Raw genomic sequence first — 122,716 nt, forward strand, 5'->3', positions numbered from 1 at the left:
TTATTTCTTTTTTTTTTTTTTTTTTTGGTTTTTGGGCCACACCCGGCGATGCTCAGGGGTTACTCCTGGCTATCTGCTCAGAAATAGCTCCTGGCAGGCACGGGGGACCATATGGGACACCGGGATTCGAACCAACCACCTTTGGTCCTGGATCGGCTGCTTGCAAGGCAAACGCCGCTGTGCTATCTCTCCGGGCACACTTTTTATTTCTTATTTTCTAACAGCTATATATAAATGTAATATATATATATATATACACATACATATTAGGCCTAGTTTTTAGCCTAAACATCTCTGCATGAAAAGTAGGTTTTATTGTAATGTCTCTTAAATTACAGCTTGTTTTCGTATTGTTGAAATTTGAAATCTCTATGCTAAAGATAGTAATCCCCCCTTTCCATTTTTATTGAGGCCCTATGATTTGTAAAACTAATAATGAGAGTTACATAATGACCCATCCAATACCACCACTTACCCTGCAAACTCCTCCACCTCCTCCACATCTAAGTTCAGTTCTATAGACAAAATCTCCAATTTTGATAACTTTGATTTTGTTTTTGGTCCACACTGGTGATGCTCAGGGGTTACTCCTGGCTCTGTGCTCAGAAATCGCTCCTGGCTTGGAGGACCATATGGGACGCCGGGGGGGGGGGGGCAGGGGGGATCTGTCCTGCGTCAGCCGCATGCAAGGCAAATGCCCTACTGCTGCACTATTGCTCCGGCCTGTTTTGATAACTTTGGCCTTTTCTTGTTCCCTTTCTTTATATCCCACAGATAAGAGAGACTTTCTTGAGGGGTTTGTTTTTGGGTCACACCCAGCTGTGCTCAGAGCTTGTGCTGGTACTATGCTAAGGGTTATTCCTGACATGGCTCAGGGGCCTATATGGAGAGCCATGGATCAAAACTGGATCAGCTGCATGCAGGGCAGATGCCTTATCCCACTATACTTTTGCTCCAACCCCATTAAAAGAAATTGTTGTGGGGCTGGAGAGATGGCATGGAGGTAGGGCATTTGCCTTGCACGCAGAAGGACGGTAGTTTGAATCCAAGCATCTCAGATGGTCCCCCGAGCCTGCCAGAAGCAGTTTCTGAGCATAGAGCAGGAGGAACCCCTGAGCGCTGCCTGGTGTGACCCCAAAACAAACAAACAAACAAACAAAGAAATTGTGGGGGTTGGAGTGGTAGCACAGTGATAGGACATTTGCCTTGGACACAGCTGACCCAGGACAGACTAGTATACTATTCCTGGCATCCCAAATGGTCCCTGAGCCAGAAGCGATTTCTGACCACAGAGCCAATAGTAACCCCTGAGCACTGCCGGGTGTGGCCCCCCCAAAAAAAGAACATTCATTCACAAGGATATATGCGTACCATTATTTATTGCAACATTTGGTGCAGTTGCTAAGATATGGAATCAACGTAGGTGTCCCATGAGAGATGAGTGAATTCTGAAGAAGTGGCATAGACACACAATAGAATACTATGCAGCTGCAGGGAACAATGAAATCATGCAACTTGCTCAGACTTAAATGGAACTGGAGGATTTATGTTAAATGAAATAAGGCAGAAGAGGACAGGCAACACAAGATGATATCACTATCTGTGGTATATAGAAAAACTGAATGAGGGGGGCCGGAGAGGTGGCATAGAGGTGGGGCATTTGCCTTGCATGCAAAAGGACGGTGGTTCAAATCCCGACATCCCATATGGTCCCCCGAGCCTGTCAGGAGCAATTCCTGAGTGTAGAGCCAGGAGAGCGCTGCCAGGTGTGACCCCCCCAAAAACAAAAGAAAAACTGGATGAGGGAATACAGTATAGTAAAGGGGGGGTGTGCTTAGATCACCCTTGACCCCAGAATGTAGGGAGGAAAAGGAAAGAAGTCAGAGGATATAAGAAGAGGAAGATGAGGGTTGGAGAGATAGCATGAAGGTAAGGTGTTTGCCTTGCATGCAGAAGGATGGTGGTTTGAATTCCGGCATCACATATGGTCCCCTGAGCCTGCCAGGAGCAATTTCTGAGCATAGAGCCAGGAATAACTCCTGAGCACTGCCGGGTGTGACCCACAAACCAAAAAAAAAATAAAAAAGGAAGATGGTAAGGAATGGGTTAAGGGGGCTGAAATGATAGTCTAGCACAGGGGTCTCAAACTCAGTTTACCTGGGGGCCGCAGGAGGCAAAGTTGGGGTGAGGCAGGGCTGCATAAGGGATTTTGCTTACCGAATATTTGTGATAAAAAATCGCGTTAGTAAGAAAAAAAATCGCATTAAACATTTGCATACCCCGAACGGAACTGCTCGGGGTATGCGAATGTTTAATGCGATTTTTTTCTTACTAATGCTATTTTTATTGCGATTATTCGGTAAGCGAATAATTGCAAATACTGCGATATTTGAAGGTCGGCCACGGGCCACAAAATGTTGTACAGAGGGCCACAAACGGCCTGTGGGCCTGAGTTTGAGACCCCTGGTCTAGCAGATAAGAAAGTTGCCTTACAACTGTCCCATCTGATCCCTGGCATCCCATATGGTCTTCCAAGCACACCAGCAGTGATTTCTGAGTGATACCTAAGCACTGATGGGTGTGGCCCCCCCCACAACAAAAAAGAAAAGGAATGGGTGTAGAGGGGAAGAGCTCAAGGGCCTCAGGTGTATCCCTTGAATGGAGGAGTGGTATTAACTACACATCCAGAGTCCAAAGCGAATAGAATAGGAATGAAAGCCTGAGCTCCAAGCCAAGGGGACCAAACAAGAATGTTCCCTGGAGGTCAGGCTGGAGATAGGTGGGATGGAGCCTGGGGACACTGGTGAAGGAAGGGAAGCTGATACTTATGGTGAGGTTGGTGCTAGGCATTGTATGTCTCTAACTTATGAATGACTTTGTAAATCACTGTCTTTATTAAATAAAAAAATATTGTGGTCATAGTGACACCTGAACACACAGAGTTGAATAAAACTAAACTGAAATTCCACAACATTATAAATCAGTGCCAAATTGATCATTGGGAGGCAGGTTCAAGGCCGAGCCCACAGAGGGTGGTGGCCCTTTGCTAAATCCTTCCCGACGCCACCTCCAGCCAGGCAGGTGCCCCCAAGGGCCTCCCCCCAACTGCACCCGCTCCTCCAGGCATGATGCGTGCAAGATGGCAAAGAAGGCTGCGGGTCTGGTCGCTGGGGGTTGGGGGAGGCCCGAGCTCCCCACTCCCCCGGGCTGAACTTCTGAGCCCAGATTCGCCTGAGGATGCCAGAGGCCAGGGACAAGTCACACAGCAGGATCAACACGGAGGCACCTGGCTTGCAGCGACCTGGTCCGGGAGGGACAGGCATGGGGTCGATGAGGTGATTGCGGAGTCCTACACTAATAAATTTTTAGATTTACATGAAATAGAGAAATCCTACAAATATGCCATTTATCAAGTAAGGAGAGAGGGATATAAACAACTTAAAGGAAAATCTGATAGGCCTGTAAATAAAAGTGGTTTATCCTCATAAAGCAATCTTGGTTTTATGTTAGAAAATTTAATGTAATGCTTAAGTATGCATTAATAAGAGTAAGAAAAAAGCTGTATGAGGGGCCGGGCGGTGGCGCTAAAGGTAAGGTGCCTGCCTTGCCTCCGCTAGCCTTGGACGGACCTCGGTTCGATCCCCCGGTGTCCCATATGGTCCCCCAAGCCAGGAGCAGCTTCTGAGCGCATAGCCAGGAGTAACCCCTGAGCATTACCGGGTGTGGCCCAAAAATCAAAAAAAAAAGAAAAAAGCTGTATGAATATTAAAAACAACCACTTGAATAGACTTAGGGCATCTAAAATAAAAATTTGTTCATTATTTTAAAAGTATGAAATATATATATATATATATTGAAAGGATAGCCTTATTGCTGAGATACTCAGCACAGTAAGCCCCCAAAAATAGTTAGTGCAAAAATTAAATCGAAAGTCTCAAAACTTTTCAAGTATGAAGCTGATTTCTAACTGTAAGACTATTTACTGTGGCACTGAGGCCTGGTCTGATGTAACCTAAGAACTGACGTTAATATTTTATCAGGGTTGTAACATTCTTCCAGATAATGAAAGAACAGAGACGGAGTTTGCCCTTGAGCTGCTTTTTCTGGGTGACCGGGTTTGACAAAGCCTCTTTCGGAATTATTTCCCACCATCCAGACTCTCTGAACCTGCTAACGTTGGCACCTAGAGGCTTCTGAGAGTCCATTCTCCTCCCTGTTCTTAGCACCCAGGGGGCTTCTAGGGCACAGATTAAGTTCTCTTGCCTCTGTGCATCATAGTAGTGCAAACCAGCCTGCTCAGTACGCCTCCAGCGAGAGTGTCCTTCCTGCTGAGAGGCTGAAGCACTTGCCCCTTTGGCCTCTGAGCTGGTTATTCACCTCAGGATGAAACAGGGCCTCTGGGAAACTATGCTCAGCAGTTACTCCTTAAAGTGCTCTGGAACCTTATGCAGAGTGAGGATGGAACCTGAGGCCTCCTGCATGCAAAGCTATTAGCTATCTCACCAGCGCCTTGACTCTTATTTTACTTATTTGTTTATTTATGGGTTTTGGGGTTTTTTTCTGAGAAGGCTGTTCTTAGCTCTACTCTGGGATCACTCCTGGAGAGGCTCAGGGAACCATATCGAACCTGTGTCAACTGAGTGCAAGGCAAGAACACTTTGTTCTTTGTTTTTGTAAGATTTCAGAGAAAGCCCAGTGGTGCTCTTGGGTTACTCTAGGTTCTGTGTTCAGGGATCTGTCCTGGCCATACTCTGGGGAACCATATGAACTGCCAGGAATTGAGCCTGGGTCAGCTGCTTACAAGGCAAGTGCCCTACCCGTTGTACAATCTCTCCAGCTCCAACTTATATCAAGCTTAGTAGTATTAGAATTATTGAAATTCTGCTTGTTTCAAAATAAGTAAATAGCATAGTAAAAGACAAGTAGCCCTTTACCTGCAGTACTTACTGCCCTGATGGCCACCAAGCTTGTCAGCTTGTTTCTGTGTGCAGTTGTTTCACGCATCTTTGGGACTGTAGAGCTTCTTTTTTTTTTTTTTTTTTTTCTTTTTTTTTTTGGTTTTTGGGCCACACCCGGTAACGCTCAGGGGTTACTCCTGGCTATGTGCTCAGAAGTTGCTCCTGGCTTGGGGGACCATATGGGACACCGGGGGATCGAACCGAGGTCCTTCCAAGGCTAGCGCAGGCAAGGCAGGCACCTTACCTTCAGCGCCACCGCCCGGCCCCACTGTAGAGCTTCTTAACCTCTCCTAAGTTCAGATACTTTTTTTCACCCACTCCAAGTTCAGATATTTTTTATTTGGTACACAACACTTTGCTTGGAGTCTTGCACTATGTTGTTAAAGCTGACCAAAACTGGTCTGGATCCGGGTTGGGGTCCGAGGTTGGAGATGCCCGAGCCCCCTGAGTACTGCCGTGTATGTGACCCAAAAAAAAACAAACAAAAAGTCCAGTGAGGTAACACCTCACATTATGAAATCACCCCACGCGCCATATTCTCAGTTCCTGGTGAACAGGTGTGAAGCAGGGTAGCCACGAGCATTTAATAAACTAAGCCAGTCAGGAGAGAATTCTGAGTTGGTTGGCTTCTTGCCTTGTGGTCCCACTCCATGCTTCAAGCCAAATCAAAACTTCTTTATTTTCCAACCAGGAGGGGGAGGGTCCAGTGAGTGGCAAAGTACCTCTAGCAAGCTACTCCACTCTAGGTGAACTTTTACAAATAAAGGGATAGGTGAAAAGGAAAGAGGAAGTTGGGGGAACACATTGTTTTGGATAAAAAAGTAGGGTATGATCTGTCACACCTTGAGTTTGATTGTGTACTTATTGCAGTTCCTTTTTTTTTTTTTAAATTTTTTAAATTATTCTGAGCACTTCCTGCTCTGGGCCTCAGCTGTGATATCTGAGCAATGGGTGCAGGAGAGAGACAGAGAGGGAGGGAGGGAGGGTGGGAGAGAGGGAGAGAGACAGAGAGAGAGAGGAGAGGAGAGAGGCAGAGAGGCAGAGAGGGAGAGGGAGAGAGAGGGAGAGGAGAGAGGAGAGGCAGAGAGGGAGAGAGGGGAGAGGGAGAGGAGAGGCAGAGGGAGAGGAGAGAGGAGAGGAGAGGGGAGAGAGAGGAGAGGGAGAGAGACTTATTGCAGTTCCTTTTTTCAAAATTTTCTGTCTGAATAGCTAAACCATGTGAAGTTGCCATTTTGAGTTTCAAAATGATCAAATATTGGCAAGTTTGTATTCATCCTGACAGGTTTAGGAAGTTGGTGTTTTTCATATTTTCATCAAATTTCTGATTACACAGAAAATCTTGTTCACATTTATGAATAAATTTTCTTCTCAAAAGTGCTTTTATTTTATTTTTTTGCCACATCTGGAAGTGCTCAGAGGATCATAATGAACTTAGAATCACTCCAGGAGATGCTTGGGGTATGGTTGGTGGTGTTAGGGAACCATAAAGATGGCGAGGGATTGCACCACCTGGACCATGGACCATGTACAAGTCAGTTGCCTTAAGTGTTCTCCTATTTTTCTGATCTACACTTTGACCTTTGTACTACTTCTCCAGCTCATCATAAAATTTATCAAACCAAATATTAGATTCTTTTCTTTTTCTAAATAAATCTTGGGGATCTAATTCAGAGCATCTCTCATCCTCTGCTATATCTCTAGCCCCAAACTGTTACTTTAAGCAGTTTTTATCCTGCCATCTTTCATCAGCTACTTTTCTTACACTTACTTTTTTTACATATACCATTTAGTACTGTTTAATTCTTCTAGAAATAAGATTTTCAAGATTGTTTAATACTGTGGTTGGGGCTGTAGTGATAGTACTGTGGGTAGGACATTTGTATTGTATGTGGCTGACCTGAGTTCAATCCTCAGCATCACATAATGCTTAGTGATATGACAAACTATTTTTCTTTCTTTTGCATGATTTTATTTAGCCTCAGTTTCCCCCCCCACATTCTTTTTTATTGCATTTTTTTAAATTTTGTAATGGGGAATCATTTTTAAGTGCTATTTCTTAAAAGTTTGTATTGAGATACTATGATTTAAATGATGTTTTCATGCATACATCGTTCCCACACCACACCCACAACCAGTGTGTCTAAAAGCCCCATCATTTCAACATCCCTGACTCCCACCCTGCATTCAGCCTGTGGAGAAACTCTAGTTCCGTTGCCCTTGACCATTTGTCACTCCCTTACTGTGTATCTTTATATCCCATATATGGGAGAGATCATTTTGTATCTGCCCTCTTCTGATTGACTTTATTCAGCCTGATACATATTCTTCAAATTCATCCACATAGGGGCAAAAGGCTTGATTCCTTCTTTTACAGATGCAGAGTATTCCTGTGGAGGGGTACAGATGGATTGTCCCACTGTCCCCAAGGAAGGAAGGGAAATCCCAGACCTCCTATACTAGGAGGTCAGGAGATGTTGTACAACAGGAGATTGTAGTACTCCACAATAAATAATTCACACAGATATGAAGGTTCTAGCAGACAAGAAAAACTCAAAGTAAGCTGTTCACCCACCAGCCCATCACTTCACCACGTGGAACCACAAGCTGAGATATAGCCCCCTTCCTCAGCATTCCTGCCTCCCATTTATTGACAACCAAACAAAACCCCTCTCCCCCAGGGGGAGGGGAAAAGGCAGGCAGAGAACAGATAAAAATGGGAACTATTCCCCACACACACACACCCGTTTGATGCTCAGGGGTTATTCCTGGCTAATCACTCAGAAATCGCCCCTGGCTTGGGAGGACCATATGGGACACGGGGATCCAACCGGTCTGTCCTACACTAGCCCTTGCAAGGCAGACAACTTACCTCTAGCGCCACCTCGCCAGCACCACAAATGGGAACTATTTCAAAGGCCTCCATTTACCTCACATTCCTATGTACATGCACACCACAATGTCATGATCCATTCTTTCATAGTTGGGTATTTGGGTTGTTTCCATATCTTGGCTATTGTACTAGACACAGTACAATGGACTTGAGTGTGCATGAATCTTTTCAAATGAATGTTCTTGGCAGATTTTTTATTTTTGTTGGTTGTTGTTTTTGGTTATCAGCTCCTTCTCATACTGGTGTCATTATGCCGGTGTAAAGTGACTGAATATTCCACTTTAGGTAATTTTCTGTTTCTTCTGATAGTACAGTATACGCCATCATTGTACTATCAGAGTACATAGATCATACTATCAAATACTCTTGAGTATATATTTTGTAGCATGTCTCCATAAGTATGAAAAATTTTTGTAGGGCTATTTTTTATGTCGCTGAAGTAACTTAGATGACAAAATAAAAAATAGTTGAGCATTTTTTTAAAATTGTGTTTTAATCAGAAATGTTCTTTCACTTACATGTATTTCTTTTATTTAAACAACTTTATTACATACATGACTGTGTTTGGGTTTCAGTCATGTAAAGAACACCACCCATCACCAGTGCAGCATTCCCATCACCAATGTCCCAAATCTCCCTCCTCCCCACCCAACCCCCGCCTGTACTCTAGACAGGCTTTCTATTTCCCTCGTACATTCTCTTTATTAGGATAGTTCAAACTGTAGTTATTTCTCTAACTAAACTCATCCCTGTTTGTGGTGAGCTTCATGAGGTGAGCTGTAACTTCCAGCTCTTTTCTCTTTTGTGTCTGAAAGTTATTATTGCAAGAATGTCTATCATTTTTCTTAAAACCCATAGATGAGTGAGACCATTCTGCGTCTCTCTCTCTCTCTCTCTCTCTCTCTCTCTCTCTCTCTCTCTCTCTCTCTCTCTCCTCTCTCTCTCTCTCTGACTTATTTCACTCAGCATAATAGATTCCGTGTACATCCATGTATAGGAAAATTTCATGACTTCATCTCTCCTGATGGCTGCATAATATTCCATTGTGTATATGTACCACAGTTTCTTTAGCCATTCATCTGTTGAAGGGTATCTTGGCTGTTTCCAGAGTCTTGCTATGGTAAATAGTGCTGCAATGAATATAGGTGTAAGGAAGGGATTTTTGTATTGTATTTTTGTGTTCCTAGGGTATATTCCTAGGAGTGGTATAGCTGGGTCGTATGGGAGCTCGATTTCCAGTTTTTGGAGGAATCTCCATATTGCTTTCCATAAAGGTTGAACTAGACAGCAATCCCACCAGCAGTGGATAAGAGTTCCTTTCTCTCCACATCCCCGCCAACACTGCTTGTTCTCATTCTTTGTGATGTGTGCCAATCTCTGGGATGTGAGGTGGTACCTCATAGTTGTTTTGATTTGCATCTCCCTGATGATTAGTGATGTGAAGCATTTTTTCATGTGTCTTTTGGCCATTTGTATTTCTTCTTTGTCAAAGTGTCTGTCCATTTCTTCTCCCCATTTTTTGATGGGATTAGATTTTTTTTCTTGTAAATTTCTGTCAGTTCCTTGTATATTTTGGAGATTAGCCCCTTGTCTGATGGGTATTGGGTGAAAAGTTTCTCCCACTCAGTGGGGGGCTCTTGTATCCTGGGCGCTATTTCTTTTGAGGTACAGAAACTTCTCAGTTTAATATATTCCCATCTGTTAATCTCTGCTTTCACTTGCTTGGAGAGTGCAGTTTCCTCTTTGAAGATGCCTTTAGTCTCAATGCCCTGGAGTGTTTTACCTACGTGTTGTTCTGTATATCTTATGGTTTCAGGTCTGATATCGAGGTCTTTCATCCATTTGGATTTAACCTTCGTACATGATGTTAGTTGGGGGTCTAAGTTCAATTTTTTGCAAGTGGCTAGCCAGTTGTGCCAACACTACTTGTTGAAAAGGCTTTCTTTGCTCCATTTAGGATTTCTTGCTACTTTATCAAAAATTAGGTGATTGTATGTCTGGGGAACATTCTCTGAGTATTCAAGCCTATTCCACTGATCTGAGGGCCTGTCTTTATTCCAATACCATGCGTTTTGATAACTATTGCTTTGTAGTACAGTTTAAAGTTGGGGAAAGTAACTCCTCCCATATTCTTTTTCCCAATGATTGCTTTAGCTATTCTAGGGTATTTATTGTTCCAAATGAATTTCAAAAGTGCCTGATCCACTTCTTTGAAGAATGTCATGGGTATCTTAAAAATATGGAATGCTTCACGAATTTGCATGTCATCCTTGCGCAGGGGCCATGCTAATATTCTCTGTATTGTTCCAATTTTAGTATATGTGCTGCCGAAGCGAGCACAGTTGAGCATTTTGGACCAGAGTGATAGCACAGCAGGTCGGGCATTTGCCTTGCACTTGGCTGAGCCGGGTTCTAACCCTGGCATCCATATGGTTCCCCAAGCCTGCCAGGAGTGATTTCTAACCACAGAGCCTGGAGTAACCCAGAGTGCCACTGGGTGTGGCCCATAAACAAAACAAAAAACAACAACAACAAATTTTGATCATAATATTTTTAGTTTGTAATATGTCGACAAAATGACTTCTAGAAACTTACTAATTGTCACTTCCTCCATAAAGGTGAAATTTACTACTTACGTTAGTCTCGCCCCTGAATATTTTTATTCTTCATCTTATAGTCAAAAATTCTATCACTGTTTCAGTTATTATATATATTTTGTTTTTTGGCTCACACCCGGCGGTGCTCAGGGGTTACTCCTGGCTCTTTGCTCAGAAATCACTCCTGGCAGGCACAGAGGACCATATGGGATGCCGGGATTCGAACCACTGTCCTTCTGCATGAAAGGCACAAATACCCTACCTCCATGCAATCTCTCTGGTCCCATTATATATATATTTTTTTCTGTGATCTCCTATCATAGCATTCCTTCTCTTTCTCTGTTCTTCTCATATATATAATCTGCATGTACATACTTGCTTGATTTCTTTTTGTTTGTTTGTTTGTTTTGTCTTGGCTTTTTAGTCATACCCAGTGGTGCTCAGACCTTCTCCTAACTCTGTGCTCAAGAATTCCTCCATGGGCCGGAGAGATAGCATGGAGGTAAGGCGTTTGCCTTTCATGCAGAAGGTCATCGGTTCGAATCCCGGCGTCCCATGTGGTCCCCCGTGCCTGCCAGGAGCAATTTCTGAACATGGAGCCAGGAGTAACCCCTGAGCACTGCCGGGTGTGACCCAAAAACCACAAAAAAAAAAAAAAAAGAATTCCTCCTGGGGCTGGCGAGGTGGCGCTAGAGGTAAGGTGTCTGCCTTGCGAGCACTAGCCCAGGAAGAACCGTGGTTTGATCCCCCGGCTTCCCATATGGTCCCCCCAAGCCAGGGGCCATTTCTGAGCGCTTAGCCAGGAGTAGCCCCTGAGCATCAAATGGGTGTGGCCCGAAAAATAAAAAAAAAAAGAATTCCTCCTGATGAGATTCAGCAGACCATATGTGGTGCTGGGTATTAAAATATGTTAGCTTTGTGCAGTGGCAGTATTGTAGCCAATGAGTTTTATCTGATGCGCAATTATTGCTAATTGAAAACTTTTCCCAATACCCTGCCATGACGACTTGAAATACAGTTGGCATTGGCAATTTTTGACAGTCTCTACAGAGACTGAAAAAAAAAAAAAAACTACGTTAGCTCTGGGCTGGCGAGGTGACGCTAGAGGTAAGGTGTCTGCCTTGCAAGCGCTAGCCAAGGAAAGATCGCAACCGCGGTTCGATCCCCTGGTGTCCCATATGGCCCCCCCCCCCCAAGACAGGGGCAATTTCTGAGCACTTAGCCAGGAGTAACCCCTGAGCATCAAACGAGTGTGGCTTAAAAAATAAAAAATACTGCGTTAGCTGTATGAAGGCACCCACCTTACCTGCTGTATTATTGTGCCAGCCCTCATCTTCTGTATTTTTATTGGAGTTTCTCTTTTTTCTTATTAGCAACATTTTTTAGTTAAACTTAGTAAAATTATTACTGCTTTTTGCATTGCTAGTAAGTATATATGTTTGTAAGGGGAAAAAGCTTACTTATCATTAAGATTATAGAAAAAAAAATCAGGGGCCGGGCGGTGGCGCTAAAGGTAAGGTGCCTGCCTTGGCTGCGCTAGCCTCGGACGGACCGCGGTTTGATCCCCTGGCGTCCCATATGGTCCCCCAAGCCAGGAGCGACTTCTAAGCGCATAGCCAGGAGTAACCCCTGAGTGTCACAGGGTGTGGCCCAAAAACAAAAAAAAAAGAAAAAGAAAAAAAAGAAAAAAAAATCAAACATATCTTGGCCAAAATGCTAATATTAATTTTTTGAGGTAGAGGTATGGTGAAACTTTTGTCTGCTTCTTGCTTTTGCTTTTTTAATTTTTTTCTCCCATCTGCTCCCTTGTTTTTTCTTGTTGATTCTGCAATATATTTGATGGGGGTACATTATGTCCAGTGGTGCTTGGAGCTTTCTCCTGGCTTTGCACTCAAGGCTCACTCTTGTAGGTTCATGGGACCATATAGGATGCTTATCTCAAACCCTGATCTGCTGTACTATTGTCTCCCCCCCCCCATCTTTGTTTTGTTTCTGGGCCACACTTACCAGTGTTCAGGGGTTATTCCTGGCTCTGCATTCAAGAATGACTTAACTCCCTGGCAGGTTCAGGGAAATTGAAATGGGATGCTGGAGACTGGGACGCTTGTATAAGGTGGTTTCCCTGCCCACTGAACTATCTCTGTGCCTACCCCGCTCTCCTGCCCCGTATTGTTTCTTAGTAGAATTGAGAAATCAGGTACTTGTGAGTAGTGACTGCGCTCCCTCCCCCCCAGTAGATGTTCCAGGTCTCTAAGGTGGTGCCTTCAGCTGCAGTTCAGTAAGAGAAGCAGAAGGCACTTAATGCCCAGCACCTGCCTGGACATAGTGCTACTCAGGCTCACGGGAGTAGTGAAAGGGTGTTTGAGGTGTGGTGTGAACACTCTGTTTTCTCCACTATGTGTGCAGCCTGCTATGGGATGGACCAAGAAGAGAACCACTATGTGTCACGGCTCCGGGAGGTCTACACTAGCTGTGACACCACCGGGACCGGCTTCCTGGACCGAGATGAGCTGACCCAACTCTGCCTGAAGCTGCATCTGGAAAAGCAGCTGCCGCTCCTTCTGCGGATGCTTCTTGGAAACAACCACTTTGCCCGGGTGTGTATTGAGCATCATTTCCAGAAAGCAAAGTACGGAGCACACTCATTTCATATGAGAATGGTCAGGTGACTGAAAATGGGCTTCAGAGGCAAGTCTCAGGAGATCCTGGCTGCCTGCTACCTTTTACCTCTCCCATCCACACAAAGAGATGCTTTGTGTGGGTTTTCTGTGCTAGCCCCTGTAGTGCCCAGAATCCACACACAGGCTCTTGTGTGCAGATACTCCGGCTTCTGAGCTGTCTCCCAAGCCCTGAACTCTCTTTTCTCTAATGTGATAACATTAGATTAATGTGATTCATTTTGGCCAGGTAGAAAATAAGAGCTCCAGGCTAGGGAGAGGAACAGGGGTTAAGGCCAGTTTGATCCCTGGCACCATAAAGCTCCCTGAGTTCCATGGGGTGTGGCCCTGAGACCCCTAAGTACCATCTGGCATACCCAGGTAATCCTGGTACCTCACGGCCTAAGCAGCATCTTGGGCTTTTAATGCAACTACCAGCTCTAACTGACCTAATGGGACCCTTTGAATCACTTGGGGATTCCTCCCTCAAAATAAACGAAATGGGAATTCTGAGTTCTTTTTCCTTAAGAATTCAGAGTCATCTAGATGGGGATTGAGAAACCATATCACAACAACTTTCCTGATACAAATGTCCAAAAGGCCCTTTGCCCTTATTTTGATTGAGCTGTGCCTTGATGTCAGCCTCAAGGTTAGATGCACTTTAGTACCAGTTACCTTGCTGGCTGTCCAAATTCTAAAGGAATTAATTCTTCTCCCTCAGTGAACTCAATAAAACTACTTTTGAATGAGAAAGAAGAAAAATCCAGCCATTGATTTTCTTACTTAAGCTGGTGATCAAAGACCTACTGAAGAACAACAAGCAAAGCATGCATAAGGAGATGTCTAGGAGAATACAGCCTCTTGGTACTTCTCCCAGATGTCTACTGGCCCTCTTTAAAGGCTAAGGCAAAGCTACCTTTCTTCACATTTGACAGGATCTTGGAACCTGCGGCTCTTAAATGGACGGATGTGAAAGAGAGGCAAGTCCTTAAAAGCTGTGGGACCAGGATTTCTTTTTTTCTCTATCAATATTAAAATGAGAGGCTAAAGAAATAGTACAGTAGGAAAGGTTTTGTTTTGTATCCAACTAAGCTGCATTCAATTCTCAGTTCCCTACTATATGGTTCCCTGAACCTCATTACCTGAATTTAGTAACTGGAGTAAAGCCCTGAGCACCACTAGGTGTGGTCCCCAAAGAAAACAAAATAAAAATATTACAATGACACAGTGTTGAAAAAAACAGTATTATTCAGTAAACTACTATGCTTTGAATCCCCAGGAAGAAAATTATCTCAGTTCAACTGATTACACCCTTTCTCCACCTTTTACTACATTAAAAAAAAAAAAAGATGAAGAATTAGGTGCATTTGGGACTGGAGAGATAGTACATTGGGTAGCATACTTGCCTTGCACATAGCGTTTGATCCCCAGCACCCCATATTGTCCCCCTGACCACAGCTAGGAATAATCCCTGAACATAGGGCTAGTAGTAAGCCTTGAGCACAGCTGTAGTAGCCCCAAAACAAACAAAGATCCAGCTGTGTTTTGTAGAGACAATGCGCTGGTGTCTCTTGATATTGTACTTGGCCTCTCAGAAGCAAGAGGAAGGCATGCTTGGAAAAGTCAATACTGTTCATTTAAGAAGCTGACATGAATGATCTGGATTTCCGAATTGTGCCTGGCAATTTGGAATATTTGAACTCAGAAGAATGATTCGTAACCCCGATCGAGGTTGCAGGGTTGGCTAATAGCGTAGACACTGTCGTTCTCTACCTGGACTTTCCTCACTTTCTGCTTTTGTGGGCAGAAGTGGTGAGAGAACTTATATGCTTGTTCTAGTATTTATTGCACTGTCCTTCCCTTTTGTTCTTGTTGCTGCCCCTGTGATGACTGGGGGGTTGCACCTGCTTTGTGCCAGTACTCTGAGATCACATCCTTTGCTGTGGGTGTTGGGGAGCTTAATGGGCAGCTTAATGGCCTGAGCAATGGACTCAGTATGTGGTGGTGGTGGTGGTGGGGCAGCCTCACGCCTGCTAGGCAGATGCCTTGCTTCTGGGCCTTTCTTGGCTCCCACGAAAGGTTTTCAAACATCAGATTATCAAAGATTAGTGCTCACATGCCTGATAGAGAAAAAGCAGCTGTGTACAGGGCAAGTGCCCTACCCACTGTATTGCTTCTCAGGCCCTTGCATTTCATCTTTAATTTCATCTTTATTTATTTTTATTTATTTGTTATTTTGGGGGGATCACACCTGGCAGTGCTCAGGTGTTAGTTGGTCCTGGCTCTGCACTCAGAAATCATTCCTGGCAGGCTTGGGGGACCATATGGTATACCAGGGATCGAACTCAGGTCTGCTCTGGGTTGTCTGCGTGCAAGGCAAATGCCCTACTGCTGTGCTATTGCTCAGGTTCCTAATTTCATCTTTAATTTCTCCTTGAGTGTTATAAATTTTGGTATAAAATTTTCCTTAAAAACTAATATAGATTTGGGGACATAGCTCAGAGAGGTGGAGTACATGGAGTTTGCACGAGATCTCAAGTTTGATCCCTGACACTACATGACATCTAACACCTTCCAGGTTCCAGCATTGGAACCATACGGTTTAAACACAGGCCATGTAATTTTTGTGGGGATTTTTGTTGTTGTTTTTGGTCTTTTGGCCACACTTGTGATGCTTAGGGCTTTCTCTCAGTTCTGTGCTTAGGGATTATTCCTGGGGGTCTCAGGATACCATATGTGGTGTCAGAGATCGAACAGGTCAGTTGGATGCAAACTATGAAGAAAGAGGTCAGGATGGAACAAATAGACCAAAATGGTGGTATCAGACTTGACCATTTGCTCCCACAGCTATTATTTTATTGTTGTTTATTTGTTATGGGGGACCACACCCAGCAGTGCTCATGGCTTATTTCTGATTCTTTGTTCAGAAATCAATCCTGGTGAGGCTTGGGGGACCATATGGGATACCAGGGATAGAGCCCCTTTGAGCCATATGCAAGGCAAATGCCCTACCAACGTACTATTGCTCCTACTGCTGTCTGAGGGGGAGAAGAGTCACTTGCTTAATATCAGCAGCATCACAGAAGGCATTGGATTTGAGATCAGAGTGGCCGTTGTATTTCGCATCCATTTGTTCGAGTGTGTTTTGAAGTTTCTGTATACTAGGCAGTATCTAGAAGCTGTGGATGTGAAGCTGGAATCCAGTGTCTTCTGTTTGAAAGGAAATAAATGCATTAATGCATGCGTGCATGCATGAACAAATACGAATGATTGTACATTCACATGAGCATGGTTCAGACCACAAGTATCAGAAGGAGTCTTTTCAACATGAGATTGCTTAAATCCTAGTATGTAATGACATTTTGTATGACCCAAAGAAAAGGTATGGAGATTTCTTTTATTGGGGGGTAGAGTCTTTGGATCGTACCTGGGAGTACTCAGGGGCTGCTCCTCTCCCTGTGCTCTGGGGATTGCAGCAGGGTTGAGGGAAGCAGCCATTTCCAAGACAAGTGCCTTACCCTGGGAACACATCTTTGAGAAAGAGCAGTAGCACAGAGGGGGGCTTTGCCTTATTGACCCAGGTTCAATCTCTGGCATCCCATTTGGACCCCAAGCCTGCCAGAAGTGATTTCTGAGCACATCACCTGAGCACCGCTGGGTGTGGCCCAGCAACAAAATAAAAACCAGAAAATGTCTTGAATTGAATCAATGTAAGATACATAGTCATAAAGCTGTTCATGGCTGAGTTTCGGTCATACAGTGTCTAACTCCCATCACTTCACCAGTGCACATGTCCCACCACCAATGTCCCCAGTTTTCCTCCCCTGCCTTCTTCCCTGTCTGCTTTTGTGGAAGACATTTCTTTCTCTCCCTCCCTCTCTCTCTTTCTTTCTCTCCCCTCATCTTCCTCTCCCTCCCTCTCTTTCCTTCCTTCTCCCTCTCCATTCCCTCCCCCTTTTCAGCCATTTTCGTTACTGAGGAGTATCATGCATATCACTTTTATTTTCTTTCAGCACCCAGTTCTTGTCCAGTGTGATCATTTCCAACTATCACTAGCATTGTGGTCCCTTCTCTTGGTTTTTTGTTTTTTGGTTTTTTGTTTTTTTTTTTGGGTTTTTGAGCCACACCCGGCGGTGCTCAGGGGTTCCTCCTGGCTGTCTGCTCAGAAATAGCTCCTGGCAGGCACGGGGAACCATATGGGACACCGGGATTCGAACCAACCACCTTAGGTCCTGGATCGGCTGCTTGCAAGGCAAACACCGCTGTGCTATCTCTCTGGGCCCTCTCTTGGTATCTTTTTAAATAAATCTTTATTTAAGCACCATGATTATAAGCATATTCATATTTGGGTTTCAGTCATAAACAGAATACCCCCCTTCACCAGTGCAACATTCCCACCACCAATGCACCCCCTCATCCCCCGCCCCTGCCTGTATCGAGACAGGCATTCTACTTCTCTCATTCTTTAACATTGTCATGCTAGTTGTTAGTGTAGTTATTTCCCTAACAGCATTCACCACTCTTTTGGTGAGCTTTTTTTTTTTTTTTTTTTTTGGTTTTTGGGCCACACCCTGTGCCGCTCAGGGGTTACTCCTGGCTATGCGCTCAGAAGTTGCTCCTGGCTTCTTGGGGGACCATATGGGACACCGGGGGATCGAACCGCGGTCCGTCCTAGGCTAGCGCAGGCAAGGCAGGCACCTTACCTCCAGCGCCACCGCCTGGCCCCTCTTTTGGTGAGCTTTAAATTGTAAGCCAGTCCTTCCGGCCTTTCCAGCCCTTAACTCTGTTGTCTCTGGGCCTTATTACAGTAATGCGGGCCCGGAAAGATAGCACAGCGGTGTTTGCCTTGCAAGCAGCCGATCCAGGACCTAAGGTGGTTGGTTCGAATCCCGGTGTCCCATGTGGTCCCCCGTGCCTGCCAGGAGCTATTTCTGAGCAGATAGCCAAGAGTAACCCCTGAGCACCGCTGGGTGTGGCCCTAAAAAACAAAAACAAAAACAGTAATGCCTTTAATTTTTCATAGAAGAGTGAGACTATTCTGTTTCTATCTCTCTCCCTCTGACTTATTTCACTCAACATAATAGATTCCATGTACAACCATGTATAGGAAAATTTCATGGCTTCATCTCTCCTGACAACTGTATAATATTTCATTGTGTACATGTACCTCAGTTTCTTTAGCTATTTACCTGTTGAAGGAATCTTGGTTGTTTCCAGAGTCTGACTTTTGTAGATAATGCTGCAATGAATATACGTGTGAGGAAGGGGTTTTTGTGTTCGTAGGGTATCCCCCTAGGAGTGGAATAGCTGGATCGTATGGGAGCTCAATTTCCAGTTTTTTGAAGAATCTCCATCTTGTTTTCCATAACAGCTGGACTAGACTAGACCAGCAGTGAATAAGAGTTCCTTCCTCTCCACATCTCTGCCAGCACTGATTGTTCTTGCTCTTTGTGATGTGTGCCAGTCTCTGTGGTGTGAGATGGTACCTCATTGTAGTTTTGATTTGCATCTCCCTGATGATTAGTGATGTGGAGCATTTTTTCATGTGTCTTTGGCCATGTGTATTTCTTCTTTGAGGAAAATGTCTGTTGATTTCTTCTCCCCATTTTTTGATGGGGTTATATGTTTTTTTCTTATTAAGTTCTGTCAGAACTTTGTATATTTTTTATATTAGCCCCTTGTCTGATGGGTAGTAGGTGAATAGTTTCTCCTAGTCTGTGGGTGACTTTTGTATCTTAGGCACTATTTCCTTTGAGGTGCAGAAGCTTCTCAGCTAAATATATTCCCATCTGTTTATCTCTGCTTCCACTTGTTTGGAGAGTGCTGTTTCCTCCTTGAAGATGCCTTTAGTCTCAATGTCATGGAGTGTTTTACCTATGTGTTGTCCTATATACCTTATGGTTTCAGGCCTGATATCAAGGTCTTTAATCCATTTGGATTTGATCTTTGTGCATGGTGTTAGATGGGGGGCTAAGTTGGCTTTTTTGCAAATGGCTGGTCAGTTGACTCACCACCATTTGTTGTCCTTGGCTGACGCTTGCAAGGCAGAACCTTACCTCCAGCGCCACCTCACCGGCCCCAATGCCACTGGTCTTTCCTCAAAATAAACAGAGAATGAAAAATCCTAAGAGTTTAGAAAATTGGTCTCAGTGCAGGAGGCAACGGAAAATGCTTCTAGCTGAGTGGCTAATGCAAAGGGCACTGTGGTGTATGTGCCATCTGTTTCCAGGAGGCTGACTTCTCTTTTCTTAAATCGCCCAGGTCAACTTCGAGGAGTTCAAGGAAGGTTTTGTCGCATTGTTGTCATCAGATACTGCTGTGGAGCCTGAAGAGGAAAACACTAGTTCTTTGGGGTCAGGTAGGAGGATTTGCTCCTCTCACTCCTGGTATCATATTCTGATTGATGGCCCGAAAACCTGAACACTCTCCCTATTTTTTGGTTTTTGGGTCACACTCAGCAGCGCTTAAGCATTTCTCCTGGTTACTCCTGGCTCTACGCTCAGAAATTGCTCCTGGCAGGCTCGGGGGGACCCCATGGGATGCCAAGATTCGAACCACCGTCCTTCTGCATGCAAGGCAAATGCCCTTCCTCCATGCTATCTCTCCGACCCCGCACTGTCACTTTCAAGCTGGGATCCAGAACACAGCCCTTTTTCTCTTCTTGTTTTCTTCTTGTTGCTTCCTTGTAAAATAGTACTGGCAGGAGAAGACCCCACTTTGTCTCTCAGCATGATACAGCGTGCTCTGAGTCCTGCTGGCACTTTCAGTCAGTGCGTGTGCTTCCATTGGCCATTTCTGTTGCCCTTTTCTTGAACATAAGCACAAATGAAGGAGACGGACATGGGTACCTAGCGTTGGGGGGGGGGGGCGTCCAGTTGTCCCCTCCTAAGCCTCTGGGGTGGGCTGTAGCCAGTGTTCTCCTGAGGGAGGGAGGGTTGATAATGCCTGCTTCTCCCTCCTCCAAGGGGAGCATGCGCCTCATGGAGAGCAGCTGCTTCTTTCTTTCCTGTCCTTGTTCCTCTGTCATCCCAATGTCTTCCAACCCTCTATGTCGATGCTCTTCGTAGAGTGGTGTTTTTCCCAGCTGGATGGAGATAATTGAAGTCCAGACTGTTGTTTGATAGCATTGGGGAATGTTGGGAAAAGTCCTGTTTCCCTGGAAGCAAAACTTTCTTGGATGTTAGTATTATGCTAACAAAAATGCCAGCCTAGGGTGTTCCCTGGTTTGATCCCCGGCGCTGCATAGGGGCTCCTGAGCAGGGGAGCGCTGGTTGCAGCCCCAGCGCTCCTCCTCGTCCCAAGAGAAAATGGCCAGTGGCTAACTTGAGGAGAACTTGGTTGAGGAAATTCCACTGCAGCGTCAGGGATGACTTGGAGGTGACAGATGGGCACAGGGTGAGCCAAGGAGGGGAGGGGGTGGAAGCAAATCCATCCTGGGGAGCAGCACCATGTGCTGGCTGTGTGGCCCACGGGGTGCTGATGGGTGGGTAGAGCTGGACCCAGTCCTGTGGGAACTCAGCACCTTCCTCTTCAAAATGCATCCCACACCCTGTTTTAGTCCAAAGTGATCCTGTCACCACCTCTGAAGGCCCAAGATCTGTGGCTGTGCACAAGTCCTGGGGAACCTGGAGGGAAGGAGTCCAGGAAAGCAAGGCCAGGAATCTGGCACGTCTGTGGTGCTGCTTGCCTGCCTTCCTGACCCGCCTGTCCCATTCACACCAAGGTTCTCTTCTGGTTTCTTTCCTCCAATACCTGGCCCTGTGCTGTGTGGTCTTGGCCCTAGACTGGAGCCATCGCCAACATAGTGGGGTGAGGGTGTTCAAGGCTCCAGTCTGGGGCCAAGACCATGCAGCCTGGCGGGATTTGTGAGAACAGGGTCCTGTGAGGGAAGTGCTGGGAGGCAGGAGGAACTTGAAAGGTAGCAAGCAGTATTCAGGGGCTATTCCTGATGCTGTGCTGCTCCCAAAAGTGCTTGGAGAATCATGCAGAGTAGGGGATCAAACCCAGGCTTCCCTTAATCAAAGCCTGCACTTCCTGTCAAAACTGCTCTGAGGCCTTCTCTGGGCTCTGAACATCTCCAGCACCTCCTCCTCTCCACAGGGCTCCGCAGGGCGTCCCCATAGTGATGGTGATGGTGATGGTGAAGCTGCCTCTTTCTTCACAGCTGCTTCTGGTGTTGTGCCACCAAAGTATGTGAGTGGCACCAAGAGGTACGGGCGTCGGAGCCACCCTGAGCCCTGCAGCTCTACGGCCAAGTATCTCCCTGAACCGTCCACCAGGGCCCTGCTGAGAAGCCAGCTGCACCGTGCCGCATCCCTGGAAAGCGTAGAGGTGGGTTCAGTTTCTCCTCCCCCACTCTGCTGACCTTTAACTTACATTATGATTTGGGGTCACCAGGGTCACACTCAGAGGTGCTTGTTGTGTGTCTGGATTAAATGATCAAGTCACAGTTCGGAGCCACGGCCAGACACCAAAGCCTTCTCCTTAGGGAGATGACCAATGGGCACAGGTCTAGGGAGAACAGGGGCAACACTGGGCATTTCAGCTCACCAGTATCATTGGCAGGACGTTTCATTCTGAAAAATCTTTAAGTCTGATTGTCTGTAGGGAAGTTGCACCCAAGGCATTGGCTTAGTCAGTGGGGCTCATGAGGGGCCTTGTTCACTCCCTGCCTGCTCTCTAATCCCCCTGCCCAGGAGGGCAGAAAGGCTGCTCTGTGCCATGTGACAGCAGTCAACAAAGTCTAGAAGAGGGAAGTACTTGCTAGAGAAGCCACAGGGAGGAGTTGGAAGTACCAAGGCCTCAGCTCTGCCCATTCAAACCCTTAAGCCAGATAAACATGTACTTGCAAGATCAGGGAGGGGCCAGGAGCCTTGTGGGGCTAATTAAAGCTCCCAAGTCTCCTGAACAGGCACTGGATCCCTTCCCTAGAGATAGGTTCTTGGGATATTGCAGCCTTCATGGCAACAAGGAACAGATCCGCAGCCTGTGAGCAAACCAAGACCTCACAGACTGAAGGATTTCTAGAAGTTTTGTTCTCTGTGGTACCCACTGGAACAGCTCAAGATGGATGAACACTTCCTATAAATAAGGCCGCCTTGGACTCCCCCAGATTAATTTGTTTACATTCCAGCACTTGTACAGGAAAGCAGGGGGAGTAAACAAATATATATTGAAATCTTCTGTCTCTCTTTTTCTCTTTTTTTTGTTTTTGTTTTGGGGCAGCTGCAAAACAGGATCCCCTCTGTTCAGGGGTTACTCTTGGTTTTGCACTTAGGAATCACTTCTGGCAGGGCTCAGGGAACCATATGGGATGCCAAAGATCACATCTTTTGTGTGCAAGGCAAGATCCCTCTTACTGTACTATAGGACCTTGGTCCTTCAGTGCTTTTCTCAGAACCGTGCTATACTTGGCCACCCCAACAAATCCTGGATGTTTTTTGTTGTTGTTGTTGTTATTGTTCTTTGTTTAAATGAAATCAGAAGGGAAGGGACAGATCTAGAAAGGTCTCTTCTACATGTGGGATGTAGAGACACTTTGTAAGGAAGTAACAAATGACCAATGGCGAGAATTGAAGAGGTGGGCCACAGAACTGAGCTTACCCAGGAGAGGAATGGGGACACTGGCTGCAGGATCTGACCTTGCCAAGCTCTCTCTCTCTCTCTCTCTCTCTCTCTCTCTCTCTCTCTCTCTCTCTCTCTCTCTCTCTCTCTCTCTCTCTCTCTCTCTCTCTCTCTCTCTCTCTCTCTCTCTCAGCTGCTCCTAGGCAGCTTCAGATGCGCGCTTCTATTTGCACTGTGTCCTTGAGGATTCATACTGTCTTTGTTTCCAGAGTCTCAAGTCGGATGAAGAAGCTGAAAGCCCTAAAGAACCTCAGAATGAGTTGTTTGAAGCACAAGGTACAGCCCTGAGCCTGCTCTTGCCTGGTGCTTCGGAAACTGTAGGAGCTGAGTTCCAAAGCTGGAGGCTGGACATAAATGTAGCTTCCTGGGAGAATGGGCAGTCCAGGAGGTGCTTCATCTTATGCTGTAGTCGGGTCCTCAGCCACATGCCCGCAGGTGGGCCTCATGGCTGTGGGGGTCCCCCAGGCGAGGCTTGTATATATTCCTGATGTCCATTCTGCCGGCTGTGACCCAAGTGGAGTGAGAGGTGGTCCCAAACCTGGGGAGTCCCATGGTGGCTTCCTACAACAGCTTCCTAAGTGTCCCAATGAATCAGAGGCTACCTGCCAGCAGCTCTAGTCCCAGAACCATAGCCCAGGGAGAGGGAGGCTAACTGGCCACGCAGTGTTTGCTGATGTGAACTCTGGACTGTGGGCCATGGATCCCAGGCTCATGTGCTTTCACCTCACCAGATGATGGAGTCTGACCTCGGAGGTATTGGAGGAAGCACGCAGACCCCGGGGTTAGAAAGAGCAGCTAAGCCAGCTCAGTCTCAGGTGATGAAAAGGCAGGGACTTAAAGAAAGCCGTTCACTGACTACCTTGTGCGCTTACCTTGGGAAATGGTTTCTTCCTGGCCCTGACAGAAATCTTTCTGTCAGGCTAAAAGTGGTCTAGCTCTGTGCACCAGCCTCCAGCCACAGAGGAGTTTATTTGAAGGGTTGGAGAGATAGTACACTGAATAGGGATTGCTTGCATACAGCCAAGTTTGGGCTCCAGCACCCACACTCCATGTGTTCCCCCACACCTGCCAGGATCGATTCTCGAGTGCAGATCCAGAAGGAAGCCCTGAGCAGGTGTGTGACCAAATACCAACAACTGCAAAACATACACAAAAATGAACTGTATCAAAAAAGTTTGTTGTTTGGGGGCTACGCTCACTGAGGCTTAGCTGTTACTCCTGGCTCTGTGCTCAGGTATCAGGACTGGCAGTGTTCATGGGAACCAAATAGGATGTGGGGGATCAAATCCAGGATACACACTTGCAAGGCAAGTGTCCTATCATTGTGCTGTCAAGCCAGCCCCTCAAGCCATTTTCAAAAACAGTTATTTGAGCCCCTTGACCACCCCATGACATAAATAATCCCCAGTGTTGGGCTTTCTCCAACAATTTTGCTTGCTCGAAAAATTGAGAGGATTTGCCAACACATTTGATGAATTGAAAGCGAGGACCAATGGGGCTGGAGAGATAGCACAGCGGCGCTTGCCTTGTAAGCAGCCAACCCAGGACCTAAGATGGTTGGTTCGAATCCCGGCATCCCATATGGTCCCCCGAGCCTGCCAAGAGCTATTTCTGAGCAGATAGCCAGGAATAACCCCTGAGCACTGCCAGGTGTGGCCCAAAAAACAAAACAAAACAAAAAAAAAAAAAAAGAAAAAAGCAAGTGAGGACCAAGTGATAGGACAGGTGGGAGGCACTTGCCTTGCATGGATTTGATCCCTGCTACTTCAGAAGTCCCCTAAGACCTGCCAGGAACAGTCCTTGAGTGCAGCTAGGTGTGGCCCAACCTTCCTACAAAAAATGAAAGTGAACATCATATGCCTCCCACATCGACTCCGCCTGTGACTGTCCGCAGTTGGACCATCTGAGGTAACTGGCCCCTGCTTTGCCTATTTAATGTCCCCCTCCGACTCTCCGCTGCAGGCCAGTTGCCAGCTTGGGGCTCTGAGGCACTCTCAAGCCCCCAGAAGTTCTGCGGTCCTGCCTTGGACTCTCCGAAGAGCCGCCTCTGGGGCATCTGGAAGGAGCTGGGGGTCGGCGGCAGTGGCCACCTCACTGAGCAGGAGCTGGCGGTGGTGTGCCAGAGCGTTGGTCTCCAGACCCTGGAGAAAGAGGTGAGAGGAGGCGCCATCCTGTGGCAGTGAGCATTGGGTCTGGAAAAGCTCTTCTGGAGCCAGAGCTTAATTGCTGCCACTTCTGCTCTGAGACCCAGCGATGCCCCCCAGTGCCACTGCCATTGCTACATGGGGCCCTCTCTGACCAGTGAGCCTCTCAAGCTGTGGGTACTTCTGAGCACCGACATTAACGGAACTGCCACTACTTTCAGGTGCACATCTCATCTTATCACACACACACACACACACACACACACACACACACACACACACACACGTATGCATGCACGCACACACACCGCCTTGCTGGTGAGAGCTGCACATCTCATCTTATCACACACACACACACACACACACGTATGCATGCACGCACACACACCGCCTTGCTGGTGAGAGCTGTACCCCGAGTGCACATCTCCTAGCTTCCACCACTAGTACCTGAGACAGTACTGTGGTACGGTTGGATATCTCCCAGTTTTGTGACTTTTTCAAGCTGGAAGGGAAAGGCCTTGGTGACACGAGGTCAAGTGTGGGATCAGACTGTTCTGGGTTCAGCCAGGAACACACAGGGTGGCTGGGAGTGGAGGAGGCAAAAGGCACTTTGGCGGTTGGGCTGACCCACAGAAGGCAGGAATAGTATCTGAATGAGTGTGCTGACTTCTGTTTAGGAGCTGGAGGACCTATTCAACAAGCTGGATCAAGATGGGGATGGCAGAGTGAGTCTCGAAGAGTTCCAGGTGGGCCTCTTCAACCATGGCCCTGCCCCACTCCTGGACTTTTCCACTTCCATCAGCCCCAGCAGGCCCTGGTCCCATTACCAGGTAAAACGGTCCAGTAGAGTTTTGAGCCATGGTGGTAGCTGCCACCATTCTCTAGTCTTCAGCCCGTGTATCACTGTCTCCAGCCCCTACGCATTGTCCCTGTAATCCCCTGCCATAGTGCTAGTGGGGGATGCAGACACACATGAATTGGGGCCATGCATCTTGAGACTGTAGGACCTCACAGACCAGGCATGCTTCTTCTATCTGGGCATCACTGGGTGAGTTGCTTCCTTTGAGACTCTGGCTTCTTATCTCTTTGTTTTTGGGGTCACAACCAGCAGCACTCAGGGGTTACTCCTGGCTCTACGCTCAGAAATTGCTCCTGGCAGGCTCAGGGGGCCATATGGGATGCCGGAATTCGAACCACCGACCTTCTGCATGCAAAGCAAATGCCTTACCTCCATGCTATCTCTCCGGCCCCTGGCTTCCTTTTATTTCATTTTTTTTGCCCCTGGCTTGTTATCTTTGAAATGGCCTCCACCTTATCTGGGTCACAGGATGTGTGAGTGTGGTGTTTTCTCAGTGTGGCCCACTTCGTTACAGCAGGTATGACACTGGCCTTGCATGATGCTGACCCTGGTTTGGTTCCCAGCACCTGTATTGCCACCCCAAGCACCCTGAGCACAGAGCCAGGAGTCATGGCTGAACATAGCCAGGCGTGGCCCGAAAGAACTGGAGAGAGGGAGAGAGAGAAAGAGAGAAGAGAGAGGGAAGAGAGAGGGCGAGGCCGGATGACATCCTGGTGCTTTCTGGTCTGCCTGCTCTAGGTGGCTGGTCTCTCAGCTGGCGGGAGTTTGTGGCACTGAGGCTTGCCTGTGCTCACTGTGGCTGTGGATCTCGGGTGCCTTGGCCCCCGGTTTGTGCCACTTGTCTTCCTGCTAAGGCTTAGAGTGTGTCCTGCACTGTGTTAGACTTGCTGTGCTCAGAGAGGAGGTAAGAGGAGAGGGTCCAGGGCCTTGATTCCTTTGAGAGCCTGAGCATCCGAGAGTATGGAGCGCTTCCCCACCCACTCCCTCCTGTGTCTGAGCTGCAGGTCTCCCTCGAGGACTGGACTGGGGGCTACCTTGGCTTTGTGAGCATACCCGCCTTCTATGCTACTGGAAAGGGTGGGGATCTAGAAGAGTCTGGCTGCAGGGTCAATAGACACTGCCCTGTAGCACTTACATCCACATTTGGCCAAGCTGGTGGACATGTCTGAGCAGAGCCCTGAACCAGAGACCAGCCACAGAAGTTTGGGGGAGCATGTTTTAGCTGGGATTAAGTTGTCTGGGAAGAACCAGGGAATCCAGATCTGACCAGCCGGGTCAAGGGAAGGCCCAGGGGAAGTTATGTATCTCTGGGAGATGGGAGGTCATGGGGTTCACTCCTCCTCCCTGAGTCCCCTCAGTAAAGGTTTATGGAGGGCCCTGCTTGAGAGAAAATATGGAAAACTGGTCTTATCTTGTGAAGGATCATAACTCTTGGATAAAATAGGTTTTCCTGATCTAGAAAGTATTTCTGAGTTGGCAAGAGACAAGCAGTTTTGCTTTTTCAATTCATTTTTAGTTCCTTCTTCCCCAATTAAAAATTTCATTTGAGGGGCCGGAGCAATAGTGCAGCAGTAGGGCATTTGCCTTGCAGGCAGCTGGCGTCCCATATGGTCCCCCAAGCCAGGAGTGATTTCTGAGTGCATAGCCAGGAGTAAGAGTCACTGGGTGTGGCCCAAAAAACAAAAATAAAATATTTTATTTAGTAAACTTTACTTAAATGCTGTGGTTTACAGTCGTTCAAATGCAGATGTGTTGGGCATTTAAGGATTCATCACAAGGTGGCCTTCCCTCCACCATTGTCCCCAGTTTTCCCCCTCCCCATTCTGCTCTCATACCAGGAACAAATAATTTATATTGTGGCAAATGGATTATTAAACTTTATTTTATTTTATTTTTTATTTTTTGGTTTTTGGGCCACACCCGGCGGTGCTCAGGGGTTCCTCCTGGCTGTCTGCTCAGAAATAGCTGCTGGCAGGCACGGGGGACCATATGGGACGCTGGGATTCGAACCAACCACCTTAGATCCTGGATCGGCTGCTTGCAAGGCAAACGCCGCTGTGCTATCTCTCCGGGCCCTTATTTATTTTTTTTACTGCTTCATGAGCTTCAGTGTTTTATTTTTTTATTTATAATATACTTTTTCTCTCTACATATGTTCAGAGTTGCACAATGCTTTACACTTTTTCCTTTATATTTCCTTCAGAGCACACTATTTATTCATCATATTACTAATACAAGTACATATAAAACTTTATTATATTGTGGCAAACGGACTACATACTTCAGTAAAAGAAAATTTGTGGAAATTCGTTACATGTCACATTGGGTTCATTGCAGTCTGAGGGTTTGCTGAGCTGCTTGTAGCCAGTTGAGCCTTCGGTGTTATTTCTGCTTCTTGAACTTTAGTTACTTTCCTATCTAATCTGGAGTTTGTTCTACTTCCGGCTGTCAGTTTTGTGGCCCGGAGGCGCTCTAGGAGTTCTGTGGACTGGGCTGATGAGCTTCAGAGGCTTGCGTCCCTTCCGAGGAGAGATGTGGCAGGCCACTGTTTCCCCAGTGGCAGCGCTGGGTGTGGTTGTGGCTACTGGGGCTACGTCGGTCAGTCCGGAGTGATGGGGAGGCCCATCCCGACTCCAAGAATGCCCCAGAGTTTTCAGCCTGAAATGAGTGTGCCCGGAACTTGAAGCCATGGAATCGGGCCGTTTGTGTGGTGGCTCTGGGGAGAGGCTGCAGCTGCCGGGGCTTCAGCAGGGCAGACAGTCTGCCTGCCTTCTTCACGAGGGGGCCCCAGAATTTTCAACCCAAAGACCAGTGTTGCCTGTGAGTACCATTGGCTTCGCTTGCAACTTTTTTGAGATTAGTCATGAGTCTGTGAGGTGGCTACCTTATTTGCGTGGTGGCTGCTGTAGCAATGGGCTCCCTCCCTCCCTTCCCTCCTTCCATCCCTCCTTCCTTCCCTCCCTCCCTCCCTCCCAGTACTCAGGCGTTCTATGCTCAGGAGTGACCCCTGTTGGTGCTAGGAAATCTTCTACTGTGCTGGGGATCAAACTGGGGTGAGCTGTTTGCAAGACAAGTGCTTTAACCCTTGAGTTCTCTCTACATAACCCCATTTTGTATTTCTTTCCATCGTGGTCACCTCCCTGAGGGTCTTTTTTTTTGTGAGGCTTTGAGCTTGTGTAGTTCCTGATCAGAGGAAGACTGTCCAAACTTTGTCCTCCTATCTCCCAGTAAGTCAGAGTGGGGGACTGAAGATGGCCCGGCACAGCGTAAAGTGTGCGAGTCTCACGCCTTCCCTCGCCCCATGCAGGTGCTGGAAGAGGGCAGCTGCCACACTGCCACCACGTCGTCCCTCGTTTCCCTGTGCTCAGGCCCGCGTCTTCTCTGCAGCCTTGATGATGGCACTGGCTTTGTCTTGCCTGAGCAGCTCATTGCCTTTTGGGCTCAAGAGGGGATTCAGAATGGAGCAGAGATCCTACAGGTTTGGAAACAATGGGGCAGGCGGGCCCTGGGGAGGGAGGACAGAGCCCTAAAGTACATGAGGCCACAAAGCCTGTACAAGGAAGGCTTATTGGAACAGCTTTCTTACTTTTGGATAAGATATTTATGGAAAAGCCAGGAGAGTTGATTGATTTTAGTGGGAGGTGGCGAGCAATTAGAAACACACTTACCAGTGCTCAGGGCTTTCTTCTGACTCTGCACTCGTGGCAGTGCCTTCCACTGGAAGGATCTCGGTCTCAGGAGCTCAGTGCTTCAGAGAGATGTGAGGTTACCACTTCCTACTTATGATTTGTTTCGTTTTGGGGGATATTCCTGAAGGTGTCTAGGGATTTATCTTTTTTTAAAAAGAAATTATTGATTGATTAGTTTTTGGGCCACACCCAGCGGTGCTCAGGGGTCACTTCTGGCTCTACATTCAGAAATTGCCCCTAGCAGGCTGGGGAACCATACGGGATGCCGGGAATCGAACTGGGTCCCTCCCAGTCAGCAGCTGTCTCTTGGTAGAGTTCAGGGGACCAAATGTGGTGACGGGAATCAAATCAAGTTCAGCCATGGGCAAGGGAAGTGCTCTACCCCTTGTTCTCTCTGGTCCTAAAACCTTTACTTTTTTCCTGCTTGAGCCTTGGTGGGGTATCTGAGCTCAGAAGTCAGGTGGTTCTCCTGACACTCCGTCCCCTCCACATGTGCTGTTCAGCTGTCCTCATGACTGTAGTGGCGCCTGGTCCTGCTCTGCCCTGTGGTCCATGGACTCTGTTTGAGGCAGGCCCTTTTCACATCCAGGGAGAAGACTTGTCCATCTCGGTGGCAGGGCCTGGGAATTGGGGCCACCTGCATCATGTTAGGGCTGCCCTCAGAGGCTGAGACGATGCAGGCAGCAAGGAGCAGCTGTGGCCTGTAGGACACAGGCCTCGGTTTCGAGTGGCTGGAGAAGACCCGAAAGTGTCTGCTGTCACATATCCTGAGATCTCTCTCTTTGCAGAGTCTTGACTTTAGTGTGGATGAGAAGGTCAATCTCCTGGAGTTGACTTGGGCCCTGGAGAATGAGCTCGTGGCGGTCAGCGGTGCCACTCAGCAGGCGGCTTTGGCGTGCTACCGCCAGGAGCTGAGCTTCTGCCAGTAAGAGCCCTCATGTGGGGGAGGGGCTTCCCTGCCACCCCACATCGCCACCCTCCTCCCTTTCTGGCCTGCCTTGCATCAACCATGGCTTGTGGTGGGGAGAGCGGGGTGAGCCCATGTGTGTGACCCTAATAGAGAAGCGGGGACTGGGGGCTGTTCAGTGGCTGCTGTTCAGCGTTTTCTGAAACAGAGAGCCTAGAGTGCTCGGCCTTTTCTCATACACCTGGTGAGAAGCCTCGCAGTCTGTCCTCTCTCAGCTCCTTTGGCAAAGAGAAGTTTCCAGAGAGAAGGATTTGAAAGAAGAGCCCAACCTGCTGCCTGTAAGGCTTGTGTGCAAAACCCCCATTGACCCAGAGGTGCTTCCCAGAGCAGCCAGAGACCGGGGCCTGGACCAGCAGCAGGCAGGACAAAGGACTTACTCTCCTTTAAAAACCACCCAGTGCCAGGTGACACTGGGGCCCCCAATCGCATTCTAATTGACTTCACCTAATTTGACTTCACCGATTCATCTCATCATCCACCTGCTCAGCAGGCTGGCAGACACTGGTCTGTGTGTAGCAGGAAAGGTTGGCAGAAGACTCTTATTTTTTTCTATCAATATATATTGTACATGTGGGGGCACTAGCCCCTACGTGGTTTTTGAAATGGAGACCACGGAGAAAAAATTTCCAGTGACTGTCCCAACGTAAACCAGTGCTGCAACGGCCTGCCCTCCTCTCAAAGCACATTCCCATTTGTGATGGGAGAGGTAGGGGGAAAGCCTGATGATCCCTATAGGGTCCACCTGGATCAGTGCCCAGGGAAGGCCTGGAGTCTAGGGGAGTAAGAGGGGGATGGCTGGGGGCCTGCAGAAGACTCTTAATTACAAAGACTTTGCCTCTCATGAAGGACTGATGGTTGTGGGCAATTGTGTACATGGGACCAGAGAGACACTACTGGGGACAAGAACCTTGTGTTTCCCTAAGATGGAGAGAGGTCCCCAAAACAGTGGCAGTTTGCACCAAGCTGGGACCTCACCCACGACACACCCTTTACTCTGGAAGACCAGCCTTGTCTTGCTGGGATGCCATGGCCAGCCAGCCTTCTCCCCTCTGTGCTTCTATTCCCAGTTAGCGATGGGGGCTGTAGGACCCCAGGCCCTGCTAGAGATGAGGGGGTTCATAGGTAGATGATTTCTTTCTACCTAGGCTTAGACTTCCTGTGTTCCAAAGCCTGGAAACTGGCCCAGGCTGGCTGCTGGACCTTATTCTTACCACATACATCTGTAGAATGGGGTCCAGGGAGTCTAGAAACTGCCTCAGGAGGCAGCAGTGAGGTTCTGCACAGACCCAGACACAAACTCCCTCCCCTGCAAGGGTTCATGCAGGACCTCGCGTGGATGGGCTCCATTCCCCTAACCCACCTCCTTTCTGTGGCAGGGGCCAGGCGGAGCAGATGGCGAAGGAGCGAGACAAAGCCCGGCAGGACCTGGAAAAAGCCGAGAAGAGGAACCTGGAGTTTGCGAAAGAGATGGACGACTGTCACTCAGCCCTCGAGCAGCTCACGGAGAAGAAGATCAAGTAGGCAGTGCAGTTCCCTGCCAGTGGGCAGGCTCCATGCCCGGCCAGGGAAGGAGGGTGGGTGAGGGCCACGCTGGCTGGAGCCACAGGCTCACGGGATTGTCCTGGGGCCAAAGCGCTGGCATTATCTGAGCCCACGCTGCCAATTGTGTCTTTGTGGGACTTCTTTAAGACACACAAGGAAATCCTTGTTTCCTCCATTGGCCTGGTGGCGAGGCTAGAGGACCGGCTCTGCTCCTCTGGGGAAATCTGATGGGCTGAGCTGCAGTTGAGCCTTTCAAGGCTTTGGCACCCCTTGGTGTCCCCTGTGGAGAGCAAATTGTACACATGGTGGAGAACTTGGTCTCTTCTGCAGGGTACTACACCCCACGCCTACAGGGGGAGACGTGCCCAAGGGGGCACTAGTAGGGAGACATGCCCAGGGAGGGGGGCACTAGTGGGCCCTGCAGCTTTCTTTTCCTTTCTTTCTCATCTTAGCTGCAATCATTTCCAGTTTTGTGAGACTTGTCAACGGTAGGGTTTCATGCGTATAACATTCCAAGACTATGCTCCCCCCAACAGCGTGTCCACTCACTCTCCCCACCTCGAGCCTTCCCCACCCACCACACACATCTCCTGGGAAGCTCCGTTCCATAGACAGTTCTTAGATTCTGTTGCTTTGGATGGTTTTTCATTCCCTTACTGTGCAGCTTTTATATCCCACCTATGTGAGGTCATTCTTCGTCTTTTCTTTTTTGTTTTTGTTTCGGGATCATACCCAGCAATGCTTCGGGATGACTCCTGGCAGGCTCAGGGGACCAGATGGGTAGCCAGGGTTTGAACCTGGATCTACTATGTACAAGGCAAGAACTCTACCTGCTTTATTATGGCTTTGGCCCCATCTGAGGTCCTTCTGTCCCTCTTCTGACTGACTTTACTCAGCCCAGCTTTCCAGTTCCATCCACACAGCACAGCAGATTGTATGATTTCATTTTTCCCTATAGCTGAGCTGTATTCCATTTTGTATATATAGCACTGTTTCTCTATCCACTCATCTATTGTTGGACACATGGATGATTTTCAAATTTGGGCTGCACTGAGCTTAGGAGTACAACTGTCTTTCCTCGGTAGAGTTTTTGAGCTCTTGGAGTAGATGCCCAGAAGTGGGATTGCTGGATCATAGAGAAACTCAAGTCTTAGTTTGTTAAGGTATATTTATGCTGTTTTCCAAAAGGGTTGATCCAGTCGACATTCTTGCCAGATTTATGTGAAGGTTCATTCTCTCCACATCCATGCCAACACTGGTTGTGTCTTTTGTAATGTGTGTTATGTGTAAGAGATCTTATTGTTCTCTTGATTTCCATTTCCCTGTTGATAGTTATGTAGAGCATTTTTAATATACCTCTAGGCCATCTGTATGCCTTCTTGAGGAAGTTTCTGTTCATCTCTTCTCCCCATTTTTTGATTTTTTTTTTTGTTTTGGTTTTTGGGTCACACCCGGCAGCGCTCAGGGGTTACTCCTGGCTTCATGCTCAGAAATCGCTCCTGGCAGGTTCGGTGGACCATATGGGACGCCGGGACTCGAACCGATGACCTTCTGCATGAAAGGCAGATGCCTTACCTCCATGCTATCTCTCCGGCCCCATTTTTTGATTATTTTGTTATTATTGTTGTTATTGTTAGGATTTGCCAGTGCAAAACTTATATATCTTGATAACATTGAAGCTAAAGGTATCCTCAGTGATTCAGTGTCATTGAAATGGAAATAAAGATAAACAAATGGAACTATGTAAATTTAATTATAACAAATGATTACCAGAATAAAGACACCTCACAAACTGGGAGAAAATATTTGCCCAGCGTTTTTCTGACAAAGGGTTAATTTAGAAGATGCAACAAACAAACAGCAGTGAAGCCCTTTTGGGAGATCTGCCCCTGCCCGGTGCCCTTGTGACTCAGTATAAAGGAGACCAGGAGGGGAGGAAAACGGCGGAGGTGCTGGAATTGTGGCCAGTTTGCTTGGGCTCTTCCCGTTTCACAGCCTGTGTATTTGGGATTTAGGGGAGTGGCATAGCTGTCTTGGGCTTGGTGGGTACCTTCCTCTGTGCCCCAGTCATTGGAAACGCATATCTGGCAGCGGAGGGTCTCACATGGGAGTCCGCACACTTTGACTTCAGAGGTCTTTGGACCCTAGGAGTAATCTGAAAAGGGCCAGTGCAGCAGGCAGAGGGCGTAGTTGATCCCCAGTTGGGAATGTCATAGACCTCTCTGTGGTATGAAGGAGAATAGCACCAAAGGTGGAGTTCACTGCACTTCTGAGGGGGAGGGGAGGGGAAGAGGGAGAAAGGGAGTGAGAGTGAAGGAGGATTGACTGTGAGAGACAGAGACTGAGTGAGCAGTGGATCATCTCAGTACAGCTGACACGCATCCATCCGTGAGCCTTTGGGCTCCCCATTTTCTCTAAGCATGCACCAGGGCCCTGGAAACATCACACAGTTCTGGAGGGTCAACTTTGCACATCTCAGGTACACTCCTGAGTGCCCTGACTTCAGAGCAGGGTTGTGAAGTCAGATCTCCAGAGTGAAAACCTGTGAGGGGCCGTAGCAATAGCACAGCGGTGAGGCATTTGACTTGCACGTGGCCGACCCTGGTCAGACCCAGTTCGATCCCCAGCATCCCATATAGTTGGTCCTCCAGCCTGACAGGAGCGATTTCTGAGTGCAAAGCCATGAGTAACCTGTGAGTGCTGCCGGGTATGATGGAAGGAAGGAAATTTTAGAAATTAGGACCTGAGGGTCCAGACTGAAGCTTAACAAGCTGAGCCTACACTTAGCAGGAAGGAAGCTCGGGTTTCATCCTTGACAGGAAACAAACCTGAACACAAACCAGTTTTCTGCATAGGGGCAAGTGTGGCTCCCAAAGTAAAAGAAAACAAAGAATGTGTTGCTGAAAGAATCTTCCATGCCACTTGAAGCTAGTTGCAGGATCACCATTTTCCCTCTTGGTGTCCCCACTGCCCTCTGTGCCTCTTTCAACGCTCTGTTCCATTTTGAACTGAGAGGCTGGGATCCCTTCTCAGCAGCAAAGGCTGCTTCCAGCCACACCGCTTGCCGTCTCTAAGAACCGAGGCTGCGACCTCGTGGGCACCTTGGGGAGGTAAGAGGGTCTGCAGGACTTTGTTTTGAGGCTGAGCAGCCTCTGAATTTGCCATCTACCTAACATTGCCTCCCCAACAGCTTTTGATCAGTGTTCCTGAAGGAAGAAAACTCCTTTTTGGACCAGAGAGATTGTACAGTGGGCAGGGTGCTTGCCTTGCATGTGACTGACCCGGTTTTGAATCCCGTACCACTTATGGCCCCCTAAGCACCAGAAGTGATTTCTTAGTTCAGAGGAGGAGTAACACCTGAGCAGTTCCTTGTGTGGCCCCAAACTTAAAAATCAAATGAATGAAAAACAAAAACAAAGAAAAAAAATTAAAAAAACAGAAAACATTGAAGAAGCAGTTGTGTTCTGTGCTAAATGGAGGTTGGCTTTAGATCACTTGTTCAAACATGGATCACGGTTTTGACCTCTTCCCAACCACCTGGAAAGAATTTTGAGGCATGTCAGAGTATTGTGAATTCGGAAAATGTCCCAGCCCGAGAATATGGCTGCAGACCTTGGGATGGTTGTGCAGGTTTCTGGCATTTTTCTTGGAGTTATAGGCAACTCTAAGTTTCTAGCAATCTCTTTCGGGGTTGCCTCTGGTTTTCCTCACTTGAGGTAATACATGCTAGTGTTCTTTGAGAAATTTAGAAGATACAAGTAAAAGGGGAAAAGGCGGGCCTGGAGAGATAGCACAGCGGCGTTTGCCTTGCAAGCAGCCGATCCAGGACCTAAGGTGGTTGGTTCGAATCCCGGTGTCCCATATGGTCCCCCGTGCCTGCCAGGAGTAACCCCTGAGCACCGCCGGATGTGACCCAAAAACCAAAAAAAAAAGGGGGGGGGGAAAGACTAGTCTTCTCCTTGAGATAGCCATTTCATTTCTTTTTTTTTTTTTTAACTTAATTGATTGATTGATTGGTTTTTGGGCCACATGGCGGCTCTTAGTGGTTACTCCTGGCTCTGTACTCAGAAATTTCCCTTGGCAGGCTGGGGGACCTACCATATGGGATACTGGGAATTGAACTAGGTCTCTCCTGGGTAGGCCACATGCAAAGTAAATGCCCTACCTCTGTGCTGAGATAGCCATTTCTTTTTTCTTTTTCTCTCTCTCTCTCTCTCTTTTTTTTTTTTTGGTTTCTGGGCCACACCCGGCGTTGCTCAGGGGTTCCTCCTGGTTGTCTGCTCAGAAATAGCTCCTGGCAGGCACGGGGGACCATATGGGACGCTGGGATTCGAACCAACCACCTTTGGTCCTGGATCGGCTGCTTGCAAGGCAAACGCCGCTGTGCTATCTCTCCGGGCCCCATTTCTTTATTTTTTAAAACACTTAAAAAAAATAACTTGTTATTTTATATGGCCTGAGGACTGGCACAGCGGTAGGGCATTGGCCTTACACGCAGCTGACCTATAGTCCTCTGAGCTAGGAGTCATTTCTGAATGCAAAGCAAGGAGTAACCCCTAAGCATCACTGAGTGGTCCAAACCAAAAAAAAAAAAAAAAAAGAAGCTTGTTATTTTTTAAATTTTCTTTTCTTCTTTTTTTATTTGTGGGGGGGGCACACCTGGCTGCTCTCAGAAATTACTCCTGTCAGGCCTGGGAGACCAATTGGGATGCCAGGGATTGAACTTGGATCAGCATGTTTAAGGCAAACACCCTACCTGCTATGGTACCGCTCCGGCCCCTAGGTAGCCATTTCTGATCCCCTTCTATGCATTTGCTTCCTTCTCGTGCATGTAATGGTTTACAAAATGAGTTCAACGTATTCACTTGACAGCCACAGGCCTTTAAAGGTTGCCTCTATTTTTATTTGCCTGTCACCTTTTTTTTTTTTTTTTTTTTTTTGTGGTTTTTGGGTCACACCCGGCAGTGCTCAGGGGTTATTCCTGGCTCCAGGCTCAGAAATTGCTCCTGGCAGGCACGGGAGGACCATATATGGGACGCCGGGATTCGAACCGATGACCTCCTGCATGAGAGGCAAACGCCTTACCTCCATGCTATCTCTCCGGTTCTGCCTGTCACCTTTTGATGGTGTTTCACACATTTTAAAGAGCCAAGTGAAATGATCAAATAGCACCTCCGGGCTCTCTCCTAGAGTTGTCGAATATTGAGTTAGCTGAATGTGTTTCCCTGTTCTCCCCCCACCTTCCACTTGGCCCCTTGGGGTCTTCTTTCTGTGGATATATTTGTTGGTTCACGCTGCAGGCAGGCTGCCCCGTGCCCCCAGGGGGCGCTGCACTTGGCTGTGGAAGCACCGTTTTGCTCTGAGAAAGCTTCGGCTAAGCAGTTCTTTCTGAGATAAAACTAAGAGCGGCTAAGACTTTGCTGCTGGCAGAAGTGGTTTTCTGCAGAAGGTCAGTGGGTGTTTGGGGGGCAAATGCCGCCTTGTTCTCCAACAGCCTTGCTGCTCGTGTTCTCCGGGAGAGGCTTGCGTCTGCGCTCCCTTTGCCTACCGAGGGTGTTTGGTCGCTGCTGGAGGTGGAAGGGGGTGACAGGCAGAGCTGTCAGACTACTCCAGTGGAGTGTAGAAGGTTCTGGGGAGCCACTAGCTCCCTTGCTTCTTTGCGGGATCACCTCTCTTGCCAGTAGGCCCAGGGTAGAGGGCTTTACGAGGACCCCTGCCCTCACACAGGCAGTTCAACCAAGGGACAAGCAGAGGACAGCGTGGCTTGTGGAGAGCCACAGGCTAGGAGTTTGAGGGCCATGCATGGCCTGTGTCTTCCAGACATCTGGAGCAAAACTACCGGGAGCAGCTCAGCCTCCTGCGGGCCAAGGTGGAAGCGGAGCGTGAGGTGCTCTGGGAGCAGGCCCACAAGCAGAGGGCTGCGCTGGAGATGGACCGGGACCGCCTGCACGCCGAGGAGGCCAGCCTGCGGGAGAAGCTGACCCTGGCGCTCAAGGTAGGTGGGGGGTTAGGTGGGTGTGGGGCTACTGAAGACGGAGTAGCCACAACCCGCCCTGTCCTGGCTGTGTCCTGGACAGTTTTCCCCAACAGTCAGTCATGCTGGGATTCCCCACAAAGTTGAAGACAGTTGCTCCATTTACTCCCAGGCCATGTGGGGAGCAGATCAGTGGAGCCCTCAGGGCCAAGGAGAGTCAGAGCAAGGTTGGGCCAGCAAAGGGCACTTCTGGGACCCAACTGCTGGGGCCCAGGCGCAGTTTGGGGCAGGTCTGGCTTTCTGGGTGGCCTCATAGTCCACACCCACACTCAGACCCTCATTCGCACCCACAGCTACACCTTCGCTACACCCATAGCTGTATCTTCACCATACTTACACCCTCACCACACCTCGCTAGCCCCACGCGTGCGCTTGCATCCTCACTCCCGCATCTACACCTACACCTGTCCTCGCACTCACCTGCTGCTTTGCCCTCAACCAGACCGTCTGCATTCATCTACAACCACACCCACGGCACACCCTCGCCCACACCTGTACCCATACTTGCGCCAAGACCCACTGCAGCACCACACCCCCGCCCTGCACCCATCTTCACTCCCATCCTCGCTGCTTCACCCACAGTTATACCCAGGTGCACGCCTTCAGCCACTCCCACCCATACAGCCACGCAGGCAGTTCCTCTCTGCGTTCCATAGTCTCACCACACTGTGCCCACACCCATCCATGCTCGCCTGTCTCTCTCCCAGTGAGCTTCCTCAGCCCCGCCTGGGTGCCCGCTGTCCTTCTCCTTTCCTCTGCAAGGCCTGCAGGTTCCGACACCACGTCCTTCATCCATCCATTCTCACTCCCTTCAGCCCCCAGCTGGCCTCAGCCTGAGCCCTTAGCCATGTCCCCTCGCTTGGGGTGCAGCTGAGGAAGGGAGGGTTTCTTCTCTCGGTGCTCTACCAGCACCTTGGCTTGTGTCCCTCGGGTCCTTCTTGAACAACTGGCAGGGAAAGTAGCAGGGAGGGGGCCGTTGCTGTCCTGGGAGTGAGTGGGCCCTCATCCTGGCAGAGCTCGGGAAACGTTTCCAAGACATTTCTCTGCCCCTGCGAACTCTAAGCACTGCCTGGAAGTGCCTCCCTGGCGGAGGGGAAGCCTAGGCGTGGTCCCACCTCTGTTCCAAGACTGCCAACAGTCGTCTGCCTGTGTCTTGCAGGAGAATAGCCGGCTGCAGAAGGAGATCACGGAGCTCGTGGGGCAGCTCTCAGAGTCTGAGAAGCTGATCCTGAAACTGCAGAAGGATCTGGAGTCTGTGTTGAAGGACAAGGTGAGCCCGTGGGCTGCTTTTCCAGCCTCAGTGAGAGCCTGTGGGGACTGGTGAGAGAAACAGTTCAAAGGTCAAGGTGTTCGTCTTGCACGCAGCGGACCCCGGTTCCATCCCGACGCCACAAGATTGTCGAGGTCCTCCAGGAGAGATCCCTGAGCAAAGCTTAGTGTGGCCTTGTCTACCCCCCAAAGCGAAGAAGTGTCAGTGTCATCTAAAAGAAGCCACTGGTCCCTGAATATAGCTTTTTCTACTTAAACTGGGAATGGAAAAGGGATGGACACAGTTACTGCCTCCTCCTTCCCCTTGAGGCAGTGCCAGAGCCAGAATGCAGGTGTTACAGCCAAGGCTGGCAGGTGCTACCGGCACAGACTCCATGGTGAGTCACAGAGAGGTCAGAGTTTGGTGCTCTGGAAGGTCCTGCTGGGTCCCACCCGTACCCAGGAAGAGTTCACATGTGTGACATTTGAGTGGGAGGAGAGTGTTTGCTGCATAGACAGGTTGGGGGCTAGGGTGTGGAGTTGCAGCTGTCTCCCTGCATTCCCAACATCCTCTGCCTTAAGACCGTAAGCTAGGAAAAGAAAGATGGGGGCGGGGGTCTCTGGAAATGCTGAGTGGAGGGGGAAGCGGGGACAACATGTGGCCTAGCTGTGACCTCACGCTCCTGTGTGGGTCTGGCTTCAGCGGGAGCCTCAGAGCACGGAGCTGCTGGCCCAGGAGGAGCACTTCGCTGAGATCATTCAGGAATACAAGCGCAAGTGTCGGGTAGGTACCTGTCTGTCCCCTACTGAAGTGGCCCGGTCTTGTCATCTGTGCTCGGAGCCCTTGTGCCATCTTATCCTCCCATCTCCACCTTCGTCCTGCCGCTGAGGTTGGCACCAGGGAGGTTCTGCTCAAGGGCTTGAACTCCTCCTGGGCCTTCTTGGAACAGGGGTCTGTGTGTCAGTGATGTGGCGATGTGGAGGCTGAGTCCTCTCCTTATAGCCCTTGCCTTGGTCCTTCCTCCATGGAAGCATAGTCAAGCCCGGACTACAAGAGCATCTTCTCTAGCAGGGAAGACAAGACTGGCAGTGCCTGTGGGTCCCACCCAGATAGCCCCAAACTTTCCCACTCAGGCATATGGACGAAGGCCAATGGTTCTAAGTTAACCTGGTCAGTTCCTCTGCAATTGGGTATTGTGGCCTCTGCCAACACACACACACACACACACACACACACACACACACACACACACACACACACACACACACACACACACACACACACACACACACACACACACACACACACACACACACACACACACACACACACACACACACACACCCCCCGTCAGAGCTTCCAGTAGGGAGTGCCACAATGCAGAGCCCTGGGTGGAGAGCCACTGAGGATGGCTAAAGGGTACCACAGCCCCTGTATACTCAGAATGACTCGAGACGCTAACAGATAAATCGACGCAATGCCAAGCGGCTGTCATCCATTCACTGCTCACTGATCTCCCTCCAAAATAAAGATTTGATTTTGTTCCTGCTGCCCGGTGCTCTGGCCACCCCAGAGGGTACAGGTGAGTTGCAGTATGTGGTGTGGTCACTGCTTCTCCCCTCCTCTCCTTCTCTGTCTCCTCACACTGAACTCTGCTAGCTCTCACCACAGGCACTCGCTCTACCTCTCGGTGTGTGTCAGATGGAAACTGGGGTGGTGCAGATGGGCTGGGCTGGTCCTGTGCGGAATTGCAATCACGTATTCCGCTTTCTTCTTCCTTCAAGTTTGCTGTGTAGATTCAGAATCTACATCCAATCAACTCAGCATGTTCCTTGGCACACTGCAAGTGTAAATCTTCACAGGTCTGGGGCTGGAGAGATAGCATGGAGGTAAGGCGTTTGCCTTTCATGCAGGAGGTCATCGGTTCGAATCCCAGCGTCCCATATGGTCCCCCGTGCCAGCCAGGAGCAATTTCTGAGCCTGGAGCCAGGAATAACCCCTGAGCACTGCCGGGTGTGACCCAAAAACCACAAAAAAAAAAAAAAAAAAAAAATCTTCACAGGTCTTTAGCAATTTTATTACATTGCTCAAGACTTATCATTTCATTCCTTTCTTTAAAAAAAAAACTATTTGTGGGGGCCGGGCGGTGGCGCTGGAGGTAAGGTGCCTGCCTTGCCTGCGGTAGCCTAGGACTGACCGCGGTTCGATCCCCCGGCGTCCCATATGGTCCCCTAAGAAGCCAGGAGCAACTTCTGAGCGCATAGCCAGGAGTAACCCCTGAGCGTCACAGGGTGTGGCCCAAAAACCAAAAAAAAACAAAAAAACAAAAAAACAAAAAAAAACTATTTGTTTATTGATTGATTAATCTGGCTGTTGGGTCACTGGCAGCACCCAGGGGTCACTCCTGGCTCTGCTCTCAGAATTCGCCTGTGGCAGGCTTGGGGGACTACATGGGATGCCAGGAATCAAACCGGGTCCATCCTGGTTCGGCAACATGCAAGGCAAATGCCCCACCACTGTGCTATCTCTCTGGCCCATCATTTCATTTTTAAATTTTATTTTATGTTTTTAGAAAAACAGGTTATTTTACATGTTAGTGTTCATCTCCAGTTCAGAATTTCTCTTCATATTTTGAACATTTTTGGTTGTTTCAAACAAACATAGAACATTTAAGAAGGAGATTCCATTTGGAGGGGCCAGGAAGTACCTTGCATGTGGCCTCTTCAGTCAACCCCAGTGTGACCCTTGGTACCACAGATGGTCCCTGGAGCACCATCAGGAGTCGTCCCAAGCACAGAGCCAGGAATAAGTCCTGAGCACAACTGGATGGAACCCAATCTCTGCCCCCAAATAAAAAAAATTTTTTTGGTGGGGGGCAGAGCAGTGGTGCAGTGGTAGGGCATTTGCCTTGCACGTGGCTAACCTAGGACAGGCCACAGCTCGATCCCCTGGTATTCCATATGGTCCCCCAAGCCAGGAGTGATTTCTGAGCGCATAGCCAGGAGTAACCCCTGAGTGTCACTGGGTGTGGCCCCAACCCCCCCCCAAATTAGTGCACCCGAACCATAGCACAGCAGGTTTGCCTTGTGTGCAGCCAACCTGGATTCAAAGCCCAGCATCCAGGTGGCCCCTGAGCACTGCCAGGAGTAATTTCTGAGTGCAGATCCAGGAATAACCCCTGAGCATTGCTAAGTGTGGCCCCAAAACAAAGACAAAAAGCAAAAAAATGTTTTAAATTAATTGGAAATGATTTCTTTTTTTTTTGTTTTGTTTTGTTTTTGGGCCACACCCGGCAGTGCTCAGGGGTTACTCCTGGCTGTCTGCTCAGAAATAGCTCCTGGCAGGCACGGGGGACCATATGGGACACCGGGATTCGAACCAACCACCTTTGGTCCTGCATCGGCTGCTTGCAAGGCAGATACCGCTGTGCTATCTCTCCGGGCCTGGAAATGATTTCTTTTTAAATATGGAATGCTTCACGAGTTTGCGTGTCATCCTTGCGCAGGGGCCATGCTAATCTTCTCTGTATCAAATTGGAAATGATTTTTAACACACATAAACTTACCCAAAAAATCAGTGCTGCAAAGGACACATAGACTCTCTTTTCTTGAGGGATGAGACACCCACATTCCACCCTGTTTTCCCTGTGGTTGCACACTTACTGTGGATGTGTGTGTGTTTGTTTCTAAACCATCTGGGGTAAGTCCTGTGAACCAGGGGCCCTAGACCCTAAAAAAGTTTAATTCCACTAACCTCACCGTGGTATGCAGTGCGATTGATTCAGGAGGTTTGCTTGACTTTTGTTAAATGCTTCATCACTTGGAGTCAGCTATGATGGGAATCATTTCCCATGGAAATATTCAGAAGCTGCATTTCTGGAGTCCTTTTTCGTGGATACTGCCCCCACCAAGTCTTTTAATGAGAATGTGTTCCTAAGTCAGAGAGTTCCTAAGTCATAGGCTTCACTGTCTCCCCTGACAGGAGATGCTGCTTTAACCTGCTGCTTGTGTCACAGTTTTGTCAGGTTCCCTCTCTACCAGAAGGGCTCAGGTACTGCATCAATCATCAGGCCTGTTTTATATCCTTTCATCTGGAATCCTTGTCCATCGTCTCTTCAGACACTAGTCACAAAATAGCATGGTTGGGGGTTGGAGTGGACAAGAGCGACAGAAATTCAGTTCTGACAGTTCTAGAGGCTGAAGGTCTTGATTAGGGGACCTGCAGACAAGTCTCCTTCCTTCTCATCTGTCCCTCTGTTGTTCCAAAGTGGATGCTGTGATGGAGCAGCCTGTCTTTGGTCAGAAACCCCCAAACACACCTCCAAACCCCTTTTAGCATTCCTACTCTAGATGGAATGAGTGTCCCCTGACATTATGTATCAAAACCTTATTATGCCCAGTGGGGTGGTGTCAGGAGGTAGGGTCTCTGTGGGGAGGATTGAGCCCACAAGTATGGGACGACTGTGTCCTTGGGGAAGAAACCCAAAGAGTGAGGTTGCAGGAAGAGACTAGAATTTGCCTCCCCTTGAACTTGGACTTTGCTTCTGGTCTCCTTGGCGGGGCTGTTTTTGTCGTAGCAGCCAGACCAGACTAAGTTATGCCCAGCTGCTGCTTGTCTCCCGGCAGCTATCTTGGTGGCCTGCCCCACTGCCACTTTCCCCAGACACTCTGGGCACTGGGCTGCCAAATCCTGCCACCCCAGCCCCTGCTTTCTCCCTGGTCTTGCTGCTCAGGAGTCCTCACACTTCTTCAACCTCAGGAGATGGTTGGTGTCCTGTGACACCTCTCCCCTCCACTTCCCCAGCTTGATATCCACAGTCACCTTCGGACTTACTAATCAGCTCAGCTCAGCTAGATGGCATCTGACATCAGGAGCACCCTCCTTCATCACTTAGGACTGGCCCCACCGCTCTGCCTTTCTGCTTGTTTCATGCTCCTGTACATCCTGAGTTTGTTGCTGCTCCCCTCTCCCAAAGCTGTTTATTTGCTCAGGGTTTCTAAATGGGGGACAGTGACCCTGTGCCATTCCATGCCTGTCCTTCTGCCACAGGACCCAGAGCCAAGAGGGGATTCCTCCAGGGGAAGATGCAGTGTCGGCCTAGATACCTGCCTCCAGGCCTGATTCTAGGAAGCTCAGGCTTATGTCCTGAGAACTGCCAGAAGACGAAACTGCAACAGAGCCAAGAAATCAGAGGGAAATGGGGCCAGGGTGCGCAGGACTAGGGCTAGCCTCGGAGTGAGTGTCCAAAAGGAGAAGCCAAGGGGCCAGAGAGATAGTGGAATGGGGGAGGCATTTGCCTTACAGATGGCTGACCCAAGTTCAAGCCCCAGCACTGCTCGAGTAAACCCTGAGCACCGCCAGGTATGGCCCCCCAATGAAAAGTAGAAGAAAAAATAACCATAAATGGAGAAGCTGGCAGAGGCTGCTCTCCTTTATGCCTGTCACAGCCCCCTAGTTCCTGGAGGGGTCACCAGCCTCCACCATGCGTGGCTGTAGCAAAGATAGGTGTGGACTGTGAACTCTACCTGTTCCCCCTTAAACATCTGGTGGCGGGATGTGTTTCTTCAGATTCACTAAATCACGGACAAAGACTCACAGTGGGTAGGGCATTTGCCGGGTGTGGCCAACCTCTCCCCCCCAAAAAATACAGTCCCTCCCTCTCAGGCTCTCAGTGCCTCACACAGCCCTCATGGCCTTGCTCCCACCAACCACCAGGCAGTCTTCTCTGTGTGTGCTGTGGGGCCTTTGATCTGAAGAACTTGGCATTCTCCTGGGCTCTGCCACCTCGTTTTCACGTCATAGTGTTAATGTGGTTTGGTCATAGCATCTAGAGTTTCCTTGATAAGTCTGTTGAATTATACATTTCTCTTCCCCTTTCCATTTCTACTCTTTTCTAGCTGCTCTTAATGTCAGTGGTGGGAGGTGCTACTGGCATAAGAGTCAGCAAATGAACCAGCTTTGATTTACTCAATATTTTTGTTTTGTTTTTGGGCTTAATCCTGGCTCTGTGCTCAGGATCACTTCTAATGGATCCCAGAGGACCCTTAGAATGTTGGGTTTTGAGCCAGATTGCCTGTGTATAAGGCAAGCACCCTACTCTCTGTACTATAGCTCTAGCCCCAGTTTGACTGCCTGTCTCATGAGCTTAGATTACACCTGGCCCGACATGCTGGCAATCCTCGGTCCGGTCTCCCGCAGTGGACTTGGCTGGGAGGGCTGTGGGGAGCATGGTGTCTACAGAGGGAGTCTGCTTTTCCCTACAGGACTTACAGGACCAGAACGATGAGCTACAGGCTGCCTTTGAAGGCCTGCAGGCGAGGCTGCCCCTGAGCCCCCGAAGTCGACCCCACGCACAGCCAGATGGACAGCTGCTCCTTGGACATGACCCAACAGGTAGGACCGTAGCCCTGGGAGGAGGCTGTGGTTGGCCGGAGGCACAGCCTGTCATGGCCAGAGGCCCACCATGTCCAGTGGGGCCCTGGACCCAAAGCCTGGGTGGTCACAACACCCAGAACCCCTGGGGAGTTAGAAGCGGGTGAAGTGACGCTGATTCCAGTGACTTGAAGGCATCAGTCCTCTTCCGGGAGCCAAGTTGCCACAAGGTCACGACTACACAACTGGGCAGCCACCCAGAGCTGAGCCTCTCAACCTGAGTCCCAACTCCACTTGGAACTGAAAAACAGGCAGCAGTGAAATGCCTGGATAGAAACAACCAAGCATCTGAATGTCGTCGAGTGATGACATTCACTGAGGCGTTTATGGTGGCTATGGTTTTCACACATGTCTTAGGCCATGAGGGATCAAGAGTGGGAAGTTTGAGGGAGGGAACTCGGGGCTTGTTGGGTGAGGTTGGGGTGAGTATGGGGACAGTCTCCTATTCCTGGCTGGTCTTTGGGGGCCATGGGGACTGGTGGGTGGACTGGGAGCCCCTGCAAGAGCTCCTCGGAGCCACACACTCACACATGATCAGGCTCCTGAACTTCCTAACTCAAGCCTGTGTGAGGGTTGGGCTGCAGTCCGGATACTGCGAGGCCTCTGGGCAGAATGGAGTTAGGGAGCAACAGGCCAGCCTTGTGTAGGATTCTAAGATACCCAGAGGTCTAGGGAGACATGGTGAACCCTGGGACCATCCAGCCTAGCTGTTCAGTTGGTTACATGAACCTGACTTTCAGGAAACACTTGCCCATCTCCAAGAGATCCCCAGGATTTCCCGTGTTGCCCTACAGCTGTTCACTTTCTTGTTTTTTGTTTTGGTTTTGGGCAACACCCAGTGGGGTCCAGGGGTCACTCTGGCTCTGCACTCAGGAATTTCTCTTGGCTGGGGACCATATGGAATGCTGGGAAATCATACCCACTTTATCGCCTTGCAAAGCAAGCACCCTATGCAGTGCTATACTCTGACACTGTTTTTGTTTTCCTTTGTTTTGGGTCCACATCCTGCAGTGCTCAGGGCTTACTCCTGGCTCTGCACTCAGGAATTACTCGACTGTCTTGGGGGGACCATCTGGGGTGCTGAGAAATCAAGTCTGGGTTGGCCATGTGCAAGGCAAATATGCCCTACCCTGCTGTACTATCACACCAACCTCCGTTGGGGGTTTTTGTGGGGAGGATTCCACCTCCTTTGCCCTCAAAGGATCCTCCCACAAGCATAGATCCAGTTTCTTTAAGGTCTGCTATGCTGGCTTCCCTCAGCCAGGAGGGCTCAAGAAGGTACTGGATACTCTGGTGACTCCATATCCCTTTCTTGGTCTTTGGAGGTGCTGAGTGGCTGAGGGTCTGTTTTCCAGTCAGGAAGCCATTGCCAGTACCCCAGGGAACAGGCAAAGCGAGGTTCTGTGTGCAGGGTTGTCCTTATCATCAAGGCCTTAACTGTAGTGGCTTAGGGAGGCAGCCCCGAGCTTCCTGTCCTCATGGCTGTCACCAGAGCTCTCCCAGACGGGACTCCCTGTCATCCCAGTGGCCACTCTCCATAGGTCGAGCTTTGATCACGGCTCCTCGGAGGAGGTGGCCAGGTCTTTCTGCTGCATTCTAGCCTGCAAAACCAAGATGGAGGTTGTGAGACGCTTCTACCAGAGCCACTACTCATGGGCACTTGGTCACCTGAGCCCTCAGAGGGTCCAGGCTATGGAGTGGGGTGGGTGTGTGTGTCAATGGTGTCCTTGGCAGGATGTAAGTAGAAATGGCCTCTTGTTCGCAGGCACTATCCTGCAGGCAGGTGATTCTGTTCCCATGAGTATCGAAATGGAAATCATGATGGAGCAGGTGAAGGAACATTACCAAGACCTCAAGATCCAGCTGGAAACCAAGGTCAGGGGCAGTGAGGGAGGCCTGAGGGAGACTGAGCCGCTCCGTGCTGCATCCAGAAAGCTTTGCTTGGCTAAGCTCCCATGTCTGAAGCCCTTCTCTGCCTGCCTTGGGGGTCTTCTTCCTGTGGAGTGTGTGGCGGGTGGTTTGTCTGGAAGTATGACTCCACCTTCCTCTCCCTCCCCCTCTTCTTGGGAGGGGACAGAGGTTAAGTGAGAAGCCAAGAGGAAGACTTGTCCTTGGGGCCAGAGCAGTAGCACAGCAGTAGGGTGTTTGCCTTGCATGCAGCCAACACAGGACAGACCCTGGAGGACAGATCTCGGTTCGATTCCCATATGATTTTCTGAGCCTGCCAGGAGCGATTTCTGAGTGCAGAGCCAAGAGTAAGCCCTGACGGCCACCAGGTGTGGCCCAAAAAACAAAAACAAAAGAAAGGAAGGCTGGTCCCGAGCTAAGACCACTCCTGCCTGCTAGCTCTGCGGGTTGACAGGAGTGACCCCGCGTTTGTCCTTGAGGCTAGTCTGGCTCAATGGCCTGGGCTGCCTGCCTGAGTCTCTTTTCTGATGAAATGCTGTGGTACTGGGCTGGGACTGGGGTCAGTGTCTGGGACAAATTGATAGCTGGTTCCTCAGCCTCTGTCCAGAGCCACCCCAAAACTGGGAGAAGGCTCCTCATCTTAGAGCGATCATCTTTCTCCTGTCATGTGTCACAGAGCAAATGCCAGGCCGCTGCTATGGCCCCAGAATCATTTTCTTAATCCATCTCCCCATGTCCTATCATATTATAATGATCTATGGATTATATAACCTAACAAACAGATTTGTTTGTGCTGAAACAAACCAGGGTCCATGTCATGTCAGCCCGGGGCTCTTCCTTCCCACACCTCGACACCCTGCCAGGTTTAGCACCTCACACGTCTGTGCTGTGTCGTGAGATCAATCCTTCTGGATGCTGCTGCTCACTTCTTCTTCTCAGGTCGACCACTACGAAAGGGAAATGGAGATGATGAAGAGGGATTTTGCACAGGAAAGAAACGAAATGGAGCGGGCTTTTGCGCTTGAGGTCCGGGTGCTAGAGGACCAGAAAGCGGACTTAGAGGTGCTCCTCGGGCGAGCTCAGGAGCTCCTGCGTGGCCTGCAGGACCAACTCCGGGACAAGGTCCCCGGCCCAGAGCTGGAGCGGAGGTTGGAGCTGGAGAGGGGGGAGCTGGAGCAGCGCTGTGTGCAGGCACTGGCAGGCCTGGCGCGGCAGCTCACCCTGGAGAAGGAGCAGCAGGAGGAGGAGTTGCAGCTCAGGCACCAGAGTGAACTGCTGCACGTAAGGTCCGGTGCCATTTCCTTTGGGAATTTCATGCCAAGAGTTTTTGCCATAGACAGACATTGAATGGGACATAGACAGACTGCTGCAAATTGCAAGACTTAATAGCTGAGTGATTTTTCTTGGGACAGGTGCATGAGCACTAAAGGAGAAGGTCCTTGTGGATGAGAGTTTTGTGAGTTAGAAACACATATTCAGGGGCCAGAGCGATAGTACAGCGGTAGGGCGTTTGCCTTGCACGCAGCCGATCTAGGAAGGGCAGTGGTTCAAATCCTGGCATCCCATTTGGTCCCTCAAGCCAGGAGCGATTTCTGAGCGCATAGCCAGGAGTGACCCCTGAGCACTGCCAGTGTGGCCCCAAAACAAGCCAATTTCAGTCCTTTTAACAAGGTTGGAAATGACGAATCTGATGAATGAAGCTCTTGAAAAGGCTAAGTGGTGCTGCTGTGGTGGCATATATACTAACGTCAGAACAATGCAGAGAAGAGGAGCATGGCCTCTTCACAAGGATGGCATGCACATTTTTCCTCTTTGACAAAAGAAAGAGAGAAGAAAAGGATGGTTAAAACATGTGAGCAAAGAAGCGGAAAGGTTATTTGGAAAAGTGGGATTTGCCGTGTCCGGCACTATCCTGGGTAAGGAGAAATGCCACCCATGCCTTTGCAGAGCAGGCGTAACCAGTCAATAACAGCCACTGAGGACCAGGGGTGGGGGCACAGGCGCTGCTCAGCCAGCATCTCCTTGCCCTGGGCGGAGTTCAGGGGAGGGTGTCCTGCCTGTGCTGAGCAGGGCCAAATGTGGCATAGCCAGTGGCAGTTGGATAGCCGGAGGCAGAGCAGTTCTGCCCTGGGTGAACTCTACCCTCCTGGGGGCTCCAGAAACAGCTGAGAAGGAATCAGACACCACTTGGCACAGGCTACACTCATTTTCTCTCCTCTCTAATCATGGTCCTGGGGAGTAGATTTCAAAGGCTGTGTTCAAGTTCAGCGACCTGAATTTTCTGGTATTTTCACTCAACCCCAAGAGCTGACTAGAACTAGACCAGCACTCCCCGCAGACTCCTCAGGGCAACGGTAGTGGGTGCAGGAAAGGATTAGGGTGCGGACCCCCCTGTTCAAACTGCCATAGGCCTGTAGGCCTGGCCCCTCATCCAGTGCGTGGCCAGCTCTTCCTCCTCTGTTCATCAGAGGTGCATCACGCAGGCCACACCAGCCAGGACAGACCACCACCCAGGTTTAGTCCCCTCACATTAGTGGCAAGCCCATCCTGGATGCTCAAGTCCCAACCCCAAGCTTGCAGTGTTTTTGGCAGGGGTGTGTGTTAACGCACTTGCTGGAGGCCAGTGCAGACCTCTGAGCTCCATGTAAAAGGGAAGCCTATCTTGGCCTCAAGCCTGAGGCCAGCAGCCAAACACACCCGACTGTGGTGTATTGGCATGTGGCAGTGGTTGGTAGAGCTAAGGAGTAGCCAAGTTTAATTGACTTCCTTTTACTCCTGTGTGAGAGTGACTTTGATGGCAAGCCTGAGCCCTCTGGGGACAGATCCTCACAGGAGGGACCCGGGGCATGGCTGCTAGCCCTATGCAATGCCACTATGCTAGCATAGTGAGTGATGGATTCTGAGACACACACACACACACACAGAGCCCGGCCTAGCAGCTTGAATAAGCAGAGCCTGCTTTTCAGTTAGTTTTCTTGGGTTTCGCACAGCAGATCGGGTGCTAACTGTGGCCTGTTCTGCTTCTGCAGAGAAGAGGCAGAGGTGGAGCTGAATGAGAAGCTCTCGAGGCTGGAAGCCCGGCAGGCGGCCCATTGTAAGAGTGTGTCTCTGCAGCATCAGCAGGAGAAGGACGCCATGCTGCAGAGCCACCGACTGCAAGTGCAAGCCCTGGTGGAGCAGCTGGACCTGGAGAGGGGCCGGAGGGAGGAGCGGGAGGCAGAGATCCTGGCATGTGCGCAGCGGCAGCAGCTGAAGCTGCAGGAGCAGATGAGTGAAGAGCAGGCGCAGCTGTGCAAGGCCTTTGCCCTGGAGAAGGAGACATTGGAGCGTGCCTGTCAGGAGCAAGTGGGAAAGCTGAAGCAGGAAGCCCAGATGCTTCGAGACCTTTTGAAGGCTGGGCTTGTGGGGCCAAGTGCAAGCCAGGCCGGGCCAGGTGACCCCACGCCCCCCTGTGTACGCGGGAGGGAGCAGCCACCCACCCCGCTGGAAGTGAATGGAGAGCCTGGCCAGGAGCCATCCAACTGTACGCACTCCCTGGCATCTCACGGTGCCCCAGAGAACCATGGCCTGGAAGAGGAAGGTCTAGGTGTGCACAGAGCCAAGCAGGTGGCTTCTGCCATGCCTGGTGGTAGCTACTCCCAGGTGTGTCCAGGTAGAGCAGATGGCAGGGTGGCCATGGAGGAGCTGGTGCTCCCGGCCCACAGCCCCGTCCTCCTGAGCCTGCCTAACACCCAGGAGCTGCTGCTGGGGACAGAAGATGGGGTTGGGCTGACTCAGCCCGACATAATGGAGCCCCAGCCGAGACTGAATGGCCCAGGCACGAGGCAGCCCCCTGGGCAGCAGGCACTTCTCCAAAGCAGGAAGCCTGTCCCCACGGGAAGCCAGGCACAAGAAGAGAGCACCCTGGATCCGGGCAAAGCTGATAGAGGCGGCCCTGGGCTTCCTCACCCCCAGGCTGCCAGGCCAGAGCAGCTGCAGTCCTGTGGGGTGCAAGAGGAGGGAGCCGTGCTGGAGACAGAGAAAGAGGAGATGAAAACCAAGCTCCTGCAGCTAGAAGCCTTGGTCCGAGCTATGGAGCAAGACGCAGAGTCCAGAAGAAGAAACAGGTTTGCTCACAGGCTCCCCATCCGGGCAGTGGAATGGGGGCAAGCCAAGCTCTTTTCCTTCCCCAGCTGCCACTGCCTTGGGCCTGCATGTGGGAAATTTATTCAGGGACCTGCCAGTCAGCCAAGGGGTAGCCCAGCTACTTGTTTGGTCCTCACTCTTGTCTGAACAGACGTTTGGCAGATCTGTCATGGATAGAGGGCTGGCAGGCTCCCCTAGGCCCCCATCCTGCTGGGTTGGAGCAGGACTTGCGACTGCAGCGCCTGACACTGCCCTTGAGCAGAGTCCCTACGCCTGGGCCCTCCTTGGAAGGAGAGGCTGGGCATAGCTGGGCCCATAGTTGGTGTTCTGTGAGGGCCCCAGTGTCTGCATGGGGAGACCCTGTGGGTCATCCTGTCACTTACTTCCATGGCTGAGGCAGAATCCCGGCAGCACAGCTCAGTCCCTCAAGTGTGACCACAATCCTCTGGTGACACCTGCACAGGGCCAGCTCCTGCCTACCAGGTGCTCAGGCTACTGCGCAGGCACACACACACACACACACACACACACACACACACACACACACACGCTTTATGATAAAGAGAAGTTCTGCACAATTCGCTTAAGACACACCCGCTTTATGATAAAGAGAAGTAAGTTCAGTGCACAATCCGCTTAAGCAAAAATGTATTAGGGCTAGAGCCAAACCGGAGAGATGACACAGGGCCCAAGGGTGGCCTTTGCGTCTTGCCCACTCCAGTTTGAATCCCCAGCACTACACATCATCTCCCGAGCTGGGCATGAGTCACTGCTGAGCACAGAGCCAGGAGTAGCTTCTGAACTACTGGGTATGACCTACACAACAACAACACAAAGTATCTTAGCATCAGCCCCTGGTCCCCTCCAGGGCACACAGGTCCATCCTGCAAGAACGTTTGTTCCAACAAGAATCTGCCTTGTGTCGTGCCTCTTCAGCGTGGCTTTCCCTGAGCGAATAGAGCCTACTCACAGCACCCTAACTTTCAGTGTCCCACATCTGTGAAGCCAGTTGCAAAGGGGACATTATGAGCACAATCCAAGAGCAGTGGTGCTTTAGGCATTTCTGTCCTGAGGCCCCAGATAGGCTGGTCTGGCCTCTAGCAAGTGCCCCTCAGGATCTGCTTCTTGGAAAACCTGGAGCTGGAGTCCTCACAAAGGCATAGCCCAGCAGAGAGTGTGTCTATGTTTGCCAGCCAAGGCAAAGCCCCGGCCTGAACACTATCCACTGTCCCTTTTGCCCTCCGCTGTAGACAGATAAGTAACCTGACCAGACCCACATTCTCCTGCCTAGCTGAGGCGCCTCTCACCCATGTCTTAGAAAGCTGAATTTTCCCTGTCTCCATCCTGCTGGATTTACCAACCTGCAGGCCTCTCAGCCAGTCTCTGTCAGTGGTTGCCAAGACTGGCCCTATCCTGACTGTTTACTGGGCACTTGCTATCTTGTGCAAGGAGGAAATGCACCCCCCCTTTGGAATAGTGGATGCAGTTTTAGAGGCCATCCCACCGGATTGGCATGTGTGGGAGAAGTGAGAGAGGAGCCAGCGATGACCAACAGGAGTTTGGCATGTGCTTGCCGGGGAGGGCAGCAGGAGGGCCGGCAGGATCAGCTGGTTCTGTTTTGTGGAGGCGGAGGAGGCAGATTTGCAAACATTTGGAAAGGTTAGGGGGACTTGGGGATGAGGATTGGAGCTGTGCAGAGGGAAAGATGGATGTAGCCAGCTTTCAGGAATGAGGATCGTTTTCCAGGAGCAGAATGGGGAGGTGTGTGTGCATGAGTATTTGTGAGTCTGTGCATGCACTCACGTTTCCGTGTGTGTGTGTGTGTGACTGTGACTGTGACTATTGCAGCTCTTCAAGGGATGCCATTGATTGGGGCCAGTGCCACAGAAGCCAAGGTACAGTGAATGGATGATAGACCAGAGCTAGAGGTGACTGGGATGTGGCCAGGCAAGTTAGAGGAGGTTCACGGAGCAGGCAGGACTCTCAGGAAGAGAGGAGACTGGGGCTCAGAGTTCACTTAGTCTCAAGCCTGACCCTGCAGAGCACCAGGTGGCTGGGAGCGATGGGAAGGAGCCCCAGATCCAGATCACAGAGTTGGTGCCTACTGGAGATGGTTGCTGCAAGTAGGAGGGCCAGCTTCATGCAGAAGCTCGAGAGGCCCTTGTGGTCTGGAGAGTTCTGTTTGGCTCAGCTCTTCAGCACTCGATGATGGCCCCTGGGGACACTCCAAGCTCAGGTCCTGCTCTACGAGGGCAGTTTGGGCCAATACCCAGCCATGGGACCCTGGGTCAGAACTATCAGTACTTCTTCTATGCATAGTCCCAGGACTACGGGGTGTGGAGGCCACAGTAAGGATTTTAGCCTTTATCACAGAAGCGGAGTTTGGGGGAGGGGCTGTGTGACCCAGTCCTGGATGTGTGATAGTCTGCCCACAGTCTCAAGCAATGTTTCTCAACAAGGGATCCAAAAAATATGCTAAGGGGTCATCATGTGGGGGCCACAGAGGGAAGTGAGCATAGAGAAATGGCTGAGCATATTGAGGATCGCTGGTTAAGAACACGGAGTTCTGCCACCCTGTGGCTTGAGTGTATCTACACACCCTTAGCTTTGAGCACGCACACACACACACACACACAGAGTTTTCTCTGAATGGTTGAAAGTGTTGTTGCTTCACTGTCAAATATACCCACATTGTGCTCTGGAAGGGCAAGGCGAGTTTCCAGAAGCCCTGGGCAAGGGAAATGGACCACGGGTGTGGTGTTAGTTTTCATTTGTAACCTTCGTTTCCCCAGTTGTTTCCACTCGGCCTCGGTCCTGTTCACCGCCCTGAATCAGTTCAAGGCTCATAGTGTGTCTAAGTTTGTCAGATGACATCAAGTGAAGTGTCTCAGCCCTTCACTGCATAGGACACTCCCTGGTGGTGCTCCAGCGCCACAGCCACTCCTGGACTTGGCCAGGCATGGCACATCCGATGGATTGGCTGCTAGGGTGCCCCAGGGCTGTGCCCAGCAGTGCTTAGGGTGCGGGGGAGATGGTAGTGCTGGTATTGACTCTTTCGTCCATGCTATGCCTGTGCTCTGCCACCAGAGCCATCTCTCTGACCCTCTCCTGTGGTGCCCGGGGATTAAACCCAGAAGCTCGCACACAAGCAAAGTACTCTGCCCCTGATGTACATCGCCAGCCCTGCACTACTTGGGGGGGAAAGGGAGGAGTGGCTCCCACATAGTGCTCAGGGAGTCCAAGAGTTGTTTACAGTGAAGCTTGGCCAACCAGGCAAGTACTTGATGCTAGAGCCCAAAGCTACAATGCTGCTGAGGCCCCATAGTGCCAGGGAGGACCCCGGTTCTCTCTCCTGGAGATGCTCAGGAGGCCTTGGGGAAGGCTCAAAACCCAGGGAGGTGTCCCACCTGCTCTGCCTTCTCTCCCACTTGTAAGTGCAGATTACATATATTAATGTTATATATTAATATGTAATATTGCACATTACAGTGACTGCAGACTCACACCACTGTGCACTCACAGTCTTCCATCATCCCCACTCTCCTCATAGGTAGAGTGACAGTAACTTAAGTCAGGGTGCTGCTGAGGACTTGGGCTCCAGTCTTGGCGAGCCTCTCACTGGTCATTTTCCTGCGGTGTCGGTTCACCTGGGGTCAGTACTGCCTCTCCTAGAGTGAAGCAGAGAAGTGGGTGGTGTGAGGTTGCAGGACGGCTGTCTTCAGCAGTTTTTTGGAGTGAGTTCAAGACTTGGCAAATGTTGAGTAGAATCATCAGGCAAGGGGTTGGAGAGCTGGTGCACCAGACCTGCCTTAGTCCCTAGGGCCACATTTGATCCTCAGAGCTTCAAGAAGAGTGATCCCTGGGTGTAGAGCCCTGTGTCCTTTTGGTGTGGTCCAGAAAGAAAAGACTCCTTGGTACACTCTGCCCTGGGCATTTCTTTGTTGTGCCTTCCTGATTATAGACCTATTCAGGTTTTCTGTTTCAGTTTTGGTAGAGACTCTTTCTAGGGACCAGGACAGGGCCCTAGAAGCTCATGTCCTTCATTTTGGTTATCTGAAAAGATGTGACTTTCCCTTGTTTTGGAAGAACAGTTTTCCTCAATGACGCTTGCAGGCACTTTGAAGATGCCTTTTGGAGAATCCCTGAAGGTCGGTTGCTGGCACTGTGCAATTCACTTTTACTGTTGGTAGTTTTACTGAGGACCCCGCTTGGACTGGAAATGCATATTCCACTGCTGCTGTAACAAATGAGAAACTTGGTGACTTTTGACAATGCAAATGCATTATTTGACTTCTTTGAGTGCTTTAGTTATTTTTGGTTTGGGGATCACACGTACCTGGTGCTCAAGTGCTTACTTCTAGTTCTGCATTCAGGGATGATTCCTGGCTATGCCAGATGGAGTTCCGGAAATTAAATTGGGTTTACCGCATGCAAAGCAAATACCCTACCTGCAGAACTCTCTCTCCAGCCCCAGTTTGACTGTTTTGTTGTCTTGGTTGTCTTGGAGGGCCACACCCGGCTGTGCTCCAAACTTACTCTTGGCCATATATGTGCTTAGGGGATTCCTGAATCTGTGCTCAGGGATCACTCTTGGCAGGCCTTTGTGATGTGGGGGATTTACCTGGGGCCAACCATATGCAAGGCAAGTACTATCTCTGCAGGTTCTATTTGACTGTTTGAGAGTTCTGAAGTCTGAAATGGGCTTGCATGGACTGAAGTTAAGATGCTGGTGTTGGGGGTCAGAGAGATAGCATGGAGGTAGGGTGTTTGCCTTGCATGCAGAAGGATGGAGGTTCAAATCCCGGCATCCCATATGGTCCCCTGAGCCTGCCAGGAGTGATTTCTGAGCATAGAGCCATGAGTAACCCCTGAGCGCTGCCGGGTGTGACCCCAAAACCAAAAAAAAAAAAAAGAAGCCGCTGGTGTCAGTTCTTCGTTAGTGGTACAACAGAGATTTGCAAGTTGCTTTTTGACTAGAGCCCTCAAGGAGAATTTTGTTCTTGCCTTTTTCTACAAGAGTATTTACTCTGCTTGGTCTCCCATCATTAAAACTGCAATATATGATGGAAAATAATTGAAGGTCTTTGGACTCAGATGTTTGCCTCTATGAGGCCAATATTCTGCCTACAGTATTTAAGTGATCTGGTTTTGTTTTCCTCCAGTCACTTTTTAGATTCCTTTAGTGATTTTTCTTTGATGTATTTAGATGTTTTTAACTTTGACATGATATACATACAAGGAAAGAACGTACACATTACAAATGGAAGCACTTACACATTTGGAACAGAGCTGTGTTACCAGAACTGTGTACCCTAACAGATCTGTGTTAGGGAAACTGAAGGAAGTCCCCTAAACCTTCAGGCAGAACAGTTTCCCTGACTTCCAACAGCATAGATTCACTTTGCCCATTTTTCTACTTTGCATAATCACCATGTGTGTCTTATGTCTGACTTTCCTAAGCACACGTGTAGTAGCTACAGTTTATTTCTCTACATTATTGTAGTGTTCCATTGAATGACTATACCACAATTTAGTCCTTGACTCACTGCTGATAGGCAGTTATGTTGTCATATACTTAATGGGTTGTAACTGTGTGTGTAATTTATCCTACTTAGATAATATTGTACCTTGCGGTACAATATTGTACCACAATTGTAATATTGTGGGCTCAGAGGGAAGCTAAGAGGCATGCTTTGCATGCACCCAGCTGACCTGGATTTGTTTCCTGGCATCTCATATGGTCCCATGAGTCCACCAGAAGTGCTATCTGGGCACAGAGCCTGTAATAAGCCCTTAGAACTACTGGGTTTGGCATAAAAACTAAAATACAGTGGCCGAAGAGATAGCACAACAGTAGGGTGTTTGCTTTGCACGCATCCAATCCGGGATGAATGGGGGTTTGAATCCCAGCATCCCATATGGTCCCCCATGTCTGCCAGGATTGATTTCTGAGCACAGAGCCAGGAGTGCTAGCAGGTGTGACCCTTTCCCCAAAAAAAACCCTAAAATACACACACACACACACACACACACACACACACACACACACACACACACACACACACACACACACACATATATATATATATAGAGAGAGAGAGTTTTGGGGCCACACCCAGTGACACTCAAGGGTTACTCCTGGCTATGTGCTCAGAAATCGCTCCTGGCTTGGGGGACTATATGGGACGCCTGGGGATTGAACTGCAATCCGTCCTTGTTAGCACAGGCAAGGCAGACACATTACTACTTGTGCCACTACTCCGGCCCCTCATATATATATATATACACACACACACATACACACACACACACACACACACATATTTCTTTTTTTACATACAGCCTGTTGAATGTAGTGATTTGGGTCTTATAAAAAACAAATAAAAACCCTGATCTTATTAAAATATTGTCTTTTGACAATATATGATAGCATTTCTTTTTATATTTTTTTCATTTCTCACTTTTTCTTTCATATCCATCTTTTCTTTCTGTTTTATAATTTGGGTATTTTTTCATACTTTATTTTCTAGGACAGTGGTTTGTTTTTGGGCCACACTAAGCATTATTTAGGGGTAACTAAGGTTAATTAGGGGTAACTCCACATACTGCATTCAGTTATTACTCCCAGCAGTGCTCAACCGACCATATGAGAAGGCTGGAGATTGAACCCTTGTTGGCCTGTGCAAGGCCTTATCCCTGTACTATCACTCTGGGCCCCTGCCCTATTACTGTTTCTTTTTCGTTTGGTTTTTGTTTTGGGGTCACACCCAGCAGTGCTTAGGGGTTAATCCTGGCTCTGTGCTCAGAAATCGCTCCTGGCAGGCTCGGGAGACCATTTGGGGTGCCAGGATTCGAACCACCGACCTTCTGCATGCAAGGCAAATGACCTACTGCTGTGCTATCTCTCCGGCCCCCTATTTCTGTTCCTTAACTCTGTTTTGGGTTTATCAAGTAGACGTAAATATTCTTGCAATAAATGGCGGACATCCCTTCCCAACTCCTACTGCCAGAGCCTTGCACTAGTTTCAGTTGTCAGATGCAGGTCAGGTAGACAGCCAACATGCGAGTCCGTTGTTGTCCACTGTGTGCCATGTGAGTCCCTGAGAGTGTTTTAGAGGCTGAGAACTTTGTTTTCTGTGCCTCGACTCCTGGGATCTGTTGACACTAAACCAGAGGCTGAAGGTGCCTCAGGAAGGGACTGCAGTCTACTTAACTTTGATCCTGTGTCCAGCTGCTGACATCCCACACTTTGTATTTTTTTCCCCTATCTTCAATGCAGCAGGATGGAGTTAGATCAACTTTCTGAAGCAAACATGTTATTGACCAATGAACTCGAAAGGACTCAGGAAGAACTTAGTGCTGCAGAAAGGACAAACAGCATCCAGAGGTGAGGGGCCACTCGGCCTAGAGCTGTGATACTTTCTTTTCCTTATGAAATGAACTCCGAAGGCATCACTGTAGAGAGTGGGTTGTGCTTTTGTGGTCTACAAAGGCCCAAGAGCCATGCCTTTCCTTAGCTTTGATGGGCTTGAGAAAAGTCAAACCTTCCTCCAGAGCTTGGCAGCCAGTTCCCTCTTGGGCATCAGCTCTTTGAGGCAGAGCATATGCTGTTGCAGCAAGGCCAGCTTCTGTATGCCTGCCCCTTCAGGACAAGCTGCTTGGTCTTAAACATATTGCTTGTGGTGGGGCTGGCAGCTAGTGCTTTTGCAGGGTAGGTTTTCTCTGGGGTCTTTCTACACTGATGGGATCTGGCTGGATCCTGAGAGTGGTCTCAGCTGCGATTTTCTCCAGGTTTCACACCCAGATGGCTGCTTTCAGCTGAGTCAGCATCAGGAAGAAGTGTTAGCAGGCAGCAGGCAGAAACCTGAGCAGTGAGGCAGGAGAGGGCCCTTGAGAGAGGTAGGGGGAGGAACGGATGAACTCTGCAGAGGAAGAGTGTGTGAAGGCTGAGCTAGCACATGTATAAGGAATGGGAGGGCAGACCATAGGATATCTGCCTTTTGCTACCTAGACATACTCATATGGCCTTTTAATTTGTTCTCCTTAGGCTGTGAAAATGAGCTTGAGCATAAAATTTGGAGGCTGTGATGCAAATTTATTAGAATTACTATGATGGGGGGCCGGGCGGTGGCGCTGGAGGTAAGGTGCCTGCCTTACCTGCGCTAGCCTAGGAGACGGACCGCGGTTCGATCCCCCGGCGTCCCATATGGCCCCCCAAGCCAGGAGCGACTTCTGAGCGCATAGCCAGGAGTAACCCCTGAGCGTTACCGGGTGTGGCCCAAAAACCAAAAAAAAAAAAAAAAAAAAAAAAAGAATTACTATGATGATTAAATATGGAACCCAGGGCCAGAGATGTGTGACTTAGTTGTACAATGCATGCCCTACATGTATGATGTCCTGAAACAAAAATAAGGACTAAGGTGGTTGGTTCGAATCCCAGTGTCCCATATGGTCCCCCATGCCTGCCAGGAGCTATTTCTGAGCAGACAGCCAGGAGAGTAACCCCTGAGCACCACCGGGTATAGCCCAAAAACCAATAATAATAATAATAATAATAATAATAATAATAATAATAATAAGGACTAGTCAAATATATGTATATCTATATGGAACCCAGAATTTGTGGCCAATAACTCATAGCTATTACATGATAGGAGTTCTGAAATCTGGGCTAGAATAATAGTACAAAGCTAATGCTCTTGTCTTAATGCGACCTACCCAGATGTAAATCCTCAGTACCATAGGGACTTATGGTCCTTATGAATTGTCAAGAGTTGCCCTCAAGCATAGCTAAGTGTTCCCACCCCTACATTTTTTTGTGTGTGTGAAATTTAAGGTATTTTTTTTCTCTCCCTGGAAACCATAATTTTCTTGTTTCCAGGGCCTGTTTGAAAGCAGAATTCAGGAATCAAAATAGCAGGTTGTTTTGGCGTGTGTGTGTGTGTGTGTGTGTGTGTGTGTGTGTGTGTGTGTGTGTGTGTGTGTGTGTGTGTTGGTTCTGGTGAGTCTATGGGCCACACCTGTTGGTGCTGAGTTTCTAGAGAAATAGTACCACGTATGCTTGAGGGGGTGTCCCAGAAAGGGACTTTGTTCTCTGGTCCCAGGAACCCTGCTAGTCTGCTAGTCCAGCTGCAGCCACTGTGTCAAATGTGACCTAGGGCTTGTGGGCTACCAGGAAGATGAGGTGGTACCATCTGCCCTGAGCCTGCAAATCCAAGCTGCTGCTGTTCCAAAAGATAGTGGCCAGCAGCAAAAAGACAGCCCAAGTGATCTCCCTCATTGTGCTTCTTCAACAGGAAGGAAATGGAGGTCTTAAGGAGTGACAAAGAAAAGGTTGACTCTACACTTGAAGAACTTAGCAAGCAGGTCAAGTATTGCTCGGTGCCCAGAGAGGCACCTTTGGTCATTGTTTAGAAATCATTGCAGACTTACCAAAGGCAAGTCAGAACTTTTCTTCTAAGCCTGAGAGTTGCTGGCCCAACAGCCCTTCCTTCACCTCAGAATCTGGGACTTGGCATCTGAACTTCCGAGCACTCTCCACTGGCCACCCATCATGTCGTGGCAAAATGGCCACATCTATTTTCTTCCAGCAGTCTGCCCTGGAGCTTTAGGACTTAGGCACTTCAGAAGAAAATCATAGTTATTTTGTAGAAACCCCCTTGTCTAAAGTTTCCATGTTAGATTTAGCTGATGTGTCTTCAGCAGGAATATTCCAGTATGCTACTGAGATTCTCATTTCCTCTGCTCTGGGATATAGTAGTTCGTCCCATTGCTGGTGATGGGAACCCAGAGTTGGGGTGAGGTGGTGTTCATATTTCTCATGGCATTATTGCTTCTTCTTTTATAATTAATGAGCATTGCATGAGAGATACTGGATATTATGCAACTCTCTTATTTGTCAGTCTCTTCCATGGATCTCACCAGGTTGCATTTCTAGGCGGAGCTGATCTTCACAGTGATATGGTCAGCTGGTGACTAACCCACCATCCGTCTATCAGTCCTAATGCAAGAAAGGACTTTTCCATCGCTCCCTTCATTTATCCATTTATATCATTATAAACAAGTAATAACTGTACTCTCTCTTCCTATCTCTTACTAGCTTTTATTTTGTTTTTCTGTTTTGTTTTGATTTGGAGCTACAACCTGCAATGCTCAGAGGTTACTCCTGACTCTGTGCTCAGGGATCACTCCTGGCGGGCTCAGGGGATTGCACCTGGGTTGGTCGCATCATAGGCAAATGCCCTATGTGCTGTGCTATCACGTTTCAGTTTTACTGGTATCAAAGAGCTCAGTGGCTGTGCAAGGGATTCAGACCCTATGCCCAATGACAGGCTCTCATCTGCAAAGCGGGAGCTCTGTGGTGGCCAACATCACAGGCCCAGAGTTGTCTGGGAGTTTGTCTCCAGGACTAGGCCCTGGGAGGGGATATGGTGAGAGGTGGGATTCGGACCTTATGAAAGTCGCAAAGCTTTTGATTTCCTTCAGAGATTGCCCAAGTGATCCCCAAGACCTGGTAGAGCCCCAGGGAAGGAATGGGGCTCAGTATGCTGGTCATACAGTAGAGGGGCATGTGAGTGGGACTTCTGTTCAGGATGTCTCTGGGAAACAGTTTTTTTGGCGTGTTTAATCTATGACACTAGTTTTCCAGTGACAGTGATCTTTAAAAAATCTTTTTTTGGGTGGGACACCGGCAGTGCTTGTGGCTTATTCCTGACTCTGTACTTAGGAATCTCCCCTGGCAGTGCCCAAGTGACCATATGAGATGATGGGGCTCAAACCAGGTTGGCTGTGTGCAAGGCAAGTGTCCTACCCACTGTGCTGTCGCTCCAAGCCCTGGATAGTGAATTCTTTGTCCTTGTAGACAGTTGAATGCTGGATCTGCCCCTCGTGTCACTCAGTGGGTGTCCTTGTTTGACCGTAGACTGGAAGCCTGGCCTGAGGCTCGATCAGCGTCAGAGTGATCATTGGCACATGTATTCGTGTGTTTAGAAATGTGCCAGGAGATGGGAGCTGATATTTCAGTTCACCTAAAAAACTGCATTGAATCCCCAGTGAAGGCAGATAGATATCTAAGAGCTGACTGGCATCAATGCCCGAGGCAGGTGGCACCTCGCGCCTGCACTGCAACAGCCTCCCAGCATGTTCCTGCCTGGCCCACGTCGCCTGAGTCTAGTTCCAGACCGGATCAGCTAACACCCTCATGTGGGGCTTGGGAAGAGGGTGGAGAGGGGCTGTTCTTGTCCAGAACGCAAGTGTCATTGAGGCAAAGGTGCAGGACCATCCTAGATTCAAGGAAACCAACATGTGACCATCACAGGCACAAGTTGACTGGCCCTCCGCAGCGCCAGAGAGCAGTTAGCAAAGCTGGAATGAGTGAGTGCAGCATCTGCAAGTTTGCTTCCAGTCTCTCCACGATCCTCCTGTGCAGGGCTGCCATTCACATTAGTCCCCATGGGTGCCTGGTGGAGATTGACAGCCATAGAGCAGGAAGCAAGCCAGGGTTAAGTGTTAATACTCTTTTTCTTTTCTTTTTCTTTCTTTCTTTTTTTTTTTTTTTGGAAGCTCTTTTTTTTTTTTTAAGGATAAGAGAAAAAATACAATAAAAAGATGTGTGGTATGTGTGTGGCAGTTGTTGTAATACTCCTTTTCTTACTGACTGCTGTTTTATAAGCCTGAAACCAGTTTCAGACACAGATCTAACTAAAGATGAACAGAAGAGCATTGACCAGGAGTTTATCACTTGAATGAGAGGAAGATTCCATTGTGGACTGTTAATGAAATCAAAGCTATCCTCAGAGGACAAGACAGATGTGTGCTGATGTTAAAAACCCACCCAGGAGCCAGAGAGATAGTATCTTGCTTGTGACTAGGTTCATCCCTGGCACCCCTTTTGTTTTCCTGAGCACCTGCAGGGATGGTTCCTGAATTTATAGCCAGGAGAAACCTTTGAGCCTCGCTGAGTGTGGCCCCGAACTAAGCAAACCAACCCACCTTGATGATACTACAGCAGGCAGCATGTGCCTTGGAAATAGTAGGCTCAGGTTTGATCCCCAGCACCAAAGGTATTCCCTGTTCCCTTGAGCATGGCCATGAGTAGCCCCCAAGCAGTCAGGTGTGGCCCAAGCCACTCTCCCCCTCCAATTTTATTTTAAAAAACACCTTAGTTTTTATGGTGAATGTGCCTGCCATGTTAAGTTCTTGTCTGGAGACATGAATGCTTTGAGTTTTTGCTGTGCAAACATCTCTTCACCCTTAGCTGTGAGGCTCTTTTAAAAGGGTGGGTGGTGCTCTCTCTGTATGTAAGAAAACAGTAAGTTTTATCCCTAAAGTGTGTGGTTTCATTTAGCATCAGCAGCTCAAGTTGAAACAATGTTGGGGTTTCACTATGTGCTTATCAGACCCTGAGAAATGCAGAATGAATGGTTGTCAGCATGGTCGCCCCTGCATGATGCGAGGCCGGCAGCGAGGCTACCAGCTTTGGATGGGGTTGGTGGGAGCTGAGCAGTTGCAGGATGTGGCTTCAGGGCAGCAGTTCAGGAGGCAGCTGGGTCCATGGCCAGCAGGGATTCCAGGATCATTGATTCTGTCCACCTGGCAGTGCTGCGGCACAGGGCTTTTGAGAAAAAAGGGGGAGCATTCATTGTCTGCACCCCAATGAAAGCAATGCTTATGAGTTTCATGACATGTCATGGGTGGAGGATAGGTTAAAGAGATTTATATACCTGGATTTCTGGGTATTTTGTCCTTCATAGTGCTTGAACTAATGTTAGAAATAACTTTGGGAGCTGGGGAGAGGGCACTCGCCTCTCATGTAGCCGACCCAGATTTGATCCCTGGTATTACATGTGGTCCTGAGCCTACCAGGAGTAAGCTTTCTGAGTAGGTAAGAGTAACCCCGAACACTGTGGGAAGTGCCCTCCATAAATATAAACATTGGAAGAAATGATAGTCTGAGATGATTTTTTTTTTTTGGTCATACCTGGCATTGCTCAGGGGTTACTCCTGGCAGGCTTGGGGATCAAACAGGTTCCATTTTGGGTTGGCCGCATGCAAGGCAAACGCCCTACCACTGTGCTATCGCTTTGGTCCCTAGTGTAAGGTTTTTAAGCCGTGGTTGGACAGCCATGCCATTGGCCGGTGTTCTTCAATCCTTTCCACCTGCACACCAGCCCCTGCCCTGCCTCTCTTTACAGATGGACAGAACCCAGGTGTTGGTCAGTAGTTCTCAGCCTTTCTGTACCTGCAGACACCATGAGCCCGTGGCTGGAGACCACAGCCACTGACTATCTCTTTGCATGTGTGTCCTGTTCTGGGTTCTGGTACAGGGCTCTCATCTGGGTTCTGTTGTGGCTCACTTGCACATTCCCCGAGGGCGCCGCGTACAGACACCAGCTGTGATGGCAAAAATGAATTGAGCGATGCAATGCACTAGCTGTGCCCTGGAGGACAGAATCATTCCTAGTGAGAAAGTGTCACTCTTTGACCTGAGCTGTCACCTTTAAAACGTAACTTTTAGGAGGTCAAGGATGTGGCTCAGTGGCACATCACATGTCTCCTATGTGTAAGGCTCTGGGTTCCAGCCTGGGTGCTATAGCAACAAGTTTTGAAAGCCCGAAAAATGGAAAAATTCATCTGTGTTTTGCCTCTTTCCCTCCAGAGTCAGAAATACGAGGCTCAACTGACCCAGCTCAGCCAGACAGTTCATCAGCTGAGAGAGGAGGCCTCTACACAACAAGCCCAAAACGAGAAGAACCACAGCACCATTCAGCTGCTAACACAGAGGCTGGAGGAGGCCAAGCGCCAGGAGCAGCTGCAGGTCTCAGAAGAAAGCAGGGGAGGGGGATCTGGGGCTGGAGAGAGAAGACAGGGTGGTTGTTGTTGTTTCTGTTGTATTGTTGTTGGGGGGGACTCACACACAGCAGCACACAGGCATTACTCCTGGCTCTTCTCAGAAATCACTACTGGCAGGCTTGAGGGACCATATGGGATGCCAGGGAATGAACCCGGGTTGGCACATGCAAGGCAAGTACCCTACCCACTGTGTGATTCCTTTGACCTCTTGTTTTTGTTTTTAATCTTCTTCTTGATTCACCATAAGATAGAGTTTAAAAGTTGTTGATGGTTGAATTTCAGTAATACAGTGTCCCAACAGCCATCCCTTCACCAGGGTTTACTTCTGCCACCAATGTTCCCAGTTTCCCTCTCACCTGCCTCTGAGGCAGAGACTTTTCTGGTCTCTGTCTCTCTGTCTCTCTATTTCTTTGATTTCCTTTTAGGCCCAGTGGTTTGCAGTCCTTTCAGCACCCAGCTATGGTCTGGAGTGATCATTTCCAACTATCATTGTCCTAATAGTCCTTTCTCTGTCGTATAAATGACATAAAGTAATTGCACTCATTTGCAGAATATATAAAAATGTGTAAGGAGGTTGGGCCACACCTGCCGGTATTCCGGGGTTACTCCAGGCTTTGTGCTCCGAAATTGCTCCTGGGGGCGGAGAGATAGCATGGAGGTAAGGCATTTGCCTTTCATGCAGGAGATCATCGGTTCAAATCCCTGCGTCCCATATGGTCCCCCGTGCCTGCCAGGAGCAATTTCTGAGCATGGAGCACTGCTGGGTGTGACCCAAAAACCACACACACACACACACACAAAATTGCTCCTGGTAGGCTTGGGGGACCATACAGGATGCTGGGGAATGAACCCAGGACTATCCCAGGTCAGTTGAATGCTGCTGTGCTATCGCTCCAGCTCCCCCCACCACCAGCCCAAGTTTTTTTTACAGACAGATTAAGAGAGAGATAAGACAGGGGTTAAGGAGTAATCTCTGAGCGCTTCTGGTATGTGGCCCCAAAACAAACAAAACCCCTTAGCAGACAGAGTGATCTGGCATCAGGCAGTTTGACAAGTAGACTTCTCAAGGACCAGACATCCCAGAGCATGCTCTGACTCTGGTTCTATGGTGGGGCATCAGTCTGGGTTTGGGGGGCAAGCTTAGCTGGCAGTATTTCATGGTTGTGGCATTTGTAAGGCGGGGACATTGAAATTGGCTTAAATCCTCAATGCACCAGTGGGCACTGATGGTAGTAAGTTCCGGCCACATTTCTAAGCAGTACTGAACACCATTTGTAGGGCACAGCTCAGTGGGGCAAAGGGGAGCAGAGTCACTGGGCACTGCTTAGGGAGGAGCTCGGAGCACCACAGCATAGGGAGCTGGGACCGTAACTTGACACTGTCACTGCTGCTTTCCTGTCATTTCTGCTTCTGTAGTGAATGCAGATCTTTTCTGCCTCTTGGCCTTGACTTCTAAGGACAGGCTGACCAAACCCAAGCTTGGACGTGGGCAAGTGACTTAGCAATATCAGAGCCTGAGGCCAGCAGTCACCACTGAGAGACCCCTGGAGAAAGCCGGGCCTGGGGAAATCGAGGGAGGGCCAGGAGCCAGCTGACCGAACCCTGACCATGCTTTGTCTGTCCTTGTCCATAGAGGCTCGGGTCTTACCTGAGCCCACACAGCGCATCAGGATTGAGCCGTTGGAACAGACAGCCCCAAGCCAGCTGGGCTGACTGGGGGATGTGAGAGAACTTGTCTCCTTGGGAACGGGGCAGGGTGTGAGCAGAATCTGGAGCTTCTGTCGTCCATGGGCCATGGGAGTCCAGGGAAGCCGAGTGGCCTCTGAGTCCTTGTGTCGCAGCCCTGTCCCTGTTTTACACCATGGCTGCTTCCCTGCCCAATGTGGGCCTGACATGAACATGTTTCCTACCTGCTTCTCTTATTTTCTTTGTTTGTTTGTTTGTGTTGGGGGGAGAACATGGCAGTTTTAGGCTCCTGTGTGGTCCAACCTGGGTTGGCTCTTTGCCAGGCCAGTGCCTTCACCCCTGCACTGCTGCCAGGGACTGACCTGGTCCAGCGCCTTCCCCTGTCCTCTCTCTCTCTCTGGCCCCAACTGCTCCTGCATGCTCAGGATGCAGAGACAGATGGTCCCGGCACTCTGGGTCTAGGACAGGCACACGCACGGGGCTGGCAAGGGAATGACTTGGGTGACCCTGGAGGGGTCATGCTTGAGGGGGAGAAGGCTAGAGTGGCAGTGGGAGGCTCAGGCATGATGCTGGGGGGACAGAGTGGCAGGAAGGAGACGGGTCATGGGGAGATGCTGCGGGCGGGTGTGGGAACTCGCTAAGCTTCATGCCTCCATCTGAGTTGCTGCTTGCATCTGTTTCCCTACAGGGCCACTGGCCCCACTGCTGGCCTTGGCCTTGGTCATCCCGTGTGAGAAGTCACTTCCCGGATGCCTCAGCGGCCAGGACACAGGGGTTTCTGATGCAGTGCTGCAGATTGAACCTGGGTCAACTATGCGTAACACAAGTGCCTTAACACATGTGCTGTCTCTCAGGACCCCTGTTCAAGGCTATGGCCCTCCTCGCACAAGCACTTGCCCAGAAGTACTCCTGGATGGGTTTTAGAGAGCCACGTCCGGTGCAGCTGGCATCTTACCGGTGTTGTTGGCAGTGGCTGGTAGAAATCGTGCTAGTGCTGGCTCAGCAGTCGTCTGGGGCCACTGGGGCACGAGTGCAGTGCTGGGGCAGGGAGATCTGCAGCACCAAGGGTACAGCTCAGAGCCCCCCCTGCTCAGCCTGTCCCTTCCTGCCTGTGTTTTCTCCTGCTCCCCTGCTGACTCTTAGTGCTGTTGCTCGGGTGGACTTGAGCCCTTTGGGGTTCTGGGCTTTGAAGGCACTGATAGAGCCTCTCAAGCCGGCCCGATACCCCCAGTCAGCCCTGCGGGAAATGACCTGCCCACACTCTGCCCAAAGGTTGCATTTGGGGTGGAAGAAATGAACCACTGGGTGTGGCAGAGGGGATGGAGTGGGTGCCTATGTGGGCATGGCAGGGACTGGGGTGTGACTGGTCCAGGAGGCGCCCAGTCCCAGGCAGCCCAGCTCAGCAGGTTGGACAGGTCCTGGAGTAACTAGGTGGGGCCCCAGCACAGCCCTGAACTCTGGGAAGCCCATCAGTCACTCTCAGCAGTCAGCCCTAGCTTAGTGGCGGGCAGCACCCTAAGGGCCCCTTTTAGCTGGCATGGAGCCAACTCAGGTTTGATCCCTGACACCCCATATGGTCCCCTGAACCTGTCAGGAGTAATTCCTGAGCACAGAGCCAGAAGTAAGTCCTGAGCATGCGAGAACTTACCCCCAAACTAAAAAACCCTGAAAGACCCAAAGCGAAGCATCCACATCCAAGAATTGGGAGTATAGAATAGTATATATACGGGGTGGAGAGATAGCATGGAGGAAAGGTGTTTGCCTTTCATGCAGAAGGTCATCGGTTCGAATCCCGGTGTCTCATATGGTCCCCTGTGCCTGCCAGGAGCAATTTCTGAGCATGGAGTCAGGAGTAACCCCTGCGCACTGCCGGGTGTGACCCAAAAACCACCAAAAAAAAAATGAATAGTATATATATATATATATATATGCTATGTTGCATGGAGCCAACCCAGGTTCAATTCCTAGCACCCTATGCCCCACAATCCACTAGAAGTGCAGTCAGGAGTAAGCCCAGAGCATTCTGGACGTGCCCCCCCAAAAGGCAAGTTGCCACATCCAGTGGTTCTATTTCCGTTTGTGGGTCATGCCTGGTGATATTTAGGGGTTACTCTTGGCTCTTTGCTCAGGAATCATTCCCAGCAGCACTTAGGGAAGCATGGGATGCTGAATATTGGACGCAGGTCAGCTGCATGCAAGGCAAGCTCCTAACTCTTTGTACTCGCTCTCTGACCCACGTGGTTCTAGTTTTAAAATCCTCGCCTCTGACATAACATACCACGGGGAATGCTCTCCAAGGTGCCTCCTGCTGACCGAGTGCTACTGACCTTCCCTGGATCCAGCGTGACCTCTGTGAGGGTGGGTCCGAGGGACAGGCCCAGGCCCATGGAGGTGAGTGCAGGCTGCCAGACCTCGCTCTAGGCACCTAGGAGGCTGGAAAATGCAGCAGGACAGGCTCAGCCTGGGCCAGATATTGCACCCAGCCCCACCACAGCCCACGGAGTGGCCTTGGGACAGTTACTTTACCCCTCTCCGTGCTTCAGGTACAACTTGGTGTTATTGGGAGGCATGTTAGTGAATCGGCGTGTTACAGTGCTTGAAGAATCAGGTGTGGGTATCTCCATGTGTTAATATTTAATAAAAATGGTGGGGCCGGGCGGTGGCGCTGGAGGTAAGGTGCCTGCCTTGCCTGCGCTAGCCTAGGACGGACCGCGGTTCGATCCCCCGGCGTCCCATATGGTCCCCCAAGAAGCCAGGAGCGACTTCTGAGTGCATAGCCAGGAGTAACCCCTGAGCGTCACAGGGTGTGGCCCAAAAACCAAAAAAAAAAAAAATAAATAAATAAAAATGGTTGCGAGAGAGGGGCCGGAGAGATAGCATGGAGGTAGGGTGTTTTCCTTGCGTGCAGAAGGCAGGTGGTTCGAATTCCGTCATCCCATATGGTCCGCCGGGCCTGCCAATAGTGATTTCTGAGCATGTTGCCAGGAGTAATTTCTGAGCGCTGTTGGGTGTGACCCAAAAACCAAAAAAAAAAAAAAAAAAAAAAAAGGTTGCGAGAGGGACCAGGCAGGAAGTTCAAACATTTGAGTCCATACCCGCCCTGGGCCAGGACTCAGGATTGATCCTTGGCAGCCGATACCACCCCACAACCTCCCGGCACAGCTGGGAATAGCCCTGTGGGTCTCAGCACCACCTGGTATGGCCCCTCTAAAAATTAACAAAAGTAAAACTCCAAGAAAAAATCATCCCTGAAACTCACCTAAAACTCCATGCAAAATGGAGTGAGGCAGGGCCAGAAACCAGAGGATGGAAGTGACTTTGGGGGGGGAGGTCCTAGAGCAAGACTTTCAGGTGGCTGAAACAAGGTGCATAGTGCAGATATTCTAATAAATAATAAAGACTAATCTTTTTTTTTTTTTTTTTTTTTTTTTTTGGTTTTTGGGTCACACCCGGCAGTGCTCAGGGGTTACTCCTGGCTGTCCGCTCAGAAATAGCTCCTGGCAGGCACGGGAGACCATATGGGATGCCGGGATTCGAACCAACCACCTTTAGTCCTGGATCGGCTGCTTGCAAGGCAAACTCCGTTGTGCTATCTCTCCGGGCCCTAAAGACTAATCTTTTAACAGATCTTATGCTGGAGATAAAGCTCACCAATTATTTGACAAAAGCTAAGGCATTTAATCAGAAATAGTGTTTTTGAGCCACACCCAGTGGTGCTGGAGGAGCAGTGGGGAGACAGACTGCCAGTTTACTGGGCCTGCGCTGTCCTGCCAGGCTTCAGTCAGAAATTCCTCAGCAAGTCTTTGATGCGCTCATGAAACTCCTCCTGGCAGCCGCTTCCGATGAAATTCTAGTATCACGTCTTAGACACCGATTCTCCTTGAACTGAGAGCCACGGGCTCCTTGCTCTGACTTTCTTTTACTCTTTTTTTTGGCTTTTGGGCCACACCCTTCGACGCCCTGGGGTGATTCCTGGTTCTGAACTCAGGAAATACTCCTGGGTGGCAAACCGTATGGGATGCTGGGGAGTGACCCAGGTTTGGCTGCATGCAAGGCAAACACCCTCCCGTTGTGCTATCGTTCTGGCCCCAGAGACTTTACAGTACGTCACATAAATCTAAGAGGTGTGAAATAAAATTGTAACGCATGAACGTGTGTGTGTGGCAGGAAGAATGTGAAGAGCAGCTGACAGCTGCAGAAGCACGGGCGAAGGAGGGGGAAATGATTCTGAAGAACGTGGAGGAGCTGCTGCAAGACAAAGTGGGTGAGCTGAAGGAGCAGGTGAGTGACTGGCCCTGTCCTGACCCCTGCCAGCCCCTTGCTTCCTATGGGAGTTCAGGCTGCGAGTCCAAGGAAATAGGTCCGAGGTCCAACGCTGCTGTCTTGTCCCAGCAACTGGCAGGAACTCATGTGCATTTGGAACAACTGCTGGCCTGGGCTCTGTCTGAACCTCATCTTGAGCATCCGAACACCCTCCTTTCCCCGGAAGATAACAGCAGCAAAATGGCGTCACTAAACGTGTCTGCCGTGCTGCATGTGCACTTGTATTCCTTGGGGACTTGCTGTCAGATCTCTTGCTTAGTTGGGGGCCACCTTTGGCAGTGCTCAGGAATCACTCCTTGTGCACTCAGAGTGGTGATGCCGGGGCTTGAGCCTAGGTCGTTGGCATGATAGGATGCATGATAGCATCCCATCCGCTGTGCTATGATTGCTGCAGCCCCAGATCTTTTCTGAGCTGTTCACAGAACCCGAGTGGATATCATCTGTTGGCTTGTTCTGGCACTGGGCTGACGATTACCCTGTAGGGAGGTGTGAAGATAGGCCTGGATGTGTCCTCATGGTCCCTCCAGTATGGGAACAAGCACAGATGAGCAGGGGCAACGGGACCAGACCATGGAGGTCCCACTTGCCCCACCCCGGCGCTGGGTGGCCCTATTCTGGGCTTTTCCTGTGAAATGCAGGCAGCACAACCTCGAACCCCTGAAGCAGCACCCACACAGGTCATGTATGCTTTGGAATTCCCTAGGAGGAGGTTCATCCCCAAGGGAGAGGGGACAAATGTCTCTGAGCTGACAGGTTGCTGTGGCTTACGTGGGTGAGACACCTCTCATCTGTAGTCTACTAGTTACGAGAAATTATTGGAAGTTTTTGATGAAGCACACGATGCCTCTTATTGGAATCCATCTCAGGGGCCTACTAGCAGGAGGCAGCCAGGGCTGCGCAGCCTTGATGGTTCCAGGGTTGGGCTATGCCTGTGAGATGCTGGTGGCAGGGCCTGGGATAGCCAGAATGGGGCCCAGAGCCTCACACCTGTATTCCAGCCCTCCGTTCTCATCCCCAGCCCAGCCTTCATTTCTCTTTGTTTTTGTTTTGGGGCCACTCCTGGTGGCACTCAGGAGTTACTCCTGGCTCTGAGCTCAGAAATTACTCCTGGCAGGCTTGAGGGAACCATGTGGGATGCCGGAGATCGAACCTGGGACAGCCACATGAAAAGCAGATGCCCCACCTGCTGTGCCAACGCTCCGGCCCTTTTTATGTTATTTTAAGTTTTTTGTTTGTTTGGGGGGGTGTGCCCAGCAATGCTAAGGGTTACTCTTGGCTCTGCACTCCCTCAGGGATCACTCCTGGCCATGCTTAGGGCTCCATTTGGAATGCTGAGGTTGAACCCAGGTCAACCGTGAGCAAGGTGAATGCATCTCACTGTGCATCACTCTCGTCTAGCCCATTAAGTCTTGTTTTCTTTTGTTCAAGACGTCACTCTCAGGTTGATTTCTTTTTCTGAAAAAAGAAGTAACCTGGACGGCTAAAGCAGACTACCCCACCTATCCGGCTGCATTCTCTGAAAAAGCGACAGACAGTCATTCCCTGGCATATGCCCACAGTTAGTCTCTTGTGTGGTAAAACCTGTTCTGGTTCAGTCTCACGGGCACTGCACGCCTGACCCTGCCCTCCACAGCCCAGCCCTGCCTCCACACCTCCGCACCCCTCCGCACCCCACCCTCATCCCTCCAGACTCCATCTCTCTTTCCAGCCCATATCGCCCCTACACTTGCTGCCTCCTCCTCAGTCCCTGTCTGTTCTCTCACCTCTGCTCAGCCTCCGTTTGCTGTTGACTTTGCTTGAAGACCTGAGTGTAGGTGACCTTCGGGTGCTTCCACACAGTAGCCACACAGTAGAGCCCTGGGCCCACCAGCCCTCCACCTGAACAGCTGCAGGCACTCTCTGCCCTGCCCTGCCAGTGCCGTGGCCCAGGCCCGAAAAAGCCCCAGGCCGCCGGCTTTGCACCTGCTCTCTTTGCAAGTGCCTTCCAGGATGGGTCTGCACCCTTGCCCCAGCCTCTGGCCCGAGCATGGTCCATGGTTAGCCCCTCACACCAGACCCCTCTCCCTCCTCTCTGGTGCCCAAGCAAGAGTCTCAGTCACATCAGGTTAGCCCACGAACCCAGCTTCTGGATCATTGCGTCTTTTTTATTCCTTTACTAAGTTCAGTTGCAGGGCAGCACTGAGCCTTTGTGGGCCTGACTGCAGGTTGTCCGGGCGTCTCTCTTGCTCAGGCCCCCTTCTCTGGCTCAGCTCAGGGTCCACAGGGTCGTCTTCCCTTTGTGTCAGCTCCCCTCCGGTGCTTCTGTTCTGGGCTGTTCTGCCTTTCCATAGAAAGCCAGGATCCTGTTCTGCAGCGGCCTCATCACCCACTCTGCAATCCCTCCCTGGTAACCAGCTCTGGGAAGGCAGGTGTAGTGCCTGCAAATCCAGGGTGACAGGACACCTTGGGCTGCTGGAAGCATCCTGTTTGTGTCCATATGTCCGTTTCATACCCTACACCTATAGCCCTGTCAGAGCACCCGCAATCTTGATGTTTGTTTTTTGTTGTTGTTTTGTTTTTTGCTTTTTGTTTCTTCGTTTTTGGGCCACACCCGGTGCTCAGGGGTTAGTCCTGGCTATGCGCTCAGAAATCGGTCCTGGCTTGGGGCACCCTATGGGACGCTAGGGGATCGAACCACGGTCTGTCCTAGGCTAGCATATGCAAGGCAGATACCTTACAGCTTGCGCCACCATGCCAGTCCCACCGCAACCTTGATCTTAATGTCTTCATTTCAAGATAATTTGGTTGTTTTTTTTTTTTTTTTTAGTTGATAGATTATCTCCATTTCCCCAGTGGTAAAGTATCAAAGTTTGTCAGGGCCAGGAAATAACTCAGCGGACTGAGCGCTGGTTTTGAGCAGGAGCTAAAGGTGAGATCCTTCACCTCAAGTGGTCCCAAGCACTGCCAGGAGCTATTAGGCCTGAGCCAAAAACAACCCCCTCCGAGTCTCAGTTCCTTTGCTCACTCACGTCCACCAGGGTGCCGCACACTGCCACTCTCGTCCCTGCCGGCCGAGGCTGTTTGGGCAGGCGTGGCCAGTGCAGGGGCGCGAGGGCCAGCGAGGCCTGCCTGTGCTCTCTCCCCCCAGCTGGCCAGGAGCGCCCGGGCCGACCTGCTGCTCCGAGAGCTCTACGTGGAGAACGCGCGCCTCATGAAGCAGCTGCAGGGCGCCGAGGAGAAGCGGCGCGGCGCGGAGAGGAGCGCGCGGGGCCTGGAGGAGAAAGTCCGGGCTCTCAACAGGCTGCTGGGCAGGGTCTCCGCCGCGGCCCTGTCCGTGTGAGAGCGCCGGCTTCTCCACAGCGGCGGGTGCTCACGGCCCACCGGGGCCCAGGGCTGGACGGACGCCGGACGCCGCTCCGGCCACCAGCCTTCCGAGGGCTGCACCAAGGCGCCAAGGCCAGCGCGGAGAAGGGCCGCGGAGATGGCCTCCTTCCGAGCGCTTCCAGGGAGGTCCTCGGGAAAACGCCCGCCTGGCGCCTCAGGGCTGACGTGCGTGAGAGGGGTAAGGAAAAGAAACGGCGCCCGGCCAGATGTGGGCGCATCTGGCACAGCGCCGCCACCGAGAGAGAACGTGGAGAGAGACTGGCCGGTTCCCGCTTGTCCCCGAGGCCGTGGCGCGGAGACTCCACGCACAATCGGAGCCCTGCCGCGTCCCGATTTCACTGTCCATGCTTTGGCTTCAGATCACCAGCATTGCGGACCAAGGTCCGTCTGTACAGACCTCCAGGAGGACGTGACCCGCCCGCAAGGGGACGGGGAGGCAGCCCCTCTGCAGGACCATGTGCGACAGTGTCTGCGCTTCAGGTCCGACTCAGGCATGATGGCCTAATACTCTGCGAAGACAATCTTTGCCTCACTGGAAATGACACTTTACATAGCAAATTAGTTTTATACATAAAATGCATAAATCATGATTGTTTAGACATCCAGTCTGACGACACTATTGAAAAGATTTTTATTAAAACTGCTTTTAATAAAACTGAGTATTTTCATTTTAATGATGAAATATTTCAGAAGATAGACAGTTTTATAATGTATCCATCAACTACTGTTACAACATTTACTTTAATTTTTAGTTAGCAGTGTCCAGGAGACCATATGACCTCAGTGATTCGACCCAGAACCTGTGCCTGCAAAACAGGTCCCATCTTCTCCTGTCATCTCTCTGGACCCCACAGCATTTTATTTTTAAGTTTTATTTCAGTCTTGGTTTACACTTCAGAGTAGGATTTCTTGGATAAACAATTCCAATACCACACTCTCCTTTTTTTTTTTTTTTTTTTTTGTGGTTTTTGGGTCACATCCGGCAGTGCTCAGGGGTTATTCCTGGCTCCACGCTCAGAAATTGCTCCTGGCAGGCACAGGGGACCATATGGGGCGCCGGGATTCGAACCGATGATCTCCTGCATGAAAGGCAAACGCCTTACCTCCATGCTATCTCTCTGGCCCCACCACACTCTCCTTTTAAAGACCTTACAGAGTCTTTAAAAACTTAAAAAATTTTATTTTTTTAATAAATTTTATCATTGAATCATTATGAGATACAGTCACAAAGTTGTTCATAATTGAGTTTTAGTCATACAATGTACATCACCCTTTACCACTGCATATTTTCCATCATCAATGTACCCCAGTTTCCCTCCTGCCCTCCCCACTATCCTCCCCTGCCTGCCACTGTGGCAGACACTTTTCTTCTCTCTTTCCGTCTCTCTTCCTTTTTTTCCTTTTAGACAGTGGTTTGCAATGTTTACTGAAGGATTGCCATGCATATCACTTTATGTTCTTTCTGCACCCAGTTCTGGTCCAGAATGATCTTCCCCACTATCATTGCCATAGTGGTCCCTTCTCTGCCCTAATTTCACTCCCCATTTTTGTTTTGTTTTATTTTGGGGGGGTGGTTTTGGGTCACACCTGGCGGTGCTCAAGGGATACTCCTGGCCCTGTGCTCAGAAATCGCTCCTGGCAGGTCTGGTGGTGGGGCAACCATATGGGATGCTGGGGTTCTAGCCACTGTCCTTCTGCATGCAAGGCAAATGCCCTACTTCCATGCTATCTCTCTGGCCTCACTCCCCATTTTTTGGTGGCAAGCTTCCTACTATGGATTGGTCCTCTTGGCCCTTGTCTCTATTGCTTCTGGATATTAATGCCATACTACCTATTTTTGGTATCCCACAAATGCGTGCAATCATCCTATATTTATCCATTTCCCTCTGGTTTGTTTTGCTCAGTATAATCCTCTCCATATCCATCCATGTATAAGCAAGTTTCATGATTTCATTTTTCTTAATAGCTGTGTAGTGTTCCACTGTGTCGATATACTAGTTTCTTTATTCACCCATCATTGGGTTGTTTCACTTAGTAAATGAAGATGGCGGTTCTGAAGACCCAACTAATATCAGCCACCTTACAGCATCTTAAGCTGATGTGCGGACCTTATTTTACTCTATTCAGTCTCCTTCCTGGAGGTAAACAATACCCTGAAGTTGATGTACCTTCTCACAATCTGAGTGTTTATCATACGTGCATATATAAGAAAATATTATAACATTACAGAAAGGCACATGTGGCTAGACTAGTTAAATCAGTTTTGGGATTCTCATAAGGTAACTCTTTTTTTTTTTTTTTTTTTTTTTTGGTTTTTGGGCCACACCCTGCGGTGCTCGGGTTACTACTGGCTGTCTGCTCAGAAATAGCTGCTGGCAGGCACGGGGGACATATAGGACACCGGGATTCGAACCAACCACCTTTGGTCCTGGATCGGCTGCTTGCAAGGCAAACGCCGCTGTGCTATCTCTCCGAACTCATTTTCTCAATAAAAAATAAAACAAGTGTTTTCTGCTCCATTCCACCCCTTCTCCCAAAATTGGGCAATTCTAAAGTGTTTATGCACAACTAGATAAATATAAGAAAAACTGATAAAGAGGAAATGAATGAAAAACTAGTTCTATGTTATAAAACAATTTCAATATAGCCTGCATTACAGGGGTCTATATAGTCACTGAAGCTTCCTGGGGCCAAGGAAATAGCTCAGAGGCCTGGAGTACATGTTGTGTGTGCTGGTTCCTCCAAGCACTGCTGGGAGCAGCCTCTAATCACTAAGCTGGGAGTAGCCCCGGAACAAGACAAGGCAATACTATTACTTGTCATTCACTGTGGGTGTCAGGCTGGGCTTGGAGTTAGTTATCAGTGACAGAACAACTGAACCTTACCAACACTTACCAGAGTTACTGAATCCAACAATGGCAAGAAAAAGTGCACCTGGTACATTTATCAAGATCATGTGGGCTTTTAAATGAATCTCAATAACTCAAAAGAGTCAAAGTGTATTCTCTGACTAATTAGCAATCAAGACAGGAATGATATTTGGAAAATCTCCAGAGGAAAATGAAGACACTGCTAAGTAACTAATGAAACAAACAAACAAACAAAAAAAATTAAAAGGGAAAATAGAAGTTACTTGAAATTGAATGAACTTGAAAATACAAAAGAAAACTATGTAGAGTTGTCGTGCATGAACATGACCTGGGTTTGATCCCCAGCACCATATATGATCTCATGAACACATTTGAGCATGCCTCCGACCTGACCTCCCCCGAAGTAGGGTAGGGCCAGAGAGATAGCAGTCAGCCGGGAAGGTGATTGCCTTGCATGTGGCTGGCACAGGTTTGATCCCTGATACCTATATGATCTCCCAGGCTCACTGAGTGAGCCCTGAGTACCTCTGGTTCTGGCACACAGACCCCCACACAACCCTCCTCAAAAAAAAAACTTGTGGGGTAGAGCAGTTCTAGACCCAAGTAATGAGCAAGCAAGCTCATCTCATGCTACCGGATGGAGCCTCAATGGGAGTTGTTTCCACCACCATCACCACCACCACCCATGAGAACATGGGTCAGAGCTAAAGCATTGCTTTATTTTAGAGGTGCTGGGGGCTGGGGAGGGACAAACAGCAGTGTTCTGTTTAGTTTTGTTTTTCGGGCCACACCCGTTTGATGCTCAGGGGTTACTCCTGGCAAAGTGCTCAGAAATTGCCCCTGGCTTGGGGAGACCATATGGGACACCGGGGGATTGAACCCCGGTCCTTCCTTGGCTGGCGCTTGCAAGGCAGACACCTTACCTCTAGCGCCACCTCACCGGCCCCAAACAGCAGTGTTCAGGGCTTACTCCTGGGTTTGCTCTGTGCAAGGCAAGAGCAATACCTGCTGTATTATCACCACTGCTTTAGAGAAAACTCAGTACCGGAAAGGAAGACAGATTTCGATTCAGTGACCTCAGCTTCTACAAAAACTAGCTAGAAAAGAGGGATCAAGAAGATAGCACCATGGAGGTAAGGCGTTTGCCTTGCATGCAGAAGGTCGGCTGTTCAAATCACGGCATCCCATATGGTCCCCTGAGCCTGTCAGGAGCAATTTCTGAGCATAGAGCCAGGAGTAACCCCTGAGTGCTGCCGGGTGTGACACCCCCCCCCCCCAAAAAAAAGGCAGAGGTGCACGTTTTGCACAAAGGAGACCTGGGTATGATCCCTGGCACTTCATTGTCCACATGGTTAGAACTACCATCTTTCTGGATGTGGCCCAAACAGACCAAAAACAACAACAAAGAATAATTTAAAGACAAAGTAAGTAGAAGGAAGAAAGTAATGACTACAGCAGAAGTGAAAGACCAGGGGTTAGTACATGACATGCCTTGTTAAGCCTTGCCCATGGATTGTTTTCGTAATTACTTTGATACAGCTATCCCCTTTCATGCATGTCATGCTTGCCTTTGTTCTATCCCAGTATTATCAAGCTGCCATCAGAGATACTAGTCAAAAAGTCTGAAATAGCAACAGGAAAGTCAACAAAACCAAAGATTGGTTCTTTGAGATTAATTCATGGGCATCTAGTCTGATCAGTGAAAATGTTCGGAGGGATAAAAAGACCAGTATTTGGGGCCAGAGCACTGGCGCAGCAGTAGGGCGTTTGCCTTGCATGTGGCTAATCTAGGACAGACTGTGCTTTGATCCTGGACTCCAATATCGTTCCCTGAGCCAGGAGAGATTCCTGAGCTCAGAGCCCCCCCCCCCCAGCTCTAAAAATCAAAAACAAACAAAAAGACCATTATTTAAAACAAGAACAGAGACAACACTATCAATTCTACAGATATAAAAGCAATATCTGCTAATACTATGAACATGTTGTTAAACATGATTTCAACATTAAGTTAAACAAGACGAATTACTAAATCATGTTGAGGAAGGATAAATAAACGTATTATCTGAGCTGGGAAATGGCTTAAAGGGCTAAACACAGACTTTGCTTTCAGGAGGCACAGATTCAGTTCCTGAAACCATCAAGGTCTGGAGGTAGTACCTGGGCACTGCTGGGTGTGACCCCTCAAACTACTCTTGCTAATACTAGTATTAACATTAATGGTTAATCTTTCACAAAGAAGCTCTAGGTTTAAATGGTGTATATAAACGTATGTTAAGTCTTTAACAAATAATATAAAACCTATACGAACTCTTCCCAAAAACTGAAAAGAGATTATTTCATCAAAGGTCTTTCCCCTAAGACATTTATACATAGACAGTTCTAGAGATATGAAACTATTTAATGGCCCATCGCAGGACTAATACAGGAGGTAGCTGAGGGAATTAGTCCTGCCAGCTCTAGCCTTTCCCCAAACCCACAGTGTCATCCTCCTAAACTTGCAGCAGCCCTCTGTGGAGCAGCTACAAGCAGACTACCAGAGACGGAGCCCGAACCCCTGCTCATCAGAGACACTCCGCAAGGTCTGTAGACAAGCCTGACCGAGAGCAGCCACCCCACAGAACCACGGGGGCTCAATCAAGGATGTGCGCATTACCATCCTTCAGTTTTGGATGGTTTGTGTGACAGCAACAGAAAACAGCTCATACTGACAAAGCGCAGCCACATACATGCACTCAGGTTCCCCATCCCCTCGCCCAGTGTATTATGCACCAGCACCACTCTCACAGCTGTTGACTACCCAAATAAAATAGCAGCAAACGGAGGGCCAAGCGTGTGCAGAGGGTAAGGCACGAGTCTTGCACGTAGCTGGTCCCAATTCAGTTTGAAACCTGGCACCGGTAAGGACTCCCAAGTACCGACTGGGTAACCAGTATGGCCTCCAGACCAAAAACAACCAGCCAACAAAAAGCTAATAAGCCAGCAATCAAATCACTGAATTAATAATACATCATAGCCAAGAGTATAGTCATAGGTATATATGAGAGATCCACAATATAATTCTAGTTATAGAATCCATCATGTTAGGGTGTTAAAGAAATACAAACTATGCAATTGAAGAAATCATATTTGTTAATGACAAGTGTTTTATTTTCAATTATGGTTTTAAATTTATTTTGAGCCTTGAAGTTTCATTGAGAGAGGCCACAGATTTTGGTACAGAAAGATTAACACTTAGAAAGATCAGGGTATTATAATCAAGATATCAGAAAAGAATAAATTTTTAATGTATTTTTTATTTAAACACCTTGATTACATACATGATTGTGTTGTTTGGGTTTCAGTCATGTAAAGAACACCACCCATCACCAGTGCAACATTTCCATCACCAATGTCCCAAATCTCCCTCCTCCCCACACAACCCCCACCTGTACTCTAGACAGGCTTTCTATTTCCCTCGTACATTCTCATTATTAGGGTAGTTCGAAATGTAGTTATTTCTCTAACTAAACTCATCCCTGTTTGTGGTGAGCTTCCTGAGGTGAGCTGTAACTTCCAGCTCTTTTCTCTTTTGTGTCTGAAAGTTATTATTGCATGAATGTCTTTCATTTTTCTTAAAACCCATAGATGAGTGAGACCATTCTGCGTTTTTCTCTCTCTGACTTATTTCACTCAGCATAATAGATTCCATGTACATCCATGTACAGGAAAATTTCATGACTTCATCTCTCCTGACAGCTACATAATATTCCATTGTGTATATGTACCACAGTTTCTTTAGCCATTTGTCTGTTGAAGGGTATCTTGGCTGTTTCCAGAGTCTTGCTATGGTAAACAGTGCTGCAATGAATTTAGGTGTAAGAAAGGGGTTTTTGTATTGTATTTTTGTGTTCCTAGGGTATATTCCTAGGAGTGGTATAGCTGGATCGTATGGGAACTCGATTTCCAATTTTTGGAGGAATCTCCATATTGCTTCCCATAAAGGTTGAACTAGATGGCATTCCCACCAGCAGTGGATAAGAGTTCCTTTCTCTCCACATCCCCGCCAACAGTGCTTGTTCTCATTCTTTGTGATGTGTGCCAATCTGTGGGGTGTGAGGTGGTACCTCATAGTTGTTTTGATTTGCATCTCCCTGATGATTAGTGATGTGGAGCATTTAAAAAAAGAATAATTTTTTTTAACTATTACCAGCAATAATCGATGTTTCTGAAAGTTCTAGAGCAGGGGTCCTCAAACTTTTTAAACAGGGGGCCAGTTCACTGTCCTTCAGACTGTTGGAGGGCCAGATTATGTAAAACAAAAATTATGAACAAATTTCTATGCACACTGCATATATCTTATTTAGAAGTGAAGAAAAAAAATGGGAATAAATACAATATGTGGCCCGCAGGCCGTAGTTTGAAGACCCCTGTTCTAGAGAATAAAATCAAGGTGGAAAAGGAATCTTTATATACATTAGTCTGTGACCAAATCATCATAAATCACAATGTTTAAAATTTTAGGAAGAAGGGAGAGAGATGAAAATGTTTCTAATGTTGGGATGTTATGAATATACATAGTTTATTACAAAAAGAGGAATGAACATTGTAAAATAGAAAAACCAACTATACTCTATCATACACTTGGCTATCTTAAAACATGTCTGTGACTTGTTAAACCAAAGGAGCCGGAACCTTGGTGAAGCAAGATGTCCCCTCCGTGGATTCTGCCCTGCTCTCCAAAGCCTCGTGGAAAGTCAAGACAGGACATGCTCCAGAACTCCTTGTCTGATCAGCTGTTCACACTTCCACCTTGGCAGAAAGTGCTGGGGGTTAGGGAGGGGAGAGAGGAAGAGATAGGATGGAAAGAATTTAAATTATACTCTGTCACCAAAAAGCAATTATTTATGTAAGTCAACTTCAATAGTAAATATTTAAATGAAATTTATATATATTTGCTATTTTCATCACCTGAAGTGGATTCTGATTTTAATAAACCAATTCACAGCTTTATTAAGTTAAATTTAAGTGAAGAGGGGCCAGAGAGATAGTATAGATAGAGGTAAGGCACTTGTCTTGATTCTAGCCAAAATAGGTTCTCTCCCCAGCTCTACACAGGGTCTCCCAGTACCTCCAAGAATTTCCCGAATCAGGAGCCAGTCCTGAGCATTGGTAGGGATGGGGCCCACCCCAAAACAAACTGAAGTGAAAACTTAGTGCTAATATGAGAATGCACAGGATTGAAGTTGGCAGGACTAGTGGCAGAACACTTGTTATGCCTGAGTTAGGCGATAGGCCTTGCACAGCAGAGGCCCTTCAGCACAAACTCAAGGGCTGTATGCAACCCAGGATCAAACAAGGCTTTGTTTCCAAATCAGTCCTGGAGGCATGGGTTGAGAACTGTCATCTAATGTGTTAAGTGAATTCTAAAAAACCCTAAAAAAAGACACTTCAAAACAAAACAGTGAGTCATGTTAACTAACAGCTATTCCAAAGGCTACAAAAATAAGGAGGGCAGAGTGACTTCTGTCAATGTGCTTGCATCAAATATGCAACTTGCATTGACAAGTATAAAGTAAATTATGACCAGAAAATATTTTCCTGTTTTAAATTATGTGGATAATTTACCCTTATTTTCAATATGGACAGATAGTCTCTTTACCCAAGGAGTTCAGGATAACTGGAAAATGTGACTATAAGATATTTAAACAGGGCTGGCGAGATAGTACAGTAGGCAGGGTGCTTGCCTCGCACACAGCTGACCTGGGTAATTCCTGGTATCCCATATGGTCCCCCGATCCCTGCCGGCAGTAATTCCTGATTGCAGAGACAGGAGGTATCCTTGGTATCACCAGGTAAGGATGCAAAACCAAAATGGAAAAAAAAAAAAAAAGAATTTATCTTTAGGCCAGAGAATGAGCTGGACAGGATGAACACATGCTTTGTATCTGAGAGGCCTGGGTTTGATTCCTGGCAAGTATGGCCCTGAGACCTAACAGGAGACATTGTCAAGCACAGCACTGGGAGTAACCCAACAAGTAAAGCACTGGTCGGTGTGATTCTCAAACACCAAAAGCCAAAGGAAGACGGAGTCTGAGCGATAGCACAGAGGGTAGTGTTTCTTTGCACGCAGCTGACCCAGGTTCGATCCCCCGTATCCCGAAAGGTCCCCTGAGCACTGCCAGAAGTAATTCCTGAGTGCAGAGACAGGAACAATCCCATGTCACCTCGGAGTGGGGCCTCAAAACAAACAAAATTAAAAGGAAGAGAAATTCTACCTGAGAGCAGGAATGTGTGGAGCACAGGCCCTCCACGTGACAAGAGTCTACCCCTCTCTTGTCTCAGCTCCCAGAATTGCTGCCCCCTCCTTCCTCGCACTATCAAGAGTGGTTCCAGTGGCCCACCATATGTGGCCCCCGATAGTAAAAAATAAAGAAAATAGTCCAGATTCATTTTAGGAAACTTATTTTAAGATCCAGAGGCGCAAGAGATCAATTCTCCATCACTTGAGGAAATAACCTCTAGTCACCTTATCTGAATCATTCATTTGTTCCAGAGCACAGTCACTACCAGTGACTTATGGCTTTTAGATAGTAACTAGGTAAGAACAAAGAACAAAAACACAAGTTTTTGGATACCCTACAGTAATGTGATCATAGAAAACAAAGGTCAGACTCAGGGGACCATGTGGGACACCGGGGATCGAACCCAGGTTGGTTGCATGCAAGGCAAATGCCCTACCTCCGTGCTATCCCTCCGGCCCTGAACATGCTGGTTTCTAAGGAAACTATCTCTTTATCTTGCGGTGTTCGCAGGAAGTGCATACTGTGCATGGTGCAAAGTCACTGTGGCCGGGGACCACGTGGTGCTAGGGATTCCATGAAGGTGCCCCGGGCTCAACTTTAATCCTTATTTTAATTCAGTTATATTTCTACATTGCTTTTATTTTTTAAATCCATATTGCTGTTTGCAACAGATTTAGGAGAGAGAAGGTGAAGTTCACGCTGAAAATGAGCAGCTTAGTACCTTTTTTTAAACCCAAGATGGGGAATAAATTCAGATTCTTATAGAAGTAAGGCAAGAGATCTACTACTGAGTAACAGCTCTGGCTTGCACTTTCCAGGTGAATTATAATCAGGAGCCACCTGAAAAATGTAACACTCCCTTAAGCAAAATAAACTCTCCTTAAAACAAGGCCCACTGACATAATTTTCATAGAAAATGCCTAGCAATATTATAAAAAATTAACCTTTCTTATTATATAAACTTTCACATCAACTAGTTAAATTTATATTTAAAATTAGAAAAAGTCTTTTTTACAGAGATCAAGAATATATGGGCCGTCGAGGTGGTGCTAGAGGCAAGGTGTCTGCCTTGCAAGTGCTAGCCAAGGAAAGATCGCAACCGCGGTTCGATCCCCTAGCGTCCCATATGGTCCCCCCAGCCAGGGGCGATTTCTGAGCACGTAGCCAGGAGTAACCCCTGAGCATCAAACAGGTGCGGGGCCCCCCCCCCCCAAAAAAAAAGAATATAGCTCACTGCCTTGTCTTTGTGGGTTTATATCCCTGGCATCACAAATACAAAAAACTTAAAAGAGACATTGTCACTCTTTTTTTTTTTTTTTGGTTTTTGGGCCACACCCGTTTGACGCTCAGGGGTTACTCCTGGCTATGTGCTCAGAAATCGCCCCTGGCTTGGGGGGGACCATATGGGACGCCGGGGGATCGAACTGCGGTCCTTCCTTGGCTAGGGCTTGCAAGGCAGACACCTTACCTCCAGCGCCACCTACCCGGCCCCACATTTTCACTCTTATGTTCTTTGCAATGCTATTCACAAATAATAAAAATCTGGAAACAAACAAGATACTGTAGAAAGTTTGAAATACACACGCACATAACCTGCACATACATACTACTCTAAATAATGCTGTATAGTCAAATACTGGAGGAAAATATTGAATATTCTCTCATTTGACTGGAGTATAAAAAATAGCCAGCTAATATACAATGGCTAATGATAAAAGACCCTAAGAGCTTCCTTCTGTACTGAGTTTATTAAGTGGGTGTTTTGTTTTGTTTTGTTTTGGTTTGGTTTTGGGGTCACACCCGGCAGTGCTCAGGAGTCACTTCTGGCTCTACGCTCAGAAATCGCTCCTGGCAGGCTCGGGGGACCATATGGGATGCTGGGATTCAAACCACCGTCCTTCTGCATGCAAGGCAAACGCCTTACCTACATGCTATCTCTCCGACCCGTGAGTGTTTTGTTTTTGTTTTCGTTTTTTGGGCCACACCCAGCTGTGCTCAGGGGTTACTCCTGGCTATCTGCTCAGAAATAGCTCCTGACAGGCACAGGAGACCATATGGGTCTTTGGGATTCGAACCAACCACCTTAGGTCCTGGATCGGCTGCTAGCAAGGCAAACGCCACTGTGCTATCTCTCCGGCCCCTAAGTGGGTGTTTTCTAAAGTGAATAAGGGGACCTAGTGGTAGAGGAAAGCTGATCTTTATTGGTAGGTGTGAAATAGCAACACTGCATTGCTGAAACATTAACAGCTTTGAAAATCATGTCTAAATTAAATTATTTAAAGAGGTCTTTTTTCCCCTAAGTCTTATCGCTTATATAAATATTGGAAAAGGCATATAAATTTATAATGAATAATATGAAATGGATCTAAATGATCATCACAAGGTGATACTTATTTTACTAATTTTCTTTTTTTTTTTTTTTTTTTTTTTTTTTGGTTTTTGGGCCACACCCTGTGACGCTCAGGGGTTACTCCTGGCTATGCGCTCAGAAGTTGCTCCTGGCTTCTTGGGGGACCATATGGGACGCCGGGGGATCGAACCGCGGTCCGTCCTAGGTTAGCGCAGGCAAGGCAGGCACCTTACCTCCAGCGCCACCGCCCGGCCCCACTAATTTTCATCATTTAACTCTCTTACAACATTTAAACATTAAATGGGGCCGGAGAGATATTATAGTTGAATAAGGAGCTTACTTTGCATGGATCTGACCTAGGTCTAATCCCTGGCACCGAATATGACTTTCTGAGCCCCGTCAGGAGTTACTAAAGAGCCAGGAGTAAACTCTGAACATAGCTGGTTGGGGTCCAAAAATCAAACAACGAAAAGACTAAAAATATATCTTAAGAAATACCTAGCGAGGAGGAGGTTTGGCAGGCCCCTGCCATGCCGGAGGTCTGCTTGACCAGGCCTAGTGGGGGTGCGGGACTTGGGTAACCCCAGCACCCCTCTACAGCCTTGCTCCAGATCTCCAGGACTTTCCCAGGCCACATGCCTGGGCAAGCCGGTGAGTTGGGTCCCTTGGTGGAGCTTGAAGGTACCCTAGGCCTTCCCCCATTATCCATTCAGCTCCTTAGGGAGGGTCTGGGTGGGGCTCTGAACTGCTGGCCTCCCAGCTTCTTGAAGGATCTCTCCTTTCTTGGAGCCAGGAGTCTAGCAGGAGGAGGTTTGGCAGGCCTCTGCCATGCCGGAGGCCTGCTTGACCAGGCCTAGTGGGGGTGCGGGACTTGGGTAACCCCAGCACCCCTCTACAGCCTTGCTCCAGATCTCCAGGACTTTCCCGGGCCACATGCCTGGGCAAGCCGGTGAGTTGGGTCCCTTGGTGGAGCTTGAAGGTACCCTAGGCCTTCCCCCATTATCCATTCAGCTCCTTAGGGAGGGTCTGGGTGGGGCTCTGAACTTCTGGCCTCCCAGCTTCTTGAAATCACTGGTAATCTCTGTCCAGTCTATATTTTCGGAATCGCGCGGGGGGATAGTCCCTGAGCACAAGATACATTAATAGTACTCACACAAGAAACATTAATAGGGGCCGGAGAGATAGCATGGAGGTAAGGCGTTTGCCTCTCATGCAGAAGGTCATCGGTTTGAATCCCGGCGTCCCATATGGTCCCCCGTGCTTGCCAGGAGCGACTTCTGAGCATGGAGCCAGGAGTAACCCCTGAGCACTGCCGGGTGAGACCCAAAAAAAACCAAAAAAAAAAAAAAAAAAGAAACATTAATAGTACTCACTATCATTGAATTATGTTTTTATGTATGCAGAATGTCCATTTTGTACTCTGCCCTTTTGCATACCCCTTCATAAGTTCATATTTCTCTTTAACTTCTTTAATTCCTATCATCATTACTCCTCATTTACCCTTTCTAACTTAAGTATGGTAGAGTCCTAAGTCACAGACCAAAGTGGTGCCCTGGAGTTAACACCCACCCAACTATTTTAAAAGGCATAAAAAAGACACTTATATGTTTTCAACATTTTATGGGTGTTTTCTTTGACGTCTATAAACTTTTGCTGAATATTTTCTTATACAGTGACGACCCCCCCCCCCATGTTTTTTATCTTCTCTTTGTGAACTGCTCAATATGGAATTTGGTGTGAAAGAATCCCTCAGTTTAATACTTATGTTTGAACCAAGTCATGGGTCTTGTTGGAAATATTCTTACGCCCCCATATATCTGATAGCACCATGTGGCTTTATTTCTTGTTTGCTTAGGCACACTAAAATGGGAAAATACTATACATACCAATAGGTTCTTATCTAATAGAGATGGGAACACACAAATCTTGTAGTGCAATGAGACCTTACACCCTGAACATTGACATAAAGACCAGGCACAGGCCTCAGAAGAATGGGCATTCTCCATTCACCCCTTGATCTACAGAAGACATTTACAAAACATCCAAGGTTGTATATAACATCACCTGGTGGCATTCCTGTACCAGGGAAGACCCTACAGCTGCTCTGACATCTATCTACTCAAAAGAAACACCCCTCAACACTGAGAAGACAACAAGAACAATGACCTGCTTACTGGACAGGGATTGCTGTATTGCCCCTTAATGGTGAGGTTTGTCTATAACATCACCTGGAAGCAATCCTCTACCATGGAAGACCCTACCACTGCTCAGACATTGTCCTGCTCAAAAGAGACTTCCCTTAACACTGAGAAGACTTAACAACAACAACAACAACAACAACCTGCTTACAGGAAAGGGCTTCCTGCATTGCCCTTTCATGGTGAGGTGAAACGAGAAGACACTCCACATCATGACTTCAATGTAGGACATGCAGATTCCAGAATCTTTAATACAGAAACATGATACCAACAACAGAGACTGTGTGAAAAGTGTGTTGGCACTACGGACAATGTCTTGGATCGGACGATAACTTGCCTGAATCCTAGAGCTGGTCTTATGCCAGGAAACTTCAGGTGTAGGATCTCTTTGTATTTAGGCCAAGGTTATTCCTTTCCATGCCTCTCATATTTTGGTGGGCCTATGCAAACAACAATTGCCACTCTATCAACGTTTTTACTGTGCTCCTTTGACTCTAATCCTTAAAACGCACCCACTTAAAATTTGAGGTTAACTTAAGCTAATATTCATGTACATGGAAATGTAAAAAATACTATGCCTCTAATGTTAAAGGAGTTACGTAAGTTTGATGGCTTTAGATTGCCTTGTGTGCTGTTAAGAAATATTATAATGTGCTACAATCTGGGGACTCGAGGGACAAAATAATCGCACATGGATTCTGTTTTATTTTATCTTAACGTTCTTTGGCTGAAAGTTCAAAGTTAAGATATCAGCAAGGGGACTTCTTCTGAGAATTATGTTACGGGTGATTGTCCTTCCACTATAACTTTACCTTGTCCTCTTTCTTTGCATCTTTTGTTCTCATAATTCAAAATAAAAATAAAAAAAAAATTGGCTAATCCTTGGGGCCAGAGAGATAGCACAGCAGTAGGGCGGTTGCCTTGCAGCTGACCCAGGACTGACAGTGGTTCTAATCCCAGCATCCCATATAGTCCCCCTAGCCTTCCAAGAGCAATTTCTGAGCTCAGAGCCAAGAGTAACCTCTGAGCACCACTGGGTATGGCCCAAAAAACAAACAAACAAACAAACAAACAAAGACTAACCCCATGCCACGAAATCCCCCTGTACCTCAGAGTGGGGAAGAACCCCTCACCCCAGCCAGTGCCACAAAGACAATGTGGAGAACTGGTGAGTCTCTAGAGGAGACAAAAAGTAAGGGAGAAAGAACAAAAAAGAAAAAAAAAAAAAAGAAATACCTAGCTGGACTGGAGCAATACAAAGTAGTAGGGCGTTTGCCTTGCAAGTGGTTTAATTCCCAGCATCCCATATGGTTCCCCAAGCCTGCTAAAAGTGATTTCTGAGCACAGAGTCAGGAGTAACCCCTGAGCACCACCTTGTATGACCAAAAAACAAAACAAAACAAACAAACAAAACAAAAAACAGAGAGAGAGAGAGAGAGAGAGAGAGAGAGAGAGAGAGAGAGAGAGAGAGAGAGAGAGAGAGAGAGAGAGAGAAAGAGAGAGAAATACCTGGCTATTTTTTTTCAGTAAGATTGAAGTACCATCATCCATTTCAAATTCTCCATAGTCCTTTAGGCAACGAACCTGAAAGAAAAAAAAAGGAATTATATGGAAATTACTTAGCACACACTGACCTCAAAGTAAACAGGAATCATACAAATACCCATGCAGTAAGAATACTCGTCTGGGGCCGGAGAGATAGCATGTAGGTAAGGCATTTTCCTTTCATGCAGGAGGTCATCGGTTCGAATCCCGGCGCCCCATATGGTCCCCCGTGCCTGCCAGGAGCAATTTCTGAGCCTGGAGCCAGGAATAACCCCTGAGCACTGCCGGGTGTGACCCAAAAACCACACACACACACACACACACACACACACACACACACACACACACACACACACACACACACACACACACACACTACTTCTCAGGCCCTTCATTTAATTACTTTTGTTTGTTTCTTTTTTGGGCCACACCCGGTAACACACAGGGGTTACTACTGGCTCTGTGCTCAGAAATCGTTCCTGGCAGGCACCAGAGACCATATGGGATGCAGGGATTCAAACCACTGTCCATCCTGGATCAGCTACCTGCAAGACAAATGCCCCACTGCTGTGCTATCTCTCCGGCCCCTTCATTACTTTTTTTTTTTTGGTTTTTGGGTCACACCCAGCAATGCTCAGACTCACTCCCGGCAGTGGTCCTCAAACTATGGCCCGCGGGCCACATATTGTATTTGTATCTGTTTTTGTTTCTTCATTACAAAATAAGATATAGGCAGTGTGCATAAGAATTCGTTCATAAGTTTTGTTTTTACTAGAGTCAGACCCTCCAATGGTCTGAGGGACAGTGAACTGGCCCCCTGTTTAAAAAGTTTGAGGACCCCTGGCTCAGAGGTTACTCCTGGCTCTACACTCACTTCTGGCAGGCTTGGGGGACCATATGGGATGCCGGGATTCAAACCACCGTCCTTCTGCACCTCCATGCTATCTCTCCGGCCCCTTCATTACTCTTTAATATCACAAAATATCCACTTAGTATCTAAATTTCTCCATCTGTGTCCTGAGATTTTGGGGGTGGGGGATGGGGTGGGGTTTGGGCCACACCCAGAAGCACTTGGGTCACTCCTGGCTCTGCATTCAGAAATTACTCCTGGCAGTTTCAGGGGATACTGTGGAGAAAATGCCTTACCCACTATGCTATCTCTCCTGTCCCGTGTCCTGAGATTTTTTATTTTTTGTATGAGATGCTGGAGATGGCACCCAAGCCTTCTGACAGCTCATAAGCTACTCAAACTTATTGAAATTAGAATCCAGCACCAGCTCCAAAATACTTGTTTCTGACATGTGTGCCTCTTAATTTTTGGAGGGTAATACCCAGCAAATGCTAAGGGATTACCTCTGGCCCTGGACCAGGAAACACTCTGCAAATTTGGGAAACCATATGGGATACTGGGAATCAAACCCAGGCTGGCCATGTGTAAGGCAAATGCCCCACTGCTCCAGTCTGGTTATTTTTAGTTTTTGGCTTTGAAGCCACACCTGGCAGTGTTCAAGACTTACTCATGACCCTAAAGTCAGGGATTACTCCTGGCAGAACTTGGGAGATAAAATGTGGTGTCAGGGATGGAACTTAGGTGGACACATGTAAGGCTAGCAATGTACCTGCTGTCTTATCTCTCTAAGTCTCTTTATATCTACAGATTTCCCTCTTTCTCTTTTCCTTTTATTTGTTAAAGACAAATAAATCTGACAGTTCCCCCACAGTCTAGGTTTGGTTGTGTATTCTTCTGAGATTGTTCAACATGTTTCTCTTTCTTGAACTTCCTATAAATTAGTCTTGAGTTTATATCAGATTACATTTGCTTTCTCTGAGTGTTGCCACGTGTGGCCCAAAAAAAACAAAAAATAATAATAAAAAATGATTTAAAATAAGGTGAGTGATACGGTATTTTCCGGTATATAAAAGGACCGCATAATTTTACAGTTAAAACATAGGTGTAGGCCTATATTCACTGTGTAAGACAGAACGTTCCTGTGCTGCAACTGTCTGTACCACAGTGAGCCAATCCCAACAAGCAAAGGTCAAAGGTTCTACTGTCATAGACTTCCTCTCGGACTCTGGCCCATCTGAGCAGGCTTTTGACAGTGTAGATTTGGGTCCAGAACTTTGTCTAATTTGCATGCATCAAAAGCCTGCTTGGATTGGCTGAGTCAGAGAGGCGGTCCGAGCAGCCTTGCAGTGATTGGTGCAGAACATTGTCTCATTTGCATGCATCAAAAGCCTGCTTGGATTGGCTGAGTTAGAGAGGTGTCCGAGCAGCTTGGTAGTGATTGGTGCAGGATCGAGTTGGAAAATTCGTTTCATGGCAATATCCAGATGATTTTCATTTAGCGACATATCGAAACGTTTTTCCGGATATACTCAGCGTCTAAGACGACCCCCGATTTTCGGTTGATTTCATTTTCATTTTAAAAGTCGTTTTATACGCTGGAAGTGTAGAATGGCTACCATGGATTCAGTTCCCAGTATCCTATGTGGTCCCCTGAGCTGACCAGGAGTGATCTCTGAGTAAAGAATCAGGAGTAACCAACCACCGAGCACCACCATGAGTGGCACAAAATAAAACGAAAAAAGGAACCTAAAGCAGAATTAGAAAACTAAACTAAGCTAGATGCAGTCCACAGGGAAAAGATGAGGGATGGGACAAGAAAGGTGATACAGCAACCACAGGGAAGGAAGGGTGTCTGGAGAAGAGTGGAGCTAGGATGTGCCAGGCTTTTACTATGACAATGAGTGACAGTTTAGTAAACCACAGAACCTAAAAAATGTTTTGTTTTGTTTTGTTCTTTTGTTAAAAGGGCTTGTCAAGAAATGAAAGGGGTGTTTGGGAAAGAGACTGAGGCAACTGGCAGAAGGAAGTTGACACTGGTGAAGGGGTTGGTTTTGGATCATTGTATGCCTGAAACTCAATTATGAAAAATGCTGTAAATTATGGTGCCTTAATTAAATAAACATTTTAAAATAAAAAAAACCAATTAATTTGGTAATCTGGAAAACAGATTTACTTGTTTCATTTTGCTTTCAAATCAGTGAGTTTTTATTCTGTTTTTGATTTATTTTTACTTTGCTAATATGTAAAACACAATTTCAAAGCCAAAAACATTTTAGCTATTTCCCACTATCCCCTTACATGTAACATTTTCAGATTTGGTGCTTTTTTTGCCACACCCAGTTGTGCTAAGGGCTTACTCCTGACTCTGACATCAGGGATCACTCCTGGCAGGTTTTGGGGTCAGTATGGAATGTTGAGGATCAAACATGAGCAAGCCTTGCCTATCTCTCTGGCCTCTTCGTTTTAAAATATAAACAAATAATATTCATATGCCTAATATAATTTAACATTAACCCCAAATACCTAATATAAATTTACCAAATATAATTTAATACAAACATTATATGTATGTATGTTTATAGATCTGCTACTCTTTTTAGACACAGGAACCTACACTTTAAAAAGTCTATTTTAAAAAGATTTACTTACTTCAATATATAAGTTTTTTGGAGGTTTCATATCCTGTGTAATGTCCAAACCGTCATCTCCTCCCAATGACCGCATATAAGTAGCAAGGGACTTCTTATAATGATTGAACCAATCCATCTGCAGACAAAAATCATTTACAAAATCTTTTTCACCTTTTTAAATAAAGCACACATTATGGCATGGATTATTACTGTGCCCATTCATTTAAAACTACAAATATTATTGATAGTCTATTACGAACTAGGCTCTGGTCTGGGTCCCTAAGAACAATCATCTACAAAATATTCAAGGAGTTCTCGTCTCAAAGTTGGGGAAACTACAAGTGGTAGAGCACATATCAAGCACATGCAAGGCCCTGACTCTAATACCGTATTTGCCGGCATGTAAGGCGACTGGGCGTATATGACGACCCCCGAATTTTGCAGTTAAAACATAGGTTTAGGCCTATGTTCATTGTATATGACAGAACATTCCTGTGCCGCAACTGTATGTACCACAATGAGCCAATCCCAACAAGCAAAGGTTCAAAGGTTCTACTGTCATAGACTTCCTCTCGGACTCTGGCCCATCTGAGCAGGCTTTTGACAGTGTAGATTCGGGTCCAGAACTTTGTCTAATTTGCATGCATCAAAAGCTTGCTTAGATTGGCTGAGTCAGAGAGGCGGAGGGTCCGAGCATCCTTGCAGTGATTGGTGCAGAACATTGTCTCATTTACATGCATCAAAAGCCTGCTTGGATTGGCCGAGTCAGAGAGGCGGTCCGAGCAGCCTTGCAGTGATTGGTGCAGGATCGAGTTGGAAAATTTGTTTTGTGGCAATATTCAGACAATTTTCGTTTAGCGGCATATTGAAACATTTTTCAGGATATATTCGGCATATAAGACGACCCCCGATTCGGTTGACTTTTTTTGTTTCAAAAGTTGTCTTATACGCTGGAAAATACAGTAGTATAAATCTTTCATATAAGTGCATTTATAGGACATTCAACCTTTTGTGTCTCTTTTAGCATGATTTCAAGGGTCATCCGTATGTAACAAGTATCAGAACTTTTATCCTGTTTTATATAAGAGTAAATATTCTCATATTTATGCATATTTACATAATGTGAACATGTATATCTTAGCATTCATTGATAGACATTTGCTTATGTGTCTGTTTCTGAGTATTTGTGGGGGGTGGCCCACACCTAGTAGTACTCAAAACATACTTTTGTCGGTGTTCAGGGGAAGTTGGTTAGGCCAATGCCAGTCATGTGCAAAGCAAGCATCCTACTCACTCTATATTGCTTTGGGCAGGGGTCTCAAACCAGTTTACCTGGGGGCCGCAGGAGGCAAAGTCGGGGTGAGGCAGGGCCGCATAAGGGATTTCGCTTACCGAATATTCGCAATAAAAAAATCGCATTAGTAAGAAAAAAAAATCGCAAAAAATTGAATTAAGCATTTGCATACCCCGAACAGAACTGCCCGGGGTATGCAAATGTTTAATGCGATTTTTTTCTTAGTAATGTGATTTTTATTGCGATTATTCGGTAAGCGAATAATCGCGAATACTGCGATATTTGAAGGCTGGCCGCCGGCCACAAAATGTACGGTGGGCCGCCAATGGTCCTCGGGCCGCGAGTTTGAGACCCCTGCTTTAGGGAGTTTTCTGAACAATGTTTTATAGTATTCCAGAAAAACAATAAATGCAGTTCTACAAACTATAGTATTTTTCATGCTTTGGTTTCTGGTGAATGTTCCTTAGGCTTGGGATTAAGTATGCCGAAATACAAGTTCAGTGAGAACAAAACTTCTTTTGTTTGGTTTGGTTTGGGGGCCACACCCATCTGTGTTCAAGGCTTACTCCTGACTCTGAAGCCAAGGATCAAACCCAGGTTGACAACATGCAAGGCAAGTGCTTTATGCATTGTACTAATTCTCTGCTCAGGAAATTTTTTTTATCAATGGAGGCCATGAGCTGGGGGTGGCCGTGGCTTCTCCTAGTGATACTTAGAGGGTCATCTGCTGCAGAAGATGTACCGTACAAAAAAAGTCAACCGAAAATCGGGGGTCTCTTATACGCCGAGTATATCCCGGAAAATGTTTCAATATGCCCCTAAACGAAAATTGTCTGAATATTGCCACAAAACGAGTTTTCCAACTCGATCCTGCACCAATCACTGCAAGGCTGCTCGGACCGCCTCTCTGACTCGGCCAATCCAAGCAGGCTTTTGATGCATGCAAATGAGACAATGTTCTGGACCCGAATCTACACTGTCAAAAGCCTGCTCAGATGGGCCAGAGTCCGAGAGGAAGTCTATGACAGTAGAACCTCTGAACCTTTGCTTGTTGTGATTGGCTCACTGTGGTACATACAGTAGCAGCACAGGAACGTTCTGTCTGATACAGCGAATAGAGGCCTAAACCTATGTTTTAACTGCAAAATTCGGGGGTCGTCATATACGCCCAGTCGTCTTACACGCCTGGCAAATACGGTAGGTAAGTCTAAAAACAAAACATAGGTTTGTATGGTAAAGGTTACAGAGTTTCTTAGGGTGTGATATGGAGGGCCATGAAAATGTTCTGGAATAGAGGTTAAAGCAACAGGACAGTGGGTAGGGCATTTACTGTTGCATGTAGTCAAACTGGGCTCGATCCCTGACATCCTATGGTCTGCGGAACCAGCCAGGAGTGAGCACTGAGCGCAAAACCAGGAATCAGCTTGTAAGCACTGTCCAGTATGGCCCCAAAACAAGAGGTTATATTTTATTTATTTTTTATTCTTAGAATACATAATTTTTCTTTATCCTTTAAAGAATAGTCTTCTTTATTCTTTCAAAGTGTATTTTTTTTATTGTTTTTTGTTTGTTTGTTTCTTTGGATTTTGGACCATACCCAATGGTGCTTAGAGCTTATTCCTGGCTCTGTGTTCACGGATCATTCTTAGAAGGGGTCAAGAGACCGAATAGAAATGAACTTGAGTTGGCGTGCGCAAGGCAAGTCGCTCTACCTGCTCCAGCCCCCACTAAAGTGTTTATTTTTTATTTTTATTTATTTATTTATCTATCTATCTATTTATTTATTTATTTTGGTTTTTCGGGCCACACCCATTTGATGCTCAGGGGTTACTCCTGGCTAAGCACTCAGAAATCACCCATGGCTTCGGGGGACCATATAGGACGCCGGGGGATTGAACCGCTGTTCTTCCTTGGCTAGCGCTCACAAGTCAGACACCTTACCTCCAGCGCCACCTCGCCGGCCCCTTATTTTTATTTTTTTGTTTGTTTGTTTTTGGGTCACACCTGCCAGCGATCATGGATTACTCCTGGCTCTATGCTCGGGGGACCCTATGGGATGCCGGGATTCGAACCACCGTCCTTCTGCCCTAAAGGCAAACGTGCTATCTCTCTGGCCCTGTGTTTATCTTTTAAAGGATAAGCATTACATATGTGAATAATATTTCAATAAAACTGCTAATCTTTTTCTTGGCAGGAGGATGGGATGGGTCATATTCAGCAGTGCTCAGGGGTTACTTCTGACTGCATTCAGGAATCACTCCTGGTGGGCTCAGAGGACCAAATGGGATGCCAGGGTGGAACCTGTGTTAGGTGACTGCAAGGCAAGCACCTAATCTGCTCCAGTCCCTAAAACAGCTAATTTTCAGAATTATGGTAATGCTGTCAATTGATCTATAAATTCAATTCCATCTCAAGCAAAAAAGTTTCTTTAAAGGGAATTTGATATATGGAGCCACTGTGTGCTCATGCTACCACCCCTGGCCTGGGCTTTCTGCAGTCTCCTTTGCAACTGCCCCAGCTCCTCAGGACTTTCTCTTCTCCCTTCACAAAAATTGCTGCACTGATTCGGTCTGACTTTTGGGAGAGAGGCTTTTCCCAAACCAAAACACATCAGAGAAATGCTTTTTACAAAGAGCTAAAGACTTGGAGCCAAGTGACCTTGTCCTTCTCTCCCCCACACAAAAAAGAATTTGATAAACAGAATAAAATCAAGAGGGAAATGCAAAAAGTCAAAAATAGCTGACACATGCTTGAAAAAGAACAAGATGGGACTACTTGCTAAAACTTATCATACAATTATTTTTTAAATATGGAAGAAAATGCAAGAATAGACATAGATAAAAGGAGAGTGTCCTCTTCCAAAATCCACAGATGTACTATTCAATTTGTGACCAAAGATGTGCTGATTCAATTTTGGCCCACACAAAGCAGTGGGAAAAGGAAGATCTTTTCAACACACAGTGCTGGGTCATCTCAATCTAAGTATTCATAATGCAACTTTTCTGGCACTGGGGTAGATCACATGCCTTGCACATCTGAATCTCCGGGTTCACCACTCAGCACCCCCATGCAACGTAATTCCTACATTATACACAAGATTCAGCCAGGCTCAATAAATTTCTTTTTAAACAGTAAAATAATATGGCTCAGAAAAAGCTATACATGCATATAAATATACACACAGTACCTTTTATATATATATATATATATATATATATATATATATATATACACTAAGTTCCCAGAATGACTCTGAATTTAGGAAATGTTATGCTTACAGTGGTAGTTCTACTATATACCAAAGAGAAACAAGAGAAAACCAGCCATATGATGAGACATATAGAGCAAGGTCTGGAAGAATTCCAAGCATAAAGCTCCTGGCATTTTCTCCCAATAAAAGCAGGACAATCACCTAACAGCAAGAATATAGTCAATTAAAGACACTCACAAAACTTTTCCACTGTGGTTGCATTACTTTATACAAGCAGCCTCAGGCCAGGAGACGGAACTCACCCTAGCTCTCTAAGCTCAAAACCTGAGGAAACCTGGAAAACTTCAAATCTGTAGTCAGGTCAGAAAAGAAATTCTGAACTTAAGACTAGTGTAAGGACCATGTTAAGGATCATGTTAACCTATGACATTTATTCTAATTCTAGAAAGTTTCAAAACTCATTGCTATCCTAAACTGTACTGTAGTACTATAGTCATCTTTTTGTGAACAAGGAACTGAGATACAGAAAGAGGCCACATTACCTGCACCAGATTAGATAGCAGAGAAACAAGGTTGGATTCCATGTCCGCTTGACTCCAATTCTATGTCCTTAATTTTTATTTTTATATATTTTTTGGTTTTTGGGCCAAAACCTGGTGATGCTCAGGGGTTACTCCTGGCTATGTGCTCAGAAATCGCTCCTGGCTAGGGTGACCATATGGGATGCTGGGGATCGAACCACGGTCTGTCCTGGGTCAGCCGCATACAAGGCAAATGCCCTACCACTGCGCCACCGCTCCGGCTGCTATGTCCTTAAATATTGTGCTAGCTCTATGACTCAGCAATGAGACAAGTCAACAGAATCAGATATTAATCTTGATAGGATAATGTAAAGGTACATTTTATGGAAATAATTCAATTCCTTCCTTCTTTCCTTCCTCCCTCCCTCCCTCTCTCTCTCTTTCTTTTTTTTTTTTGCTTTTTTTTTGTTTTTTTGGGTCACACCCAGCAGCCCTCAGGGAATACTCCTGGCTCCTGGCTCAGAAATCGCACCTGGCAGGCTCTGGGGACCATATGGGATGCCAGAATTCGAACCAATGACCTTCTGCAAGAAAGGCAAACACCTTACCTCCATGCTATCTCAGGCCCCAAGAATGTCAATTTCTTATTAATACTAATTTATGACTAGTATGTAACATAGTTCATAATAAGCAGCTAGAAAATAGGTGGCAAAAACAAAGAAATATCAAAGAATACTACTATAGAACAAAGCTAGAGCCTTGGTTTGATCAAAATACATGAAATGCAAATAAAGCACTTACTTCATCAGAGGACATGTGAAATCTCAATGCATTTGGCAAGACGCTACCATATTCCCACCTCAGGGCTCTAATACGAAGCAATCGGTCATACCTAGAATATTAAGCAGGTATTAGATGGCATAATAAAGGAGGTATCAGAAGTTGCTTTGATCAGAAGACTGAAGACTAGCAACCCAAATATAATATGTGCAATTCACTAAGGCAAAAACCAAAACAAGCTCCAAATCTGTAAGAAATCATCTTTGGGACAGTAGAGAAGTATGGTCATAGACTGGACGAATACTATGAAGATGGTTTGCTTCTCAGGTGTAAGAATGTACAGCTGGGGAGTTGGAGCAATAGTACAGTCAGTAGGTTGCTTGCATTGCACGTGACCAATCTGGATTCAATCCCCAGTACCCTATATAATCCCCCAGGACCTATCAGGAGTAATGCCTGAGCACAGAGGCAGGAGTAAGTCCTGAGCACCACTGAATGAGACCCACTCCCCACCCCACCCCCAAAAAAAAGAATGTACAGTTGGGGCAGGCGAGATACTATGTGTAAGGTGCTCAGGTTGCATGCAGCTGAGCCAGGTTTAATCCCCAGCACACAATATAGTCCCCTGATCCCTACCAAGAGGGACTCCCAAGTGATCCATGGAGTGAGCTGGAGCAGTAGTACAGTGGGGTAGGGCAGTTGCCTTGCATGTGGCTGACCTAGGTTCAATTCTTGGCTTTCCATATGGTCCCCCAAACACCATCAGGAATGACCCCTGAGCACTGGTGGGTAAGGCCCAAAAACCAAAAAAAAAAAAAAAAAAAAAAAGAAAGAAGTGATTTGAGAGTAACACTGGGTATGGTCCCAAAATCAGAACAAAGACAAAAATTTATTGTGGCCTCATCACAAGAATCCAAAAGGCCCTTCTCAAAGAAGCAAAGATGAGGATACACCAAAGTATCCAGTGATAAATGCTATAATGCTCCTCAAAGTTGTAGCACAAACAAACAAACAAACAAAAAAGATGAAGAAATATGGAAAAATAAGGTTTCACATTCTAGAAGTCAATGTGGAGTTTCAGTGTGGTGTATGTAATTTCTCTTCCTTTTCTTTATGGGATGCATCACCTACTTCCCCAAATTCCTAAATAAAACCAATTTACTTCACTGAAAAGTAAAATGAAACTGTTATACTTATGAGTTAATAATATTCACCCTAACTTTATGAATATTGCAGCTTTTCCTAATAAAGTTTTAAATAAAGGACATTAAGAAGGTTAGGTGCTGGGCCCGGAGAGATAGCACAAGCGGCGTTTGCCTTGCAAGCAGCCGATCCAGGACCAAAGGTGGTTGGTTCGAATCCCGGTGTCCCATAGGGTCCCCCGTGCCTGTCAGGAGCTATTTCTGAGCAGACAGCCAGGAGTAACCCCTGAGCACCGCCGGGTGTGGCCCAAAAACCAAAAAAAAAGGTTAGGTGCTTAAAAAAAGGAAATGAAAGCATATCTGCTACCCATTTGAAGAGGTTCCTCAGGATTCACACAAAAGACCTTCAATGCCACCCTGGAGATGACTCAAAGGCTGGAGTAGGCACTTGCATGCCAAGAGCCCGGAAGTTCATTCCTGTCCCTGCACTGAAAATCCTCCAAGTCTGACTCAGAGTGTAGCCTGAACAACCAAGCAAAACCCTGAGAGTCTCACAGGTATGCCATAGTGCAGCGTTGATTTCTTAACAGTGAACAGTGTCGAAATTTGATGGTTGGTATCAAATCACTTCGTGCACCTGACTTTGCTTCATTCCTGTTAAGAACATTAAAAAGGAAAAAAAAAATATAGATCAGTTAATGGAAAATGTTCAAAGCAAGTAATAATAATACTTTTTCTATTTGCATAAAATTTTTTCTTTTTATCTATCTATGACAAACAGTGGGAGCAAATAGTACTGATTCCATCAGAAATCTTATGAGTGTCCTGAGACTAAGACAGTCAGAAGTAATCCAATCCAATCCTTCCTGAAAATCCAGCAGCTTCCACCCACACCTGCCATCTACCTGGCAGAAAAACAGCTCAGAGCCTCTACCAAGCTCCAAGGATTGAACGACGGCACAGAGCGAGCGTAGGGTGCTCGTCTTGCACATGACTGACCCAGGTTTGATCCCCAGCATCCCAAATGGTCGCCCAAGCACTGCAAGGAGTAATTCCTGAGCACAGAGCTAGGAATAACCTCTGAGCACTGCCACGTTTGCCACACCTCTTCCCAAAATAGCTGCCGATGGGGCCAGAGAAATAGCTTAACGGATAGGGCTGTTTGCCTTGCATGCAGCTGACCCGAGTTCAATCCCCAGCATCCATTTGGTCCCCCGAGCCTGCCAGGAGCATCCCCTGAGTGCCACCGGGTGTAGCCCAAAACCAAAACAATGACAAAAATAACTACTGGCTCTTGGAGCTGGAGAGAGCACAGTGGAAGGGCGTTTGCCTTGCAAGCAGCCAATTCAGGATGGACGGTGGTTTGAATCCTGGCATCCCATATGGTCCCCCGAGCATGCCAGGAGCGATTTCTGAGCACAGAGCCAGGAGTAACCCCTGAGCACAGCCGGGTGTAACCTAAAAAAAAAACAAAAAACAAAAAAAAACAACAAAAACCCAAACTCGATTCTTCCCAGGTTGTCTATTTTGGGCTGATACCTCTGGGGTCTTCTCAGAATGGGTGGGGCAATTTCCTTTGTTGCCTGAAGCCCCAGCAGCCCAAGCACCACATTCACCACCCTCCTAAAAGGAACAGTAATAGCCTACCTCCACAATGTAACCACCAAATTTGTTTTAGATCTATAGATCTTAGACTATGTGGATGGCTGCTTTCAGCCTCAAAATTTTACTGTAGTGTCAACAACCCAGTAGGATCACAGCAAACCTAATGGGAAAGTTACATAGTAGACCACCAAACTCAGTGAGCCTGAACAGTAACACAGAGGGCCGGAGAGTTAGCATGGAGGTAAAGCGTTTGCCTTGCATGCAGAAGGACGGTGGTTTGAATCCCGGAATCCCATATGGTCCCTCGAGCCTGCCAGGAGTGATTTCTGAGCGTAGAGCCAGGAGTAACCCCTGAGCGCTGCCGATTGTGACTCAAAAAACCCCCAAAAAACAAACAAATAAATAAAAAACCAGTAACACAGAAAGCTCACTTAGCATGAACACAGCCCAGAAATCATCAGACAATGACTTTAGCAAAAAGGTTGAGAGATGTTTATAACTGAAACCCAACAACAAACATGCTTGTAATCGTGCTTAAATTAAGATTTATATAAAAAAAATTGGGCCCGGAGAGATAGCACAGTGGCGTTTGCCTTGCAAGCAGCCGATCCAGGACCAAAGGTGGTTGGTTCAAATCCCGGTGTCCCATATGGTCCCCTGTGCCTGCCAGGAGCTATTTCTGAGCAGACAGCCAGGAGTAACCCCTGAGCACTGCCGGGTGTGGCCCAAAAACCAAAAAAAAAAAAAAAAAAGATTTATATAAAAAAAATTGAGAGACATTGGAGGGCCGAACTGATAGCACAAATGGTAGCCGAACTGATAACACAAATGGTAGGGTGTTGGCCTTGCATGCAGGCAAGCTAGGTTCTATTCCTGGCATCTCATGTGGTCCCCAGAGCCTGCCAGGAGTAATTTCTGAGCTCAGAGCCAGGAATAATTCTTGAGCGCCGACAGGTTTGGATTCCAAAACAATATAAAGCAAAAGAAAAACCAAAAAAAAGACGTTGAGAGATATAACATTTATTTCAAGTAGGTCTTTATTGATCATTTAATTTGCCTCTATGTCATAAGAAGATAAAGTCAATTTGTGCCTGGAAGGGGAATAAGCTACAATGGTGAGTGGAAACTGGGAATACCGGTGGAAGGAAGGTCAAACTGGTGGTTAGATTGCTGTCTGAACATTTAATATACTCAGCGGCACTCGGGTTACTCTTAGCTCTGTGCTCAGAAATCACTTGTGGCAGGCACAGGGGACCAAATGGGATGCTGGGAATAGAACTGGGGTCTGTCCTGTGTTGGCTGCATGCAAGGCAAATGACCTAACACTGTGCTATCGCTCTGGCCCATTCTCTCTCTCTCTCTCTCTCTCTCTCTCTCTCTCTCTCTCTCCTCCCTCTCTCTCTCCCCCCTCCCTCTCTCCCTCCCTCTCTCTCTCTCTCTCTCATCTCTCTCTCTCCTCTCTCTCACCTCTCTCTCTCTCTCTCTCCCTCTCTCTCTCTCTCTCCCCCCCCTCTCTCTCTCTCCCTCTCTCTCATACACACACAGACACACACACAAATTCGTCTTAAATCAATTCCTTTTAGACACTGTGGTTATCAATATTGTTATTAACGGGGTATAATGCCTATCTCTTTACTTCCCTCAGCACCCAATTTTTATCCAAAATGATCATTTCCAAGTATCATTTTCTTTTTTCTTTTTTTGGTTTTGGGTCACACCCGGCAGTGCTCAGGGTTACTCCTGGCTTCATGCTCAGAAATCGCTTCTGGCAAGCTCAGGGGACCATATGGGGCACAGGAATTCGAACCTATGACCTTCTGCATGAAAGGCAAACGCCTTACCTCCATGTTATCTCTCTGGCCCCTCCAAGTATCATTTTCATAGAGGTCTCTTCTCTGCCCTTACTTAACTTCCCTGCTTTTTGTGGAAACCTACCTACCATGGACTAGCCCTCCTGACTTTGTGAAGAAAGACAGCTTTTATTAAGTATTTCTAAATGTATTTAGAAAGATATGATGGGAGGGGCCAGAGAGATAGCATTGAGGTAAGGCATTGGCCTTGCATGCAGAAGGACGGTAGTTCAAATCCCAGCATCCCGTATGGTCCCCCTAGCCTGCCAGGAGAGATTTCTGAGTGTAGAGCCCAGAGTAATCCCTGAGCACTGCTGGGTGTGGGTTCCCCCCCCCCCCAAAAAAAAAAAACAACAACGAAAAAGAAAGATATGATGGGAGCGGTAGAGGGAAAGGGAATGTGTTTAAGACAGAATACAAGTTTCTCTAGAGTAGAAAAGCCAAAAAAAAAAAAAAAAAAGAAAGAAAAGAAAAACCAAGCAAAAAGACATAGAAACAAGCAAGAAAGGGCTGGAGCAATAGCACAGAGGGAGGGTGTGTGCCTTGAATATGGCCAACCTGGGTTCAATCACTGGCATCCCATATGGTCCCCAGAGCCTGCCAGGAGTGATTTCTGAGCTCAAAGCCAGGAGCAACCTATGAGCCACCACTGGATGTAGCCCAAACACCAAAATTTAATAAGAAAAAAAAAAGAAGAAAAAAGAAACAAGCAAGAAAGATGTGTTCAAGGGAGAACATGGGCTTGAAGAGCAAGTCTTGATACTTCAGCTGTGAAATAGCACTGTCCATTACTTTGCAAATTTACACTGATTCATCTTTATTTATTTATTTTTGGGTTTTGGGCCACACCCGGCAGTGCTCAGGGGTTACTCCTGGCTGTCTGTTCAGAAAGAGCTCCTGGCAGGCACGGGGGACCATATGGGACACCAGGATTCGAACTAACCACCTTCGGTCTTGGGTCGGCTGCTTGCAAGGCAAATACCACTGTACTATCTCTCCCGCCTCTAATTCATCTTTATATTTCTAGAGATAAACACTGTGTTTGTTTACCTTTAGTTGTTTTCTTCATGCTGAGACAAAACAGTAACAACAAAAACATACAAAAAACAACAAATATGGTTCTTAAGGTTATGATCTTGGTGAAGAGGGTGCAGGAACAGCTGAGTGGGGTTCTATCCCCAGCACCTCATATGCTGAGCACTGTCAGGAATGACCCCAAAGGCACCATTAGGTGTGGTTAACAGCTCCCCAAAGTGCAAGATTATAGTCTTCAAGAATACTTTTCCTATATGCACTCCTTTTCAGTTCTGACATATCACGATCATAAAAATTAAGTGGAGCGCCAGAGACAATACAGAGGTCAGACATCTGCCTTGCATGAAGCCACTTTCAGTGATTCTAAGCCCTACCACAAGTAATCCCTACACACAGTGCCAGGAGTAACCCTGAGTAGCACCAGGTGTAACCCCAAAACAAAAACCAAGAAGATTAGAGGCGCAGGATAGCTAAAATACAGGTTTTGTATGCTGGCGTTCAGTCCCAGGCACTGGATGGCCCACAGAGCACTGATGGATGTGAGCCCCAAATCCAATCAAACAAGATATATAAAATGACCAATAATCTGCTTTACCTGAACTGCTATAGATTTACAGTAAACACAAGGTAAATGTAAAGTCCAAGTTCCCAAGCTATTCATTCACTGAACAATATGTACCTAACATTTGCAATAAGCAGTTTTCGTATCTCTCTTAAAAAAACAACATAATTGGAGCCACAGCAAAGGCACAGTGGTAGGGCATTTGCCTTGTACGCGGTTGACCAGGAGGAACTGTGGTTCGATCCTCCAGCATCCCAAAGGGTCCCACTAGCCAGGATTGATTTCTGAGTGAATAGTCAGGAGTAACCCGAGCATCACCGGGTGTGGCCCAAAATAAAAAACACCAACATGCCTATATAAGTATAAGCCGACCTGAGTATAAACTGACACCCCCCCAATTTTACCCTAAAAATTTTGTGCTGAAAAACTTGGCTTATACTTTAGTATAATTAAAAATTCTGTCCCTGGGGCCGGCGAGATAGCATGGAAGTAAGGCATTTGCCTTCCATGCATTAGGACAGTGGTACGAATCCCGGTATCCCATATGGTCCCCCTGTCTGCCAGGGGCGATTTCTGAGCATAGAGCATCTGAGCGCTGCCAGGTGTGACCCAAAAACCAAAAAAAAAAAAAAAAAAAAAAAATTCTGCCCTAAAGTTATCTTAAGTATCTCATCTGGAAAACAGGTCATAGATACATCAAAGTAGGATACCTGCTGTGAAGGAAAACTATGTACCAGTGTTAACATAAAAGTGGATTTTCTTGCTCCGGTGGTTCTTGAGAATCGTATTAAAAATTTGCATACAAAACTTGGAAGATTAAAAGTTAGAGTCTATTGGGTTTGTTTGGTTTGGTTTTGGGGCCATTCTTGCTGTGCTCAGGAGGTTACTCCTGAATCTGCACTCAAAAATCATTCCTGGTGAGTTCGGGGTACCATATGAATGCTGAGTATCAAGTTAGAGTTCACTGCACAATTTAAATAGTTTGGTCTGGTTTCCTTCTCAAATATCCAGGCCTCTCCTTTACCTGTGAATGGAGTCACTCATCTAGTCCCTTGCTCCCCTTTTCCCCTCTAGCCATTTACCTCCAGTGTATGTAGACCAAGTCCTGTCCTCGCTGCTTTCCTTACTATATATACATTCCTGGTCTGAAATCATGTCCCCTAAAATCTCCCCCAGTGGTTCCCTGACATCTCATTCCAGTTTTCCTGAAGTCTCCAGCCTGCTGTCTGTAAAGTGTAAGACCCCTACAGAATTCTGTCATCTGTCAGAATCTGTGAGATTTCTCTCACCTTGCTTTCTTTCAGCCTGAACCTGTATCCTGTCTGTGTCTATGCAGAGACGGGGCAAGGAAAAAAAAGAGGGAGACAAGCCTGGCTGGGGGCTTCCTTTTATCTGCTGCCATTTTCCATCTTTATCCATCCCATTATCTATTTTGATTAACTACCTGATGTTCCATAGGTGAGATTTAAAATGATCAACTAGTTCACCTGGTTCTCCACCTTTCCACTTGTGCTGTAGCACTAGGACAGAAAGTAATATACTGGAGGTACTTTATTAACTTGAGGAAACAGTTCAGCTTTTATATCTTTCTACCATATCACAGGAACCTATGGAATCTGCCAAACAGTCCAAATTCTCCAATGTGCTAATTATCATTTTTAGCTACAATATTCTATCAGAGTCCTCCTACCTACCAAACTAAAGTCCTTCATAGTCCTATTCTTCGATGAACTTTCATATTGGTAGAGTTGGTGATCCTGCTGAGCTTTACGAACTCCATCCTTCTTTCAAAGCACTAAAACAACTACTAATAAAAACAAGTAAAAAACAAAACAAAACAATATATTACCCTTTGTTAATATTTTTATTTATTTATTTATTTATTTATTTATTTATTTATTTATTTATTTATTTATTTATTTATTTATTGGGAGGGTCACACCCGGCAGCGCTCAGGGGTTGCTCCTGGCTCTACTCTCAGAAATCGCTCCTGACAGGCTCAGGGGACCATATGGGATGCTGGATTCAAACCATTGTCCTTCTGCATGCAAGGCAAACACCCCACCCCCATGCCATCTCTCTGGCCCTGAAGGGTTTTTTTATTCTTTTTTTTTACTGATTTGTTTTTGTTTTTGGACCACACCCAGCAGCGCACAGGGGTTACTCCTGGCTCTATGCTCAGAAATCACTCCTGTTAGGCTTAGGGGACCATGTGGAACGCCAGGATTTGAACCACCGACCTTCTGCATGAAGCCTCCATGCTATCGCTCTGGCCCCCCCGAAGGACTTTTATTTATTTATATTGCTTCTTATTTAGGTCTATCCAAATTCCCTTCAATATTACTCAAGTAACAAATATTTATTGAATGTCTACTATTTGCCAAACACTATATGAATTTCCATGGAGTAAACAAATCCTGCTAGTTCTGGGTCTGTAGTTTATATGTGCCAGTTTCTCAAGTGTAAATAGTCCAAGACCACTAATTATATAAAGTATAATCAAGCAAAAAAAAATACCCATTTAAAATCAGATTCTTTATTGTAACATTATATTTCTAAAAGTTTGTTGAATAAGGAAGTTGGGGGAAAGGGTTACCTTACAGTAGTTGCAATGTCAATCTTATTTAAAACTTACACATCAAACTGGTTTTGTTCGTATAAAGCTTTCATCTCCTCCAAAACTTGTCTGAGTCCATCATCCTAGAACATATCAAGTGACAGACACACATTTATTAATTTTTATACCAAGTCTGCAGCGCTAGTTCGTAAATAAATGAATTATCAAATTAACAGTGGGGGAAGAGTATTTCCTAAGCCTGCTCAGGGGGTCTGGAAACTAGAGACTATTCCTAGTTATTTTCAATTAGGCCGGATGGTTCAACAGTAAGGCCCAAAGTAGTGCTATTCAAGCCTTCCCATGTGGGAACCCACCAAAATCGTCCCAGCAGTGCTTAGGAGCCACCAGTATTATACCCAGCTATGATGAGGGGACACCAACTTCACATTCAGTAGTGATGGAGTTCCATGTAGTGACAGGGCTCTAACTAGGGCTTCTCATGTATTTGATTCCTGTTCTATTTCCATAAACACATTACCATATTTCTCAGCAAATTTACTCCTACGTATAGCCAAGAGAAACGAGAAGACATATGCAGAAGTGCAGGTCCAGGTAGAAAACGAGAGCAATCTGAGAGCTCTCTTGGGCGCCAACAAAAGAAACTGCAACTTAGACAAAATTAAATAGGCAATCAATTGCACAGGGGTCCCGACTGAGGACATTCACTGAGAATCCCATCATGGAATGAATAAGAAGCAGCTGTTGACCTGAAACCTAAGGATCATTCCAGCAGGAAACTTAACTGAATCCAGGCAGCCTCCACAGGCAGAAAAGTTACTGTACAATTACAAGTTATAAAAATAGATTGTAGGGCCAGAGTGATAGCACACATTAGGATGTTCGCCTTGCACACGGCTGAACCAGGAGAGGCCTAGGTTCAATCCCCAGTATTCTATATGGTCCCAGGAGCACTTTATTTTTATTTATTTATTATTTTATTTTTGGGTCATATATATTCAACCTCAGCACAGCAGAAACATAGCAAACTGCTGTGAGCCAAATTTTGTTTGCAGTTTTCAGCACCTGCAAACAGGTCCTTCGTGGAGTTCGGGGGAAATTCCACGGAGGAGAAGGTGGGCACGCGGAATGGCGAATGACGGAAATATATTGTAAAAATGAATGAAACCACACAGATTGCATGGGGACTCGCGTTTACAAGGAACGAAACGGAGACAAATTTATTTTTTGAGCTGGCTGACTTTTAAAGGTTAGAGGCAGGGAAAAAAAGGTGCAAATTGGGGCCGGGCGGTGGCGTTGGAGGTAAGGTGCCTGCCTTACCTGCGCTAGCCTAGGAGACGGACCGCGGTTCGATCCCCCGGCGTCCCATATGGTCCCCCAAGCCAGGAGCGACTTCTGAGCGCATAGCCAGGAGTAACCCCTGAGCGTTACCGGGTGTGGCCCAAAAACCAAAAAAAAAAAAAAAAAGGTGCAAATTCTAGACGTCAAAGAGACTGGGAGAAGAATGAAGGACTTTGGCTTAAATTAGCATTTTAAAGAGCTGATACTGAAGGTGAAAAGGCAGCTTGTAATTATCAGGGAAGTTGGAAGAGTGAGGAATGTTTCAGAGTTTGGGGGGGGGGGAAGTGAAAATTACTTTGTTTTGAGCTAAGTTATGGAAAAATCTGTTTCTTGGCGCCAAGGTAGCAAAAATTACAGGGAGCTGTTAAATGGGAGACTTTTGGCTGGATTGATTGCTGTCCTTAGTTGTAGGAAGAAATTACTAAGGCCTGATTTCTAATATTGGTTTAAAATAAAGAGAGAGATAGTTACAGCCACATATTTAGAATTATTGCCAAACCATCCACGCAAAGGGTCAAGTGATTTTGACTGCTCTAAGCGGGCCTTTTTGGCAAATAATTCCTTTTCAGGAGAGCACTACACTTTGGTGTGTGCTTCTCCTGAGTGGGATGTGGCAGCAAACCCAATGGGGAAGATGTATAGAAGTCCAAATAGGGCCCGGAGAGATAGCACAGCGGTGTTTGCCTTGCAAGCAGCCGATCCAGGACCAAAGGTGGTTGGTTCGAATCCCGGTGTCCCATATGGTCCCCCGTGCCTGCCAGGAGCTATTTCTGAGCAGACTGCCAGGAGTAACCCCTGAGCACCGCCGGGTGTGGCCCAAAACCAAAAAAAAAAAAAAAAAAAGAAGTCCAAATAGTTCAGTGAATGAAAACAACACAAAGGCTCAACCAACAATAGCTAGTTCTGTAAACTCTCAGAGAATGACTTTAGTGACATCATGGTGAGGATGTTAAAATGAGTTCCAAGAAATGATAGCACAGGTAGTCAGCAAACCACTAGAAAGTATGAGAGCCAAAATGAGAAAGCTACATTCGGAAATGATGAGTACTGTAAGTGATAGAAGCTCTGAACAAGATTAACAGCATCCAAGGAAAAGAGAAGCTCTAAGATGAGGAGGAAACTTGCTAGGAAACAGCAGAAGATGAAAAATGGTGTGAAAAGAAATGAATAGCATACCAGAGAACAATATAAAAATTAATGAAGTCTCTGAAGAACACAAAGGCAAATATGATGAAGAAACAAAGTTAAAGAAATTGATAAGATTTTGCCATAGTTGAGGATTATAGGCAAGAAGTCAGAAAATATAGACTTAACTAGGAAAACTCCAAAATACATTGTATTCAAAATGACAAGATGCAAAGATAGAATATTGAATGCGACAAGATTTAAAAAAAAAAGGGAACTTACATACAAAGGAAAAACCACGAGGTATACAGAAGATCTATCAAATGAGACTGCAAGCTGGAAGAGGACTATAATATAAAAACTTAATGAAATGGGGCCCGGAGAGATAGCACAGCGGCGTTTGCTTTGCAAGCAGCCGATCCAGGACCAAAGGTGGTTGGTTCGAATCCTGGTGCCCCATATGGTCCCCCGTGCCTGCCAGGAGCTATTTCTGAGCAGACAGCCAGGAGTAGCCCCTGAGCACCACCGGGTGTGGCCCAAAAACCAAAAAAAAAAACACCAAAACAAAACTTAATGAAATGAACATTTCACCAAAAATAGTCTATCCAGCTAGATTATCATTTAGATTTGAAGAACTGTTACAACACTTCATAAACAGGGAACAGCTTAGGGAATTCACAGCCTTGGAATCAGTTCTACAAAAAGCATTAACTGCACTTCTTTAAGATAGGGCAAACTTCTCAGTACTTGGCATTGAGTACAGCATTTGCTCATGGCACTGATGGTTGTCCTCTACTAGACTAAGAAAAATTTATTTAGGGACTGTGAAGGTAGGACAGCTGACAGGGTGTTGCCTTCTATTTGGCCAACCCAAGTTCAACTGGCACCCCATATGATTCCTAAACCCAACTGGGAATGACTCTGAGCACAACGGGCAGAAGTAAGCCTTGAGCACTACTAGGTGTGGCCCTAAATCCAAGCAACAAAAAAAAGTTTTGGTAATTCCAGCTTTCTACAATTCCAATAATAAATTAATGTTTAATTTGTATTGAATAATCTATGTCTGACCAACTGGTGGTTTTTTTTTTTACATCCATAGATTTTTACTCTCTAGTTAATTAATTCAGACACTTAAGTAGTATATTTTTTTAAACACACTTAAGTAGTATTTTCTAACATAAAGTCATTATTTCTAGCCCAAATCAAGAAAACAATCTCATATGTGGAATGTGAATAAAGTTAGTATGGAAATAACAATGCCCAAAGACAATAGCAATGAAGAACACGAGAACTGGTCTTCAGTAGAAAGTTTGCCACTGGGAGGGGAGTAGGGGGATGAGTCAGAAAAGAGTCCTACAATGGTGGAAGGAAGTGGCTACTCTGGAGGAGGACAGAGCTGAAAGGAAGTACTTACTGAATGCATGATAACCCTATTAGTAACAATATTATAAACCACAGTAGTGCTTAAAAGGAAAAAAAATACAGAAAAAGAAAAAAATGCCTATCATAGAGGCAGGCTAAAGGCAAGGATAGAAACTAGGGACATGGGTGAAAGAAATCATAGAAAAGACAAATGCCAGATGATCTCACTCATTTGTGTTCACAAAGAAACACGGGGATTTATAGAAGAATGTTCAATGGCCTAAGATTACAAAATGGATCTCTAAACAGTGGTGGGCAGAGATGAAGAGTGAGCTGAAATAACAAAAACAGTGGAGAGTTGGACATTTTGCTGGTGGTGAGGTACAGCAACTGTGTAAATCATAACTATACATGTCAATACTATTACACAGCAATTTTACCCAAACTGTAATAAGAATTTTTTGGACCAGAGCGATAGCATAGTGGTAGGGCATTTGCCTTGCATGTGGCCAACGCCAGACAGACTCCAGTTTGTTTCCCGGCATCCCTTATGGTCCCCCGAGCCTGCCAGGAATAATTTCTGAGTGCAGAGCCAGGAGTAACCTGAGTGCCCACGGAGTGACACAAAAACAAACAAGCAAAAATAATTTTTGTTTGTTTTTGTTTGAGGCCACACCTGGCTATGCTCAGGGCTTACCTTTGGCTTTATTCTCAGAGATCACTCTTGGTGGTGCTTGAGTGATGAGGTGTTGGTGGTTGAACCCCGGTTGAACAAATGTACTATTGTTGTGGCCAAAATTTTATTAAGACAAAAGATATGAATATATAAAAGTGAACAGACATCAGAAAACTGATTAAACACATGCAAAAAATAAATTGGAGCCCTATCTCATGTCACACACTCACAAGTCTAATTAAAATGAATTAAAGATCTCAACATCAAAGGGAGAACACTCTGATATATAGGCTAAGGACACATTTTTTAGACTATAACATAGTCTGTAACATTAGACTATATTTAGTCTAAAACATTAGACTATAACATTTCAGATACAAATAATATTGTATCTAATAACTTGACTCCTCTGGTAAAGAAAAGCAAAGCAAAGACAAACAAATGGCACTACAATTAGTGAAAGAAATTAAAATGGGGCCCGGAGAGATAGCACAGCGGCATTTGCCTTGCAAGCAGCCGATCCAGGACCAAAGGTGGTTGGTTCGAATCCCGGTGTCCCATATGGTCCCCCGTGCCTGCCAGGAGCTATTTCTGAGCAGACAGCCAGGAGTAACCCCTGAACACCGCTGGGTGTGGCCCCAAAACTAAACAAAACAAAACAAAAAAGGAAACTAAAATGAAAACAAAACAACACTGAATGGGAGAAAACATCCACACACCATATATTAGATGCAAATTTAATATACAGGTATTAATAGAAGTCACAAAACTGAACAAAAAGCAATCATTATCTAATGATAATTTAAAATAACTTAAATGTACATAGTTTGCCTAAGTTTAGTCTCATCTGTAAAATGAACTCTCAGAACAAGTGCCTTTTTGTCTTTTTGGGGAGGAGGAGGAAGCCATACAGCAGAGCTCAGGGCTTACTTCTCACTCTACACTTAGGGCTCATTCCTAGTTAGGCACAGGGCCCGCGTGCACTAGCAGGGATTGAACCTGAGCGGCTATGCGCAAGGAAAGTACTAGACCTGCTGTCCTCTCTTTAATATTCGACATGCAACTTACATTCTTTTAAATAGATACTCTTCTTCCTCAAGTCCAATATGATTCTTACTTATTAACCTGAGAAGCCTTGTACTCTGCTCTCTCATTCTCTAGTCACCTGTTTCCCCAATAGCTACCAGGTACAAGTGCTGGGCTGAGAAGAGTTAAAGAGCTGGAGGATCTGTCTAGCAGGCACTTTCCATTCCCAGCACCACAGGGTCACTGAGCATCACTGCGGTGGCCTTATGGTTCCCAGCACTGAGGGCTTAAGGCCCTCACCCCTTAGTGGAGCACTGCTCCACTAGCCAAACTGTAAGTTTTTGCTGGGCTCAAGCCTCTAAAACTGAAACAATGATTTCAGTGCCTTACTACAAGGCACGTTTCAGATCTTACACAGCTCACCATCTCCCTGCCTCAATTCTTGTTACTCTCTGATCTACTACTGCTTTGTGTGTGTGTGCTTTGATGATACACACACACACACACACACACACACACACACACACACACACACACACACACAATCCTATCACAAACTCTCCGAGACCCAGAGCCACCTGCTAATTTTTGCACATGCCCTATCAATCTATTTTTCTGATTTGATCTTGCAGTATCCTTGAGTTAGATGCCCCATTCTTTCCTCAGAGTAGTATTTCCTTCCTTCCTCCGTCCGTCCCTTCCTCCCTCTGTCCCTCCCTCCCTTCCTCTCTCTTATTATATACTTTATTTAAGCATCACGGTTATAATATTTTTCATGGTTGAGTTTCAGTCACAGAATGTACACCATCCTTCACCAGCACATATTTCCTGCCACCAATGTCCCTAGTTTCCCTCCCAGCCTCCCTCCCCCACCTGTTTCTGGGGCAGACATCTCCCCCCACTTTTTTGACACTGTGTTTTGTACTATTGCTAATAAATAGGTAGCATGCATATCACTTTATTTCCTTTCAGCACCCAGTTTTTATCCAAAGTGATCAGTTCCAACTATTATTGTCTCAATATATCATTTATTACTTTATTTTACTGCATTCATCACTCTGGGGCAAGCTTCCTACCAGGGATTCCTCATCTTTATAGTTTCTGGATATTATTACCATACTATCTTTTATTTTTCTTATATCCCACAAATGAGTAAGATTATTCTATCACATCAGTATTTCTACTATGCTTTGCCTACACTTCTTTTTTTTAATTGATATCTTTATTTAGGCACCATGATTACAAACATGTTTGTAGTTAGATTTCACTTATAAAAAAGAACACCCCCCCTTCACCAGTGCAACCTTCCCACCACCAATGCCCCCATCTCCCTCCTCCCCCATCCCCACTGTATTTGAGACATTGCCTACACTTCTTGGTATTTTTACCATGTGACAGTCTAAATTGTTCCTGTTCCTCTATCAGCAGCATATCACAGCATATCATTTGACATCTGGTATCTGCAGAGGGGCTGGGCTGCCCTTCAATTGAAGTGGACAAGTATAGAATTAGAGTACAGGTCTGGGGCCTGACTAAAAGGATTTAAATCTCAGATTTCTTTCCTTCCTATTTTCATTTTTTTTAACTCTGGGCTCCTTCCTAGCAGGCTGGGGAGTGGATGGGATAATATAAGAACTGGGGATAAACCCAGGTCTATAGCATACCTGGCTCTCCAGGCCCTCAATTTATTTCCTACAGGCTATAATATGTAATGGATTTAGTATAGGCCTCTGTGCAGGGACAGAGAGAGTACTTGGGTGTGGGCCTAGCCAAATCTAGGCGTGTTCTGGGCAGGCGTCTGGTGTGTGTGACTGTGTTGGAAGTAAGGCTGAGTTCAGGCTTGGGAGAGTACTAACAGGTTATGATAGATAGACCAGGCAAGATATGTAATCTCCCCAAGTGTCAGCATCTGTAGATGGAAAAAATGGAAAATAGTTCTGATCTCAAAGGATTACTCTGAGGGAAAGAGACAAGGTAAATCAAATGCTTAACACCCTCTGGGGTAGCAGTAAAGTAAGAATAATCATAATAGTAACAGTCACAACTACTAGTGTGGCAGGAATGGTGACTGAAAATAGAGCAAAAGCTACCGAGTTGTTAGTATGTTAGGCAATGCTCAGAAAACTTAGGTTTCAAAACTTACTATTTTGGGCCCGGAGAGATAGCACAGCGGCGTTTGCCTTGCAAGCAGCCGATCCAGGACCAAAGGTGGTTGGTTCGAATCCCGGTGTCCCACATGGTCCCCCGTGCCTGCCAGGAGCTATTTCTGAGCAGACAGCCAGGAGTAACCCCTGAGCACTACCGGGTGTGGCCCAAAAACCAAAAAAGAAACCAAAACACTTACTATTTCATCTTTTCTTAATGTTGCACACTATTCCACTGTGTATACATACTAGTTTCTTTATGGTGTGTGTGTGTGTGTGTATATATATATATATGTTTGTATACACGTACTATATGTATTTTGCAAGTCAGCCCCTGAAGAGGTTGACTGATGGAAGGATGGAGGATGAGGTCAGAGCACGCCACCCTGTTCAGCCAGCGGTCCTGAGGTGAATCGGTGGGTAAAAGGCTAGCAGACAGGCTTGTGGAAATATTAGCTTTATTTGGTGGACAAGACTGAAGTCCAAAGACTCAGCATAAGTTCCAGCCAAAAAGCCCCTCATCTTCCACAGACCCTTGTTTTTATCCCACAGAATCAGGTACCACCAATGGTGGGATCAGATACCACCCAATGGTGGAAGCAGAATCAGGTACCATCCTAGGGAGGGGGCAAATTGCCAGGTCACACTCTAGGGTAGGGCACAATCACCGATCAGGGTAGGGTCAGTAACATAAGAATCCCATAAAATGTTTACATACACAACATAAATAGTTTATGATATATATAGTTTATGGTATAGATACCATAGTTTCTAAAGCAGCTAGTTTTAGGACAGGGGCTGTTCCCAGATTTTGACTACTGTGAATAGTGCAAATTTTCTGCTAAAAGGATGAATCTGGCGAGTATTATGCTGAGTGAAATTAAAGACTAAAGACTAACTCACCTATGGTATGCAAAGAAACATAGTAAGGAAACAACAAATATCCAAAGTCGGTTTGTTGGAAAGAGCACTGTAAAGAGGGACCGGTGGGGGGAATAGGAGAACCCTGGGACAATGGTGGAAGGAGGCTGACACTCTGGTGGACCTGCGGTGTTGGCATTTTTAGGTACGAATCCCCCCAACACTGTCCATATTATGAAAAACTCAATATACCAAGAATTTGGCTCTATTATCATTAGTCTATATTGGAGAAAACACAGGAGCCCAAAAAGCCTGAATAACCACCAAATCTCCAGAGGCCTAATTTGTATTCGAGCATGCCACGAATTGTAGACGAATGCCATTGGACACTCAGGAGTCGGCTAAAAGAACAAAATTTCACTTAAAATAAACTAGTATGAAAAATTCTCAACTCGTTGTGAAATGTAAGCATAAATGCTCCCTCGGGCCACTCCCCCCTCCCCCTTCCTATCTTATCCCCCCGCCGCCCCCCCCTTTCTAAAGCTGGGAGAGCCCCGAAGGAAAAGGAAACCAACCCTTAGGGCAAGAAAAATCCCAAAGGAACCCCCTGCCCGTCCCCACCGCACCCCAGCCCCTCCGGCCCCACCCGCAGCACCTCCAAAACCCGCCCAGGCCCCGCCCACCACACCTTCCCAGGTCTCGCCACAGCGTCGCTCCGTGCGGGCGTGGCCTGTAGCGTGCTGGGGGCGGGGCCTGGGCGGCCCACGCCCCAAAGACCGCCCAGGCCCCGCCCTCAGCACGCGCTGCAGGCCACGCCCACCCACGCGCGGCCCCTAGCGAGGTCTCGCCTAGGCCCCGCCCCCGTCCGCAGCCCCTTCCGCGGCCTCGCCACATGTGGGCGTGGCCTGTAGCGTGCTGGGGGCGGGGCCTGGGCGGTCCACGCTCCAAAGACCGCCGAGGCCCCGCCCCGACCGCAGCCCCTCCCTCGGTCTCGTCCAGGCCCCGCCCCCGGGCCGGGCCGCGCCCAGGCCGCCCCGCTCCACTCCCTACCTCCCTCCCTCACTCACGTTGAAAGCCGGCAGCTGTCCTTCGGGCGCGCGGTGCAGCTCGCGCACCAGCTCCATCGCTTTCTCGCAGAACATGGCGGGCCCGCGCCGGGCCCGCGGCCGGCTCAACCGCCCGCTCTGACGCGAACCAGCCGCCGGCGCCCGCTCCGGTCGGGGCGGCCCGGGTCTCCAGCTCCAGCGTCTCCGCGTCGTCTCCGCGCAGCGTTTTGGCGCCAAAAGCGCCCGGCCAATAGGAATGCTCTGCGGGCCCTGCGGACTACGGCGGCGGTAAAGGGACAATTTCCTCGCGAACGCGCTCGAGGGTGGCTTTCGGGGCAGCGGAGGGGTCAGAGGTCGCCCCGGGCGCGTCTTCGGGCCGGGCTCCGTGCAGACTCCCGCTGCTGGTTTCGCGCTGTGTTGCGGAGCAGGGCGGGACGAGTCTTGTCCTGGGCCGCTCGCAGCTCTGCTTTCCTCCTCTCTCCCTGGCTTACACATTTTGGGCCCCAAAGCGCGGTCAGGCTCGGGAATCTGCTGAGGACTAGGGCTAGGCTTGCAAGGGCCTCATTTGGCAGCCAAGAGAAACCAGTGGGATTGCATTCCCGTGCCTGACCCTAGAGACGGTTACTAAGATGCTTCAAACGAATGAGGGAAGCAAGGAATTGGGATGGGGCCTCTAGGGGGGCCACAGTTATATGCTCTGTCCAAGGTCACACAACCAGCTAGGATTAGGCCTTTTTCCACGTTCAGTTCCACCGCTCTCAACATCTGTGCCTTACTCGACTTAAACACACACACACACTAGTTACTTTGCTGACTTGCAATCCAGTATTGTCGGCTAGCATCGCCACCTTTGAATTTTCAGCAGTCGTTGAAGGGCTTTTGTAAAGTAATTATTACAAGGTGTACAAGGGCCGCGGGGTGGAAACGCCCCGCATCAACCCCGATTCACATCGCCTTATTTTTGTCCAGATGTTTATGGAAATTTTCATAACCATAGAGAAGTAAAGGTGGGGCTCACCACCATAGAATTTTTTTTCTTTGTTTGTTTTTGGGCCACACCTGACAACTTCTGAGCAACTTCTGAGCACAGAGCCCCTGACCTGAGCACGGTTGGATGTGTGTGGCATGCGACCAACCCAGGTTTGATTCCTCTGAGCACATCTAGAAATGATTCTCAGTGCACACGCAGGAATAAACCCTAAGCATTTTTGGGAGTGGCCCCTAAACAAAACAAAAAGTAAATTTATGTCATCAATTTTTAAAATGCAATATTCTCGTTTGAGGTAGGGGATTGGGAACCACACTCAGCTCTGCTCAAGGCTGCTCCTGATGCTGCTGTGCTGCTGGTAGTGTGTAGGGAAGCACATTAACCCCTGTACTTTCTTTCTGGCAAAATTCCTTAAGTATTAGTTGAAGGAACTGGAGAGATGTTCGACTGATAAGCATGTACCTGCGTATCCTATGCCCGGAAGTTATTCCCGGTCGGCTGATACTGAGTGACTTAGTGCTGGGTACATATGAATGTGTTAGATTCATTCTAACCTTAGAAACGATGATCTTAGGATTGGAGAGACCTAGTCTTTAAGTTGTGGCAAGAGAGACTCAGTGTTTGGGCCCAGATACTGCCTATATGTCCACTCTCTACCCCAGTACTTCTTATTTTTTTTTGGGGGGGGGGGGTCACACTGGGCAGCGCTCAGGGGTTACTCCTGGCTGTACGCTCAGAAATCGCTCCTGGCAGGCTCGGGGGATCATATGGGATGATGGGATTCGAACCACCAACCTTCTGCATGCAAGGCAAATGCCCTATCTCCATGCTATCTCTCCGGCCCACCCCAATACTTCTTTTTTTTTAAATTATCTTTATTTAAACACCGTGATTACAAATATAATTGTAGTTGTATGATTACAGTCATGTAAAGAACACCCCCCTTCACCAGTGCAGGATTCCCACCACCAATTTCCCAGATCTACCTACTCCCCACCCCACCCACACCTGTACTCGAGACAGGCTTTCTTTTTCCCGCATTAATTCACATTGTTATGATAGTTTTCAGTGTAGTTATTTCTCTAACTGCACTTATCACTCTATGTGGTGAGCTTCATGTCATTAGCTGCACCTACATGGGAGGATGGGGGGAAGTAAGGGTTGGAGCTGAGGCAGTAAAATATTAGAAATGAGCTTTGTAGGGCAGTATCAAGGTCCCAATACAAGATGGATATTATGGATATATAGAATATATGCACACAATAATATCAATATGAAAAAAAAAAGAGAAAAAATTTCCACTGACTGTCCCAACATAAACCAGTTCTAGAACAGCCTGCCCTCCTCCCAGAGCACATTCCCATTAGTGTAGGGAGAGATAGGGGGAAAGCCTGTTGACCACTATAGAGTCCACCTAGACCGGTGCCCAGGGAAAGACTGAAGTCCAGGGGAGAAAAACTATACCTGGCAAGAGCTGGTCTCCAGAATCAAGGAGGAAACCGGAAGCCAGATGTCTGCCCGCCCTCCTCCCCATGCACCTCCCCCCTGGAGTACGGAGGGAGGGGGAACCTGAGGACCACTAAGAGTCCACCCGAACCCACTTCTGTCCATCTGAGCTGGCACCCAGGGAAGGCCTGGAGTCAGGGGAAAAAGACAAGGATGGCTGGGGGCCTGCCAAGCCTCCCAGCACTCCCCAGGCTAGGGAGAAAGGCTCTGGTATGGGGCCTCCCCAAATCCTATACCTGGCAAGAGCTGGTCTCCAGAATCAAGGAGGAAACCGGAAGCCAGATGTCTGCCCGCCCTCCTCCCCATGCACCTCCCCCCCTGGAGTATGGAGGGAGGGGGGAACCTGAGGACCACTAAGAGTCCACCTGAACTCCCAATACTTCTTGTTCCCAGTGCACTGACAAAGAATAAGATCTCTTGGGCTGGAGAGATAGCATGGAGATAGGGCGTTTGCCTTACATGTAGAAGGTCATTGGTTCGAATCCCGGCATCCCATCATCCCATATGGTTCCCCCGAGCCTGCTAGGAGCGATTTCTGAGCGTAGAGCCAGGAGTAACCCCTGAGCGCTACCTGGTGTGACCCAAAAACCAAATAAAAAAAAAAAATAAGACCTCTGGGGAGCATCATGACCAAGGTGTGAAAGAACAATGAATGGAAGAAGGGGATGAGAATGACTTTACTGTTGTTGGTTTTGGTGGGGGGGGTGATTTGGGGGGTCAAGCCTAGTAATGCTTGGAGACTTCTGTGGACACGCAGCATGAGAATGAGGAAACAAATCCTACAGTGATTGAACCCTGGCCTCGTGTGTAGTTTTCACAGAACACAATCTTACTTAAAGATCTTAATCTCACCTTTTGTTGAGTGACATTTCCTCTTCAGCTCTCTAGTAATCGAGTGTCTTTTCTGAGTGTTCAATTTATCAGGGGTTCATGCTGCAGGATCGTAATCTCAGGATCACCAACTATCATCTACAGTCTTTCTCTAGGGCAAAGTCCTTAACTCATTTCCTCCCCCATACAGGGTAGAAAATAGTACTCACTTCTGAGGAGCTGTGATGATTCAGTCATTTCTTGAGCTGATATCTACAGCAACCTTGTCAGAGACATGCAGATAAAGCTGGAACAAAGTCCTTGCATTCATTGTGGGAAAGCAGTGTACACAGATGGCAAATATATTGTGGAGAGTACTTAAGTACTTAAGAGTACTTAAGAGCACGTAAGTAAGTACTTAAGTGATGGGAAGGGGCTGTAAAGGTTCAGTGAACCAGAGTCAGAGATCCAAAGTAGGGAGGGAGTATGCCACAAAGATAGTATGGAGAGAAGATTCCAGCTCTGCCTACTGCAGGAATCTAAGGACAAATACTCCTCTCCCCTAGGCCATTAAGTTAGTAAGGAGGCTTTGGCAATGGTGCTGGGTGGCAAGAAACTGATGACTGAGATAAGAGTGAAGGCTGGAGGCCACATCAAAAGCTTTCGTGTTTCATTTTGAGATAGAGAGTTTGAAACATGTTGAGAGTACTAGTGATTGATAGGACAGCCTCCATTATTTTGGTTGTTAATATCAGCTATTATTTAATAGAGGCCACATACTTCTGAGATAGGTCTGTTGGGCCACTCGCAGTGATGGTCAGTGGGTTATAAGGACCCCAGGGGGGCCTCACTTGGTGATGTTGAGGGTGGGTGGGGATGATGGGTTTCTTGTATCGGGTACTGAGTCTCTTCTATTAGGAATGTGCCCTACCACTTGAGCTATTCCCATCCCCTCTATCAGTAGGACTTTAAAAGAAATGTTGTAGCCACTAAGTAAACAAAAATGGGTGGTTGGGCTGAGTTTGGGGACCCTGAAGGCTTATTAAAAGAATTCAACTGAGGGCCCGGAGAGATAGCACAGCGGCGTTTGCCTTGCAAGCAGCCGATTCAGGACCAAAGGTGGTTGGTTCGATTCCCGGTGTCCCATATGGTCCCCCGTGCCTGCCAGGAGCTATTTCTGAGCAGACAGCCAGGAGGAACCCCTGAGCAACGCCGGGTGTGGCCCAAAAACAAAAAAACAAAACAAAAAAAACAAACAAAAAAAAAGAATTCAACTGAGGAATCCTGACTGTTTAGCCCACATCTGGATGGTGGAGTGATGGATTGGATCTTGTGTAGGATTTGAAAGGAGAGCTGTGGAGCCTAGGTAGACGATCTGTGGTACTACACCAGGAATCAGGAAGAAGCCCAGAGTTTTGGTCTAGGGTACTCCAAGGATGAAGTTGCCATTTCTGAAAGGTTAGGGATGGAGCCATGCTGGAAAAGAGCTGTGGATGCAGTTTTGAACAGAATAAGTTTAGGTATTTGGAGGACATCAGAGTAGATAGACTAGAGTGGGGTTTGTGTTTCTAGGAGAAAAGAAGTAAAAAAAAAAAACAAAAAACTGTGAATATTCAGTAGCGTGAGTATGTAAA

At 47.4% G+C, this 122,716-nt stretch overlaps 2 protein-coding genes, 2 non-coding genes and 1 pseudogene across 4 annotated transcripts; 2 read left to right on the forward strand and 3 right to left on the reverse strand.

The window, feature by feature from the left end:
* Window positions 1–10,081: 10,081 nt before the first annotated feature.
* LOC126019674 (U6 spliceosomal RNA) lies at window positions 10,082–10,188 on the reverse strand. The gene has a single exon (XR_007499304.1). It is a non-coding gene; the product is annotated as a U6 spliceosomal RNA (small nuclear RNA).
* A 1,169-nt stretch (window positions 10,189–11,357) lies between these two features.
* On the forward strand, window positions 11,358–11,498 carry LOC126019593 (U4 spliceosomal RNA). The gene has a single exon (XR_007499232.1). It is a non-coding gene; the product is annotated as a U4 spliceosomal RNA (small nuclear RNA).
* A 1,356-nt stretch (window positions 11,499–12,854) lies between these two features.
* Window positions 12,855–74,854, forward strand: NINL (ninein like). Its single transcript, XM_049780238.1, has 20 exons — window positions 12,855–13,042; window positions 19,364–19,460; window positions 21,267–21,433; window positions 22,936–23,002; window positions 24,689–24,879; window positions 25,548–25,700; window positions 29,037–29,207; window positions 30,207–30,343; window positions 31,762–31,902; window positions 37,748–37,922; window positions 39,121–39,231; window positions 39,913–39,993; window positions 45,474–45,603; window positions 47,408–47,517; window positions 48,490–48,836; window positions 58,958–59,062; window positions 60,972–61,041; window positions 65,333–65,491; window positions 71,380–71,493; window positions 74,663–74,854. Exons 1-20 carry the CDS (start codon window positions 12,863–12,865, stop codon window positions 74,852–74,854), a joined length of 2,898 nt encoding a protein of 965 aa, XP_049636195.1. The 5' UTR covers window positions 12,855–12,862.
* LOC126019933 (uncharacterized) lies at window positions 42,671–42,771 on the reverse strand (annotated as a pseudogene).
* Window positions 74,855–82,396: 7,542 nt separating the features above from the next.
* Window positions 82,397–117,971, reverse strand: GINS1 (GINS complex subunit 1). The gene is made up of 7 exons (XM_049780233.1): window positions 117,800–117,971; window positions 108,258–108,322; window positions 101,126–101,224; window positions 99,450–99,540; window positions 93,642–93,758; window positions 90,107–90,181; window positions 82,397–82,570 (listed from the first exon to the last, which is right to left on the reverse strand). Exons 1-7 carry the CDS (start codon window positions 117,872–117,874, stop codon window positions 82,502–82,504), a joined length of 591 nt encoding a protein of 196 aa, XP_049636190.1. The 5' UTR covers window positions 117,875–117,971; the 3' UTR covers window positions 82,397–82,501.
* Window positions 117,972–122,716: the final 4,745 nt, after the last annotated feature.

Source organism: Suncus etruscus, chromosome 9, assembly GCF_024139225.1.
Source record: "Suncus etruscus isolate mSunEtr1 chromosome 9, mSunEtr1.pri.cur, whole genome shotgun sequence".
NCBI lineage: Eukaryota > Metazoa > Chordata > Mammalia > Eulipotyphla > Soricidae > Suncus > Suncus etruscus.

Excerpts from the sequence above, each read along its gene's own strand:
- NINL (XM_049780238.1), top strand. The coding sequence starts at position 12,863 with ATGGACCAAGAAGAGAACCACTATGTGTCACGGCTCCGGGAGGTCTAC. Across the intron at positions 30,344-31,761 it reads CAGGAGCTGAGCTTCTGCCA|GGGCCAGGCGGAGCAGATGG; the intron begins GTAAGAGCCCTC and ends TTTCTGTGGCAG. Across the intron at positions 71,494-74,662 it reads TGGGTGAGCTGAAGGAGCAG|CTGGCCAGGAGCGCCCGGGC; the intron begins GTGAGTGACTGG and ends CTCTCCCCCCAG.
- GINS1 (XM_049780233.1), bottom strand. The coding sequence starts at position 117,874 with ATGTTCTGCGAGAAAGCGATGGAGCTGGTGCGCGAGCTGCACCGCGCG. Across the intron at positions 101,225-108,257 it reads GAACAAAACCAGTTTGATGT|GAATGAAGCAAAGTCAGGTG; the intron begins GTAAGTTTTAAA and ends TGTTCTTAACAG. Across the intron at positions 99,541-101,125 it reads CGCTGCACTATGGCATACCT|GTATGACCGATTGCTTCGTA; the intron begins GTGAGACTCTCA and ends TTAATATTCTAG.